Here is a 142,985-nt window from a genome sequence, read left to right on the forward strand (position 1 = left end):
TTGCTGCAAGGAAGGGTCTGGAATTGTTACCAATTTGGAGTGAAAATTTTGAGAAGGCACATAAATTGAGCTGTCAAGATATAACAGGTGAAAATATGGAAGAATGGTGCCATTAGTCTCAAAAGGAGTCTGTTTTATCTTGTTCCAGTGACTTTTGCTTAGAAATGTGATCCTTTTTTAATTCTCACTCATTTGTGCAATTAAACTGCTAATTTCATCTTCATTGTGATCATCTGTGGGTTTCAGGATATATTTAAAACAAAACACAAAGCAGATAAAATTATGAAGATAGAAAATGTATGGAAAGTATGTGGCTTCCATAGGAATTTGAAATGTACTTGTCATGGCCCTTAATCACTCATTACCTTTTAGTAATGCAGTGTGGGAGATGATTCCTTAGTGCAGTATTTATGGCTAGGAGAGAAATCAGAAGATAATGTAAGCAGGTTTTTTGCAACTGGTCCAGTATGGTTGGGATCAGTAACTAGCTTCTAAACTTGATTTAGACAAGCATAACTGATGAAATTTTCAGAACTGGTAAAATGCTAGAGTTGTGATATTGTTATAATATGTTGTGTCTTTTTGTTGAACGTATTTTAATTTTGGATCCAAGTTTTGTTGTTGAGCCATTAGATATTTGATTTTCTCTGTAAACCGCTTTGTGAACTTTTTGTTGAAAAGCGGTATATAAATACTGTTGTTGTTGTGTTTTATTGTTCTTAATTGTCTTATTTTTATACATATCTATATATTTTATGTTTTTAATATGATTTTATTTGTGAGCTGCCTTGAGTACCCTTTGCTGGTATAGAAAGGCAGGAAATTCTGTAAATAAATAATATGCTGCACAATTCTTCTTATGCTTATGTCTGCTGCCAACCAAGCATGCTTAGGATTGCAGTTTTAAGTTGAAATCCTGTATACACTTACCTTAGAGTAAGGGTAAAACTTATTCTCAGTTAGTATGCATAGAATTGCCCTTCACTGTTTTATGCCATGTTTATTAAGAGGGTTGAACTAGATTGGTGTTTTCAAACTCATGTTACACAGTGGGCTGAACAGCATCCATGGTGCAGGCTGAGGGCTGGAAGTGATGTCATTAAGCAGGAAATGACATCATTAAGCAGGTGATGACAAGAAATAAGCACTCTTTTCTCACTTAGGAACTCATTAGCTGCAAATGGCAAAAGAGAAAATATGCAGATCTTGATCATATTTTCAGGATCTAGGAGAGCCCAGTTATCATGAGGCACCCTTTTAGCAGCACCACTTCTGCCAAGACATCACTTTGCAGCTCAGCAGCTGAGAAATGCTCTGCAAAGGAATGCCTCAGCGGAAGCAGCACTGCTGAAAGGGCAGCTTGCATGATAACTGGGCTCTGCCAATACATCCACACCTCTGTTTCTCACCCCTCTTGATTTACGTCTTCCCCCATACCATTCCTTGCCCTCTGACACCTCCTTTCATGTCTCCCTGTCAGCGCCTTGGCAGAAGCACTGCTGAAAGGGTGGTGCTGGAAGAGCCCAATTATTATATGGAGTGGATAAAGAGCTTCCACAGGCTGCATCTGGCCTGCAGGCCTTATATTTGACACCTGTGACCTAAAAGATTTTCAAGTCCCTTTCATCTCTCTAGTGTTCTGTGACTGACCGGGGCAATACTCAAATATAAGCTTGGGAGGAATATTGCAAAATGCTTAAAACTGTATTTTTAATTTATTAAGAAACTGGTAGAGTTTGAGGAATGGGGTATACTTCTGATAATTGAACCTGGGCACTTGCAAATTGCTGAAGAACTGCAGTGGGCCATATGTGACCCTCTTGTGTGACTTTTTCAGGTGATCCATTGGCTTGCTTCCAAAGGCAAGCCCTCTAGGATGCACTTCAAATGAATGGGTAGGTTTTAATACAAGTGGATGGATTGGCTAAGAGACAATTCATCTTCCATTAGCTAGATATATGAATAGAGTGCTGAGTGGAAGGCTTATGTGGCCCACAGCCGCCTCAAAAGTGCTTGCACTTTTTTTCTTTTAACTTGGGCTGAGAGGTGACAGGTTGAGCAGCTTGATTTAATTCTGCTTGTGTTTCTCTCTTCTCTTGATCTAGCACTCAAGAGTTTATAGGGGAACTTGTGGCTTTGTAGCCATAAACATCATGCTGTGTGGTCCAGCCACCAGAGGGGGATGTTACATGTGCTATGTAAGCATGTTATGGTGTTGAAGATTGGTTTACTAGTTTCAGTGTGTCTGACTCATCTACCTCTTGTTACTGATAAATGAGACAAAACCATAGGGCAGAAAAGTATGCCTTTTCTGTCACTTGTAATTAAGGTGAATGAGGAGCATGAGTGGTACACTTCGCCAGTTTTTACTGACAAATAAAAGGGGGAATATGAGATTAGTAAGACCTTATTGATTTCCTTTTTTCAAATAAGTACGTATATTGTGTCTGCTCTGAGAATCTTTTTCTGCACTTATTATAAAAGATGTGGATGTGCGTGTAAGTAACACCAGGGTGGGGTGTATGGTGGGGAGTACGTCGGGGTTGTAACATGTCAAAGAATGTTCATGTTGGGGAAAATCTTGCCTTGCAAACCTCCTAGCAGGATATGCCTGAGAGAAAACCTGTGCTTTTACAGTCATGATGAGAAAGGGTGGTAAGTGCATATAAAGAGAGAAGATTTGAGAAAATGAAGCATTGTGAGCAGGGCATCTCATGCAATCAGATGCTGAAATATACCAAACAGCATGATTTACTTAGAAACAAGTCCCATTGATTTTCAGGTGAGCATGTGTAGTAAGGTAGCTTAACATTTAGGCAAACTTGGCAAAACTTTTTAGGAGTAGGGGACTGCCAAGAGGAATCACTCTTTATCTCTGCTAATTCTACTGAAAGTGCAATGTTGGTGTTTTCAGCTGCAGTGCTTCTCGCAGAGCAGCTGGTATGACATGACTACTTTTGATCAGCTGGAACTGGCTTGTCTCTGATCAATCAGCAAGAACAATGGTAGTGTCTTTCTGCTTCCCTTTGTCTTGTCATCATCCATGCTTAAGCATTTAGGAAAGCTCTGAATATATAGAAATGAATATCCATACATACATCTGTTGAAGTATTTAATTCCTGCAGGTTCTGTAAGAGCCAGTTTATCATAGTGCAGCATTGTTGTTTCTGTGAGCTCTGTTGTTCTATTACGCAAAGCCTTTCCATAGGCTTTGGTAAGTCCTTCTCATTGTTGGGGGCGGGGGGAGCAAAATACATAGACAACAATGATGACTTTAACTGGCCCTTGTCAAAAGTTAGCTTGGAATGTAGTGTGTATCTCTTGCACTCCTTTTGGGTCAGTGGCTGAAAATCTCCTGTTCAGTCTGATTATGGAGAACATGTGGGGGCAGATGAGAAAGCATCTTTCTTGGTTTTGGATTGTGGAAAAATACAGGTGAGACTTTTGTATTCACTAATTTGACTTACCACTGATACCAAGGTCCACCTTTAAATGCCTTATAACAAAGGGAAAAAGTATCAAAATCAATTTTCCTACCTTTGTGCTATTAAATAATTATAATTTCATTCCATTAGATTCCTTCCAGTAGATAGAGTGAATAATCTACTGACTAAATGTGGTGTAGTGTCTATACCAATGCGTTCTGGGTTGACAACAGAGGAGCAAGGAACCTGGAAGTGGGACTTTCAGCTATTTTTCCACTGTTTTGGTATCCACTGACTTTTTTTTAATCCACTGGGAGTTCTGGAATGGAATCCCCATTGGATAATGAGGCATGACCTGTTGCTGTGAACTGGGAATAAAATAACTCTGTCATAAGATCTCCTTCCTTAGATTTTGTGGTAGGATAGATGTAGTTCAGGTGTCGGTTACTGAAGTTGATAGTTGATTTCTTTGCCTTGTTTTAGGTACAGGACCCAATTTTAAGGACTGTAAAGGTCCTTTTGGTTGCTGCAACTCCCACTGTTGCACAGCAAACGTTTTGAGTTGCATTGTCAGAGCAAGTAATGAAAACGTTCAGATAAGTTCTAAAACTGGAGGTATAGTATAGATAAGGCTGCAGCTAGCCCAAGAGGGTTAGGCTTCTTAGTGGCCTAGTTGCAAGCCTCCATAACTATGCAACTCCTACTATCATAAGAACATAAGAACAGCCCCACTGGATCAGGCCATACGCCCATCTAGTCCAGCTTCCTGCACCTCACAGCGTCCCACCAAATGCCCCAGAGAGCACACCTGATAACAAGAGACCTGCATCCTGGTGCCCTCCCTTGCATTGGCATTCTGACATAACCCATTTCTAAAATCGGGAGGTTGCACATACACATCATGGCTTGTAACCCATAATGGATTTTTCCTCCAGAAACTTGTCCAATCCCCTTTTAAAGGCATCCAGGCCAGATACTGTCACCAAATCCTGCGGCAAGGAGTTCCACAGACTGACCACACGCTGAGTAAAGAAATATTATCTTTTGTCTGTCCTAACACGCCCAACACTCAATTTTGGTGGATGTCCCCTGGTTCTGGTGTTATGTGAAAGTGTAAAGAGCATCTCTCTATCCACTTTATCCTTCCCCTGCATAATTTTGTATGTCTCAATCATGTCCCCCCTCAGGCGTCTCTTTTCTAGGCTGAAGAGGCCCAAATGCCGTAGCCTTTCCTTGTAAGGAAGGTGCTCCAGCCCAGTAATCATCTTAGTCGCTCTCTTTTGCACCTTTTCCATTTCCACTATGTTCTTTTTGAGATGTGATGACCAGAACTGGACACAATACTCCAGGTGTGGCCTTACCATCGATTTGTACAACAGCATTATAATGTTAGCTGTTTTGTTCACAATACCTTTCCTAATGATCCCAAGCATAGAATTGGCCTTCTTCACTGCTGCCGCACATTGGGTCGACACTTTCATCGACCTGTCCACTACCACCCCAAGATCTCTCTCCTGATCTGTCACAGACAGCTCAGAACCCATCAGCCTATATGTGAAGTTTTGATTTTTTGCCCCAATTTGCATGACTTTACACTTACTCATGTAAGTAACTCGTGTAACAGAGTTGTATACCTAAGCTAATCACAAGGTGTTCTAATTTACAGTAATTCTGGACTCTAAACATTTATGAAAACAGACTAATGACTACAGACTCTTAGAGCAAGATATGTACCTGGAGTAATGTGCCTTGAAGGGTAAATTCCATCATTGGTGTGCAGTGTTTGACTGGGATGCATCATGATCCATTCTACAACATATGCGGATTTCTCTTGTAGTAGATACCTTGCTGTATCATACTGTGCAATTTATGTGTTTCTAATGTGACTTTGCGAAACCATTTGGTTGATACTTTTAAAATGAGGCTCTTGAGGTCTTAGGAAGTAAGCAGCTCAGCATAGAGGTAAGACACACCCCAAATGTGTCCAGGAGGTCCTCTGAGGCCCTCCAGCAACAGGCTGAAATCTGCGGATGCTGAGCCCATGGATAAGGAGTGCCTACTGTACTGATACAGCAAGCCTTAGTATAAAGCTAGGTGAATAAGTTCATAACAATCTTCTCTAGAGAATATAGGTGGCATTCCTTGGTAGTGTCTTGTAATCTTGACTATGAAGATGTAATCTGTAAATTTCTACATATTACTAAAATGTGCAAACTTGTACTCACAGTTTAATAAAAGTTCCTGATGTAATTGGGAACTGAATCTGAAAATACATGCAACAGTATGCTGGAAGCTTAGCTGGGTGTTCAGAACATCTTCATATGGTGAAATTTGAAGTTGTCTAAATCTTGTTCAGAAACTCTCGCTAGGAATATATAATGAGCTGAGGAGATGTAACCGAGTTACATATTAAGAGCAATTGTTCACAACTTCCAGTTTGGCTTACTAGCTAGACATTGATCTGTCATCAGTATCCCCCCTATGCACTTCAAACATATATGTACAACCTGCCCCCCCAACATATACCCAACAGGCACATTCCAGAGCTCATAGTTGTGAAATCCACTCTAATCAAAATGCACTGTTATATTGCATTTTTCAAACAGACAGCAATTCTGAATGAAGGCTATATTGACTCGGGCTTTACTTAGGTTATAAGCATACCATTTTTTTTTTTACTACTGACATGTGGTTTCATGGGTCTTTTCCTTTCTGATTTTTAAGACTATTTCCCCCTGGAAAAAATATTTATAATCTTTATTAAAATCTCAAATATTGTATAACCTTTACTTTTTTGCTTATTTTAATTCTGTGTCCAAGAAATATTGTTACAAAAGTAAAGAATGACAGACAAGTTTAAGTCATAGGTTCTCTCATAGGCAGCTATAGACTGTCAGAAGCTGGTTTTCCAAGTTAGAAGGCTGAAACTTTGCTGTATATGGCTTGAGAAAAAGCAGTATTCTGACCTTTATTTTTTTATTTAGAATTCATGATAAACAAAACAGAGGTGTGGGTCCTTCATTTGAAAATTTTTGCAGATCAGAAAGGGATGACTTGTTTGGGGTTTTGGTTTACTTCAGTGTTTCTCAAACTGGCTCCTGGGCGGCTCTACTCCCAGGTAAGTCAGGGGAACACTGTCAATTATGCTTTCTAAAGACTCATTCTGAGCTAGAAATTGAAAGAAGCAATCAGTCCTACCCTACACAATTGTGTGCATTTCTTTATAATCTGCAAATGAAGGATCCATCCTCTGCTGTATTTGCATGTACCCTCCTACCTCTGGTTAGCTGAGATATTTGGTTTTCCTTGGCCCAAATGCTCCTGCAGAGTGACTTGGCCAACTTTCTTTTGTATTTTTAGCTTTTGTGCTGAAGACCCAAACATCTGGGGAACTTTAAAGCATGCTTGTTGAGCCTTATTATCAGCTCATTGACTATGCCATTCCTTTTAGTTGCCAGAGAGAGGTAAAGGCAGAAAGATGCTTTGATATGGCAAATGCTTTTGTGGAATCCTGGTTAAGTATGAGAACTTGCATAAAATATGGAAGCTTTTGCTATTTTTGCAGTTTCTGGTATTAGCCCTGGTTGTGGCATTTGGGGGACTGTCAATTAATGGAAGATCAGTGTACTAACATTTTGCAAATATTGACAAATGTAATTGCAAATCATGACAAATGTCAAAGTGTGCAAAGTCTGATTTGCATATTCCAGGCTGTCCAATGAGTGCGATAACTCTGGAGGCAACATTTCAGTTGGCAAGCATTTTCTAGCTGTTCCCTTACATTTAAACCATCTAAGTACAGTCATCCCTGACAATATAGGAAAGGTTTTTACTAGAAGTCACTACTGTAGTCCAGGGGCTTCCAAACCAAAGGCCGGATACGGCATTACATTCTGTGCCACAGCCACTGTTCTTCACGCCCAATTGTCTCGCAGCCTTGCTCTGGGCAGCTGCTGCCCCCAGGAAATCAGGGTGCAGAGGCATTTGAGGCAACAGGCATCGGAAGTGGCTGCCCAGTATGAGGCTGTGATACAACTGGGCTTAAAGAAAGGTGGCTGTAGCGTGGAGCAGAAAGCGCTGTGCCCAGATGGCTTTTTCATAATGCAGCAGGCCACAGTTTGGAGGCCGCTGCTATAGTTGGTCAGTATTGGCCTGTTTCATTTGAGGAGCATTCCTTAACGTTGTATTTACCCTCTGCAGAGGAGTCTCATGTCCTAAACTGCCTTTTGTTCTTAGGGAAGTGTTTCCAGGTGGCTCAGAATGTGACAAGTCCCATGCTATCAGATTAACTCTTGCCTAGTATTCAATACACTCCAGATATTTGACAAATAAAAAGGGCACAGAGTAGTGAGGAAATGAGAGTACTGGTTCAGAAGTATCTGCTAGGAAACTGTGCCTTCAGAAAAATGTTTCCACAACCTCCAAATGTTCTGATGCCCTGAAATCCAATTTCAGAGAGGCAATGTTTTGACAGCCCTGTATGTGCAGTTGGCAGAAGATGAAACTAAGTATGTTCCAGTATCCCGGTTACATAATAAGGAAATAGATACAATAACCTATCAAATTGGTATCGTGGGAAGATGTACAATGATGAGATGAGCTTGAATGAAGGTTGTTCAAATTTAGTGGCTTAAGAATCCTAAAGTAGCAAAGTTGTTGATTGTGTAACTTGGTGTCATTCTTAGCACAGGCTGATCCTACCTTGAGTACTGCAGTAGTTCTGTGGAACTCAGGATCATGGAGTCTGCTTGCCATAAAATGTGGTCAGCTGTTAGCAACTGAAGACTTGCACCTGTGCTATCTGACAGCCAGTGTCAGTTTTTTTGCTTGCACATTCATCTTTGCCAGGAACTGTAATTGTCTGTAGGCTCCATACTGTATATGAGCCCAACCCTATCCAACTTTCCAGCACTGAGGCAGCTGTGCCAACAGGGCACATGCTGCATCCTGTGGTAGAAGGGCAGTAACAAAGGCCTCCTCAAGGTAAGGGAATGCTTGTTCCCTTATGTTGGGGTTGCATTGGTGCCAGAAAGTTGGATAGGATTGGGCCCTGCCCTCACCTGCCCAATGGTGAGGATAGGATATTACCTTCACCATAATATATGTAATTAAGATGGTGATGTTCATCTCTCTAATCCTGAGCTATTGTGACAGGTGACTGCCTTCTGCAGTGTTTTTGCCATGTTGGGCAGGTTGACCCACAGTAGCTGCATGTTTGGACCATTTCTCAAGGGGAAAATAGTGTGTGGTGGTGACAGTTATTGTTGAAGATTGGATATACCAATGTACAACGAGGTTTTATGGATTTTTGTTGGTTTGTTTTCTTTGTATTGACATGTACAGTCAATTACCCAACTTGGTTAGGATAATATCTGGCAGATTGTATGTCTGCCACTAGAAGAAAAGGGTAACTAGCTAGATCAGAGGCATGGAGAGTAAAGGAGTTGCTGAGGAAGCAGAGTGCTTTCAAGGACTCTTCCATCTGCCCTATCTGTGCTCGCCTCCCTGTCTTACACAGTCATTACTTTCTGCTTTTCTGGCTGGTTGCATTTATTCTAGCACGCTCATTAGAAAATATTTTAAGCTTTTGTGCTGAACCCACTAGAGATTTGCCTCCTGAGATGGCAAAAAATTCACCTGATCTAATGAAGCCTCACCTGCACAACATTTAACTCTTTGTATATCTTCATGGAGAGAGAGAGAGTGCCAGTTCCTGTTAGTGACAGAAACTGAATCACTTCAGTTCGTGTGAGCTAGAGAATCTGACAACTTGTGTGGTGTCTCTCCTTTCTAAGCAGCCAGTTTCCTCAGTTTTCACCTGCAAGTCTCAGAAGGTCACTCTCCTGCTTCTGCCATATAGCGCATTGTCTGCTTTGACCTGGATTAGTTCACTTGATGTGCAGAACTGAGCAGAGTTGAGTGTCCTAATTCTACACCTTCCTTGCATTTTGCTTTTCAGGAATTACTTTTCTGGCTGTAGTTCTGGTTAGTAGTACAGATGATGATTGGGAACTTCCGACTCCCTGTTAAATCAGGGCTGAAAAGATCCTTAGTGACGAATCACTTGGCTGTCCTGAAATATGCTACAGCAGTGTTCTTCAGCTTTGGGGTTGGGACCCCAATAGCGTTGCAAAGCCTCAGTTGTGGGGTTGCGGCAACTTACAGGAATAAAGAAGGTTGAAGACTACAGGACTAGAGCACCACCAGCTGGGGAGGCATCTGGTGTTACCCCTTTAGGTGCCAGGAGATTGTGTCCCAGTTCTGCTCAGGATCTTAGTAACTGTGCTGAAATTGCTTTCACTGGTACCAGGCTTCATGGTGACTTTTTATGCGCTCTCTAATTAGAATGTTTGGTTACAGTGAACAATGTTGGGAGGCCATAGCAGGGTGGGAAGTGGGTGGCAACAGGGGCAGGGAGTGAGAAGATAGGGTCCTGGGGCTGAGATTGACAGTGGGGTCCCCAGTCTCATGCTGTATTTATTGGGGTCATGGCACAAAAAACATTGAAGACCACTTCACTATAGTATTAGTATTTAGAAATGTGAAGTATTTTCCATTCCTGTGAACAGTCTTACTAGATCAGTCACTGGTGCATCTAATTCAGTAAATGGTATCTTGCAACAACTGGCTGCTGTTGGATAGTGATTGCATCCTTGTTTGATGATTGGAACTGAGGTTTGGATACTGCGGAACTTCTTGCAAGTTTGAAATTCAGATAAGCCAAGGGAACCCTCTTAGCATCTTTAGATAAGAATTCATAATGCTTCAGTTCAATATGGTGCATCTGTACTGATAACCCACAGTCTGTCCATTCTGAATGCTGAAATGTTTGGGGAGCATGAGGCTTCCTGTGTATAACTGCACTGGCTACTAGCGCAGATGCATCTGGAAGTCTGTTTCTTTAAGAGCTCTGTCTAAACCTGGCACGGCGCCCAGCTGTTTCTTCCCTTCTGACTTCAAGAGTGTTCCGTTGTGGCTTTTCCTGAAACAGTACTGCAAGCTATCCTACCACTGTGCTCGCTTTCCTTGTCCAGAAGTTCAGGCTTGTCCTGCAGACCACAGCAAAGTGTCTTTTCTCTCAGCAGTCCTCCTCTTTCCCTCCAAGCAGTGCCAGCTTGGGATTCAGAAGCAATGTTGGAAGAACTGGTGTTTCAGCCTGAGCTTGGACCTGCGTTGAAAGGGTAGAGAGAAGATCTGTCATCTGGTATTGGGAATATGGATATGGAACCCAGCAGTTCTCAAAATATATGGGAAAATGACACCGATTTCAGCTTTCAGTTTTGGACCCAGCTTTTTCTGTGGGTGCATTTGTTTGGCCGCTTGGTCAGTTATCTCATCCGCACCTTTGGGAGGCTAAAACAATAACTCTTTCCTGTCCTTTATCTGAAGATCAAACACAGTATAACCACCAACTCCTGCCCTGTACCTACATCTTTTGGGCAAACAGTTATCTAAGGAAGAAAGAGGTGCCTTGTACTTTCCTTCCCCTCCCCTTTTGCCATTCTTCTGCATAATGGATGGCTTCTTATCCGAAGACTGAGGAGGCGAAGTATGACTTCAGAAGTTGGAGAGCGGTTTCTCACCTCAAAGTCGTTGGTACTCGTTGAACTGCATAGCAGTGCACAAGTCTTTTAACTTCATTTACTGATGTGAGCTTTTTGGGTCTGCCTAGAAAGAGATTCCACAGGTGGTGGTTATGGTGGCTGATATTCTATATGTGTGTACTTGTGCTGCATGAGGTTGCATATGAAAAAGATTTCTATCTCTAGCTCATAGAGCACTTGAACACCTATTTTGCCCTTGTAAATGGCATCAGATAGGGTGCAGTCCACAACACCAGCAGTTTTCAATGGAATGCTCTCTTTTTATCAAGCTGTCCAAGCAGCTCCTTTTTTCTGATCAAAGGCTGCTACTTCTTGAAGAATCATCCTGTTCTGGAAAACAGGGGAGCTTCAAGAGTGCCTTATTTGCCCTGTCTTTGGCCCTGGGGGTGAAAAACAGTCAGTGACTCTTTAAGCTATTTTAAGTTCCATTGCATGGCCCTTGCTCCTGTTAATCTGGCAAGCCTCTCTCTCTCTTTCTCTCTCTCTCTCTCTCTCTCAATTAATCAAATCTGCCTGTTGTTCACCCTTCAACCAGCTGTATAAGTGACCAGGCTCCCTGTGTTTGTGTCTGAACAGAGAGCGAGAATATGAAAGGAACTATCTTGAAGCCTTCCTGGACATAGTGGGGGGTTGGGAAGTCCTGGTATGTGCATGGATTGCTGCCCTGGAGAGCTGCATGCCAGCTGCTGAACTGACATGACTGCTGTGGTCCAGGGAGGTGGGTTTCATGGAAATTCTCTCCCTGTTAGAAGTCGAGAGCAACCGGCTCAAGCCAAATGCCTGTCTCAATCAGCTGGAGGGGAATGTAAAGGGCTCTGCTGAGACTGGGACTGTGTCTGCTCTCCAGTTGCTGTCTTTTCTCTTCCTGTTACGGGACAGGAAAATGGTGGACCTGCCTCTACCTGCTGGCAGAGAGCAATGACTGAAGAGAATACTTTCCTAGAATCTGATCAAGCTGCCTGATTGCTGCAAGAGCAGCGCTGGGACAGTAGAAATAATTGGTGACAACTTAAAGGAAACATGAACCATGGAGCTGAGGTGAACAGCCAAAACTCGAGCAAGAACAAAGGGTACAAGATGTCGGCACTACAGAAACTGGAGAGCCTGGCAGGACGAATCTTCTACTGGGGGCAGCGAAGTGATGCAGGGACACCAGACTGCGGGGAGGCAGCTTCTGATTCAGAGACCACTGCTGCCTGGAATGAGCAGAGTGAGTGGACAAGCGAGCAGGACTTCCAGGGTGTTTTTTTCCACTCTTCTGTTAGTGAAAAGTGTTGTGCATCTTCCTGTGCTTGTGGGGTTCCCTGTGGTTCTGCTCCCCAAGTGAACCTGTCAAGAGATGATGCTTCCATTCTGTCCCTAGTGGTGCATGCCTGTATTTGTGATTAAGAGTGGTGAACTTCCAGTGAGGCCCATGAATGAGGATCATGGTCTTGTTTTTAAAGCATCAAGAGCTGCCCTAGTGGTTTCTTGGGGGATGGAGGGGCAGGAAACAAGCATTTTGATTAATAACTAAGACTGCAGTTCTGCCAGCCATTTTGGATCCTTGGGTTGTGGCTGCCCACCACCCAATTCCCAGTGTTAACCTGCCTAGTTTTGAAGTGCACTTCAGTGACACTGCTGCCTCTTGGCTTGGGGAGTACATTTAGGCCTTAGATTGGAAAGAACAGCTTCCCCCATTAGTTTGCCCACTGAACTAACACTCCTTTGCTGCTAACCATTGGTTGATTAAGACCTGAATACTACTGCGTCACCCTTACAAGAGTTCACTTTAAGCGTCTATTGCGTAGAGGACAAAAATGAGGCACTGATAGACAGTTGTTTGGAATGGAAAAGGAGGCGGGCCCAAATTACTCAGTACTCTGGAGATGCGTGCAGTGGTCGTCCAACAGCCATTTTAGAACTGGTAATGCTACTTTGAGTGGGAGAAGTTGAGAGCAGAGAAGGGATGGGGGGCACTTTTCCACCCACCATTCTGCCTTCCTAGTTTCTCTTTTGTTGGGTTCCATACAAACATGTTTGCAACCTTGCAGAAAGGCAGCTCTGGTGGGGCAGATTTGAAGCAGGGAAACAGCAGGTGGCAAAAAGGGCTAAATGCTTCCTTCTTCTTTGTATCTCTTCTTTCAATTGCCCCCACATGTAAAATGAATTATTTTAAAAATGATTGTTGTGGATGGCTGTGTATGAGTGAGAGAAACATGATACCATATAAATAGCAGAAACCTAGGTTTTGATTTTAGAATAGTCAGTATAAATGTTCATACTCTCTTCCCCCTTTTGGGGGCATACTTGAATTTTCCAGTAATTGATAGCAACCATTAAGAATCAAGTTGTTTGTTTCAAATCTCTGTTCTCATTTTGACCACCTTTCTCTTGGCCTCTCCTCATCTGCTCCATAGTCGCTTTGTCCTGTTGCCGTTAAAGTGCCTGATCAGTCTTTCTGACTTTGAAGATTTTAGTTCTAGCCTGGCAGAGTACAAATCAGAGGCACTGACTGGTAATCGTTAATTTTTTGCTTTTCTGCCACCACCGACCAAATCTTTGGCTTTGATTCTTGTCTTTTGGGGTAATCCTATGCCTGATTACTCAGAATTAAGTCCCTCTGTGTTCAGTGTTGCTTACACCCAGATAGGTGAACACAGAATTGTGCTATTTGGTGCGAAGCCATATTCTATTTCTATGGTTGACTGTATTGTGGATTCCTGGAGTGGACTACCTAATGTGGATAGAAAGTAGGCCTTGGGCTATCTGGACTATACTGTACACTAAGGCAGGAGGGAGTGAATGCAGTCTCTTCTTGAATTTTCAAGTACATTTAAACAAAGCTGTCACAATAATGTTTTGGCACAACCACATGGTCTAAAATAGAAGCTTGTAGAAGAGCTGATACCAGATTCTTCTCTAGCCCCTTTAATCCTTTGGCATTGGCACCTCAGTCCTACATCTGAGTCTGTTGCACATAAAGGAAAGTGTGCAAAGCCAGTAAAAGTGCTGTGGAAAGAGTCTGATCTGGGAACTAGGAGTAACATCTCTTGAATTTTCTTCACCGTTCCAGTCAGTATGTCTGAGTATTATACTAAGGAGGTGGCTTCTATTTCTGTTCAAATCAGTTTTTATAGACATGTTCTTGTTTATAAAAATTGTGTTCCACTTTCAGTAGACATGTTGTGAGGGCAGTGTTAAAAAGGAAATTTAAATCGGTAATTGAAACAAAAAGAAATAAAACAGCAAGGGCAGATGAAAATATAACAGCATCAAGAAAAGGACAAAAATAACATAGGCAGAATTTTAAAAAGACCCATGTAATCCCTGGCTCAGAATTGATATCCGAGTAGGCACCAGGCAAGCCTCCCTGAGGAGAGCAGGCCATCGTTGAGCTGCTGTCAAGAAAACCCTCAATGGTTATTCTCTACCTAACTTCAGAAAGGGCACCTGGAGAAGGGCTTCTGATGAAGACCTGTCTGCACAGCAAGATAGATGTGAGAAAATACAGTTTTTTGGATACCGAGGTTCCAAAACATCTTTATAAAAGGGTGATGCTTCTTTATAGAATTGATGTTGAGATTATTATTAGAGGGTAGCTTAGTGCAGAGAATAGGTCGCCATTTAGATTCCTCCATAGGTTCATTAGCAGTGTGATTAGATGTTCTTGGATCTTCCAATTCACTGTACTCAACTTCTCATGTCTGTTTAAACTCTCATGAAGAGAGCTTGCTAATCCGAGTGGGGATGGGTGATGGTAAGCACTATGGGAATTGAAATTGAGATTTCATGCAAGAGGCTGCCTTGCTTCTCCCCCAGAACCCTTTACTGAATTTGCTTGCATATTTTGCCTTAGCCAAATTCAGGATTCAGTCTTTCATTAAAGTTATATTGATTTGGCAGCCCTAAGGGGCATAAGCAACAATAAGCAAGAATACCGCTTGTTGGTACCCACCCATTGGAAAACAAAGACTGGCATGTATGCATCTGTCGTGGAGTTTGAGACCGTAAGCAGCTGCTCCCTTAGTGTCGAGCTGGCCCAGGAAGTTCATCTAAACAAGACTTGACTTGGAGTTATTGGCACTCGTGGTCCAAACATAACTGACTGTCTACTGCTGATCATTCCTGCAAGTTAGTATTAGCAGTGCCAATTGCTTCTCCAGATCTCTTAAATCCCACCAAAGCTGTCCCCTGGTCAGAACATACAGAACAGATGCCAGAGAGTCATGATGGCTGTGGGACTTGACTGCTAATCTTGGATAAATGTGTAATCTCAATTACTGTGGATTTCTGGGTGAAGTTTTGAACACTTCCTTCAAATAAAGTCAGATTTGTAGTTAAAATATGAACAAGAATCATGTATAGCTAGGTAGTACTGTTTATGGGAACTTGCTTTTCAGTTTTCTGATCAGTCAGCACATTGAACAGTGTGAATTGAGTTAAAGTGAACCTGCACAATCTGTCATATTTTTCAATTCTTTATGTTTGGTACTACAGACTCGCAACTTAGATTAAGGATTCTGATTTCTCCCTCTGTGCCTCCGTGAATTCCAGGACCTCTTGTGGAAAGTCAACTCACTTCTATCCTTCGAAATCTTCTTGTATTTATTACAGTACATTAGTGATTTTGTGTGCTCTCGATTTTTGCATTCACTTGTACAATATTTCCAGTGCTCAACCAAAATAGAAACTTTCAAGAAATGAAGTGACCTGCAAAGTTGTTGACATCCATCAGTCTCGGAAGACTATGGTGTCACGCTCTGAATGGTGGTTCTGGAACAGAGTGTCCTCTCCAGTGCGCGAAGCCTGGGTAAAGTAGATGTGGAGGATAGGCTGTTTCCCATGCAGCAGATCCCCCCTCTCCATGTCGCTGAAATGGTCCAATGGGAAGGCAGAAGCCAATACGGTTGGTTCCAGCGGCGTCACAGGCCAGAACGTGACTGTGTTCAGCCATGAACTGCCTCAGGGACTCCGGCTCCAGATTTTGCCTCGAGGTTGACTCCTGAAGCCTTTTCCATAACTGGACGTAGCCACAAGGCAGTGGAGGTTTGGGATCAGAGTTTTCCTTCTCTCCAATGAGCTGCCTTCCCAGGCTAACGAGTCCCATCTACCCAGTGGCTGTTTAGTTGCCTCTTACGACAAGTACAGCCAAACTGAGGGCCTATTCTTATCCCCAGCCCCCAGGGGAACCCCCAATGTTGTAATTAAGGTTTTGTATTTCAAGAAGTAGTTTGAGAGATAGTAGCAGGTACCAGAAGTCTATGGAGCAAGAAGGTCATGGTGCTGAGATTCTCAGTTCCCCCCCCCCCCAAAAAAAAAAAAAAAATAGGGAAGCCATTTTTATTTTAGGGAATATAATTTTTAAAATTTTTATAATTTTAAAAATAGGGAAGTAATTTTTATTTCCACTCTGTTCTCCCCATCATATCATGCTATGTTCATAGCACTGGTTAGCATCTCTTGCTTCAGAGTTAGGCTGGCAAACCTACCTTTGCAGTAGCTGATGAGTAGGGACTAATTAATTGCCAGAAGAGGAGGGACTATTTGGTTCCCTGCTTGCTTACTAATTTTGATTCTTGACCTGAATCTGTTTCAGATTCCTATTGAGCCCAGCATAGTTAGGGACATGATTGTTAACTCTGTTCCCAGGGAAATTGATTAGGGTCACTGTGTCCTGAGCCTCAGGCAAAGCTACTTTGCCCTTCAGCTTCCATACCATTGCTGCTGCTGCACCAAGAGTTTAAAAACCAGGGTACAATTGCTGTATATGAGCTGGGCACTGATGATGAGAAAGATGGATCTCTTATGAAATATGATTGAATGGTATTGAAGCAACCTGAAAGACTTCAAGATTCAAGAGAGATGAGTGCTCAGCTTTTACTGTCTAGAACTTGTGTAAAGCCATTTTGACAGCTCCTGTGAATTTGTAATTGCTAGATAATTTTGGTTCCCAAGGCATTGATGGAATACAGAGCTGCTTAATTATCCTGCCTCTTCTGTCATTGGGGGTGGCCTACATAATCGTAAAAAACAAAAATGCAACCCTTCAAAAGCAGCAAATCTAACAAAGAAAACGGGGGGGGGGGGAGGGGGCTATGAGCCAGCATCATCTACCTTTCTTTTTCAGCCACTTGATGCCTATGTGAAAAGGTAGCCCTTGCATATTTTTGTAAAGATAAATACATGGCATTGTCAGGAAGTCTATATTTTGAGAGATATCATGGACAGGCCTTGGTCCTCTCAGTCACAGTTTTGATCTCTGGAGATGTTGGCCCTTGGAGCAAGATTCTTGCTTGACGAACGAAGATCTTAACAAAAATTCTGCTGCCTGTGGATTTAAGTACAAGATGTACTTCCGAGCTGTCTCTTGGATCACTGTGTGTTATGGAAATGCTCATAACCAACTAGTTCTTAACTGTCTGTGGTGCCAATTCTTGTGGGATAAAACCTGTCTTCGTGGGGTTCCTTATGATTCTCCAGTGAGTATCTGGCAATGTTTCACTTTGTGCAGAGCAATCCCTTTGAGCTCCCCCCACTAGCTGACTTGCCAGAGGCCACCCTTCTAGGGATGACTCTGACTCTGTATAGCAGGGGTCTCCAAAACCCGACCCAGGGGCCAGAAGTGGCCCGCAGCGAGCCTCTATCCGGCCCACGGCCAGCCCCTTGTCCCCTGAAAACCTCTGGCCCACTTGGCCAAATATGACTGGAACTATGCTCTGGTTGTGTCTGGAGGGTGTTCAAGGGTCAGAGAGGTTGAATGAATGATCCCATTCATTCATTTATTCACTCATCTAAGTTCCATCTCTAATTTATTATTATTATTATTATTATTATTATTATTATTATTATTATTATTATTATTATTATATTTAAATTTTTTTCCCGACCCTCAACAACATGCCAGATATTTGATGCAGCCCTCTGGCCAAAAAGTTTGGGGACCCCTGCTATATAGCATGTTCATAGGCAGGTAAAGTACGTCTCCAGTGTATGACTTCAAGATGTCTTTTCATACTGATTCTTTTGGTTTCTTCTCCTCTCTGTGTTTGCTACTCTTTCTTAGGGTGTGGAAATTGTTTGTGCCTCTTTAGTTCAGTTTGCACCCTCGTTTGGTTTTTGTTTGTAGGGATGATTTTCTTACTTTCGTCTTTCTGTGCCTACCTGTCTCACAGTGCTCGTCAGCATTTGGTAGATGTACAGAATCACATGCTGGGAGGGTTGTTTGCTACTCTGTTCAGTCTCCAAGCTCGTCTGAATCTTCTGTATTTATAGGAGTTTCTTGGGCTTTCCTATCAAACTTCTGTTCTGAATGTAGGGCATGATAATTGCTTCCTGATATAAAATTTCCAGCTACACTGAATGAATTTGCAGTAGTGCTTATCTTTGCAAATGTGTGTCTTTCTTTTCTTTTAATTTAGAATGTCTGTATTCTGCCTGTCCACAAATATAAGCCTCCAGGGCGGTTTACAGCAAAGTACATAAAAACAATCCATTACTAAAAATAAAGCAAGAACAGTTGCCAATAAGCATTCCGTCCTGCTTACTCCTTTATAAGAGCTATTGCAAAATGAAATGCCTCAAAACCTTGGCTGAATAAAACAGTTGTCAAATGGGGCCAAATGTTAGCAGTGTAAAGGCCTGATGAGTATGCGTTCCTGTGGATGATTCCAAAACTGTGGTGTTCCCATAGAATAGGTCTTGGCCCTGGTAGTTTCCAATTGCACTGGTGATACTCCGGGCGCCCAGAGCAGGACCTCAAAGGATCTCGACACACAGGCAGGTTCATATGGAAGCAAGTACTCCTTCAGACACCTACTCTGACCATTTAGGATTTCAGAGGCCAAAGTTAGCACTTTGAATTACACCTGGAAACTGGTAGCCAGTTGGTCTTTAAACACTAGCAGAATAGGATAGGCTTTGCAGGATGGTGTTAATAACTTAGGTGCCATGTTCTGAATCGGATAAGGTTTCTGAATGTGGTTTGGCAGCGTCATGTAGCTCATGAGTGTTTCGCCTACAATAAGCAATGGTAGAAGGAAATGTCTGGGACTGAATGTGTTTTTCAGCTAGCAGGAAGTGACATTGCTAGCTTGCCTCTAGCATGCTTCTATTTAGATTTATTAATATATGACAAAATGGTGCCTAGTTGTTAAAACTCAAATACATGGAGGCCGCCATGTTTGTATCAGTAGAACTCAAATGCGTGGAGGCCACCATGTTTAATAGCTTTGAGCTTGAAGAAAAGATTGCAAGTGTGGCAAGCATGCTAAAAGTTGAAAAACATATGCGACCAGAGCGTAATGGGAGATGATCTGCATTCATCTTTCCTGTACTACTAGTGCTGCTAGCTGAATAAACATGTGCAGCCTGGGATTCACCAACAGAGTTGTGGCATCCAGTCGGAACGGCTGCAAAGTTGCATCTGCAAAGCAAATTATGGATTTAAAAAATACATCACAGCAGGCCACTGAAGGTTCTGGAAAACCATTTTGGTGGAGAATAGCTCTGCTGGACAGCATTGTATGGACACAGTAGTGGCAGAAGTAATCTCTCTTGGCTGCCATCACTGCCACGGACAAGCTTAAATGCTAGAGTGTTTCAGCGCTGGAGTGGCCCAGCAGATTGCTATGCCTCCACATTGTACTGAGGGGGAAAAAAATCTATCAGTCATATAATGACAGGAGGGTTTTAGCTGGGGGCGGGGAAAGAAGTGCTGAATTATTTGCTTATCACTATTCACATTGCAAGTAATAGCCAGTGGTAGCTGCTTGTAATGCTTGCACAACCTGATGACACTGATCATGATATAAGTGGTTATCCTATGCAGGGGAAGAATGCATTTTCTAGGTGCAGAGGGTATTGCATCCAGTGGTGGTGATACACCGTATATAGGAACTCCAACAGAAGCGGTAACTCTCAAACTAAGGTATCTGAATTCAGTGTGTCAAATGGGTACCAACTTGTTGCGTTAAAAATCCTTGTCTGGAAAGGCCTGCGCACTTTCAAAAGAAGTTGGGTGCATATAGCAGATTGCGGTCAGTGCTGAAGTATTGGTTGTATACTGCTGTGTGGGTATCCACCCCTTCCCAAGCACAGAATGGGATTTGTGTACATAATGCTATCTAATGGTCATCCTGGAAGTGGGCCAAGGACAGACAACTGGAATACCAGGGTTTAATAGTGCCCTTGTCCTTACTAATAATGTGGCTGCTTAAGAGGTGTGGTGTGTTGTAGTTACTGAAAAGGTGAGAGATGAGACTGATATGAAGAGAATTAAATGTGGAACTAAGGAAGCAAACAGGGAAATCCTTTATAGTAATGTGGCAGTAGTTGCAATGAGTAGAGAAGCAAGACAGCAGGAGGTTCTGTAGCTAAAGGGATGTGGGGTAGTGAACATATTTCCCACCAGTGTTTGGAACAGGGTAAGAGAGAATTTGGAGAGGTCGCATGTCTGAATCTGGAATACAAAGCCCTGGAGAAACTGTTGGAGCTCATGTTTCTCTTTGGACCATTTCTCGAAAGTGCTGTGTCCACCTGAATATTAATGACACTTTTGGAAGACCACTGAGAATGAATTAAAGACTTTTTATAGGGTGGGTCCTCTTCCAAAATGAAAGCCTAGATAGCGCAGCACTGGCTGCTTTGACCATGGGCAGAAGTCTAAAACGGGGAGCAAGTGGCCATATAGAAGTTAGCCCGTTGTGTGTAAATCAACTTTATATTTTGGCAAGTAGTACTTCAAATGAGTCGTGATGAAGAACAGGAAGAACAAATGAGGATAGTTCAGGTGTATCTCCAAGAATTTGGAAAGAGCATGGGAAAGCTTGAGAGCTGTAAGGAAACTTAAAGGATCTGCTTGATGCTAACCCAGCATTGTGTGTGTATTGATGAAAATAGCCTGATGACCATAAAACATATACTGTTGGCTTCTGTGATATTCTCTGTGGCACTGGTGATGCATACAGAGCTTTCAGTGTTTTGCAAGTGCCATCTTTCAGAGAATTTGCTGACATAGAAAATGGCTAATGTGCACAGAAGTGGGTAACTTACTATTATTCCTACAGCAAAGGAGATGTGATGTTGCCTCTTGTTTCCTCCCTTACTCTCTACTTTCCTTTCCCAAACCATGCCTCCCTGGAAGGGAATGAGGCATATCTTGTTCACTGGTATGCCACTGTCCCAGCCATTTCCACTTCCAGTGGGTCAGACCTAGCTAAGCAGTCGCCATGGCAGTGGAGTACACCATGTACACTGTTTATGTAGGGAAGCTAGAAATGGTCACTGTGTGATGGATTCTCTTTCCTGATGCTGTAACATATAGTGTTGGCCATCATGTGAATTTTTTTAAACTAGTGTGGAGATAAAACGTACACCAACTACCACTAGGAATGGAGTTCACTAACAATAAGTTAATTGTTAGTTAACCCCAACTGTTAGTTAACAGTTAGTTAACCCCAACTGTTACCCTGCACATGCCTGATCTCGTCTGATCTCTGAAGCTAAGCAGGGTCAGGCATGGTTAGTACTTGGATGGGAGATCGCCTGGGAATACCGGGTGCTGTAGGCTTATACCATAGTCTTTCGAGACTGAAGATTGCCAACCAACAACAAGTTGTTACAAGTAGAAGGATAATGGCTCTTTCTACATCCAGAATCTGTTGCGAGGAATTTAACTTTTTTTAACAGAAGCATTTACCACCACATTTTTGTATATGATAATATGCAAACTGACCCACCAATCTACATTTATGTGGAAGAACAGAATGAAAACTTGCTATGTTGATTCTGAAGAAGTGATGCAACACAAATGCAACCATTGGTGTGTGGGTACTGGAGACCACCATTTAGGAGGCGGAAGTGAATAAAATATTAATAGTAGACATGTAAAAGCGCTAACATCCTTTAAAATGGGATACATAAACATGGCTCCTGCTTGTCTGGAGAAGCTTCTGCTTCAGAAAGCTGAAGAAACAATAATGCTATTCTTAGATTCATAGAATCTGGTGAATAGGAAGGAAATGTTGGAGACTCTGAAAACAGTTGGCCGTGTAAGAGAAAGTTAACTGTGAGCTGTTGAGTGATACTAAAATGGGAAGAGGAAGGGCAGCCGAACAGCCATGGATTTTAGCTTTTGGAACACTTCACAGTGCTAGAGAGATAAATGTTGTAGCTGGAAAAGTGTTGGAGAGGATCCACGATGGGGAAAAATGTCAGACTTTGACTACTTTCTCAAGGAGACCTATTTTAATGCCTACTGCCAGATAATTGTGCAAGCAAGGCCATCTTGCACTGTGTCTGAAAAATTCGCAACATCACAAAGCTGGCAGACCCCTAGAAAAAGGAAGTTCCGTAATTGAAAATTCAGCTGCTGGGAACACCTCAGTGCTGTGCTCCCACAATCCATTCTTGATGTGTAGAAAACATTATGTGGTGGAAAGTCTTCACTGACTATTGAGATTGTGAGACATATGCAAGGAGCTTGTGGGGCTCAAATAGTGGTCATCTTAAATAGGTAACACCTTAAATAGGTAACATCTTAAATAAGAGACCAGGGCTTGACCTTTGGAGGACTATTGTAATGGGCTCCTAGGATGGCCTGCTTCCATCAGGAGGTCTGCACTGCACCAGCTCAAGTCTTGAACTGTCTTGAGAGAGAAACCTTCCTTTTGTGCTGGTGCATATATCTTATGTGCTGATGTTGATACTGGAAAGCAGGAATGACATTTGCCATGTCTGAATCTGGAAGACAAAGTAGTGACCTTTGACTGGGCCAGTCAAAGTTCTGTAAGTAAACAAGCGGATGGTTAAAACGCTGTGGTGTGTCCCTCCTCCTACTCTCTGAGCCTGCTGACCTGCCCTCCTTCCATTTTGTCTGCATTTGGCTTGATTTCGGTTACTTGTTTGTACTGCTTCAGGCCATGCCATCCTCTCACATGCTTTCTGATACAAATGATGAATACTTTTCTATTGGAAACTGTTCTCTAAACCTTGTCCAGATTTGCCAGCTGATGCTCAAAAACAGATATTTAAAAACAATTCTCTTCAGCCATTCCTATTTGTGAGGCTTTGAAGAGATTGGACTGGTGCTAGAGCATCCTCTGATGGCAGGTTGTCTTCATTTGTACTACTGGGCTTAGCAGTCCTTCTGCTGAAGGTCTCCTGAGAAATGAATTCAGCTCTGAGTTGCGGGAGCCATGTAAAGCCTTGGCCAGCTTGTCATTTCATCACACAAGACTTGGGTCTCTCATTCCATTAGTCCTAGCTTAGTATAGACATCTCTGGTTTAGTGTTACAGCAAGTCTTCATTTAAAGTCATTTCATTATAAGTAGTCTTATTTTAAAGTTGTTATGGGGGGGAAAATTGATTCCCAGCCAGGACCACTGTCTGTGTGGAGTTTGCATGTTCTCCCCCCCCCCCCGTCTGTGTGGGTTTTCTCCAGCCCAGAAAGCTCACATTTATTTCAGTGTTTAATATTAGTAGTGTTTGGGGGGTCTCTTTAGAAGTTTGGTGATGTTTTTGTGACCAGAAATATGCTCTAGGAACGTAGCTCTTGTTTATGTATGTCAATTAGCCAACAGTATAAAACTGCTTTTGTTATAAGTCATTATGCTTATAAGTCATTATGCTTATAAGTTGCAGTTTCTTAGTAACAACCAGTATACTTACCAAGATGGGGTAGTTGGATGTGCTGGACAAGGGCTTGCTGAACGTGTGTGCCCATGTATATGTGTCAAAGGGTCCCCTTTTTTCACCTGTCTGCCACCGCGTGGGTCCTGATGTGGCCCAGCTTCTTCTGTTTGGGTAGCACCTGCTGAACTGTTCTTGGCCAAGCTGTGTTGCTGCACATGTTGCCGCCTCTAGTAAATTAGCAGTTCTCTCTGTCAGGTTTTGCCCATGGTGTATCTGTCATGGCTTGTGACCCTGCTGCCCGTTGCCTGCAGGAGGTGCACAGAAGCATATTTTCCCATCCTTTGGCATTTTAAAAAATTGGGACCTGATCTACCTTAAGTCTGTGTTGTTTGTGTACTGGAATAAGGCATGAGGAGCTTGTTGCTTGGCGAGCCCACGCATGACCTCTCTTTACTTTTGTTGGGAATGAGGTCTGTTGCTGCAGAAGGGGTCCAGAGCACAGTGGGAGAGCACTTGTTTGGCATCCAGAAAGCACCGGGCTCAGTCTCTGGGTACAGCTGCAAAAGACCCCTGCCTGAAACCTTGGAGAGCTGCTGCCAATTAAGCGTAGACAGCACTGAACCAGATGCGCTGTATAAGGCATATGCCTGTTTATATTTTTTCTGTACCTCCATCTTGTTTGTGCAGTTCAATGTCTTTTGCTCCATATATCAAAATAATGAAAAATGAACCACATAATTGAGGCCTACTTTTTCCCCTCTTTCCACTGGTGCTGAGAGACATCCAACAGAATGAAAATCATGAGCAGCCTTTACAGGCTCCTTACAGGTGACATGTTGCTTGGGGGGGGGGGTTTCTCTTTCAGCCCCACCATGTCCCTGGCCTTCCATTTTTTGGATACTGCCTTTCCTTCAGCAGCCTAGAAAAGAGACATTGGGAAGTCAGTGATACCAGTCGCCTTGCAGGGCCCTCTGTGTGGTGAGGAAATCCCTGCTTTGGGAGTTCTGTGAGACACCATCCTACCCCATTGGCATTCATGGAAGGCCAGGTCTTCAGTTAGTCAACTTGGAGTTGGTTTAATTGCACGGTGTTGTGTGTGCTGAATTGTTTTGACACTATCTCTCTTCTGGTGTATATACTGTTGTGCGCAAGCTGCTCTGTGCTTTTTCCCCTTGAATGTCAATGGGATGAGGTATAAAATCTCCTAAATAAAAATCAGTAATGCAGCCTGGGCTTGGTTTGAAGGAACAAGCTGGCAGGGAGGGGAGGAGGGTCTGCGAAAGCCTTTGTAATAGGCTGTGAATGAGCTGCTGTTGGTGACTGGCAGTATCTTTCTCTCCCCTCCCCCTCTTTGCATTGCCATCATGTGATCCCCTCCCCCAGGATGTTGGTGACGGGCGTTGTTTTGTAACCAGCCACCCCATTTACAGAACAGTTTCTGGACTTCAGGGCAGTGTAACTCTTGGGGGGGGGGGAAGGTTAGTGCAGCATCTGCAGCAGACCTTTTTACCACCTCTCTGGCTCAAGAGCACGTTGCCTTGGCCTAGCGCAACTCTCCTTCTACTTGGGATCCCAGGAAGGCAGTGGATGTTGGAACGTCAAGACAGAGTCTGCTGAGTCTAAGGGGCAGCTGGCATTGCCACAAGGGGCTTTGCAAGCACTATGGTGGATTGCTCCAGTTAGGTACAACTTGGTCTATACGGATGCAGTCGAGGAAAAGGGAGAGAAGGCGGAACAGGCGTGCCCTGGAGCTGCGTTCAGTCCTGTGCTGGCTGGGGACTCTGTTAGGCTTCCAGGAGAAGTTGAGCTCCAGGCCAGGGCCGTGTTTGCTTTTGCCACCTGGGGCAAAGTCCCCCATGAGCCGTTTGGCCAGCCCTCCCTCTCCACCTGTCATGACCTCTTAACTGAATGCTTGCAGCTACAAAAACAGCAGGGCCTCCAGATGGACCCCGGGATTGAGGGCCAAGGAATGGATGGTAAGGAAGCATGGAATCCCAGATGGGACAGGTGACTTCTTCTCTTCCCCCCCCCTTCTCTGATCTTAGGTCTCTTTCTTGCAAGGAATGTATGCTGGAAGGGCGAGGGAGGGCAGGGATGGATTAAGTGGTCTTGCCTCCAATGCAAAGTCTGTCACAGTGAGTCTGTTTCAGCAGACAATCTGGGACTGCACTCCTCACATGCAGCCCCTGCAGCAAACTGACTGTCATGTATATGAGACGACCATTTACATATTCAGTCATCGCTGCTGAATTATGTTTCTGCTAATTTTGACATTTATCCTTTTTTCCTCCCAGTCAAAGAACTTTGAATGCCAAACAAAAGGAAGCTAAGAGCAGCTGCTTTCTCCCCAGTTCTAACTTATATGCTGCTTGTATGTTTAGCAGCATGTGTAGTTCCTGGCTGTGGTCTCTTGCCACTGTTGTGATGCTAATTGCTCTCTAAACATTGGTGTGAAGGAAGAACCTGGCAGCTCATGCCAACCAACTCCTTCCAAACCCTTGCAAAAAATGAAATCCACAGGGATGTTGGTATCATAAGGGAGAGATTGAACTTTCAGTTGAGGGAAGCCTGAAAAGCTACATGACCACAAGCTTATATTTTGCCTGGCAAACCTTCTAAAGTTCATAGTGATAGCTCTCATCGTGTATTGAAAGTAAATGTCTACACTCTGTTAGTTGTGAAGAAAAATCTGAAATGTGCATGTAGACTCTATTAAACACCTAGAAAAGAACTGGGTGGGTTTTCTGTGGTGATGAAATGGTTTACATTATTTTTCTGGGAGTCTCCTAATGTGGGGTTGGTATTCTGACCACCGCAATCAACGTCCCCGAAATGTTTTGCAGGAAATCTGTTAATAATAATAATAATTTGCTTTACTTTAATCTACTTATTTATAATTATTTATTTTAATTTGCTTGATGATGTCATTTCTGGCCATAACATCACTTCTACTGGCTCCTGGACGGATTATCATTCTAAGAAATGGGTCCTGGTGCTAGAAGTTTGAGAACTGTGGCAATAAGATATTAGTAAGGTGATACCCTTGCTGGTGTGTGTGTGTGTGTGTGTGTGTGTGTGTGTGTGTGTGTGACACCATTAGTGACCAAAATAACTAAAATCACTGTTTGTAGGGATAATAACAGAAACTGGTGTTTAGATAATGGATTTTTTTTTTCATTTTTAGGAGAAGATTTGTGGACTTCTTTCATTTGCTTTAGAAGCTAAATCTTCGGATTGGTTTCTAGTCCTTTTGCTGGCTGGTTCTCTATGCCAGAGATGTTAGTGGCTTCTGTTAATGGTACCATTGTACAGTTGTCAGAAAAGGCAGGAAAATGCACTTGCAACGTCTGGGAGGAAAACGTGCTTTAGGCCAGGGATGTTTAAATGTCCCTCAGAGATTGAAACTAGTTAAGCTCCAAAGCTGTTCTTGCCCTCACGAGACTTGTTAACCAAGAAAATGAGGATGATTTTTTTGTTGTTTGTGAGGAGGGAGACAACAGGTTTCTGTGTTAGAGAATAATTTAGTTTAACTCTTCAGTTACTAACAGTAGAGGAGTAAAGTGATAAACTCTGATTTCAAATCCAGATTAATGCTGAATTGATCAAGATCCAGAGCCGTTCCACTGAATGCTGACATTGCTAGGATGGAGTTCAGTGACTTCCCAGAGCAGTTCTTCTGGGTGAAAGAACTGGGTGTTCTACCTGCCAAGTCACAAATGTAGATCGGTCTGTTGGCATGGTGCAGTGAGAAAGGATCCAGCTGTTTGTATATAGCAGCCAGTTAATGGAGGGTGGTGCTAAGGAAGATATTTGTCACTGTGTTCCATCCTGGATGTGCCAGGTGCAAAGGGCTTCTGTTCTGGATGAAAAGAAAGATGGAATGTGATGGAGAAAGTGACACCAAAAAAGATGGAGGTAACCCTTTAAGGCAGGTGGGGAGGGGATATGTCCTTGTATGTGATATTAGCAGTTGATTAGCTAGTTGTAGGTAGAGAAAATATCAAACTCCTGAAGGATGAATGGATTGAAGAGTTCGGTATATCAAATTCTGATTGAATAGTAAAACAATCAACAAAATACTAAAAATTGCCATCTAAAAAACATTACCATCTAAAAAAGAGGCAACAGATTAGTATAAATAATGTTCAATGTTTGGCCATGTTTCGGCTGTCTACTCAGGCCTATGAAAATAGGCGAGTCTTGAGTTCCTTCTGAAAATGTAAGAGTGAAGAGCATCACTGTGCTTCTTTTAGGAGCTTGTTTCAATGGCATATATCCTGGCTGTGGTGGTACACCTGCTTTGGTTGCTGGTATGTTTCTCGGCATGATTCAAGGTGATAGTTCCCACCTTTAAAGCCCTGAGTGGCTTGGGACCAGAGTATTTGAAGGGCCTCCTCCTCCCACATGGTTGGTTGGCAACCTTCAGTCTCGAGAGACTATGGTATAAGCCTACAGCACCCAGTATTCCCAGGCAGTCTCCCATCCAAGTGGCCTGTCTCTTGAGGGGAGCCCTTTTCTGTGTTCCACCACCAATAGAAAGGCATCTGGCAGCAACATGTGAAAGGGCTTTGTTGGTGGTGATGCCCAAGCTGTGGAACTGTCTCTTATAGGAGGTAGGATTACCACTTGTGCTTCTTCAACATCGATGCCAGCTGAAATTCTGTTTGTTTCCACTGGCCTCTTTTGCTGCTTAGTTTTATTTGCTGTACTATTTATTTATCTTGATGATTTATCCTGTTTGACTTTGTGATATAATAAGCTTCCTTGAGCACCTCCCTAATGGGAGTGGGAAGTGCAGGATATAGATTTTTAACACATTTAAATTTCAGCACTACTGCAGGAAAGGCCCAGCATCTTCCCTCTGCAGCTGCAACTCCCAGAGCAGCGGGAACTTTGAAGATCCCAGCAGGCAGCAGAGCAGTCTGTGTTATTTAGAATGACTAGTAACTGGGATTCTTCATATTTTCCTTCTAATAGAAAAATCTAGTTATTTGATTTTTTTTCTGTAAACCGCTTTGTGAACTTTTTGTTGAAAAGCAGTATATCAATACAGTTAATAATAATAATATCGAACACAGTTAATGTCCTTGAACCATCTGGATCTGTGTCTCCGAATGTTTTTGACTGTAACTCTAACTACAGATTTTCTCTTAGTATGGTGACCCACAAAGTTGGTACATGTTCTTAATAATAAAAATAATAGACCTTCCTGGGACCATCGGGAACATCCATGTCACCCTCATTTGGGTCATAACCCTCAGTTTGGGAACCACTGATCTAGACATTGTATATACTTGACAGAGGGTACCATCTGCCCTGGTGCACAGATGGTGCCCTGCCAGCAATTCTTTGACGCTCACATCTTCTGCTTTGCAACAAAATCCTTCTGCAAAGAACACTGTGACTTCTTAGTGCTTGTGCAATCTTGCTTTTACTTTCCCTTTTCCACCAAGTATTTTGTCAGAGAACTATGACCTTTTTTTAAGCGTCAGAGCAGTGGAAGTGCAAAAGAAAGGAAACTGAATCTGTTGCCTGTGCAGCAACGGAATCTGTAAAAGTGCGACATGTTCATCCATTGTTCCTCTGTGTTGGCCACGTTCATGAAAACTGCATGCAAATGATCTTGCCTCTGGCTTAATGGTGACCTTTCTGCTCATGCCATGTTTCTCGTGTGACCCATTTGGGCTGGAACAATTTCCCTTTTTGTACTATTGCTTTTGCTTTGTTAGACTAACAAAACTGTTGCTTTGTTAGTCTTGGAAGTGAAGAGAAAAAAAAGGCAAGGTGTATCTCATCAGAGTAGCTTCTGTGGAGTGAATAACGCTTGATGGGAGACTTCTCTAGGTCAGAAGGTTGCGTGGAGATCAATGTAGTAAGAGAGATTGCTTGCCTCATGCAATGGTCTGCATTGTGGGCTATCCATGTTTTGGATACTGTGGAAGAGATATCGTAGGCTTTGAAAGATTACTCTGACTGCATCTCTATTAGTCCTCTATCCTCCTGTGTTTATCTTGGCAGAGGTCAGTGTGTGAGACTCTTGTGCAATTGGACACGGTCGATTAGTTCCCTAAGCTGGATTCGCAGAATCTGACCAAACTGACATGAATAGAAAATGCCTTCATAGAGGTGTGTGTGTGTACATGTGGGGTTTTTTTAAGGAGCACTTTCAGCTCAAATGGTGTAATGGGGAACAATTTTGTGAAAAGAGATGCTTTTAACACCTGAGGCTTTGTCAAAATGGGACAAATTGCATGTTTCTGCTCTTTCCCTTGTTGCTTCTGCACAGCTAACAACTTAATAGTGTCAGTTGTACTCTTGTCTGCTTGTACTCTGGATACGGCAGTGGTTGAAAGTGCAGCAGATACTTGTTCCAGAAAAGGTGCAAGAGCCCTCTAGTGGTCAGATGAAGGATAGCTTTATGTGTCTTGCTAGTTTAAATAGAATTCTCTATTTAAATTCTCTATTTGAATTCTCTGTATAGAATTCTCTGTTTAAATAGAATTCTCTATTTAAACTCATCCATTCTCATACATTTAGGGCACAATCCTAACCTGGTCTATTCAGAAGTAAGTCCTATTTTGTTCAATGGGGCTTACTCTCATGAAAGTAAGGATTGCAGCCTTAATCTGTTTCTGCCCAACCCACAGGTGTACACATTTTATCCCTGTTGCATATATGCAACATTGGCCAGAAATGGTTTAAGAAATTTGGGAAGTTGAGTACCTTTCACATTACAAACAGAATGGAGCTAAGCCAAAATCAGATAGTAGTTCTGTATACTTTGGTGCACTTCCTGGTTATGCAGAAGTAACTTAAGTTACATGAAGGGAGATTCCAGTTGAATATCACAAGAAGCTTCTAAACGGCAACAGCAGTTCAGCAGTGCAGTTGCTGAGAGAAATAGTGTGTTTCTGCTTGCTGGAGATCTTCAAGCAGAGGCTTGACAATTGCCTTTTGGATATGCTCTAGGGAGGATTTTCTACTCCAAGCAGGGAGTTGGACCTCTAAGCCTTGATGAAGGCCCCTCCAAGTACATAAACTGTAAATTAAAAGATTTTAGGGGGGAAAAATTGTGAGAACCTTGCTAAGTGACCTGCAGGATCTATGAGGTGCTGACAGCAGCAGAGTCATACACTGTTGACCATATAAGAACAGCCCCACTGGATCAGGCCATAGGCCCATCTAGTCCAGCTTCCTGTATCTCACAGCGGCCCACCAAATGCCCCAGGGAGCACACCAGATAACAAGAGACCTCATCCTGGTGCCCTCCCCTGCATCTGGCATTCTGACATAACCCATTTCTAAAATCAGGAGGTTGCGCATACACATCATGGCTTGTACCCCGTAGTGGATTTTTCCTCCAGAAACTTGTCCAATCCCCTTTTAAAGGCGTCTAGGCTAGACGCCAGCACCACATCCTGTGGCAAGGAGTTCCACAGACCGACCACACGCTGAGTAAAGAAATATTTTCTTTTGTCTGTCCTAACCCGCCCAACACTCAATTTTAGTGGATGTCCCCTGGTTCTGGTATTATGTGAGAGTGTAAAGAGCATCTCCCTATCCACTCTGTCCATCCCCTGCATAATTTTGTATGTCTCAATCATGTCCCCCCTCAGGCGTCTCTTTTCTAGGCTGAAGAGGCCCAAACGCCGTAGCCTTTCCTCATAAGGAAGGTGCCCCAGCCCCGTAATCATCTTAGTCGCTCTCTTTTGCACCTTTTCCAATTCCACTATGTCTTTTTTGAGATGTGGTGACCAGAACTGGACACAATACTCCAGGTGTGGCCTTACCATAGATTTGTACAACGGCATTATAATACTAGCCGTTTTGTTCTCAATACCGTTCCTAATGATCCCAAGCATAGAATTGGCCTTCTTCACTGCCGCCGCACATTGGGTTGACACTTTCATCAACCTGTCCAACACCCCCCCAAGATCTCTCTCCTGATCTGTCACAGACAGCTCAGAACCCATCAGCCTATATCTAAAGTTTTGATTTTTTGCCCCAATGTGCATGACTTTACACTTACTGACATTGAAGCGCATCTGCCATTTTGCTGCCCATTCTGCCAGTCTGGAGAGATCCTTCTGGAGCTCCTCACAATCACTTCTGGTCTTCACCACTCGGAAAATATGTACTGAAAAGTGGAGGGGAGGAGCCAAAACTGGCCAACTGAAGCCCACTGGACTTGCAGTGTCCAGAGGGGCAGTTGGTCAATTGATCAGTGTCTGTCATGGAATAAACAAACCTCTCCTGGAAAAATTTCAGGAAGAGGAAAAGGGACCACTTTTCCCTTTCTCCCCTCCAGAACCTCCTCCCAGAAGCAATAATGCATTCAAGTTTGGGATTGCTAGCAAGACCCAAAGCTTGAACCAGAAGTGCCATGTAGCACAATGGAGGAAGGTCTCCAAAGGCATCCTTTCTTCTCCCCCTTCTTCAGAATCCCCAAGGCACCCAAGGTTCTGTGTTGGCTGGAGCTGGAGCCCTGAAAGGAGCACTCCAGCTGGAGGATGTGTGGCACCATTTTGCTGCTGGTCTCCTACTTGTAGCATTCTCATCTCTGATACTTGAACAGAGCTGTCGGTAACAGCACCCCCCCCCCCTTGCATTGCTTTATTGTCTTGCAGCTCTTTGTCATGCTAGAATGCAGATAATTGGTAAGATATTTTTTTTCAGGCAATATGTTTAAAATATACTGAACTACTTTTAGGTAATCAACTGCCACACGATCAGTAGTCTTCAGCCTCTTCAGATTGCGTCTGTCCTTTTAACCCCAGCCTCCAACATGGGGCTGCCTCTACATTTTTTACTACATATGACCTTCCTGTCTCTTACCCCCCCCCCCAGTTTACTTCTGCCTCTTTTGTTTTGCTTTCCTCTTCTTAAACATGCACAGAAGATACTGGCAGACCACCCTGTTTTAAGGCAGGGCCTGTCATTTCATAAGCCCCTCGCCAGTGCAACCCAAACCAAACAGTGAGAACCTGTTCTTTGTAGTGCCATCGTTGTCCGCAAAGCACAAAAATAGGTCCCTATACCAAGGTGCTTATAAACTAAAACTTGGCAGTGTGGAAGGGAAGGCAGGAAGTGGACAAGGTGAGAGCAGTACTTGTTCATAAATGTGAACAGGGTAGTCATCCATACTTGGGCTCTGCCAAGCTCCTGCTAAGCTAGACAAGACACAAAGTTTGGTTACATGTACTATACAGATGTTACAATTGATGCCTGGCATTTTCAAGACCACACTAAAAATGTATAGCAGAACAATCAAGTTAGACCCAGTTGTGAATTTAGAATAGCTTTAGCTATATCTTAAACAGCAGAAGTGAATCAGACCAGTGAGAGAGTAGAAGGTGGCAAGGAGCTAAAGTCTTGTCCTGTCCCATCCCTTGCTTTCTTGGGACTAGCAAAGAGATCTTAAAGAGTTGTGTCCAGCCCTCTTTGTCAGAGAGCACTTCAGAAGTGAGATCTGGATCTACTCAGAGGTCAAGGTGAGCTGCCCCAGCTTTCTCAGCCCAGGCTCTTTTTATGTGGCCACATAATGTGGTGTTTCCATTCAGTTGACAGTCGTGTGGTATTCTGGCCGCTTGTGGTAAAGGCGACTTGCCATGTTGAAAGTCAACAGAAAGTTAATGTGTGTTCCAGTACAAGAGGCAGAGGTTGCACACAATCCAAAGAACAGCGGGCAAAAGGCCCTTAAACAAAAGTCCACAAGATGGTGGAGTGTTGCTTAGGACTGTGGGAGGAAGATGCGGGAAGCACAGGTAACATGATGTGTAGTGTTGCTTTTTAAAATGAACACTTCTGTACTGGGCTTCTGCTGTGGAGGCTCTTTGTGGTTTCCAGAGTGCTTCTTTAAAACATACAATATATCAAAATATGAAAAAAATTCCAAACCAATGTGAGCCTGTCTTCACGTGCATTCTTCAGGCTGGATGGCGATTCAGAAGCACTGCAGAATATCTGATGAAATTCAGAGTCAGCAAATGCACAGCATTCCACATTAGGACCAAAAAAAATCCCTCCTAAACTTCGTACATACCCCGATGGGATCTAAATTAACTGTCAGTGTTGAGCATGAGAACTTGGGGTCCTGGTAGAAAGCACACTGGTGTTGGGTCTCTGTACTGCAGCTGTGGGAAAAGGCAAATCAGATACTGGAAATGACTATGAAAGGGGTAGAAAATGAAACTGCAAGTGTGCTATTTATCTCTGGTGTGCCCACATTTGAGTACCATTTGCAATTCTGGAGTCCTTATTTCAGAAAGGATATTGCTAAACCAGAGAGAGTACAGAAAAAGATGATGAAAATCCCCAGGTGGATGGCAGAACTTCCTTTGAAGAGAGGTGCATTTTAACTTTATTGATAATGTTGTAAATAGTGTGGAAACAGCCTCTTCCTTGCCCTCATTCTGTTATTTCTCTCTCTCAGAATGTTAGAACTTCGGCTCATTCAATAATTTGACAAGCAAGTAGGTTCAAGTGAAATAAAAGTATTTCATACAAAACATAATCCACTATGGCATCCATTTGCCACAAGAAGGTGGGCTGGCTACTGACACAGTATCTTAAAAATCGGGTAGATAACCCGCAACAGACAAAACAGACAAAACTCTTGGCCATTATGTGCTGAGGTACCACTGCTTACCACAGGCTGACAGATTTCCACTGGAAATGCCGGTGGACTTCCTTGCCCTGTTTGCAAGCTTTCCAGAAGTGTTTAGCTGGCTACTGTTGGTGGCAGAAAACTAGACTAGGATTGCAATCCTATACACACTTAACTGAGAATGTGGCCCTGTAGTTCTTTCCCCAGATGATTACTACTGTGTCATTGTTTGAGGTCCCAACTGGCCTATTGTTTACAGAATCGGATCACAGATCTATCTGCAGCCCAATCTTATGCATTTCTAGTCAGAAGTAAACCAATTTTGATGGGGCTTCTTAGTTATCACATTTATGTCCCATCTTCTTTTCAAGGAGCAGCATACATGGGGTTATTGCTATTTGTTTTTTCCCCAGCAACTCTGTGAACAGACTGAAAGTGACTTTTCCAAGGCCACCCATTGAGCTTTCATGGTCAATCATGGGTTTGAAGCTCACTGGTTCAGGTTCAACAGCCACATCAACTACACCATACTCATAATGTAGTCGACCCCGCTAATTGGGTAAGAGGCACTTTTTCAAGTGGGTGCTCCTTTTTTTTAGCAGGGGGAGAGTAACTGGCCCACCTCACCCCAGCACTGTCTGTTCTAGTGGCTGTCTGCTGGTTTTGCATCTTTTTAGATTGTGAGCCCTTTTGGGACAGGGAGCCATTTAGTTATTTGATTTTTCTCTGTAAACCGCTTTGTGAACTTTTAGTTGAAAAGCAGTATATAAATACTGTTAATAATAATAATTAATTAATTAATAATTAAAAGTTGGGAAAACGTGGTACCTGCAGTGCACAGCCTTGAGAGAAGGTGTGGGCATAGCAAGCGACTAATGCATGCTTATTGCACATCATATGGATTGTGCAGAAAGTCCTCTTGACGTTGCTGAGCAAGGCTCACCTTGTGGGAGATTACTTTTCATGTGGGCACAAGGAGTTAAGATTTCCCATGCAGTTGCATTGGCTAGCGCTGGCCAGGAACCAGGCCACAGAACCTATTCAGTTCCTGTAATGGTTTTGCCCACAAGTTCTCTTTGTAAGGATGATAATAATAATAATAATAATAATAATAATAAACTTTATTTATATCCCGCCCTTCTCCCTAAAGGGACCCAGGGCAGCTAACAACATGCAAAAAAAACAGATTTTAAAAAACATTAACACATAGCAGATAAAAACATTTAAAAACACATTAACAGGGGCCATAAGCACTTGTAAAAAGGCCTTCTCTGATGACCTGAGAGGGCGAGCCGGATTGTACGGGAGTAGGCGGTCTCTAAGATATCCTGTCCCAGAGCAGTATAGGGCTTTAAAGGTCAAAACCAGCACCTTGAATTGGGCCCGGAAACGAATGGGCAGCCAATGTAGCCCCCGGAGAAGCGGACTGACAGAGTCAAACCGCCTGGCTCCGGTGACCACACGGGCCGCTGCATTCTGTACTAATTGTAGTTTCCGAACCGTCTTCAGGGGCAGCCCCACATAGAGCACATTACAGTAATCTAACCTCGATGTCACCGTGGCATGGATCACCGTGGCCAGGTCTGCACGATCCAAGTACGGCCGCAGCTGTCGCACCAGCCGAAGCTGAGCGAAGGCCCCCCTAGCCACAGCCGCCACCTGGGAATCCAGGAGCAGCTGCGAGTCCAGGAGGACCCCCAAGCTGCAAACCTGCTCCTTCAGAGGGAGTGCAACCCCATTCAGAGCAAGCTGATAATCCAGCACCTGCATCGAGGATTTCTGAACCAGGAGAGCCTCTGTCTTATCCAGATTTAATTTCAGCTTGTTAGCCCCCATCCAGATCCTCACTGCTTCCAGACAGCGCTCCAGGCCCTCAACCGCCACCCTGGAGTCTGGAGGAAAGGAGAGATAGAGCTGGGTGTCATCAGCATATTGATGGCACCTCAGTCCAAACCCCCGGATGACCTCTCCCAGCGGTTTCATGTAGATATTAAATAGCATGGGGGACAGAATTGAACCCTGCAGCACCCCGCACCTCAAAGGCCAGGGTGTCGAACAGGCATCCCCCAGCACCACCATCTGGGACCGACCGTCCAAGTAGGAGCGGAACCACTGCAAAACAGTGCCTCCAACTCCCAACTCGGCCAATCGGCCCAGAAAGATACCATGGTCGATGGTATCGAAAGCCGCCGAGAGGTCCAGCAGGACCAACAGGGACGCACTCCCCCTGTCCAGTCCCCGGCATAGGTCATCCACCAAGGCGACCAAGGCAGTTTCCGTCCCAAAGCCCGACCTGAAACCAGATTGAAAAGGATCCAGATAATTGACATCCCCCTCCCTCTGATATTTTGTATATCATCTGTGGTATGTAAATATACCGAGTTTGTACACAGGGCTGTGTTTGAGTTTGGGGCTCCATAAGTTGGGAGCCTTTATTCTTCGATGGCACCACACATATTATGGAGCCAGACATGAGGGGTTCGGTTTGTGGAGCAAAGTGAGCTACCAGTCAGTCCCCAGACCTTTCTGTCTGTTCTCCAGACAGTTAGAAAGATCTGGGGACTGGAAGTTTATTTTACAGTGGTCTCCAGGAATACAGAATTTGGCTCAACCTGGCTTTTAGGCTTGAAGTCATGGTCCAGAGAGTGAGTGGCTAAAGAGCTCAGTTGTAGGCACTCGGGTGAGCTTCAGGAGTGGCTGGTCACCTTAGTGAAAGTTGGATCTGATCATTGCACGCCATCTGGCCTTAAGGCCTGTAATCATGCATCACTGTCCCCCTTGGCTTACATAAGAGATTAGCGCTCTGGAGATGGGGTGAAGGGAACTGTTACCATTTTGAGGGGGGCACATGGAGCCTTAGTATTGTGCCAAGGCAGTCTGGGGAATGAAAGAAGAGATGCCAATTTCCCCTTTTGTGCAGTGTTAGAAATTTCCAGGAGGACTGGGGGAGGAGGCTGGGCTGTATGGAGGAAGGTGGAAGCTGGTGGCTCTCTCTGTAAGTAATATGGATAAAGCAGGAGACAAAGAGAAAGTAGGTCAGACAGGCTGAGCTGCAGCACCGTGTCTGCTTGCTTGCTTGTGTGCGTGCGTGTGTGTGTGTGTCTTAGGAATATCCAGTAGCTCTGTGCTGCAGTGTGAAGGAATCCAGTGGGCGGGCTGCACTGGGAATAACATCCCCCAATCCTACCCAGCCATGATCCCTTTAGATGCAGGACACCTGTTCGGGGAGAAGAACGTGTGCCACTTAGTGCTGATTTCTGCACAATGGCTTATTTTAAGGGAGCCTCCATTTTCCTGCCTCTCATGCCAGCTACATGTGATTCAGTTATAGCTATTCCACTCTCATGCCAGGAGGAGCTGTGCAGCCTGCATGATCCAGGGAAGAACAAAAGGAGCCTTTTCTAGTCGCCACATAGGGCAACCCAAGCTCAAAATTCTCCTCTGCACTCAGCCAGCAAAGAAGTGAGTGGCTATGGGAGAAAAAAAGATGGGGCTGATTCCTGGAATCTACCTGAAGACTCCATTTTAAGGCCAACAGTGAGAGATCTAGTACTAGCTTGACCCAGGTGGCTTCTGGTTAAGTGTCTCTGTACTGAATTTCCCCCAGTGGATAAAGGATTAGTAGAGGCAGGACCAGCCCATCCATGAAGCCAGCTGCCTGGGGCAGCAAATTGAAGGGGAGGTGCCTGCCTTTGTCCACCCGCTCATCTTTACTACTGCTCCCCCTTCCCCGCCTGGGATTGGAAAAAGAAAGGAGGGACAGAACAGAAGGGGAAGTATGGGGGGGGTGCTCACCCACCGTCAGCTCTGTCCCCCTCTTCCTTTTCCAGTCCCAGGAAGTAGGAGGAGCAGAGGCGACCACATCACCAGGGAAAGGGGAGGAGCTTTTGGCACACTGCTTCAGGTGCCAGGAGGTTCAGATGTCCTAAGCATAAGGTCTCTGAAGACTTGTTTCTACGGCTTTTAGTTTAGGAAGTTGGACGGCACATTAGAAAGTGCATTGCTAGATAATGCTTGGAAGTCCTTGCATCCTGGCAAAGGGAACCAATTCAGAGATGTACAGATGGCCCTTCCTAGCAGACTGAGCAATGCTACCTAACTGTGCTTCAATGTTTGCCTTCTTTTGACTGGGAAAACATTTCAAACGCTCTAGCAGCAGCCTAAATCTGTACAGTTGGAAATGGAGGGAAGAGGAGCTTGCTGCCCGCTATCCATCCTGGATCCATAGAGCTGTTGAGTAAAACTTCCATGTCCCTGCCTTGGAGTATTTCCCAAAACTACCTTATGTTGCCAGAACCCCATAAACTGTGGTTTATTTCATGTTGTGACCAAGGATGCAGGGAGAACATTTGCATATGTGCACAATTAGCATAAGATGATTTGATCAATTATAATCAGACACATTTATCTTATTAACTGATTACGTTATGGACTCCAGAATCTGAACAAGTAGTGACAGCTTGGGTTACTCTTCCTTTGTTGCCCTGTTGTGCAACAGAAAAAGAATGGGACCCATGGGATACTGGTGGATACTGAGGAAGGATGGGGAGCTCTGTAGAAGGAAAACCTCTCTGGACATCCTCTCTAGCTCCAGAGCCTTTGTCATCTACTACATCCACCTTTCAAAGGCTTTTTTTCTCTGCGATCAAGATGACTTAGAACATTTTGGCCTAGAGTGGCCATGCTTTGTTGGCTGTGTTTATATATAGCTATTTTTTAATATGCAGACTTCCTCCAAAGATAGGCTTTCTATCCCGAAGTATGTTTGGGATGCTGAGTATTTAAACACTGAGATCCATTTTCCATTCTAGAATGTTTTTTGTAATAATGCTTGGTGCTTTTTTGTGGTTTTGAAAACCCTGTTATGCAACTTAGAGAGTCTCTGCAGGGGCTTTACTAGAGCCAGGCACTGATTCAGGGCCCACTTGAGCAGGCTGACTTGAACCCTCACTATGGATGGCATGTGTAGCACCCAAAATGCCATTGAGAGATGGCCATGGGGAGGCCCAATGTAGAACTGTGCCTCTGGGCATTCAGCAACATGGCACCAGCACTATGTGTGAGGGTGGGGGGGGGGAGAGCCCTGTATGCATTGAGCATGTTAGGGCACTAGAGTCGCTTTTGAATGTGCGCGTTGCAGGCTTCCAGGGTCTCCTTGTTTGAAGAGGCTTTACTCTGTGTTTTTCATAGTAGGCTGGATGACATATGCAGTGACCAGCCCAGTGGCCACTGTTGCGTTCGAGCAGGTTATCATCAGTGGTTTTGAATTCAGAGCAGTGAGGTGGAGGGGGAAAGGTTTAAATGTTGCCTTGGCCACATGAGAGCTGCCTTTTTGTGAGCAGCTCATGTGCAGTTAGGGGAACATTTAAAAACCTGAAACTGTCTTGATTCCAGTCTCCCTAGCACCTGGTGCCTAAAAGTTTCATGTAAGACCCAACAGGGAATGTGTGAACCCAGATTTTTTTTTTTTTTGAAGATGCCCTTTAACTCCCAGATTGCTCTTTGTTATGTTCCAAAATTTTTTTCAGGAATTTGGCATGAGAACCTTTTTAAAGTGGAATGCTTCCAGAGCATTCCTATCTTAAAAGCAATTGCACCAAATCCCTAAACCACTTTTGGAACAATGAGGAGCCACATCTCAGAAGGGAATTCAGCTGGCATGGGAGAAAGCATTTGTGTCTGCAGGTCAGTGGCTCATACACTTCCCTCTGGATCTTGACCTGTATGTGTGTGTGCCTCAAATCTGTGAGACTCTTCAAAAGCCCTGTGATAAGGCTTGGATTTGGGGAAGAATGAGCAGGGCCCCTGCCTCTCTCACCATAGGTTTAGTAACAGCCCACAATTGTGTAAATGAGTGAGTTTCCTATATTGACTGAAGATGTATGGTGGGCCGCTGTGAGATAAAGGAAGCTGGACTAGATGGGCCTACGGCCTGATCCAGTGGGGCTGTTCTTATGTGGTGGTGATTGGATGTAGCACATTGATTTTCCAAATACGCAGCATGGTGCAACAGGTTTAAAGTTGAGCTGGCCATAACCAAGAGCACGAATGGCCAGCTTTTTAAGACCCAGGGTGGGGGGAGGCACTCTGCCCTCCATACTTGACCTGGAGCTCATATCTAGTATGAGCTTCCAAAATTGGTATCTATATTGTACACAACCACCAGCCAGCAATTGGCCATTGCTGATCTTGTCTTATGGTTGAGCCTGTAGAAGCATTTGGAGTCTGCTTTCCAGGAAATGGTGACTATCTGAACATAAGAACAGCCCCACTGGATCAGGCCATAGGCCCATCCAGTCCAGCTTCCTGTATCTCACAGCGGCCCATCAAATGCCCCAGGGACCACACCAGATAACAAGAGACCTGCATCCTGGTGCCCTCCCTTGCATTGGTGTTCTGACATAGCCCATTTCTAAAGTCAGGAGGTTGCACATACACATCATGCCTTGTAACCTATAATGGATTTTTCCTCCAGAAACTTGTCTAATCCCCTTTTAAAGGCATCCAGGCCAGATGCTGTCACCACATCCTGTGGCAAGGAGTTCCACAGACCAACCACAAGCCACAATAAATATTTTCTTTTGTCTGTCCTAACCCTCCTATTTTAGTGGATGTCCCCTGGTTCTGGTGTTATATGAGAGTGTAAAGAGCATCTCTCTATCCACTTCTTGTTAAAAGCTGTTGGCTGCTCCTTCTGGACTCTCTGTTGGGGCTGAATCTTGCATTCCTGATGGCTCATCTTTCCTTTATTTATATGTGCCACTCAAAGAAATGAAAGTTGGCAAATTACAAGAGACTTTCTTCCTAGAGAAACCTAACAAATTGCAGCAGTCCAGGCCTTAACGTAATACTCTTATTCTTAATGCTGCCTCTCTCCTCTGTTTGCTTGCAGTGAAGGAGTTTCTAGCCAAAGCCAAAGAAGAGTTCCTCAAGAAATGGGAGAATCCGGCACAGGTATGGTATTCCAGTCTTTTGATATTTTGCCCTCCTCTCTTTATCTAGTTATGAGGCAACCTGGATCTTATGATAGCCTAGATTTAAAAGTGATGCTGGTGTCTTCTTTTTTTTCTAAGAAATAAAATAAAAAGGCCCCATGTGGCCAGTCTGTCATTTAAATTGGATCACCAGGCCATAATGGTATGAAGCAGCATTGCCACATAAGAAATCTGTGGCCCAAGTGCATACCATGTTAGTTTTGCATGCCTTGATTTGAGGATCTTTGGAAGTGGCACAGCTATATATGTTAATTTTTTTAATAAGGCTTGTGTTTTTAAATTTGGGCCTCAAACTCCCAACAGTTATTCTGGCATCCAGTTCATTCTAAAATAACCCCTTTTGAGGAATTGATTTAAGCTATCAAAAGGTTGCATAAGGTAGTGGCTGGTTTTGGTGTGATATGCTCCAGCACCTTCAGGGTTAACCTGGACCTTGTTGGAACTTTCCAACAAGGCAGTGGAGTGGAAGGGAGTGGAAGGCAGAAACCTTGGAACATCAGAGAAGCATTTTATGCAAATCACCCTGGACAGGGATATAATCTGGAAAGTTCCCATTAGTATTTGTTTTCATTTGTCTCCAACTCCAAGACTTGTTTTTGTCTAATTGTAAGTGCCTGTGTTTTGCCTGTCTGACTATTACCCATTTCCTCTTTTGGGTTATTAAACTCTTTCCCTTTTCGCAACCTGCTAGCCCGAGTCTTTCTGTCCTTTTCCACCCTGAGCCAAGTGCTTTTTTGCCTTGTCCTGATGGCTGCTTGGGGTTAGTGCTGTCCAGGGCAAGCATAAGTGCTACAGAGCTGGGGGTTAACCTGGTTAGTTTGCTTTCTGAGCTACTGCTGTAGTTGTCAGAGCCTGTGCTAGGCAAACCCTGGATCTTCCACAACAGAGGTGAGTCAAGGTACCCTAGTTTTACTCCAATTATGGAGCCAACTGTTTCAGGTGGCAGCAAAACTACCCAGTTTTGTTTAAAGGGGTCATAAGTGTGTGTAGAAAGTACATTCACACGTTCTTTGTGTCTTGGTACCTGCCACCTCTCCACCTGGTGAGCTGCAGCAGCCACACCAAATGACCACATGAGGTAATGACTAAAAACCCTTAGCTCACTACATGAATTCCTAGGTTTTAGCAGACTCTGTAGTACTGGTAGGGAACTGTACAGTATTCTCTTTCTTCTTCCCTGCAGCACCTGGGAAATGTCTGGCTGCTTCACTAACAGGCCTGATACTTTAACTTTTTGACAATTCCTCCTTCCCCACAAGGTGATAGCCAAAAGAATTACTCTGTGCTCCTAGAATGGCTGTGTAAATTGGCCTGAAATTAGGATGCTGTAGTTTGGTTTGTCCCATTTCTGTCCTTCACCTCCATATCTTGATATTGTGCTATTATATCTAGATGTACTTTGCAATAACTGTGAGTTGGGGAGGGAGTTATTACTGTTCTGTCAGTCCCTCAGGTTTGACCCATTGTTATTTGTTTCTCATTTATTACAGACAACATGGTAAGTGCTGGGGACTGTACCTAAAGACATTTTGTGCATGGAGTTTCTTTTGCTGACATACAGAGCAGAGCTGAGTCTGTCTCTGAAAGTCTTGTCTTTTGCACCCTCTGGTGGCAGTATCTTAACTTTGTTCCAAACCCCAAGATTGCTGCTTGGAATGGTTGCAAGTTTCAGAGAGAACAGTTAGCACTCCAGGGGAAGGGTTTGTCCTCCAACAGTTGGAGGGCAGGAGGTTTGGTCTAGAGGGTAGAGCCTCCATTAGTCCGAAGATAACATCAGAAGGCCGCCAGTTCGAGGACACCGGCAGCTCGCCTGAGAATGGCGAGACCTTGAAGCAGCTGACAAGCCGAGCTGAGTGATTCCACTTGCTCTTGGTGTGAGCAAGAAGCGTCTTGGCTGCCCTCCATGTGAGAGAACTGGAGGCCAGAAGTGAGACCAAACCAGGAAGATCCATTCTGAAATGTTGTTGGTTCTTGAAAGAGAGAATCTCTATGATTGTAAAAATCCCCTTGAGGGATTTAGAAATTCCTGTCCATGTAAACTGCCTTGAATAAAGTCAGAGGAGTAATCCGATGACAAGAAAAGTGGTATATAAATATTTTTTTTTAAAAAAAAACAACCATTGCTGCCTCAGTATGGGATGTGAGTTCGCAAAGTCACTTGGAAGGTTGTTCTTTGGGTGAAGCTAGTAAGGCAACATCATGAGTCCTCATGCCGTTTTATTTCAAACATTCTTAGGTTGCTTTCCATTTTAAAAAAAATTGATGTTGAAACAGTGACTGTCTGAAACTGTTGTTGCTCAAGTGCTGGGCTGGCTTCTTCCTCTGCTTCCTTTCTACTTCTGCAGAACACAGCTGGCCTGGAACAGTTCGAACGGCTCAAGACCCTCGGTACAGGCTCTTTTGGGCGGGTGATGCTCGTGAAGCACAAGGAGACCGGAAATTACTTTGCCATGAAGATTCTTGACAAGCAGAAAGTGAGTCTGAACGTGCCTGTGTGTGTGAGACCAGGGCTGAGGGGAAAGGTGCCTCTCACTCTGCCTGACTGTGTTTCTGTCTTGCAGGTTGTTAAGCTGAAGCAGATAGAGCACACCCTCAATGAAAAGCGCATCCTTCAGGCTGTGAACTTTCCATTCCTTGTCAGGCTAGAGTATTCTTTCAAGGTAAGGGTGTGCTTGTTTCTTCCACTGCCTCTGAACACCTGTTGCTGTGAAGTGCTCAAAAGTTTGACTCCAAGTATGCAAATGAGCACACAGCACAAGCTCTTGGGCACAGTGGAATTGAACGAAGTATGTACCTTCACATGCTGTTCTTAACCTGCCCTAAAAAAGGCTTCCATGCCACCCTGTCTCCAGGCTTGCCAGTTTGTATCAACCGCCACACATTCCCCTCCATAAACTATGACTTGGAAGGGAGATTCCATTACTTGGTGACAGAGTGTGGCAGAGACTTTGCTCTAAGAGTTGCCCTGCATCATGATCCTGGATCATCTCCTCAGGCTTGCATGGGCATCTCCACTCACCATCACAGGGTTCCTTAACTAATCCTTTTATCTCGATCAAGCCTTCTGGCTAGCTGAGCCCTCAATACTATAGCCATGTCCTGGGCAGCTGCTTCCTTGCTGGTGTGTCACACTTCTAGAAACAGCCTGAGTGGGTGGATAGCCTGTATACCTTGCTTTTCCTCAATGGCAGCCAGTACCAGAATGGTTGCACGTCACTACCCTGCGAAAGGTTCTCAAATCCCTGGTTTTGGCTTGCCTCTCCATGTGTGTGTGTATGCACTTATGCATAGAAATGGGTATAGCTATCCTTGTATGTGAGCGCACAACAACCCTCACACCAATCACAAAGGTAAACCCAAAGCCATGCCTGCTATTGATAACTTTGTCTCAAGCAAATAATGGCATGCATACAGTGTGCATTTTAAAAAGAGAGCGGTGTGGTGTAGTGGCTAATGTAGTGATCTAGGACTTAGGAAGTCCCACCTTCAAATCTCCACTCAGTCATGGAGCTCACTGGATGATCTTGTCTCATGCTCTCTGTCTATCCTGCCCCAAAGGGCTGTTGTGAGGATAAAATGTGTGACAATGTTGTACACTATCCTGAACACCTTGGAGGAAGGGTAGGATAAATAGCTTTTTAAAAGTGTGGATTTCTTTTTTGTGGGGAAAACTGTAGAGGACAAGAGGAGATTCATGGAATTTGGGGAGAGGTGGGCTGAAGCTAAGCAGTGATCATGGAAGAGATGCAAAATACTGAAATCCCAAATGTAATCCACTTGATGCCTAGGCACTGTATAAACGTTTGTAGGTTTTTCTTTGCAATTATAAAGCAAGCTGTTTCTTTTTCTGATATTGTCAGATGCAGGCCTTTCTCTCCCACCCCGGATAGCTTTCCCAGAGTGCACTTCTGGATATTATTATTAACAGTATTTATATACTGCTTCTCAACAAAATGTTCACAAGAGATTTACAAGCAGTTGTATGAATATGTGCAGCCTGTAGCTCTGCTGTAAGAGGGTATTAGAAGCACTATTAGATGAGCAAGACAGTGGTGGCCTGGACCCTGCAGGGATGGAGGTGAGGGCCACTTGCTATGGCTTCTAATACAGTTTCTTGCCTTTGATCATAGGATAACACGAATCTGTACATGGTGATGGAATACATTTCGGGTGGCGAGATGTTCTCCCATCTACGACGAATTGGCAGGTTCAGGTGAGTTTTTTCATTTGGTGTCAGGTTGGAATAATGCTCTTATTGTGGGAACAGAGGATTTTGGTTCTGGGCTTCCTTTGCTCTTTCCTCCTGTCCTGTCCTAGCTGAGAAGGGGCTAGGGAAAGTGGGATTTGTGATTTTGGTCCCTTGTATTGAAGGACTGGTGAAGGATGCTTTAACTTTTAAAGTGGAGGTTGGGGGAAATTGTGTTGATAGGATAGAAGCTGCATTTCTTTTACATTATCTTTTATGTTCCTATGTATGTAGGTGGTGACAGTTAGGATCACTTCCATAATGCAATGATGGTGGCATGAGCTCTTCAAGCGTCTCATTATTGCTAGTGGGGAGATGGCAAGACTTGACAGGCCCTTAGGAGCAGAGCACTTCTCATCAAAGGATTGTTGACTGAGACAGATGTCTTGGGTATCGGTGGAGTGTATTGGATAAGGACAGCGCTTCTGATTACATTTAGTCCAAAGTCCCCATGTGTAAGAAGTTTGATGGAGAATAAAGAGAACATAATATGACTGGGGCTGACTTTTAGTGGAAGACTCTGTTGAACTTGTGGAGAGGGGTATCTGGCCTGATGACACTGGATCAGGGGAGAACTGAGCCGTGCTTGAGGTGAAACCCAGCCTACCCTGGCTGAAGATGGCTGATAAGAGTGCTTTATTTTTCCTATTCTGCAGTGAACCTCATGCCCGGTTCTACGCTGCTCAGATAGTGTTGACTTTTGAGTACCTGCACTCGTTAGATCTTATCTATCGAGACTTGAAGCCCGAGAACCTCCTCATCGACCAGCAGGGCTACATTGAGGTAATGCTACTATTTATTCCATGGTATCCCTCTTTTTAACATTGTAGGGATGCCTGGCCTTGTTGTCAGTATGCCATGGCATCTAGTTTCCTTCTCCACACATCTGAAAGTGTAATCCTTAGAAATTACTGCATTTTGCCCAGCGTTAGTAGCATCTTATGAAAACAATTGAATTGCTCCAAAATGTGAAAGGACAAAGCTTTGTGGGCCTTTTGTTTAATTAAACACAAAACACATCACTCCAAAAAAGGAAAAAAAGAATCTGGTGCTTGCTTAATCTAGTGTGCTCCAAACCACCAAGGATGTTGCACTTTTCCTATCCCTGGATAATCTATAAGAATATTGCAGCTAGTGGCGTTTTTCCTTGAAAAGAGACATTTCTCTTTGAAAGACTATACGGGGGGGGGAGGCCCTTAACCACAAATTCATTTATCCATGGATCGGGTCTGTGCTCCCCCCTCATGTGCGTCCCCTCTGGAGAGTCCTCTGAGGATCCTCTGAGCCCAGCAGAGGGCTCCGGGTCCCAGGCCTCTGCTGGGCTGAGACCTAGAAGTGAGAAAACATCACTTCTGGGTTTTTTCCAGTGACATTTTTTCACCTCTAAGGCTCAGAGGACCCTCCAGAGGCTTCCCTCACTCCCTGAGGGGGGAGTAGGCATCCCCTTGTATCTGCGGACTCCGGTATCCATGGGGTTCTGGAATGAAGCCCCTGCAGATATAAGGGCATGCCTGTACTGTTTTACCCCTAACATTTCCACCCCAAGTATCACCTCTGTCCATGCTAGGTTTGTGGTCACTGTGTATCTTCAGCCCTGCTTTGGTCATGCTGGCACTATTAATTGGGAGGATTCAACCTGGTTGTTTTTCTCTTTATCTCCAGGTGACAGATTTTGGCTTTGCCAAACGAGTGAAAGGTCGAACATGGACCCTTTGTGGAACTCCAGAATATCTGGCTCCTGAAATCATTCTAAGCAAGGTGAGGAGGTCTAAGACCTCTTCACCAAGGGGCGATATTTTTGCCTTAACCAGCCATGGAAAAGGACTCTTCCAATCTCAGCAGCTGGCAGAACTCTCCATTATTTCTTATATACTGCAATTTAAATGCCATTCATTCTTTATGTGTGTGATCCATGCCTAATTTCTGTTGCAGGGTTATAACAAAGCTGTGGACTGGTGGGCCCTGGGTGTCCTTATCTACGAGATGGCAGCAGGCTACCCCCCATTCTTTGCAGACCAGCCCATTCAGATCTATGAGAAGATTGTCTCTGGGAAGGTAATCTTTCAGAGGTGGAACTTGTACCCCAAATCTAGGATTATTACAGTGATATATTAGAAGGTGTTGGCCATCTTTTGTGAAATAAAAATCACAGTCCTTGCCTGAAACCATTTTAGAAGCTACCAATATATTTTACTTACAAACTTATATCTCACTTTATCTCCCAAGTGTGCATTCAAAGAAGCTTGCAAAAGTCAATACAAACATAAAATACAGTATAAAAAATAGAAATATTAACCATCCCTAAAAAAATATACAATTTAAAAACCTCATTAAAACCCAGAAGCAAAGATCAAGAAACCAGCAAACACTAAAAAGAACACAAGCCCATAAAATTAATGCATAAAAGCCTTAAACATCCATATTAAAATGCCCAAACCTCAGAAGGCAAGAGTATAACAAATATATTTCTTCAAGTTTTGCTGTAAGGACATAGCTCTTCAGCTAGGACCAGCCTTTACCTGCCAGATGATTGCTGGAGTAGGTGCCACCTGGTAGACCGTGAAAACAAACTCCCCAAGTGTTCTCTTGGTAAATTTTCCAGTTAGCTGTGAGTAGCACCAAAAGGCATTGCCATAGAAACAAATGGTCTGGAAATCTGCATGGCTGTGACCCCAGCAAAAGTGCCAGATCAAACTCCTTTTCGGGGAAGAGGAAAAACATGAACCATTCAAATATTGAGTCCCAAGTTTTGTACAATTTAAGGCTGCATTTGTCTTTGTGGAGAATGAATTCTTTGAGAGCGAATCTACAGGCTGAGTGAAATGTATGCAAAACAAACTGCATGCAAAATGCCAGAAAGGTAGTATGGCATACTCCGCCAAGGTCTGTAATACTCTTTGCTGAAGAGGTTGTGTCTGTTCCTTGAGTAATGGCATAATGTTGGGTCAAACAGCACATTTGGGTCTTCAAATCATTAGAGAAATGCAGAGTGGAGATGGTCCACTGTAAGTTAATTAGAGTAAAACCCCCAAAAGCGATGAGCCTGCAATTCTGTTATTCCGTAACTGTGAAGCTAAGAATTAGCATTTATTTATAAGGTAGTCTAAATGGGGAGCAGGGAAGTATAAGGACTACCATTGGTAGTCATCCCCTATGCTTGCAGAAAAAATTCAGTCCAAAGAACATTTCTTCTGCTGCCCCCCCCCCCCAAAATAAACCCCACAAAACTGTCAGGGACCAAAGACTGCATAGGCAGTGCTGCCCTCATGCCTCCAGGAAATCTCTATGGCAGTAAAGAAAATTATGCAGTGGCTAGCCTTCTGCAGATTAGGGCTGGACTTTGGATGGCTGAGGGTGGACCACCAGAATCCTCAGATGATGCTGGCCCTCTGAACCCACTTTTCTCCCCCAATTATTTCCCTTGTGAATTATAGCAGGGCTTTGCTTGTAAACTTTGATTTCTCACATAATGGTATACCAGCCACTATTTGAGTCAGGAAATTAGGTCAAAACAAGCACTGCTCCATTCTTTCTTTTTACAGCTCTTAAACGCTTTACTTTGGGTCCTTTCTTGAGAAATAAATGTATGTTGTGGATAATCTTCTGTAAAGTTAAGAGCAGACCGCTGTGTGACAACTGCTGTTTGTTTTGATTCCAGTCAGTGCAGGTGTGTTATGGGTATCTGAAATGTCCTTTAGCAAAAAGCTTGTCCTCACTTGTTACAATAGTTTTTACAATTTTTTTCCCTTTGTGATGCTAGTTATTGCCCTTAACTAGCTGTGTTAACGTAAACCTGCTAGAGCCTTGTTTATGTTTGGCTGTGGTATCATAACCTCTCAAATTAATTGGCAAATAAAAATCATAGTGAGACCTTTTTGACTTCAATCAGTGCAGCTTCTTAGAGTAACTGACATATATATCTGTGAGAAGAGACTGTTTACTCCCTCAGTTTAGGAAAGCAAGCCAAGAAATAATGGCTGATGATTTAAAACTGGACAGTCAGATGGTGATACGGCACCAATCTCTAGCAGGTGGTTAGCCTTTGGGAGAGGTTGAATCTTTTTGTAAGTCAAGGTTACATGTTCTGTTTTAAAAGAGAAATGGGGTCTGGGGACAAGTCACTCTTGTTGCAGGATTAATTGGAGAGAATTCACTGGCTAGGCTCTGTGATGCTAGTGATCCTACTTGAGCCCAGTGGATTAATCTGGCTGTGTAAAATTCCTGATTTAACTTAAACTGATACATTTAGCATTCCTAAATCCAGGCCATATGTATACTAGGAATCTAACAGCCCAATACCAGCCTGCCTGCTCCAGGGAAGGGCTGGCTGTGACGCAGCTTGGAGCAAGGGGAATTAATTCCCATTACCCCAAGTAACATGGCAGCAGGCCGAATGGAGCTATTTGGATCTGTTCCACCTAAAGTGGTGGCCATGCATTAGGCCAGGCCACCTGGGAGGGGAGTTAGGCCTAAGTACCAGATCCTGGAATCACCCCCCTCCCGGCCCACCTTCCCCAAACCCCCACTGCAGCAGCCTGACGCCAGTGCAAACGTATCCATCCACATTGGCACGGAGGCTGGATCTGCTGTGCGCTGCCCCACTTGTCCCTGAAGGAGGCGCAAACGTATCTTACGGCACATTTGCAACACTCCTGGGCCAGTGTAAGGGACTTGTGCTAGCCTGGTGTAATCTTAAGATTGTGCTTTAAGCCACTTCTAAAATTGGTTTGCCATGGTTTCTGCACCCCACCCCAGAAAATCTGAGGATTCTCTCTGGGAATCCCCAACACCTCACTGAACAATATCTTCCAGTGCTCCTTGGGTGAGAGCCAGTAGTTAAGCCTCTGAAACTGTGGAGCAAGCATGCCTCCAACCTTATTCGCAGTTCATCTTTCCCTGTTAAATAGGGTCTTCCTTCCATGGGAATCTACAGTGTTGCATTTCCAGCTCTTGCATGAAAATCCATAAGTCTGTGCTCAGAAAAAAATGTATTCGGTACATACAGCTAGAAACTTTCCCAGAGATCCTTAGAAAAGGAACTCTGAGGGCCAGACTACATGTTGCCTTCGAAACCTGTCTTTAACAGGTGAGCTTAGAGCAAGAAGTGGGCCAGAAGTCATTTTCTTAAAATTCTGAACAGCTGTTTGGGGGGGGGAAGGGGGAAGATTAACAAATTTCCCTCTGCTGTTCTTACACAAAAAATGACCCCATCTGACTATTTGTGGAAAATCGCCACTTAAGGGAGTGAATTTCAATATGACAATGGCGGAACTATGAAACCCTAACCAATTTTTTTTTCCGATGAACACGCTGCTCTTGTCCCAAATATTCTTTCTCCCCCAGCCCCTTGTGACAGGGCAGTTTGGAGGCTTTTAAGAACCACTTCAAGGCTTAAGTTTGTGTATTAATGGTCAGTTTAAGGTAATGTGTAGTTTTGCTCTGAGTTCACTATAGATAAGAAATAACATCCAGAGACAAGGGCATGGATCACCAGTGCTAACATTTTAAGTATCTATGTACTGCCATTATTTTTGCCAGGCTGCTCTTTAAATTATCCTGATTTTGGATTGGGAAGAAACTGCATGTGTGTGATTTTTTAATGTTAATTTTCTTTTCAGCAGCTTCAGTACTTTTTTTAAAAACCACTTTAAAATCTTTAAAAATGGTCATTTAAAAAAATCAATTTGAAGAAATGAGTTGCTTTCTTAAAAGAAATTAACAGCCCAGTGCTATGCTGTGGTGCCTTTTGTATCACTGGAAGGCAAAACCTAAAACTCATGGAACAGAGAAGCCAATTCCCATAAGTTCACTAGGTGCAAAATAAACCATGCCAGTCACACACTATGCAAATATTTTTAATTATTTGATCTGATAAATTGCTTAATTTGACTTGAGACAGCTCATGTTCATTATTATTATTATTATTATTATTATTATTATTATTATTATTATTATTATTATTATTATTATTATTATTAACAGTATTTATATACTGCTTTACAACTAAAAGTTCACAAAGTGGTTTACAGAGAAAAATCAAATATCTAATGGCTCCCTGTCCCAAAAGGACTCACAATCTAAAAAGATGCAACACCAGCAGACAGCCACTAGAAAAGACACTGCTGGGGTGAGGTGGGCCAGTTACTCTCCCCCTGCTAAAAAGAGAAGCACCCACTTGAAAAAGTGCCTCTTACCCAATTAGCAGGGGTAAATAATAGAACAGCTATAAGCTTGCTGCCACTTGTTGAGAGCCCACCATGCTGTATTGAATACATTGTCTTCATGACAAGTTGAGCAAGGTGGTTAATGGTGAGTGTGGAAGGAACTTGTACTCTACTTGGGTGGGTTGTAAATTGAAACCTTGGAGAAGCCGAGAGCTTTGAAAAAGAGAGAGCTGTGCCATCACTGGGTCACTAAAAGCCATTTTTGGTCCTCTCTTCTGTCAAGCTTCGGTGAACTGCCCTTCTATCTCTCTTTCTCAGAATCCATAAGAGTTAGAAGCTCTTGTAAGAATAAAATGTGGGATTTTCAGGAATGTCAAATGTACCTTTACAAAAAGAGCCTGGAATCTCAGTCTTGTGGTAAATGTTGCAACTGTAGATATTCAGTGAATTGTGTGTGAGTTTCTTGTTCATGTTGGTCTTCTTCCAAAACTCTCAGGGAGGCTTATAGCATTTCTTCTCACCCCTGAATTAATGTTGGGTTACAAAACAAAGGGACCTTAACTTCCTGCTATCCTCCTGTGGTTGTCTGACTCCTGCCAGCAGGTGGAAGGATTGACCTGTTTTGGACCTCTGCTTCTTCCCACCCAGGTTCGCTTCCCTTCTCACTTCAGCTCAGACCTGAAGGACCTGTTACGTAACTTGCTCCAGGTAGACCTCACCAAACGCTTTGGCAACCTTAAAAATGGAGTCAGTGACATCAAGAACCATAAGTGGTTTGCTACCACCGACTGGATTGCCATTTACCAACGGAAGGTAAGAGGCAGGCAGAGGATAGTGGGTAGCTTTCTTCCAAAGCAAAGATTTAGACTTGAAAGATTACATGAGCCAAAGAAGTATGATGAACTATGCCTGTTGGGCTTAACACTGCTACACATACATACCCAAGCATCAACTTCTTGAACTGTGTACTTGCAGGTTCTTGTACATGCTTGCATTGCACATTGGGATATATTAATGATGTGTGATTTTGGGGGGAAAAAGTTATGGTGCTCAGTTGTTGTCAGAAGATTAGGATCCAGTTAAATCTACTGCTATGCTGTGTCTGTGCTGGTAACTCCCTGTTGAGATAATAGGAAGCTGCTTTATAATGAACCAGACCATTGTTCCATCATGCAGCACAATCCTATCTTCGGCTGGAACAGGCAGGCCAGGAGGCTTGTGATGTATCTAGCAAAGGATTGGGGCCCAAAGTTGCTCAGCTGGAGGCAAGGGGAAACTCTTCCCCTTACCCCCAGGTAAACCACAACAGCCCAATGGGTGTTGCCCTTGGGTGTTGCCCTCGGGAGGTGGCATAAGTCCGAGGAGAGCGGAATAACTTGCAGCCGCTCTGCACTGCTTGGGAATGGGGTTGGGATCCAGCATAACTGCCAGGTCCTAGGACCGCTGTCTACCCCCTTCCCCCCCATCCTGGAATGCTTCCTCCCCGGCCTCCCCATACCCTTGTGTCTGCCAAGCTCCCCCAGTGGATAAAGGATTAGTAGAGGCATCCAGGAGGCCAACTGTGGTGTTGCCCAGGGCACCAAATTGAAGGGGAGGTGCCTGCCTTTGTCCACCCTCTCATCTCCACTACTGCTCCCCCCCCCCACTGCCTAGGATTGGAAAAAGAAGGGAGGAGCAGAAGGGGGAAGTATGGGGGATGCTTGCCCACCATTCGCTCTATTCCCTTCTTCCTTTCCAGCCCCAGGCAATAGAAGTAGCAGAGGCAACCACATCACCAGGGAAAGGGGAGGAGCTTTTGGCACACTGCTTCAGGTGCCAGGAGGTTCAAAGGCCCTAAACAGAAGGTCTCTGAAGACTTGTTTCTAAGGCTTTTGGGTTAGGAAGTTAGACAACAGGTTAGAAAGTGCATTGCTAGATAATGCTTGGAGGTCCTTGCATCCTGGCAAAGGAAACCAATGTTCCCTGGCAAAGGGACTGCATTCTTGGCCAGCGCAACCCTTCCTGCCTGAGTCGGCGCGGAGGCCGGATTCATCTTCTGCAAGCCAACGCGTCCCTGTGCCGGCCCAGCCAACTCTCGAGGAGAATTGGCCCTGCTGGGCCAGCGCAAGGAACTTGAGCCGGCCCAAGGTATGCACTCAGGATTGCACCCTAAGCCAGTATTGTCAACACAAACTAGCAGTCATTCTCTAGGGCAGTGATTTTCAATCTTTTTCATCTCATGGCACACTGACAAGGCACTAAAATTGTCAAGGTACACCATCGGTTTTTTGACAACTGACAAGGCACACTGCATTGACAGCAGGGGCTCACACCTCCCAGTGGCCCTACTAACAATTGACCCTCTTCCAAGCTCTTGTGGCGCACCTGCAGACCATCTGTGGCACACCAGTGTGCCACAGCACAGTGGTTGAAAATGGCTGCTCCGGGGTTTCTCTGCTCTACCTGGAGATGCCAGGGATTAATCCTGTTAACTTCATCATGCAAAGCAGGTGTTCTACTGCTGAGCCACAGCTCCTCCTCTCTTCTTTGAAGAATCTTAAGGTTCTGCTGCTTGCCTCCCAGTTGTTTCAGTTGGGGGGACCCCTGTCTCCCTCTGTTCCCAGCCCAGAGGGACTGAAGGTGCATCTTGCCCTGAGGTGGGGAAGGCAGAGAACCTGATTTGAAAGTGCAGTATAACAACAGCTGGCTCTTTATAACCATTACTGTTTCTCTTACATGATACGTTGTGTAATATTTTGTTTATGGTTGCTTAATTCTTTAATGCAAACTGCTTTGTGAGCTATGCCCAAAAATCAGTATACAAATGCCATGAAGAAAGGAAAAACTGCCAGTGGCCCTTGTAGTCCTGTATTCCATTTCTAATAGCGTAAATTCAGAAACAAGGTATGAAGGCAACAGCTCTCCCCTGTTGATCCCTTTGGCAATGTGTTCAGAGGTATGCTGCCTCTGAACCTGGAGACTGCATTTAGCTTTCATGGCTAATGGCTGTTGTGAACTTTCTGGTTGAAAAGTGGTATACAAATACTAATAAGGCTTCTCTTCCATAAATTTGACTTTAGTCATGCTTCTGCATTAATAGCATTAGGTGGTTACAGCCTCCTTAGGCAGGTCCTGCTTAGTGATCCTTGTGAATGCCATTGCAAGTGGAACAGGACTAAAGGACAGTGACCAGGAACCCCTTAACATGGCAGTTCCCAAACTAACAGCTGCTGTAATGCCTTTGGAACCCAGAAGTGAGTGATGATGTTATGAAACATGTCATGTGGGGAGATCACCACCATTCACTTCCAGAGGGTTCATGCGAGCCTCCAAACAGTGGTAAGAGGATCAAGGCCATCTGGAGAGCTTTTTGCAGTTGCAGCTCTATCATGCTGCCGCTGTCTGGAGGCTTGTACCGTGGTCTTATTGCTGGGCAGTGGATGGTTCATGATGCCCCAGCAAGTGCCTCATGATTCCCTAAGACTTTGTGACACACAGATGTGAGAACCACTGCCTTAGTGAAATAAGATGGGCTGAAGGAGCACAGGGTAGGATTCCTCATTTGAGTTCTTCCCCCAGCCTGGTATGACCGATTTGCTAATGTTCTGGGGGTGAAGTAGATTGAGTTCTGGCCTCTTCCTAAGCTGGAGGAAGCAGATAACAGACCACAGTGGATAGTTCTCTGTCCTAGGAAGAGGTAGGTGGCTGGGCTTTGGGTGGGAATTGCTGCTGCTGCTGTGGAGAGGGCCCAATTCAGTGAGCTCACATTGAGGGTGTGAGTTATCAAGGAGCAGGTATTTCATCCATTGCTGCTGAGATAGATTGAGCTGTATTCTTTACAGGCTTGCTGCTGTGTTTATTATTCTCGTGGTATCAATCTACATAGTGATACAAGAATTTTATAAAGAACCAAAAGACTGGTCTTTACCCCAAGGGCTTACAGTCTAGATAGGAACACAAAGGAGACAAAAGAAAGGTGGGAAAAGGAAGGAGCCAGGTGTGAACAGAGGAGTACATGATTGTGTAACAAACTTATTTCCGATAGTTATGGTAGGGAATGGGGACTAAGGTGTGGTGCCAAGTCTTCACGGAAATGGTGGATTTTGAAGAAGTGAGGAAGCACAGGCAGCTCTAAGCATATGGGACAGCAAGGGAGAAAAGACAGGAGTTGTTTGAAGGACCAGGAGACCTTTGGACAGTTGAGGATGGTGTGAGCTGGCATGACAGAGACAGAGGTGTTCTAAATAGATCTGCTATCTGGATTGGTGCAGACCTGTCAGCGCATGTGTAACTCCCTCCCTAGTAATTATTACTTCCTTCCTTTTTGCTGCTGCTGCTGCGTCTCCATGTTCTTGCCTGCCTGTTTAGGTAGGCAAGGTGAGGGCAATGCAGTGAAGCAATCAGAAGCCGCCCTCCTCCTGCCACTTCCATCTCTTGCTTGCACCTGTCCAGTCATGGTGGGGAATAAACAGGATGAACAGAGCCTGCTGGGAGAAGAAGAGGACTCTGTCCTCGGCGTGCTCCACCCACCCTGTTTGACTATGACCAGACAGGAGCAAGTGGGAGGTGGTGGGGAATAGACTTAAAGGAGGGGGGGGGAGTGCCTCTTTCTTGCCCACTTGGCTGCCTTGATGGGTGGAAAAGGAGAATAAGGCAGAGCAATTCTGTTTGACCATTCCTGGAAGTGAGCAATTAGAATAGGACTGCCCTGCTGCTTTTTCCTGTAGCACCACCGCCTTGATTGTTCATGGCAGCAGCACTGGAGAAAGAGGTGGGTTGCCTGTGTTCCAATCCCCCTTGTGCTCAGTGAGTGAGAAGAAGATTGCAGTCCTAATTGAAGCGACTGGGTGGGTAGTGGGCCAGAGGGAGCCGAGGACAAGTGCAGGCTGCAGGACATCCCTTGTCAGTTGGCTGCCACTGTGCAGTCCACTTCTTGAAGAGGCTGCTTCAGTCAGCCTCATTGCTGAGTCAGTCCTGACTGGGTGTGTAGCAAGCGCTCAAGATTTGTATCCTGCCCACCTACTTGAACATGACCATGAGAATCTGCATTTTACTGAGTCAGACTATTAGTCCATCTTCATCAGCAGTGGTTTTCCAGAGTTTCAGGTAGTGGTATTTTCCCAGCCCTACCGAGAGATGCTTGCCAGGGATTGAACCTGGAATCTTCTGCATGCAAAGTTGGTACTCGTTTCACTGTTTCATGACTCAATCCCCTTATTCCTGTTAAGCTGGGAAGAGGTGGTGACAATGCTGGGAGCCCACATTCACAGTTAAAAGTATAACTGATCTTCTCTCAAACTCATGGAGACTTGATTTGTAATGATCCCTTCCTCTGTCCCGTTCCCATCTACAGGTGGAAGCTCCCTTTATACCAAAGTGCAAAGGCCCTGGCGATACAAGTAACTTTGATGACTATGAAGAAGAGGAGATCCGGGTGTCCATCACTGAGAAGTGTGCCAAGGAATTTGCAGAGTTTTAGGGCCAGCCTCCCCACCCCCTTGCTTTGTGTGCCCAGGAAAACAAAGGGCTGGATTTGATCAGCCCTAAGGGCCCAAGTTGCTTGCCCGTATGTTAATTTTGGGAGGTGGGAGAGTGTTGGGGTTCACCTGGATCTGTTTGGGCAGAAGAGAGAAAAGGGGAGTTCATTTTGAAGCTGTGGAAAAGGCAGTAGTCTTAGTGCCATCCATCCATCCACCTCCCGCTACAAGGTGGCTCTCTCAGGCAGGTTTTAAACAAAATTCCCTTCCTCCTCACATTGACTCCAACCCATACACGAACCCTAGTCGGACAGTCCCTGATATATTGGTGGCTTTTTTCTTTTTTTTTGGAAGGGGATATTTTGCCATTCATCACCACCTATAAAGGTTTGGTTTATGGGGCATTGCAAGACTTCTGGAAGGGGGCAGGGGGAGGGCAGGAAGTAAACACATCCACGCAGCACTTTGGTGTTCAGACCAGCACTGAATGGGTTAACAGCCCAACCTTCTCACCTCCCCCTATGGGATAACCCTGTCTTTTTTTATCAGTATATTTTTCCCAGGCTCCTTTTATTAACTTTCAAGAAAAAGTTTAAAGAAATAGTTGACTGGCTTAAATAAAATAAAAAATAAAAAAGGTTTTAACAGTCTAGGCAGGGGCAGTGCTACTGTGCTCTGTTCTCAGCACAGTTAAATGAATTTCAGCAGAAATTTTAACTCTGTAAACAGCTGGGTTTTAGCATAGAGAATTTCTTATTTTGGATAGACACACTTATGTCCAGTCTTTATCCCCTTTTTGGGGAAGGGAAGCATAATCACATCTGCACAAGGGGGGGGGGCAGTGACTGGTTGCTGGCTGGAGCAGGAGTATTAAAGTTGGAACCTTTGTCTGAACTTGAACTTCTAGATGTGCACCCCCAGCCTCCAAAATAACTCTAAGAGCAGCCACTTTTTCAAGCAACTTACAACCTTTGCCTGAATGGAGGAGAAATGAGCACCCTATTGATATCTGATAGAATGAAACTATTTACTGCTGTTAGTCTTCAATGCAAGGGGGGGGGTCCCTCTTGATAGCAAATCAGAATGGGGCAAAGTACTTGAAGAGTTTGAGGGTTGCAGGTGAGAGGTGTACTGATTGCATATGAACCTATCCTTCCCAGTCCAGAAATCAACCTCTGTTCCTGTATTACAAGAATTTCCTGGTCTATTGGTAGAAACTCTGTTTCTCCAGTTCTTGGGCTCTCCATCCACCAGCTGTGCTTTTGTGCAAAGATGACAAGGGGTGGGTGAAAATTTTAGCCCTGGTGTGAATAAGGTTTAGGAACAGTGTTGGAAAGAGCAAACTACTTTGGGCAAGCTCAGTGCCATGCTGACAAGGAAGATGTCCCATTCTGACCTGCAATACTGACTGGGAACCAGCAGGATCATTTGTTTAGAGTCTTCCCTCAAGACACATGGATGTGCAAGGAGCTGTGACTCACAGTCTGGTGGGGGAGGGCAGCTCATTTCCCCCATGAATCTGTTCTGACTTCTTTGAGCCCCCCCTTCCAATGCAATGCCCCTTTGTGTTCTGTCTTCACCTACCCCATCCCAAATACACAGTCTTTCTATACTCGTCAGTTTAGTTTCTTCTGTTCTCTTCCCATGGCTGGGGAGCAGAGCAGGCTTCTTTAGATTGGTAGATGACATATAACACATACAGAAGCGCTGTCAGGAGCAGACAACCTTTGCTTGTCTCTCCTACTCCTCCTTGGCCTCTTCCCACCAAGAAGCTCATCAGCCCCCTCTGTGTTGGGTTGGGGAGAAGGGGAGTTAAATACCCACCCACTCCCTGCCCTGGGGGGAGGGGGGAACACTTCTATGTAATCCAACAAAATTTGTTTCACTGAGAAAAAACAAACCCTACTTCCTCTTTAACAGTGTGCTTTGTTGTAAACATATTTGAAACTATTACCAATAAAGTTTTGTTTAAAAAAATATGTTCCCTCCCTGAAATGTGCATTCAGATCATTAGGGCTGGGGGGGGATGGGCTGCAGTGATATGATTGACCAGAAGTTTGAACAATGATATGGGAGACAGTACTCGGGCTTTCAAAGACATTTTCATAATGCAGAAACATTACACAGGTTTTCCAGGAAGATCTATTGCACTTGCAGGTCATTGGCATGACCTGCTAGGGTGGGATTCTTCATTGAAAATGGACATGCCTTAAAAGTGTGTGGATTGGGATGTCTGTTTGGATCAATTTGAGTCATGTTAGCCAATGGAGCCTGTAAATATTTTTGAAACTAAACTATTCAATATTATACCACCAAAATCAGTACTATTTGAGGCTCTTTCATATTTTGCCTGTGTAGGAAATAAATGCCTTACCCATTTGTCTTGTTCTAGAATACTGTACAAAGGTGGTGTGCAAAATCTAATGCAGAATACATTGTGCTGGACAGACAAGATAGAAATCGCTTTAAGGACAAAAAGATTTTCAGGATACTAAGGACACAACCATTGCAACACAGACTGTATGTGATAGGACTCCTAATAAGTAGAGGTGTTTGGAAATGGTGGTGTTTTACTCAGAAGTAAACCCATTGTGTTCAGTAAGATTTAGGCTGTAATAACACCTCTACTAATAATCTCAGAGTATCTGAACATCTGCACTTAGGTTTAGGTGTCTTCCTTTTCTATCAGAACTGAAGAATCCTGGTTTCCTGCAATGTGTATGGCGATTATAGCTGGCTAAGATTTCACTTTATTTCTTTATGGTTTAAATTTGCTGTTTCTGGGCCCATCTCCAAGTTTGGCTTGAACAAGTTTATTCTTAAGACAACAAAGAATATGGCACATGGAAGACTAACTGGTTTATGTAACCCTAGCTTGCTAGGATGCCAGAGTACCTTGTCTGACTGCTATACAGACTTTTCTTACAACACACACTTCAGTGTTACTGTAATGGGCTTTTGTGATGTGCATGTTCATTTGAAGTGGTAGAATAAGGGACACCAGAAAGTTGGGATGAACTGTCTCAGTGAGTAGGAATTCTGAAAGTATCTAGCTTCAGGGAACAGCTAAATAATTCAACTCAAAAGATTCTGAAACAGACCGGCTGCCTATCCAGTTCATTTGAAGATGCAGTTTCTCTGAGAGAAGTGCTTCTAGAGGATCCTTCATCTCCATGGTTCCAGTTTTTAAGCTAGTATTAGTATTGGCAACCTTCAGTCTCGAAAGACTATGGTATCGCGCTCTGAAAGGTGGTTCTGGCACAGCGTCTAGTGTGGCTGAAAAGGCCAATCCGGGAGTGACAATCCCTTCCACACCGGGAGCAAGTGCAGTCTGTCCCTGGTCTGTCTCCCTGGCTATGGGCCTTCCTTCTTTGCCTCTTTGCCTCAGACTGTTGGCCAAGTGTCTCTTCAAACTGGGAAAGGCCATGCTGCACAGCCTGCCTCCAAGCGGGCTGCTCAGAGGCCAGGGTTTCCCACTTGTTGAGGTCCATCCCTAAGGCCTTCAGATCCCTCTTGCAGATGTCCTTGTATCGCAGCTGTGGTCTACCTGTAGACCTTGCATGAGTTCACCATAGAGGAGATCCTTTGGGATCCAGCCATCATCCATTCTCACGACATGATCGAGCCAACGCAGGTGTCTCTGTTTCAGCAGTGCATACATGCTAGGGATTCCAGCACGTTCCAGGACTGTAAGGCTAGAGGCAAATGATAGTAGTTCTTTTCCTCCCCTCTCCCACCCCCCAAAGAGTTGATGGTGATTTAACTGTGAATAGTTATAGCAAGCTTTTATATTCTTTCAACAATCCATAAAACGTTTTTGACCAGAGGTAGCAATGAGACAAAAGGTAGGGATGGGTCCGTGCGAGAGACTATAACCATGAGAAGCAAAACCTCATGCCACTTTTAAACTCTTGAAATCCTCTTAAATATTGCTCTCATTCTATCTAGTCCTCGTTTGTAAAATATTTCACAGTTTTGCAAGTTCAGTTTTCTGAGCAAACATCGAAGATGGCTGCCATACACAGAAGTTGCCACACACAGTTTTCTCAGCAGCAAGAAAGAGGCATTTCTAGTTGCTGTATTTTCCTGATCTTTGCTCTGCACCCTTGCTTGATTGGCTCCTCTTTGGCGGGCCAGGTCCCTGCGCAGCCACAACTTGCTACCAGTGCCCTGCCTCCTGATTTCAACAGGTTCTGTCTAGGCTGTGGTTCTCATGACAGTGGGGGCCAAGTGCCACTTGTCATACCGTGAAGTACCACATGTGTACTTCTGGTTGAGAAGCACTGGTTTAGGTATTACTACCAGTTATCTAACGGCAGAAACTACAAATCAAAGTAAGTATATAGCCATAGCCCAAAGAGCCTGCCCATAGTTCCTCCAGCTTTTCATAGCTATGACAGCACACTATCCCTCCTAGGCCCAAATACTAACTACTTGGCTATTATATAAGTAAGTTGTACACAACCATGAGAGTATAATCTCCTGAGCTAAGCACAGACTTGAATCTTGTTTCCATTAACACTTGCTTTTCTGCATCTCATCCCTTTTCCTTTTTGTCAAGATAAGGAAATAGACCCAAACTTCAGGAGAATAGATTAGCTATCCCTTTTTCCCCCGTTTAGATACTTTAAAAATTTTAAAGTTGGATCTGTAACTTGTGACAGATTCTTGGAAGATATGCAGACAGAATGGTTGGTCCAAGATTGGTTTTTTTAAAAAATGAATATATAAAGTTTATGCTGATGTACATATGGGTTTGACATTTGTGCATAGGAAGAAAAAAGGCACACTTGGATCATCTTTCCCAGTATGTGCTTTGTTGAGACTGAACTTTAAATGAGAAATTGACATGTCAAAAAATGATACTGTAGTCTTTCGGTGCAGTAATACTTAATCTCTCTGGAGCACAAGTGCTTTGTCTTGGAAGAGTCCATTGGTTTGACACAGAGTAAGTCTTTACAGTAAAATTAATACATGTGGACATTTGGTCTCTAGAAAAAACAAAGCTAGAGCTCTCTATCTGTGAAAGGTGGAAGGTTCAAAAAGGGATGGCTGGAAGGGAGTTTTGCTCTGTCCTGACCACTTCCTGCACAAACTCAGCTTGTGAATATGGACATTGCTTCCCTTTCCTGTAGCTCTGTTTCCCATCAGTAATGGGGGTGGTAAAGGTAGGAGATGGTGTTGTCCACAGCACTACACCTAAACAATCGTATACTTATGCCACAACTGGAAACTTTATCAAGCAGCCTTAAAATTCCATGATAGAATTATGTGGTATATATGAAAGTATTCTGAGTTAGAGGAACTTAATGTAAGCAGAGACAAAATCCTGCCATCTTTCTCAGCTGATATGTGGTATCGCCTTGAGAGAATATAGTTCATGATCTCTGGACTGTTTCATTACTAACCATCTTCAACTCACACTTTTGTAAATGCAGTAGTAGCTTGCAAAATTATCACTGAGCAACAGGCAGTTATCACCACATGCACAATTATATTTATAATTAAAATAGTCAAACACCATACAAAAAAGTATATAATACTGTAAAAAGAGAGGTGATACAGTAGTTACCTATTGAGGACAAAATTTGCCAATTTTCTCCGCCTTCTAAACAAAATAGACTGAGGGGGAATTGTGTGAGGTTTCACATACTGTCACTGAGCTCTATACCCTTTCCCTCATGGAGTCTTTGTTGCCCTAGCACAAACCAAGATTATTGTGTACTAGCAAAATGCCGGTTCTTGTGACAGGCTGGTGGATTGCAAGGATCTTTGCTGTACAGTAGTTTAGTTGGTTTCCTCTGCATCCCTCAATGGGAATCAAGTGAACTTCTACTGGCACAGTCCTACCCCTTCTGCACAGCCCAATTTTGAGATGGTATGCTGCACTACAGAGCAAGGAAGTGCTGTAAGATACACCTACCCTGTAGGTAGTAGGATCAGTTAACACTAGTTAAACATCCAACAACCAGGTAAATAAGATGAACAAGAGTTACAGCTAGCATCAAATAAGACATGGCTTCACAATATAATCTTTTGGATTCTATAGTGTGTTCTCTAGGGCTAAGGTTCAAGGCTGCCAACAGTAAAATGTCTCTTAAGTTTAAAAGGTGAAACAGAAGTCGAGCAGCAGAGCCACTGTAACAACACACATACACACCCCTTTACTGTTGGTTGGTTCATGAATGACAGGTGACACACAGTATTTGCTAAGAGTATGGCTCTGGATCCCACTCCTGGAAAAGAATCGTGTTAATCTGCTAGGCTTTGTCATCTTGTGAAAAGTTCCATATCCCCTGAGGACTTCATATAAAATGTAAACAAGGCCCCAAACCAGTGGCATAGCTAAGGGGGGTAGGAGATAGCAATTGCACCTGGCAACAACATTTTGAGCTCGGCACCAGGCTACACAATCGTTAGCTATGCTACTGCCCTAAACACACCCACCTAGAAGTTTGTTTTTGTCTCATCTCTACCAAGGATGCAGCCTTCAAGGATGGTTACTAAGGATGAGGTTATAGAGCGGCTATAGAGCACCTGCTTTGTGTGCAGAAAGTCCCAGGATCAATCTCTGGCATTTGCAAGGCCTCAGTAGGAAAGACTTGAACCCCAATAACCATTTCCAGTCACTGTGGACAATACCAAGCTAGATGGTCTGACCCAGTTAATCTCTCAGAATTAACTCTCAGATTAGCTAGATGGTCTGACCCAGCAAGTCTCAGAATTGCTTAGATTTTGACTGGTCAGGCACTGCTATTAACCCAGTATCTGCAGGCTCTTTGCAGGTTGGATTATGATGGCTGCAGGAATAGCCTCATGATTCATGGGAGGAGGAATGAGGAATAGTAATAATTATGACAAGTGGGTATGCTATCAATCACAAACCTATGCATGTTTACTCAGAAGTAAGTACCACTGTGTTCAGTGGAGCTGATTCCAGAGTGTGTACACACAGGCCTGAAGCCTTGGACAGAGTATTCTCATACTAAAAGGCCTGGCAGAACAAAAAGGTGTTTCTAAAAGGCCTAGCCTTCTCTAAAGCTTGAAGGCTAACAAGGTAGAAACTAGGTGAGCCTCTCTGAGAAGATAATTCTACAAGTGGGATGCCTTATCGCCAGTCACCATCTGTCTCACCTTTGAAAGCAGCAGGACCAAAATGATTACTGGACTGGGGCACCGCCCTTTTGAGGAAAGGCTACAGCGTTTGGGGCTCTTCAGTCTAGAAAACTGGCACCTGAGGGGGGGGCACATGATCCAGACATACAAAATTATGCAGGGGCTGGATAGAGTGGACAGAAAGAGATGCTCTTTTCCCTCTCTCATAACACCAGAACCAGGGGACATCCACTAAAATTGAGTGTTGGGAGAGTGAGGACAGACAAAAGAAGATATTTCTTTACCCAGCACATAATTAGTCTGTGGAACTCCTTGCCACAGGAAGTGGTGATGAGATAGCATCTTGCCTAGATGCCTTTAAGAGGGAATTGGACAAATTGCTGGAGGAAAAGTCCATCACAGGTTACAAGTCATGATAGGTAGGTGCAACCTCCTGATTTTAGAAGTGAGTTACCTCAGAAGGCCGGATGCAGAGGAGGGGACCAGGATGCAGGTTGTGTCTGTTGTCTTGTATACCTCCTGAAGCACTTGGTGAGATACAGGAAGAAACAGGAGATACTTGGTGAGATACAAGCACTGTGAGATACAGGAAGCTGGACTAGATGGGTCTTTGGTCTGATCCAATGGGGCTCTTCTTATAACCTCTGAAGAGAACCACAGTGCACTGAAGGAGCATGTGGGGGTAGGCATCCCTTGAGGTCAACCAGATCCCAAAGCTGTTCTAAAGTGAGCAGCCATGTCTGATTTGTTGTGTCATCATATCCTGCATCCAGGCCGTGGCCTAAAAGAGTAGCTGGAATGCAACATACTCAGCAAACGAAGGGCCTCCTTTCTTACATTTCTAAGAAACGAAAGCCAGTGTTACAGAAAGACACATCGGCCATTGTGGGTTTACTGGAATCTTCCTTATACTGTCCTGTGGGCAAAGAAATGAGAGGATTATGCCAGCTAAAAAAAGTCACACAGCCTGCTCCTGTGTATGTTTACTTGGAAGTAAGTCTTGGGAGTTCAGTGATGCTTCCTTCTAGCTACCAGAGTGAGGGCCCAATCCTATTCAATTTTCCAGGGCCAGTGCAGCAGTGCCTATGGGGTGTGCGCTGCATCCTGTGGTGGGGTGGCAGTCACAGAGGTCTCCTCCAGGCTGCATGACAGCTGCACCGGTACTAGAAAGTTGGATAGGAGTGGGCCCTAAGAGTGCAGCCTTCACGATGCAGCCTAGGGCTGCCCTATGAAGTGAAGGAGGTGGGGAACAGGCATGGTGATGCCCTTTCCCTAGAGGCTGTGGCCCCTTTTCATATTTCAGTGTCCAGCCTCCAAGGGCAGCCAGAGAGTCAGCAGAGGAGGAGGCTTGGACAAGGCACTGTGGTGGTTTCAGGGGAAGGAGGTGGCTGAATGGGCTGGTGTGGGGGCGAGGGGGGGTTAAGAAGGGGGCGGGCAAGCAAACTTCCACTCCGCTCCCCGGTGCCGCTATCAGTGGAGCAGACTGGCGTCCTCGCCCGTTGGTGCCGCGCCGGCCAGAGCGCGCTCTTTCTTGCTCGCAGGCGCGGCCACTGAGGGGACGGAGCGAATTCTCCTGCTCCACCTTAAGCCGCCTAGTGTAGGGAGGCTACGGGAGGCAACAGCGCCTCCTTAAGCGGCTGCGGGTCCCGCTCGGGCGGTGGTGGAGGCGGCGGCGCGTGCGGCTGGGGGAAGGGGAGGGAGGGAGGAGCTCGCGCTGCCCGGACCAGCCCGCGCGCCACCGCTTCCAGCAGCAGCAGCGCCTGCCGGGCGGAGGGTCCAGTTCGCGCCGTGCGGCGAGGGCTGAGGCCAAGGCGGAGCGGCGCAGGGGGCAGAGGAGCCCCGGGGGAGGCGGCAGCACCATGGCCGGGCCCCCGCCGCCGCCCCCGGGCCAGGAGGCGCCGCGGTACCAAGAGTGGATCCTGGACACCATCGACTCGCTGCGCTCGCGCAAGGCGCGCCCGGACCTGGAGCGCATCTGCCGCATGGTGCGCCGGCGGCACGGCCCGGAACCCGAGCGCACCCGCGCCGAGCTGGAGAAGCTCATCCAGCAGCGCGCCGTGCTCCGCGTCAGCTACAAGGGGAGCATCTCGTACCGCAACGCCGCGCGGGTCCAGCCGCCCCGGCGAGGCGGAGCGCCCGCCGCCAGTCCGGCGGCTCCGCAGCGGCCGGCCCGCACTTCCCCGCCCAGCGCTCCCGCTGCCGCCACCGCGACGCCCCGGTCCTCCCAGCGTGCAGCGCCTCGCGCAGAGCCAGCCGCGCCGCCGCCGCTGCCGCCTCCGCCTCGTCGGACCGGACGGGAGCGCCCGCCGCCGCCGCCGCCTCCCCCACCCCAGGAGGAGCCCTCCCCCGTCAGCCTGCGAGAGATCGAGCGCTACTTGGGCGGCGACGGCGCCGCGCCGGGGGGCGGCCGGGTGACTCGGGGCCGAGCACAGGGGCTGCTCCAGGAGGAGAGGCTGGAGAGGACCCGCTTGGGCGGCGGCGGCGGCGGCAGCAGCAACAACGTCGCCGTGCCCAGGGCGGAGAGAGGCGCGCAGGCCCGGGCCCCCGGCGCCAGGGCGCACAGGAACAAGGTGAGGGGCCGCCGGCCGGGCGCGCTCCGGGAGCGGGCGGGCGGGCGGGTCTGGCGGGGGGCGAACAGGTGAGGCTCCCGGGCAGGACGGAAGCGGGCGGGCGGGCTGGCTGGCTGGCCGGCCGGAGTGCGCGCGCAGGGGGTGCCCGGGGACTTGGGGGAGGGGCGGGCAGCCAGCCAGCGAGGAGCGGCTTTTGGGCAGGGTGGGCAGCGCCCAGCCCCGAAATGTTGTCAGCGGGCGCTCGTGCAGGTGTGCGTGTGTCGGGGAGGAAGAGTCGCGGGCGGCACCCAATCACGTCGCGCTGGCACCGGAGGGGGCGCTAGGATTGGTGCCTGCCTCTCAGCGGGGCAGTATTTTCCCGTGCAGTTCTGAAGTGTGCTGGAAGGCGCTGCTGAGTGGCAGACTCGCCCACCTCAGGCCCTCGCGTAGGGGCGGCGGGCGCAGCCCTTCGACGCGCAAGCAGCCTCTGCACCGCCGCGCATACCTGCGAGCTGCCCTCGAGTTGCACGCTGGGGGTGCACGTGTTGGGCCCAGGGCTGGCGCGCCCCCGCCGTGCCAGGCTCCATATAAAGCAGAACAAAGACAGAGTTTGTCCCTGCTGGGAAGGGTTCTGTAACCTCCAGTAAGGTCAAGAGGTGGGGAGCAGGCAAGTGTGCTGCTCTGGAGGATCTCCCAAGGCGCAGTCCTGTGCACCTCTACTTGGAAGGAAGTCCCAGTGGGGCTTACTCCCAGGAAAGTGTGCATCGGATCGCAGCCCTTGCCACACTGACCTGGACACTTACACTTACCTAACCACACTGACCTAGAAGCAAGCCCCATGGACTGTAATGGGACTTATTTCTGAGTAGACATGCATAGAATTGGGCTCCCAGGCTGCAGTCCTATCCACACTTACCTGAAAGTAAACCCCATTGACTACAGTGGGACTTATTTCTGAGTAGACATGTATAGAATTGGGCTGTAAGGCTGAAATCCTATCCACACTTTCCTGGAAGTAAGCCCCATTGACTATAATGGGACTTACATTCTGATATGCATAGAATAGGGTTCTCAATCCAGTGTGTTACCCAGTCTTGATCTGGGGCAGAATTCAGGTACAGGCCAGTAAAATAAAAATATAAAAAAAGAACCACCCCTTTTTGGTCTGCACTTCTTTGGGTAAGCTTTTCATGACAAGGAAAGTAATGCTGAGATTTCAATAAATCTAGACAGATTTGCTTGAAAAATCCAGGTGGGGTAGAAAGTACAGATGATTTTTAATTGCTCTCAATTTATTCTAAGAAATTTTTCCCTAGATTTTGGAAGTTCTTGCTTCTTTCAGAGAGTTGTTGAACATATAGTAGCATATAGTTGTTGAACATATAGTAGCTAACTGGTTAAGAGGCACTTTTTCAAGTGGGTGCTCCTCTTTTATTTAGCAGGAGAGAGTAACTGGCCCACCTCACCCCAGCACTGTCTGTTCTAGTGGCTGTCTGCTGGTGTTGCATCTTTTTAGATTGTGAGCCCTTTGGGGACAGGGCGCCATTAGATATTTGATTTTCTCTGTAAACCGCTTTGTGAACTTTTTGTTGAAAAGCGGTATATAAATACTGTTGTTGTTGTTGTTTAGCACTCAGAAGTCTGTGACTCCAGAGCCATTTAGGCTCCCTGCATCACTTACCCCAAATGCTCTGTTGCTCTGGAACAGATAAGGGAGACTGGGAGCCCAGTCCTATACAATTTTCCAGCACCAGTGCAGCCAGACCAAGAGGGGGTGTGCTACATCCTGTGGTGGTGGGTCCATCATCGAGGCCTTCTCAAGGTAAAGGAACATTTGTTCCCACCTCAGGGCTGCATTGCAGCTGCATCAGCACAGGAAAGTTGGGTAGGATTGGACCCTGAGGCATGGTTACAGGAAGGGGCTATGCCTAGAATTGTATTATTTGGAAGCTGATCAGGTGAGGAAAGTGAGATTTGTCATCAAAGGTGACTTATGACAACAAAAATGAAAGAGTAACTTTAGGGCATCCACATCAGAGACAGTAGAGGAACCTAAGGTTGGAAAAGTGGGAGTAGTGAATTTGGGGTGCTGTGGAAGCAGGGCCTGGATTTTTCTCAGGTTAATCTATTTTGGTGTTTGTAGAAGGCAGGTGAGGAGGTCAAAGGTGAAGAGGAGGAGGAGGAAGAAGAGGACGAAGATGAAGTCTCCACCATGTCTGAAGGTTCAGAAGTGGCACCAGATTATGAGGCCAGCAGCAACTACAGCAGACCTGGGATAGGTCAGGTGAATGGGGACTGTAAGGACAGCAAGCATGGTGGGAAAGGGATTCCACCCAGCAGTGCCCTCACCAGAGACCTTGAGGAGCAATCCTTGAACAAAGGATCTGATCATCCCCACCATGAGAGAAATGAGCGATGTCACACAAAGGCCTCATGGCCTGGAGAAAGTGCCTGTCAACATCTGGGGGGCAGCAAGAAAGATGGGAGCACCTATCAGCAACCAGACAGAGCAGGTATGCGTTGGGCATGAAAGAATGGTAGAGAACTGGGAAGATAGTTCATCAGTCTTGACTGTCCTCAAGGTTCTAGGATCTGTTGTCTGATTTCCCTGATGGTGATAAAGTAAGACTTATTGAATACTAAGTCAGGGCTTTTCATTTTTTTAAAAATTATTTTTGCAAGGTTCCACTTTTCTAGGTACCACTTTTGGGAGTGCCATCAGAGACAGCAGCTGTGCACAAGAGTGGCAGCTCCCCACCCCCCTCTTTGCTTTGCACCTTCCTTCCCCAAGCCATGCCTCTCCTGAAGAACCAGACAGAGCTGCACAGCCATATCTTGCCCGCTCATGTACCTCTGCCCCAGCTATTCCCATTTCAGGTGGGACCAAGCCAGGCAGGGCAGTACCATGGCATCTTGGCAGCAGGTGGTAGCATGGCCACCAATATATGATGTCCTGCTGGGTTCAACAATACTGGTTTTACTGTGGGGTCATCATGCAACCCTGGAACTACATTTGTGACTCCTACAGTAGTGTTGAAGGACTGTAAGTAGGTGCATTGGCAGATCTGGGCTCCAAGGGTATGGGGGTTGAGAATAGAAACTGACTGCTGTTGTTCTTTCCTGTCTCAAAAAAAGTCCCAGCAGCCCCATTCCTGTGCTTCACCCACTGTCATTTCATCCATGAACTGGTTAAAGCTCCATTACACTGAGTCAGAACAAGACCCATTTCTGTTTTTCTCTCCCAGTGTCACCAGCTGTTGCAGGTACTGAGCCCTCTGTGCCCTCATCTCCTGGGAGACCTGGCATCCAGGCAGATGGGAGAATGTTCAGCTGCGCGTAAGTTTTAAACTGACATCAAGGATCTTTCTGTAGTGAATACTAAGTTGTTGTTGTTGTTGTTGTTGTTATTAAACAACAGTATTTATATACCGCTTTTCAATGGAAAGTTCACAAAGCGGTTTACAGAGAAAATCCTTTCAAAAGGCGAGTGTAATTATTTTCAGCCCTTCCCTACCTGTTTTTGGAAACTAGAAAAGGACCAAACTTCCTTCCTTCAGCAGTAGATTTAGGCAACAGCATCTAGAATGGCTTCTAGAATGAGCTCATCTTAACTTTGTTCTGTGTTTTTGGAACAGAGGGAAGAACTGTTGCTTCCACTGTACACTGAGGGGTTTTTAGTCTCAAGGCAGCAATACCTTGCTTGCTCTGGCAGCAGCTTCTATTTCTTGCTGTGTGCTCAGAGAAAGCAAACTGCTATCAGAGTGAGCAAGGGCCTGCCACCTAAGAGATGTTCTTGTGTAATGGTAGCAATGTGGGGGATGGGGGGAATTTCCTATAAGCATTTTCATCTGCCTGCACCTTTGCTGCCTGTTGGAGGAAGTGAGCCTGTTTCTTTGTTCAGCTTTCAAAATATGTAGAGGGGGCGGAAATACAGGCAGGCCTCCATATCCACAGATCTGATGTCCGCGAATTCACTTATCAGCATACCAGCCTTACCAGCTTCAGTTATCAAGAACCAGCTTGCACGCTGCAGAGTGAATAACAGGTAGCAGGAGTTCCTCTAGGCTCTCTGTAGCATGCAGGCTGGTTGCCAGCACGTTCGGTTCTTCAGTTCAGCAAGAATGTTTATGCAAGAAACATGCTGCAAGTGCTACTAAGGAAATAGAAAGGTATCTTAATGGGTGCGGGGGCCACTATCTATATAACATTGCCCTGTAAACGCGGTTTCTATATCTTTGGGGTTTGGTGGGGCTGGAATGGAACCCCCCACGGATATGACTGCCTGTACTTGCACTTCCCCATTAAGAGGCATGGGGAATGAAGTGTGTGAATCAGCTTTAATATGATGCCATTTTGATGCTGGCCACTGGGTGGCATTCCCTTCTCACTGTTGGACTAGATTTTCTGGGCGGGGGAGGGGCATGGCCTTATACAGAAAATCTACCTGACACTTTCCCCCCATCCTTCACCTCCACCTAATCAAGATCTCTGGTTTCAATCTAGTTTTTGGTGAGAAGAGAACTCCTCATGAAGTCACAGGCAGTGAGGTGTCTGTGGTCTGAATTCTCTCTCCTCTTTCTCTTAGCTCAGTGAAGGAGAAACCTTCTGACCCAGTGGAATGGACTGTGAGCGATGTTGTGGATTATTTCACAGAAGCTGGGTTTGCTGAGCAAGCAACTGCCTTTCAAGAACAGGTGAGAAACTGTGGTTATTGGGAGGAAAACTCAGCACTTAAGGTTAAGCTGCACCCAAAATACTGCTCCAGATGGATTCAACTCTGTATCACAGAACAGAGATTGGAAGTGTGTGCACTTGAGTACAGTATCCTATTGCTGGGGTCCACCTATTGGTTTATGAAAATGTACATTAAAACAGTAGTTGCCACAGGCTTTTCGTGCATGGGTTGAACCCAACTTCCTCCTACTTTCACATTGTAAAATACAGGAAGTGCTCACCAGTGACTCCAGTTCAGTGACTAGTCTTGCCCCACCATGCCCAGAGCACAAGGGGATGTTGTCCATTTAAAAAAAAACACACACACACACACACACAGAGAGAGAGAGAGAGAGAGAGAGAGAGAGAGAGAGTGTATCACATGTACCTTCATTCTGTGTAGCATTCTCTCCATGATTAAAAAATTTTTAAAGAAACATCCATTTTTAAAACTTATAAAATTGCTTCATGGATGGAGCTGGGGAGATGTTTGATTGGATGGTGGCTTAGGATGTTGCAGTCAATACTGCACATTTGGCTTAGGTTGTAACCTCGAAGAGCTGGTTTTCTCTAAGATTAGCCCTGGAAAGGTATATGTAGAACAGGGTTCTCAACATTTGTCCCCCATGTACCACTTTGCATGGTCCACCTATTGGAAGTACTCCTGGAAGAAACTGGCAATGATCTCATCACGAGTTACTTCCAGATTGAGAGGTGTGACATAACGCAGCAAACACTGGTAAGAGGCTCCGGCTGGACAAGAAGGCTTTTTTGAGCGTGTAAAAAGCGCATGCTGGAGCTCTACCTACTAATCTGAATCTCCTGCTGATTGTCATATTGCATTGCTGGTCCTGCTGCCAGGTGGCAAGGGTCTTTGGTCCCTTGAGTACCACCTCAAGTACCACTTGTGGTACAAACACCATTGGTTGAAAACACTGAGAATGTGGTGAGTGCACTTCTAAAACATGGTTGTTATGTTTTTAATGTACACTTGTACACACTGTCTACAGTTTGCTATTTCATTTTGTTCTTTCAAAAAAGGGGGCTAATTGATCTTCCAACTGTTTGGACTTTGGTTTTTCCAGCCCTCCCTCTCCAACCAAATTCTATGCTTGGTGCACTTGCATCAGCTGATCCCAGGAAATCCGTTGAAGATGCCATCCGTTGGGTTTCATGTCTACTCTTCTGGGACCTGCACCTATGTATAAATCTTACGGTCTTAGATGCTATCTGTGGTCATCAGTTGGCCATTCTTGCTTTAGAACCTTTCATGTATCCTGTTGTTGTTGTTATTATAACAGTATTTATATACCACTTTTCAACAAAAAGACGTTTGGGCCTCTTCAGCCTAGAAAAGAGACGCCTGAGGGGGGACATGATTGAGACATACAAAATTATGCAGGGGATGGACAGAGTGGATAGGGAGATGCTCTTTACACTCTCATATAACACCAGAACCAGGGGACATCCACTAAAATTGTGTGTTGGGAGAGTTAGAACAGACAAGAAAAAATATTTCTTTACTCAGCGTGTGGTTGGTCTGTGGAACTCCTTGCCACAGGATGTGGTGACGGCATCTGGCCTAGACGCCTTTAAAAGGGGATTGGACAAGTTTCTGGAGGAAAAATCCATTACAGGATACAAGCCATGATGTGTATGCGCAACCTCCTGATTTTAGAAATGGGCTATGTCAGAATGCCAATGCAAGGGAGGGCACCAGAATGAGGTCTCTTGTTACCTGGTGTGCTCCCTGGGGCATTTGGTGGGCCGCTGTGAGATACAGGAAACTGGACTAGATGGGCCTATGGCCTGATCCAGTGGGGCTGTTCTTATGTTCTTAAAAAGTTCACAAAGTGGTTTTAACCTCAACAAAGTGCTCTGTCTTAGTCCAAATACTTTTTGGTGTGCTGTGCTCTGACATAAAAGACATGAAAGTTTTTTGGTTGCTACTACACATACATGGAACTCCCTCTGCCTCAAGGTTTGCAGAGGTCAGAGCACTTAGAGGCCTTGTTTTGATTTAACATTTGGTTGTTGGGCATTAAGCAAAGGAAGAGTTCTGATTCTTCTAAAATGTTACTTTTGTCTATAGATATTTGAGCTTTTAAACTTGGCTATAAATGTGCCTAGGTTCAAGAAGAGTTCCAGCCATATAGATTTCTATGCTACCTCCTCCTGCTCTCAGAAAAAGGAAGCTTTTTCTTAGTGCTTCTCAAGCCAACCAGTCCCAAATCTCAGTTGCTTTCTCCTAGAAAGGGAAACCTTGTGTCTTGCACCTCATGGAGAATTCTAGTACCTTAATGTTTTCTGCCTGTGTCACTTCCCCCCCCCCCCACAGGAGATCGATGGGAAATCTCTGCTGCTGATGCAACGCACCGATGTGTTGACAGGCCTGTCGATCCGCCTGGGACCTGCCCTCAAGATCTATGAGTATCACATCAAGGTGCTGCAGCAGTGCCACTTCGAGGAGGATGAGGGAGATTCCTTCATGGGCTGAGGAGCAACAGGCGTGGCTTCTGAAGGGGGGAGGGACAGGGACTCTGCCAACCACTGTTGTCTCAGCCATTTCAGCCTTCCTCTGCTGCCATGAAAATAAGACCACAGCAATGTGGGGGTGGCAAGGGCTTTGACCAGATTTTTTGAGGAGGAGGAGGGCAGAAATGATGACCCCAGCTTTGTGGCTTCTCTGCACTTGTTGCCCAGAGATAGAAAAGACCAGGGTGGGAGGGTTGCAAAATCCCTTCCTTCTCCCATCCTGTGAGTGTGTGTTACCTGCCCCAGCTTTTCACTCGCCATAGTGCATTGTCTGTTTCGGGAAAGGGTAGAAAGAAGGGGTTTTGCTCTTCTTCTCTGCCACAATTTAACTGAGATAATTTTGTGCTTCAGCACCTCCCTTGCCCCCTACAGTAGCACTTGATGGCCCAACTGCTCCCTCCCTTGTTGCTGTGAGTGGCGAGACAGAGAGAACCTGCTGGAGGTGGTGGGAGGTTTTAATCAAATATCTTTTTATTCTCTTTTCTGTTGGGTAGGCTTTTCTTCCAATTTTCATGGTCGTTGCCCAGAGTCACCTGCTTTTTATTATTTTTTTCTCCCCATTTTTAAGAAATATAAATATTTAAACTGAAAAACAGAAACCCATTTGGTTTAGTATTCCCAGAACTGTTAGCCCTCTGGAAGGGGTAATGGAACAGCTGAAATGAATGTGTGTCTTAGGGGATGATTGTGTGTCTTGAGAGGTGGAAGTCCAAGTTCAGCTCTGGGGGATGGGGGAGTGTCATCTGATGGTGTTGGTAATCCATGGAAAAGCAAGATCCAGGAAAATAAGAATTCAAATCATTCTGACCAGCCTAGCATTTGGGAGTAAAACTGAAGAACTCTTGACTTTCAGCACTGTAATCAACTGGCGTTAAGTGTGCAACCCTTGAAAAATCACCCAAAAGTCTAAAATAAAACATTTAGGATTTAGAGAAGGGGCTGATTATGTTAGCACAGGGAATTGTACCTGTTGGTCTAGATTAGAAAGTACCAGTGGCTCAGCTTGTATTCTGATACGGGAGCTATAGAGCATCATATTAGCGATGGCCATGCTTTGGGAACTGAGAAAGCAGGGAACTGGTCAGGATCTCTGTTTATTAGGTGGTGGGTTTTGCTCTTTAGGGGTGGGTCTCCTCATTTTCAAGCATGCCCAATGAGTTCCAGTGGGTGGACTGCAACAGCAGGATAAGGCAGTACAATGCCCTTTGTAAAATTAGCTCCTTGTACACTGCAGGATCTGATGGGGTGGGAGGACTAGCTCGGGCACACTGCACAAAATCTGAGCATTCTTGATTGTTTTCAAGGCACACTATACTGAAAATGAGTATCCTGAGCAGGTTAGGAAGCATCTGTTCCTGAAAATTAGCTTGCACCTGATTTAATTGGCATGGTTTCCCTTAAAGAACTGTCAAACTCCCTGCTGGTGGGATACTGGGGTCCTCACAGAACCGGAGTTCCCAGGGTTGTTTTTTTTGAGAGCCATGACAGAATAGGTCTGAATCTGGCTTAATATTCAAGTGTAGAATGCCTTTAGTGTTGGGGTCAGTGGGGTGCTGCTGCCCTGTTCACCTGTTCTCTAGAAATAGAATTGTATGTAGGTAAAAAGGCATATCTATATGCATGCCTAGAGGAATACACAGCTAGACAGGAGCACACTACATTTATGTTCTCAAAATTTTTTTTGAAACCATGAGGGCTAGAAACATTGTTTGAACTTGAAAGCAGCGGTTCTTAATGTTGTAGCACAAAAGTGCCTCAGGGGCTTACATACCGCCTGCATGTTGCCCCCTATTGCACTAGACCTACTATTTTGTCCAGAGCTGGGAATAAAAAACAAGATTCTTGGGTTCTAATATGTCTTACCCATGTATTCTCTTCATCAGCAGCCAGCTGCCCAAGAGCGGTTGGTGGCATGCTGTAGGAACCAAAGTGGGTGACTCAGTGTTGGGCATTGCTCTATTGGTTCAGTATCATTGACTCCAGACAGAATGGAAGGAGGGGAAATTCATTTGGAAAGGGTATAGAGTATAATGGAGAAAACTGAACAAGGCTGTTCATTGCAGTATTTTGAAAATGTATTTCTGAGGGCTGGATAACCACATGCCATGTTGTATGTCTTAAACATTTCACAGTAGGAAGGTACTCCAGGCAAACCTTTAACACAAGACTGAAAGAGTTTGTTCTGGTTCTCTTGGGAAAAAGGTGATATGACTTCACAATCTTGCACTTTTTCCACATATACTGTAGTGTAGTCTAAGGGCTGATATACATTATCTCCTGTGTCTTGATGAAAGCACAAGTAGATTATTTTGGGCAGGTTGAACTAGTCTTATGACTTGGGCATATGATGAACTATGCACAATATCACATGTCCTAGAAAGCTGCCAAAGCACATGGGCATGACCCAAAGATGTGCTGGGTTATATGCGAGCGTGTGACAAAGCATTCATGACACTGATTCAATATGTGCTAAATCCACAGAAGAGGTCAACTTTTGGAGGTCACAACATACTAAATCATCTTGTGTCTTGATTGTGTATAACTTTGTTCGGTGAAGGCAGACTAAACCACAGTAAGCAGGAATTCATCTGGTCCATTCTGCTGAGACAGCAATATTTTAATACTATATCTGCTCCAAAGTTTGGTGCTCCATCAAGTTGGCTGGGCCTCTGTTCAATACAATTGCCAGACACTATTTGAAGCTGACTTTGGATGCTAGAGGTACAGTTTGCAGAGGAGTGGGCAACAGAATCATGTTCACCCACCCCCACCCTCTCATACATGAATAGACCCTGCTGCTACCCAAGTTAGGTGTGATGGCTGTTATCTCTGGATGAAATGAACTACACACACAGCCTTAGGCTCATTCTGGCAACCTGGTTTTCATCAGGAACATGGTGGGGATGGACTACTGTGTTATGTAGACGAGGTGCTGTAGAGGGGAGGCAATCCTAGGAGGAGGGAAACTGATTAATAATCATCTGAGTGTATGGGAAGATGACAGTCAAAAACCTATGGGATTTCATAAGCTTCTACATGGAAATAATGATGTGGTCCTAATGTACACTTTCACCTGTTAGAGAAGTGGATGGTGGGTATTGAGGACAGTGTCTGTGTGCAACTTTAATTTTTTCAGAGCACCCTCTGAATAAGATGGTTTGCTTTTTCCTGATGGCCAAAAGCAGGAGAGGGACCACCAAGGTTGTCAGACTTATTTTAAATGTGCTTATGTAGAAGTAGTTTCCGCTGAGTTCAGTGGGGTTTGCATAGGAGTGTAGTCTGTAAACGACTGCTCGCTCTCTCTTTTTAGTCTCTGGATAGCCTTTGTTATTTTAACCTGTAAGGCAGGTTAGGCTGATAGTCCATGGACAAGCACTGCAGCCTCCCTGCCTGTTTACACCCAAGGAAGCTGTCCTTACACCTGAAAAAGCAGGTGTAAGGAGAGCCTCCTCAAGTGTAAGCAGGCAGGGAGACTGCAGTACTTTTCCATGAACTACAGTGGGGCAGTTCTGCCTCACCTGCTGCCTCTGCACCACATGTCCCTGCTATATACCACTATGAGAGACCTATTTTTACCATTACTGGCCTTTTAAAATGAGAGCAGCAGCTAGGAAGCTGGAATTTAATGCTAGCTAGTGCTATAGAAGCAAGGAAATCCAGTCAACTGTTTATATATTACAGGCGTAAACACCACAACACTGGCTGTAGCCAGCTGTTGAGCTACAAACCACAGGATGATATTCTCATTTATTGGGAATACATAAGCAAATTGCTTGTTGTGGGACTGGTGTGTTATTCTGCTGAGTGATATGCCTTGTGTTGAAAATGACAACAAAACTGATTGTGGGTTAGAGTACATTCCCAATGAGAAAAAGATTGTTGGGAGCTTTTTTATTTAGAGCAAAAAAATTAAGAGTGGGGATTTCCTAAAAGTTTATTTATAATTAGGCACAGTGTGGAGCAAGTGGCTAGAGATTCTTCTCCCTCCTCCTAGAACTCAAGGTCACCTGTTGAGTGGCAGGAGAGTCAGGACAGACAAAATACTACTTCAAACAATGGAATTTACTGCCACAAGGTACAGGAATTACTGAATTAGACCCCAGTCCTGGCGGTACAAGTGTACTGCAAAAGAGCTGGCACAGACTTGAGAAGCCCCCATTGTGGGGCTTGGGGCTTTCCCCAGGGGACAAAAGTTCCCTTCCCCCAAGGAGACATCCAGTGGCCGCCACGAGACCACGGGATGCAGCAGTAGCTGCTTTGGCACCACTGCACCCAATTAGGTTGTTAGATAGCTGTAAGTCACTGTATCCTGCTTTGGGTTTGAGGAGCTCACAGCATCAGGTTCCTTAAGGGAATCACCATGTTAGCTAAATGGAACTTTCAGAAGCAAAAGCAGTATACCTCTGAGAGCTAAATGCATGGGATCAACTGCAAGGGAACACAATTCTTGAAAGTTCATGCAGGAAATAAAAGTATTCGGTTGGCTATTGTAAAGGGCCCTTGCTCTGACACAACACAACATTTAAGTTCCTTATCCTGAATCTCCATGTACCTTTGGGAGTGGACAATAATAAATTGATCCTGTGACAAGATGACTTACAATAAAAGAGCTACTTACAATAGCTTTTAAAAGTGTATTAGAGGGCCCATTCTGAGAAGGGCTTATGCTACTTCCTACCAAGGAATAGTAAATAAGTTAATTCTCAATTGTGCTGGTCCTTTTAAACTCTCCAGCTGTATAGCAACTGTGAAGTTCCAGAGGTGGCCAGCTGAAAGCAGTTGCAGTAGTGTTCTTTTCCATCTGAGAGTAGCTGCTTTCTGTCCTTGCATATTTGACATTGCAGTTATAAGCTGCTGTACTGACCAAAAAAAACGGGCTTTTGGCTATAAATTCATAAATTACAAGTTCCTACAAGGTAATTAATTTACTTGCTTAGATACAGCAGAACAGATGCTTGCTAGGGCCCAAGCTGAACATTGGGTTCTACAGGTAGCTCTAGCCTCATCCTTCTGCACAAAGCCTGTTTCTTAATAGCTGCTGCTATGTCTTCAGATAGAGCAAGGATGGAAAAACAAATCAAGCCAGTTTCTTTTCACAATCCTGTGGAAAGACAATTTCAGGAAAGAGAAACCTGTTCAAGGCAGGCAGTTTTTATAAACTGCATGCTATTTGTGCATTTGGAAACCCTTAGAATATTGGGAGAGCTGTTTTGCAGGGGAGAAGGTCTATATAGGAAATAAAGTGCAAAAAGGATAGAGGGGAGGCTGCCTCCTACAGCAAAGATGGCAATTTGCAGGTGCTGTCCAGAGTCTCAAGTCATGATCATGGTTGCTTGGCAGGATTTTGTCAGAACTAGTCATTATTCAAAGAATGGTTTAGTAATAACTACTCTTGCCCCTCTACCCAAGCATGGGATTTGCTACATAAGTCTTCTTTTAAAAAAACCAAAAGTTTAAATGGGAGCAGCCAAATGCCTTTTCCCAGTCCAGCGATGGAGGGCTATAGTCGCTGCTAAAGCTAGGCCCACATGCACTGAGTTTGTGTCTGTTCTCTCAGCTATCACTCTATGCACCTTTAGGACAGTTTAGCCCATCTTTAGAACATGGCAGAATGCCTGTGTGTCAAACAGGGCAGGGTATAAACATCCAACCTGCAACACACACATCTGCCTGACAGTATACTGTCCCACTGAAAAAAGCTGGAACTGCCAGATGCTCTTCTGCTCTGCATTTTAAAGGGTGCTTGAGTAGCAATAATAACCACCAATCATTGCATTTTCATGTGTTGTAAACAGTAAGCACAAACTGAACTGGGAGCCGGTAGGCCACACACAGAACACTAAACTGAACAAAGAGCAACAAGCTTACCATGCTCTATAACAATAGGCCATGAGTTACAGCTGAAAGCTTAGATTGATCAGACCTAGTCAATAGTTATGAACTTTCAACAACCCATCATTTTGTAATCCAACCATTCTTGACTGTGTTAAAGATAGTCTGCATTTTAAACATGGTGTGTCATGTAGAACCTGCAGCTGTGTTCTGTTACTCAGCTGTGGCAGGGTTTTGGTCCAACAACATTATGTCATAATGAAGCTACTAGAGAACAATTTCTGCCCTGCTTAGCTTTAGGCAAGATCAAGAGAGCTTAATCCATAACCGGAATGAAGCAGTATTAGAATTTGAGCCAGTTTTCTCAGCTTTCAGCTGGAACAGCAACAGATGCATTTCACCTGCCAAGCCTCTCTGTGCATCCCTCTTCCCATCTTTAAGCAGCAAAGACAACAGCAGAAACTCAAGTTCATCTTTATTTTAAAAAGCTAAGAAATTTTTACCATAATTAACAATTTGCTACATTACAAAATCAGTTGCACGCACACACACAGACTTCAGGAAGAAAGTTACCTAGATCAACACCTTAATACTCCGTTTCCAGAGATTTCTCATGGCAAAACTAGACACAGGGTGGAGGTGTGCATGTGTCTGTCCATGAGCTGTGCATGAAAGGCAGGTGTGGTGAAAGATCAGAATTACTAAGATTAAAGCTTTTTTCTTAATAAACCTACATTACAGAACAGTTTTGACATTCAGATCCTTCAGAAAAAGAACCATGGGCCTTCAAGGTTCAGTTACTTTTGCTTGGGGCAGTTGACCAAGTCCTAGCATCATCAGTTATAGAAGTCAGGTACAGTTAATATTAGCCACTTGCCTTGCCCATCTAGATGGTAAAGTTTCCATCTCATTAAGGTTTCCATGTCCATCAACAGATTCAGAAGGCAAGCCTGGTGATTGGATGCACATTTGTACTGGGTTTCTGGGAATCCCAAGCACTTTCTGCATGGCTGGTGCAACATCAGAAATGAATGATGGCAGTGTACCAACACTTAGTGTTCTATAGTTGAGCAGTTGCTGTGGCAAATGAGGGAGCCACATTGGCCAGGGTGATGAACACAGTGAGTCACAGCTGGCATAGGGGGATAAAGACTACAATAGTCTTGGCATTAGCAAGGCACAAGCCCTTTACCAGAACAAAGAGGTTGTGTTGCACCAGCATAGTGGTCAAGCACCTTGGTGCTGGGCAAAAGCAAGGAGGCCCCAATGAGAGATGGCTGTGCCAAGACATAAGGACAGATGTACAAGTACTGTGCAACTGCTGTGGCTAACCCAATGCAAGGGAGAACCAGTCTTCATGTACTCGGATAGTAATTTAGTCTCCTGTGAAACTGCACTCAAAGAGTTCTAGTGATTCTTGAGTAATCAGTTCTTGCCTATTCCCCCTTGATTTTGCAGAGTGCAGATTTTCACTTGCCTAGAAGTCAAGGTCATACTTCAGCAAAACAAAACCCACCAAAAAAGCCCAGGTTATATAACAGCAAACTCCTCCCAACCACAGCTCATGTATACTGTACATTCCAGCTGAACAAGGCAAACCAATCACCTCCTTCCTGGAAGTCGCAAGGAAGCACGGGAACCAGCTCTTGAACAAAGATACAAGATAATTCATTTCAAAACAGCATCAGTGTTGTATGTTATCAGGAACACCATTTCCTCACTTGAAGAAGTTCCATCCCTTCTGTGCTCTTCCTTCTCCCCACATGGGAGCTCAAATACGGGCCATGGCCCCCATCTTCCCGGAAAGAAAGTGCAATGCCCTCTCCAAGAGCAAGCAGTCTGCTTTAGAAAGCTTCCTTATAGCTATAGTCAAATGGAGAAAGGGAGGGGAGATATCTGAACCCCTGCCAAGAGGTTTGACAGCCTTCTGTAGCCAGGAATTGGCATTAAGTCCATGTGTACATTTCAGGGTTAGCAGTAGTGACAGCAGACTGGTTGCTCATCCCTGCCTCAGGATGCTTCCAGTAAGGGGGAGAAAGAGAAGACATTGCTGTCTTAATTAGCCAAAAGGATCTTTTGTTGGAACTTGCACCAGGCAATGGCATGCAAGACTGGCTCAAACAGTGTAAGGGCTGAAAGCTCAACTGAGCTGGGAGCAGCTCAAAGGTAGCTTGTATTTTCTTGCACGAGAAAGTTAGTCATTGCTCATGTGTTGAGAAGACCAATTGAGCCATCATCTCAGGTTTTGATTAGCTGCCCAGGAGGGGAGGAAATACAGTATCCTCAACCAACTCTTAACTCCAAGGCACCAACAAGAAGGGCTAGATGAAACCTAAGGGAAGAATGTGGAGGGAGACAAGCGAAAATGCCCACATTAACTTGAAGGAAAGTTCAGTGGAAGGTTTCAACCTCCACTACAGTCCAATCCCCATGGGGGGACGACATGTCCTCTGGGGAGAAGCTTGTCACAGAAGTAATGCTGGCCCTTGATTCATCCAGGGGGGAGATCAGCTCTGTCCATTTGCAAATTTCTGCTTCACTGTTCACTGCCCCCTTCCCACCGACAGCCCCAGAAGGCGCCTCTGCTGAGAAGAGCAGTGTCCGGCTGATCAGCTGCTGCACAACTGTGGCCTGGATGTTTCCTAGGTGAAGAGCCTGGTCTCGGGAGGCGGCACACAAGCAGCGGCTCCCATCCTCTTCATCAGGCCCAGGCGTCTCAGCACCACTTTCTACTTCATAGATAGTGGAGAGGATCTCTGATGGACATGGTCCCCAGGGGAAGGGCAAGCCAGCCCCATTGTCACCTACAAACAGGGCAAGGAGCTTGGGTTGGAAAGAGTGGCCCTGGGGGGGGGGATGTAACAAACAAGGAGAGAAAGTGACAGACAAGAACAAACAAGTGTGGGGAAGAGGCCAGGTTGGTTAGGATTCTGGGGTGTTCCTGAGCCTAGCAAGAATTCCATTCCCTATTTACAAAGTTTATTGCTCATCTACTCTGGGATGCCTGTGCCACTGGTGCCATGTCATTCTCACAACCCATTTTGAAGCAGGCTCAGGTTCACAGCTTGGCTTTGGGCCTACTTCATCTACCGTTGGCCAGAAATACATGAGAACAGCTGGACGTCTTTCTGCAAAGGATTGCACACTTCAGTACATGAAATACCTGCTTTAACTGTGGGACAGTGACTGCTTAGGAGCCCATTTCTGCCACTCTAATCTCTCAAAAGAAAGAGCAGGAGCTCTAAATGGGCAGTAATTTTACTTTAAGACAACTAGTAAGAGGACAAAATTCTCTCCAGCAGAGCAGCTGTCGTAAGTGATCATTTAAACATCCTGTCAATTCTACTGTTGTACTGACAAACTAGACAGAGGTTCTGTCAATTTAGGAACTTTCCCAGGGCTCAATAGAATGGAGAGGCTCAGGTGAAGCACTGTTACTAACAGACTCTTATGTTCACACAGTGGGAACACACTAACCCCAGTCACGTTTTACACCACCTACCATTAAAATATGTATATTTGCTCCCCACCCACCTACCTACCTACCTTCAAAACCTCTCAGATGTAAGGTGACTGCATTCCAAGCTTAAAACTTCCTTACAAGGCAGGCTAGTTCAGAGTAGTCCGTATAGTGCTGCCTACTGGTTACAAGTAGAGGCTGATCCATACTGGAATGAATCTCATGCTTGATAAGACCATGAGAGCCAGCTCAAGGGAGCAGCCTGGAAGGCCAGTTTGAACAGTTCCGTTGACTAACATTCTATAGCACTTAATTTTTCACTCTTCCCTCCACCCTGTACTTTTTGGTAAGGCGTGATATGAGAAAGGAAACAGCTTTCATGGCATTGAGGTTTTCTATCTGTTAGAAAACCTGGCAAAGGAACTAGGGTGGTGGAAGTCACCCTCAACATGGAGGCTCTAGAAGCAGACACTGTTAAGCTAATGGATAGTGAATAAGACCAGGAATACATACTCTGTCAATCATTAAAGTTCTGGACCAAGGCTGGAGCTCTGCTACCTCTATTCATTCTATGTCCCACCTTGATTCTCCAGTCTCATGGAATGGCATGGCTGCTATGCAAAACAGAAGCACCCCCACATGCTCAGAACCTACCACCTGAGCATTCAAAATAGTGTGAGCAGTCTCTGGTCAGAAGCTAGTGAATATAACTATGAGCAAGCACACTTTAGACCCCTCTTTCCAAGCCCAAAAAAGACAGGCAGGGACAGGTCTCCTGGAAGAACAAGACAGGCCAGGTCATCAGATAGACAAAGTGATGCTTTATTCAACATGTCAAAAGGCTAAGAAGTTTACCCTTCTCAGAAACACACTAAAATACACACACTTTCCCCTGAGGAAATCTGTAAGGGGGGGATCAAGGGAAAGATCTCAACACAAAGACAGAAGTACGCCTGCTTGGCTAGAGACACAGATGAACAAGTACACATGGAGGAAGGGGGCCATCTGCCTTCCCTACGGGGTACTATTGCACATTGAGATACCACAAGTTGGCACTGACACAGACAAGGCAGGTTCCTCTATACATTACCTGCAGCCAAGTTATGAATGGCAGTGAAAGGCTGGGAGGACTCTTCATCCTGCCCTCCAATCTTCTGGGAAGCTGGGCTGACTTGCAAAGGGTGCTCCCAGTCTATAGGGGTCTTGCTGTTCACCTCTTTGGGGAGCTGATCCTTCATGCCCTCAGTGGAATGCTCTTCACTCTCCAAGGAAGAGAGGCCAGGACTCTTGCCACAGCTGTCAGTAGAATGGAGGTGGAAGGCACCAAAGACATCGCAGGAAGCAGCTGAATTGGTTGACGCTGGCGTCTCTGTACCAGCGTCACCAGAGCCTGGCTCATCAGACTCCTCCACTGAATGGGGCAAGCAGGGCTTGCCAGGGGGAGAAGCAGATAAGCACACAGTCTCTGTGAAGCCTGGGTCCTTCAGAAGATCTGTGTCCAGCTCCACTTCCTCTTCAGAGGACACTGTGGGTTCTGTAGGTGGGTCTCCAAGGACTTCATCAGCTGGAAGGGTCTCTGCCTCATCATCTCCCTTCTCCATGTGGATGCCCAGATCTAACTCACCAGGAAGGTCTTCCAAGGGACTGAGAAGCTGGTGACAGGTTTGCTCCAATTTCTCATCAGATTTGGACTCTACTCCTGAGCTGCTGTCATAGTCCCGAAGCTCCTCAGGGGTGCTAGTCTCACTGCTGCTCTTACCAGCCAAATCAGGTCCACTCAGAGTGCTGGATTTGGAAGAGCCTCCTCTCTCAGGGGAGTAGCCCTTGAGCACCACGTTGCTTAGGGGCAACTCTGGCACTTCAGGAAGTTGAGCAGGAGGCTCCTGCAACAGTTCCAGGCTTTTGAGAGGAAGGGTCTGAGGTTTCGGCATCAACACCTGTGCACCACCATTTGGAGACATCTGGTCTGAAAGATAGAGCAGAGGAGTAGGAGCATCCTCTGGACTCAGATTGCCAGAACAGACTTCTTGGACTACTGCATCCTCCTCAAGACCTCCTATACTACCGGAAGAGTGAGATGAGTCATCACGGCCTGGAGAAGAGTCTCCAATCAACTCTGTATGGACTAGGGCTGCATCAGTCAGAGCAAGAGGAGTACGGTCTGGAATGTTACTGATCATGGGATGTTGTGCCACATCTAGCTCTTCCCTCAGTTCATCTTCAGCACTGACAGAGGCTCCATACAGCTTCTCCACCTGTGACAAAGTAGGAAACTCTTGCACATCTCCAGCTCCAAAGTCAACAGGACTCCTCCTCAAGACTTCATCCTCTACCTTCACAGGAAGAAGATCTTTCTGCTGCTCTTTTGGGCTCAGAGACAGGCTTAATAGTTCACTCTCCTCCTCAGCCCTATGCCCTCCATCATGCTCACCTGCCCAGAGCCCTTCCATAATTTTCATGGAAGGCTCTGTCTGTCTGACCAGTTGAGACTCTGCCAATTGAAGGACAGGTTCCTCCTGGATCTCTGCCATCAGTTCTGGGAGCTTCACATTTGGGGCCTCCTCAGACAACCCAGCCTCCGAAATCAAGGAGCCAGAAGAAAGCCCCTCTATACAGCTTGGTACAGAAGTCACTACCTCCACTGACACCTGAAAATCCTGAGTCAGAGGGAATGCTGAGAGGTGCTGCATTTCTTCACAAGGCTCCTCAGTTTCATGCAAGATGTGTGGCTGTTCAGACACTGGAATATCAAAGTCTGGAGGGGCTTGTTTTTCCAAGGACAGGAAGGCTGTGCCTTCTTCACCTGGCTGCAAAGTCTCCGAAGAAAGCACCACATGAATGGGAATTGATTGTTCACAAGGGAGACATGCAGCCTGCAAATTTAGCTTTTCACCAGGGAACTCTAGGACCTCCGGGGAAGTTAAGGGAGGCAGCTCATTGGGAGATAAGGCCTCCACATTTTGTGGTCTGGAAAGGACTGGAGGACCTTCAAGCACTGCTGAAGCCACTGTGCTGTGATGTCTCAGCTTCTCCTCTTCCTCCAGGTCTTTTTGCTCCATTAGCTCAGTCTCCACTGCTTCTAGCCTGCAAGCCTTAGACACGGCCTCTTCTGCCTCTGCATTTACCACAGGCTCTCTTTTTTCTAGAGGCCTTGTGCCCTCTACAGGAATGCTCTCTGCTTCAACTGCAGCTACTTCAGCACTTGCTTCCTTGGTGGTTGCCTTCTGAAGCTTCTTTTTTTGAGTAGGGACCTGCTCCTGGTTGGGAAGAGCACCTTTCTTTAGAAGCTTCTTGCCTGGGCTTCCCCCTACAGGTGGAACCTTGGCAGCAGAGGCCGATGCTCTTTGTGGCGGGGCTGGATGGACAGTCCCAGCAGCTGCCTTCACCAAAGTCCTTGACTTTGGGGTCTCAGGAATTTTCTTGGCACTTGCAAGCTTGGTATTTTTAGGTGCAGTCATAACTTTCTGTCCAAGACTTGAATCAGATTGCACTTTGGAGCGTGGTGGTTTGGAAGGCTTTGGGGCAGACTGTGGCTTCACAGCAGAGCTGGAGTCAGAAGGCTTGGCCTTGGGAACAGTGGCAGCTCTTGTAGCATCTGGAACAACAAACAACATCTTAAGCCTTTGCTGACTAGAGAAGCTCAACATCATGCAACATCTGGACAAAACGTACCAAAATGCTTAAGTTCAATTCCCTACTGCCACTGGGTTTCTGCTCCAATAAACCCTTGATGTTCTTGCCCCCTACTATTTCAACGAACTCTTCTACTTGTGTATTATGCCTGCTGGTTGGGATGGTATCAATCAACATAGGAGCCAAGAACAGTAGCAATTAATGCTTCTGTGCGTCATTTTATTCCTTCAATGAAGGTACCCATCATTAAGATCCTTCTCCTTTGACGTTACCACCTGGATAGTCCCAACCCTGCCTTTGGAAAAGATCTACAACAAACCAATATATGGCTCACCTCTAGAGTAGGAGACCAGCTGATGTAAGCATAGGACCAAACAATGACTCAAGAAGGTCCAAGAGGTCTCACCTCTACCATGAGGTCACTGGGTGGGCTTTGGCATTCTCAGCTTTAGCTCCTCTCCCCATAACTGCAATTCAAGGGTCTACTTACCTGCCTCACAAGGCTGGCCTAAGAATCACAGCAAGATAATGCTATGTGAAGTGTTTTGCTACACAAATGCCACGTATTTATTGAGTCATTTACCTACTGATAGATTGCCTGTATCTTAATTCCCAATTCTGTATAGCTGAACTTCCTTTTCACATTCTGCCAGGACAGGCTCAGATTTTTTATTCGCCACACGGGGTATATAGTGGTATACCTCTTTGTGCAGACACAGTATTTTTCTGGTGTTGCACTGAAGTAGCCTGACCAGCAGGTGGTGCTGTCGGTTTAGGTTTGCTCAGACCTTTGTCACTGGCTGGTGCTCTGTTTAGGGCTGATGAAGTGGTGGCATTCTTTGTCCCTGGCAACCAAGTCCTGAAAGAGAGCAAGGAATTATGCAAGAGATTCTGTCCAAGCCTTTAGAACACATAGGGCCCAAATCTATGCCAGTATTCTGGTGCTTTAACACAAATGCTTGTACTTAAAATCTTTGCCAATTAACTAGAATCAGAGTGCCAATGCGATCTGAACACAGCAGCACTTAGCATTTGCCAAGCTAAGAAAACTATAGCTAGAAAAGCCACACACATTTACATTGCACTTGAAATTCATCTCTTTCAACTGCTCTACCACTTATTGGGACCGAGTTGCTCCTATTGCTGAAAACAAGCAGGGAGAGGAGCAGCAGAAGTAAGCTGTGCTCTCTCCACCTGCTTGTTTTACAATCAAGTCTGTTCAAATTTTCCTGTCCAAATTGGCATGCCTTAAGACCCTGCCAGTCTGTCCCCATCCCTTCTCTCTCTCATCTACAAGATGAAGTCTGTTGGAAATATTCATTTCATGCCCAAACAAGATAAGCATAGATGTACCAGCAGCTTACATAATTCAGAACTGAATTTTTCTCCTATATCCCAAACATAGGCTGTATAATTCCATAGGCATTAAAGAGACAACATTGTATCTGTAGGTCTTTCTGGAAACAAGGCAGGGGTGCTCACATGAGGATACAACTGCCAAAAGTCAGATAGATTTTCCCCCACTTTTGCCTAGACTGACTTACTCAAAATCGAACATGGCAAGCTAGTAGAAGCCCAACATTCAATTTTGTTAAGGAATTGTCCCTGCTAGCCCAGCATTACGTGATCAAAAATACTATTTGAATGTGGAGAGGTTAGGAACTTGCTGCCGAAATTTGTTTGGGGGAATCTGTTGGCTCCCCAGGCCCACAACTCCATTTGCTTTTTATCAGCATGAATGCTACACATAGGGCCTACTCTTATCCAGCTTTTCGACACTGATGCAATCATGCCAACAAGGCACATGCTGCATCCTGCAGTGGATGAGGTCACTGAGGCCTACTCAAGGTTTGTTCTCTTACCTTGGGGCTGCATCACAGCTGCACTGGCACTAGAAAGTTGGGTAGGATTGGGCCCTTAATTCACTAGAAGGCTCAAGTACTGTATCATCAGGTTGAGAATGCAGAGACAGGACCCCTCACCATATATGTAGCAGGTGTAAATTTTGCTCCTACACAGAATGCTTAGCTTGTTGGGAGGAAAAATCTTTCGTGTGAGTGTTTCGCCAGAGTGTAATTGGTGTTAGCTGCAAAAAGTCATCAGAACACAGGACACAATTTATTCTTAGTACCTCTCACACACATCCTTCTAGAACAGGGCTCTCCAGACTCTGCCCTTGCTGATCCCTCCCCTGCGTGAATAGAGCTTACTGTTTCAGGGGGGAGGCTTCCATTATCAACACCAATCACTCCCCATGTTCACTTTGCCCCACCACTTCTGCATTCTGCTGCCCCAGCAGGCTCTGTTCCAATATTTCCTGGCAGACACAGCAGAGCAAACATGGGGGGGGGGGGAGAATCGGCAGCAACAACAGAATCCTCCCTGGTGGAACAATAAGCTCTGGTCGTGCCAGGGAAGCTGTTTGCAGCATGCAGCAGTCTCCAGTTTGGAGACCACTGCCCTAGAATATTGTGTGCCATATTCTGTCCTTTCCTCCTCCTGTAAATAGGATCTTATCCAATTACAGGGACAGAGCCAGTTTGGGGTAGACCACATACTTTGCATGCAGAAGGTTACAGGCCCAATCCCTGGCATCTCCAGGTAGGACTGGGAAAGACCCTTATTCTGAAATCCTGGAGAGCTGCTGCCAGTCAGGGAAGATGACACTGACCTAGATGGACCAATGATCTATATAAGACAGCTTCAAAGGATCAAGGACACCGCCTAACAGTGATGCTGCAAGAAGTCATTGCTTTGTACCTCAGATCCCTGGTAATTACTACAGGTCAGAATTTTTTCTTAGATAAAATCCAACCCCCAGGCTGAAAAATTTAAGAGCTGCATCAAAAAAGAGATACCTGGAAGGCTTCGTCTGTTCTGTTCTCTTGGGCTTTGTAACAGTTGACTTTGGTGCTAGGAAAGAACAAAGATACTCTGCTCAGACAGACTTAAGAAAACACTAAACTGCCAAAATACACTGGTTAAACAAGGCTAAGCACAACAACAGATGAGCCATCTAGTGACAGAGCAACAGGCAATACCTCTAGAATGCTGTTTCAGTATCTGGATTCAAGTGTAGTGTGGTTAAGAGGCAGGGTTGTGCGTATATATTTTCCCATGTCTACAACAGTGCCAGACAAGCACAGAATTTATCATCCTCTGTTTCTCATTCAAGAACTACGGGGTTTCTATCCTTACGGCTCTTCAACAAGTGAGGAAGCATCTAGTGAGTTCTAAAAGTCAAAAAAAGTGCCCATGATTAATGAATGGTTCAGGAAAAGGGCTCTTCAAGTTATCTGCATAGTTCAATGCCAATAGCTAGTAATTTGGTCCTCAGTGAAAAATCTGAAAGGTTTTTGGTCAATACACAGAACCCTATTGTGTGGTTAAGCTGCATGTCTGAAAGATTTGTGCCTTGATCACTGGCTTCCCTCAACCACAGCTACTAGGAACCAAGAGACAAGTCTCAAGGCAACCTACAGTGCCTTGAGGAGCATTAACCTGATGCTGAAGAGTTAGTTAGCAAGACCTACCAGTGGCTGTAGGTTGAGATGCCAACTTTGTGGTTTTCTGCTGCACCTCTTTGTCCAGGCCCATCTTCTCTGATGTCTTCAGCCCACTGGGTCCATCCATCAGCTTCTTCCCTGGTGCTCTAGATGTGTTGGCAGCACTACTGCTCTTGGACACTGGCTGTTTGGACTGTGCCACATTGGGCCTCTTTGAGGTTCCATTGTTGAGTGTTTTGAGAGCACTATAAGAAGCTGTAGGAGGGCGAGATGTGACAGCTGTTGCTTGCTTTTCCCCAGAAGGCTGGACCCCTGACTCAAGGTTCTTGCCAGAGTTTTGTTTCACTGCAGGCAGGCAATCAGCTGATGCTCTCTCAGAGATGTGGCATGTACCATTTGTCTGTGGAACAGCATCACCACTGGCAGCTGTTTTGTCATCCATCTTTGCACCCAGAGGTACAGGGCAGGCTGTCTATATTTCTTTGAACTGCTGGGCAAGTTCCACGTTTGTCCTGAAAGAAGAACACGGCCATGACACTACCAATAATTTGCATGGGATTCTTGCAAGACACTGTGGAGATCACCCACCCATTGTGTCGCAAAACTCAAGGGGACAGTGGTCTGTGAATTGCGTGTTTGGAATGGAAAACAAATGCAGGCCAGCCTTGACCCTACCATGGGGCTGGCTGTATACACTCATGGAAACATGCATAGATAGCCATTTAGGCACATGAAATCATCTTCAGCTTATCACCACTGGATTGTAGAGAGGTAGAGCTACATATTGTACAAGTCTATCAATACATAACAAAACTAGCAATGATACAAGCGTCCAAATTTATTATCTAGGGTGCCCAAGTACATAGCAAAGTTTATTTCAGTTGGAATCTTATCAGCCTTTTATTGCCAAGTCAACAACAAGGTAGTTCTCGGGGTCCACCTTTGCAAAGAGCCACTTCAGAGCCATTCATTAGAAGTGAGGCTGGCCTTGTTTCACTGCTCATTGTGCAGTCCCATTTACTGGGCTTCTACCAATATGCCTGGTGACTAGTCAAGAGTACTTACTGTACAGAGCAATAACCATGATTAGAGCTATTTTTAGCATACTATTTTGAATGCAACAAGGGGTGGAGGGCCAAGCCCCCACCCTAAGCAGCATACCAGCAAGACCAGCTGCTATTCTGCTCCCTGCTCCCCTTACAACCTAACAGGGATGAGGAAATAAAAAAACAAACAGCAGCAAAGGAGAGATTTCTTGCTTTGGTCTATTCCTACCTGGCTACTTAGGAAGAAAACCAGCATGCAGGGAGACTTCATGTTGACATAGGCCTGCAGGCTACCTTCCCTGCAGGCTACCATCTGCCAACCCCATTATGGAAAAACTAGGAGGTATTTAAAGACAACACTACAAAAGGTGATCACCATCAAGTAGGAAGTCAATACTGCATGGTCACTACTAAGCCTCCAACACTGGGGGCCACTTCTGCATTCTGTGCTGCCATGCCATTTGGTACTGAATACCAGATGTCCTGAGATCTTTCATCCAAGGCCCATTTGATTGACTGGAGGGGTGGAAGGTTTTTCATGATGAAGTTAAGATAGTTTTGGTTGGACTGAAAGTTGTTGAGCACCCAGATTAAAGTTTGATAAGCAGGAGATTTGTTTCAAAAGTGCATATGCATATGGAAGGCCCATGGTACAAGAGCAAAGTAGAATATGATCATTCAAAATGCCTCACTCCCAAACATATACATACAGTAAGTCTCCAACACTTGGCATTCCCGACTGTCCAGCATCATAAGAACCCTGCTGGATCATATCAAGGGCTCATAGTTCAGCTTCCTGTATTTCACAGAAGCCCACCAGATGCCTCTGGGAGCACACAGGAAACCTGTATCCTGTTGCCACTCCATTGGCTTACAGAAGCAGGTTACCACTAAATCCCAAGGTTGCATATAGTCATGACTTGTAAACTGTGATGGGCTTTTCTTCTACAGATCTCTTCAAACCCTTTACAGGCACCCAGGCCAGGTACCACGACAACATTCTGATGCAACAGATTCTGTTGTTCCACAGTTCCATAATTCTGAGTTCCACAGATTAGTGTGCTGGGTAAAGGAATATTTTCTTTTGTCTGCCATCAAAATAGTCCAGGAGTGAACTCCCAATCTTGCCAGCCCCTGTGCAAGCACAACCCAAGCAGTTTGACAGAAAAGTGCTATAGCAACAGGGAATCAGCAATAGCCAGATAGTCTGGCACTTCTGATAATCCAGCACCACCTAGGTCCCGGATTATCAGAATTCAACTGAACTTCAAATCCATTTAATGTAATCAAAAGGGTTTAATGTAATCAGAAGGAATTATAGCCAAACTATGCATTTCAGACTGACATACAGAGTTGGACACAAAAGCCTGAAGATCTTGGATAAAAGCCACATTAAATATGGAGCCAACTGAGCAGGGAGTTGCTGTTTTCCTTTATAGAATTGGGGGACCCAACGCAGTTTGTACAGCAGATCCCAGTGTTTTGTGAGCTCTATTTTAAACCTAAGTGGAAATGGGGCAATCCTTGATCTAGCCTCCACTATTCTAGTCATGCTCCTCTCCAGGGGACATGACTGAAGAGAGAAGAACTTGGCAAGACAACCAAGCCCACTTGCTCAGCAGTTACACAACATCCTTTATTCATTGGTTATTCCTGGATAGTGGCACACAAGAGAATTAATGACAAACAGGCCCCTGGAAGCCTCTGGGCTCTTTGCTCAAGCAAGGGTTTCCAAAATCTTTCCACCTTCCAAAATGGAAGCTGCCAGAGCTCAAATCAGACCTAGGAATCCTTTATCCTAGTCTCAGTCAATGGAGGGGGGGACGGACAACTGCAACCTGTCATTAACAATGGTTGGCAACCTTCAGTCTTTGGAAAGGCACTTTGTAAATGTTCAGACTTTCGGGATATGTAAGGCCTTGGCCCTATAACATGGACTCAAGTGTTCAGCCAAGGCCCTTTACTACTAAGAATATTTTCCAGACCAGGATTTTTGCCCCAAGGGAAGGTTCATGATCCTTGCAAACATATCACTCATTACAACAATTCTAGAAGGTCCATGACCTTCTGGCTCTCTTTTTAGGAAGGACTTCCCCACTCTAAGCTGACCAAGACCACACCACATTATGGCAGCTTACATACAGGGATTACACTGCTTATGCAGGTGGCCATTTATAAAGGCTTAACTAAGTTCTTCAGAAGCACCTCTATGGTCCATTTGGCCAGCTTCCTGCACTGGCAAGAACTGCTAACCTTTAACCCCATGTTTGATGCGGAAGTGGCAAGCACAGAAATAGACCTTGCATTTGCAAAAGAAAGAAAGGGACATTTGTTTAATGCAAATAGAAGATACTTGATAGAAACCAATCGCCTGCAGCAGCAGAATTCCCTAAACTGATACAGCACTTGACAGACACCATCAGTCTTCTTTTAAAGACCTCAGTGTAATATGTTCTATAATCCCTGTCAGTCTGGACCACTGCCAGACACCCTTTGGCATACATTCTTAACCTCCTCCCATCTTCTTTACAGCTCTCTTTGGGCACGGGATTTTTGCTGTCAAGTTTCATCTTTTTCCTCCCTAAACATGCCTCCAGTTCTTCATGCATTTCATAGTCTTCATTGCTTACTTCTGAATCCTCTTCAATACAAGTATACCCAAATTCTCTGGTGTTGCAAACAGATGCCATTTTACTTTGATTGTCTCAAGCAGCATCAAGTACTCTGTAGCAAACTTCTCATATATTTGTGATGGCACGAAGCATTTTCAATGTGGCAGCTAACTTTCCCAACAACCTCAGCACAACTTCCAATCTGCACTCTTCTTGCCCTACCCCAAGAGTTTGTCTTGGACAATTCATTGGGTTGCTTACAGCCCAGCAGTCCCTGTGGAACATTATAGCCTCTGACTTTCCAACCATTTGATTCCCCCACCTTATTAATGCTCTTTTCTCATACTTGATGATCTCGCATGGAACAGTGCTAAAGACATTTCCATTAATGCTTCCTTTCTCCATGGAGGTAGGCAGGCAATCAGCTCGGACTGGCAAAACAGGCCATTCCATTGTATTCACTAGGGCAGAGGTTCCCAAACTGTGAGCCATGGCTCCCTGGGGAACCATGGAAACCAGCCAGGGGAGGTGCAGAATTCTTTCAAAAAACCCACCATCCTATACAGTGTATCAATTGTAGCTCCCATGGGGAGCAGCAGCCAATGGCCCAGTAAGTCAAGGGAGCCACCAGTCAAAAAAGTTCAGAAACCACTGCACTAGAGTGCTCTCTCCCACCCCAACCTAATCTCTGCCAATAGATCTACAGATCATTGATATTATATTGAAGTCTTGTACTAGGCGCTCCTAGCAAAGCTTCATGTAGCTTTCAGAAGACCTAAAAATTATAGTGGTAGATCAATGTAGCCAGATCAGCCAACTGATTACCATGAACAAATCAATGCCTTAATCTTCCCCTCTCAACCCAACTACCTCCCATTAGTCCAAGTTGCTAAAGAAGCTTACAATTTAGTACTGTTTGTCCTCACTTAAAAAGCTCATCTTGGTTGATCAGTCCCTGTGCTCTTAAGTCTCATTTCAAAGTGACAGAAGAGAAAGACACTTGCTAGTTTGGACTCAATGATGCCTTTCTTCATGCTGTTTCTTCATATACTTTTCTGTATTTCACTTTTTATACTGCCCTTCCTCCTAGCAGCTCAGAGTGGTTTGCTTCCCTCCTTTTGTCCTCACAACACCCCTGTGAGGTCAGTTAGGCTGAGCAGTAGTGACCGGTCCAAGGTCACCCAGGAAGCTTCATGGCTGAGCAGGGTCTTGGCAGATGTTTTCATTACATCCCAAAGACATTTTCTTCATCTCTAAGAACAACTTTTCTGGAATAGCAGATAACTGGACCTCAGTTCTTTTAAAAGCAGCTGGCTTATCTAGTCCCCACCTCCAAATCTTCTTTTTAGGTAAAGTCATCTATGCAGAAGACATCTACAATTACCTCCATTGTTTGGGAACAGGCGTCAGAAGGAGGAACCCCAAGAACGAAATGTTCATACCCTTTTAAAAAACATGCTCAGGATCAAAATGGGATTGAATGCCTTTATATTGCACAGTGAAGAAGAGGGAAAGCAGGTCCTTTGTCTACTGGAGAGTGCAAGGGTGATCTCCCTCCCAACCCACCCTCGGAAGTGAGCAATACAGGGGCTGGCTATCTGGCCTTCAGTGACCCCCTATTTGTTCTTCAACAGCCGACAGCAAAGGTGAGTTTATCTTGCCAGTACACAGGCACCCTCAACACCACACAACAGCAGAGGGGGGAAAAAACTACACTACTGACAAAGCAAAACAGGGTGGGGCTGTGTGTTCCCAAGAGGTGCTTGTCCATCACCACCGCTGACACCTCCCCTCCCCTCACAAAGAAAGGGCCACAAGCCTGAGCTTCTGGGTTTGGTCCCTCCTGTCCTCACTGAAGATACTTTGGGGCGGGGGGGGGGATGGGGAGCTGCTCTATTGCCCAAGCATCGGGGAGACCATTTTTGGCCCACCACCTTTTTTGCTCGACACCAACCGACCCTCCAAAGCACTGGCAGGGCTTCGCCTGCCCCACAGCCCCCCTGGGAGTAAGCCCCACTGATTCTAATGGGACATACTTCTGAGTAGACATGCATAGGACTGGGCTCCAGCCAGCTCGCTGGGAGGCCCCTGAAACGCCCTTGCGTGCCTTTTGGGGGGCTCCTTACAGCCCACGCCTATGCATGGCTACTCAGAAGCAAGTCCCACTGACTTCAGTGGGGCTTACTCCCAGGAAAGGGCGCCTAGGTTTGCACTCTGAGATGACTCCAGGCAGCCGAAGCGCCCCCGGAGGAGCAGCCACCGACAGGCTCCGCCGCTACAAAGGCGCTCTGTGGAGCGAGGGGTGGGGCGACGGCAGATGCGACTCCGAAGGAGCCCAGGAGGAAGGCGGGGACCCCGCGCGGAGCCGGCTCTTCCCCGGGAGCGTCGGCACGAGCACCCACCCCGCCCTGCCCTGGGCAGTCCAGGGGCCGGGGCTGGGCGGGGAGCTGCTGCACCTGCCGCCGCGGAGCAGCGCGTCCCACCGCTGGCCCCGCAGAAGCACCGCGCCAGGCAGGCAGGCAGCGAGGGGGCCGCCGGGCTGCAGCTCCCCAGGCGCCCCCGCCAGAGCTCCTCCGGCGCCCGCTCCCAGCCATTACCTCGCTCGAGCGGCAGCTGCAGGCGACGCCGAGCTCAGCCGTTCCAGCCCCGCCGGCTCCAGCGGCCGAGCGAAACCGGCCCCTGCGGCTTTGTCTCTGCAGGAGAGCGGCCGCCGAGCGCCCCTCCGCCTCGCTGCTGCTGCGCTGGGCGTGTGCGGAGGCAGCGCCGCGCCACAGACACAAAGTAGGCATCGGGAGAGGAGGGGCGCGGAAGGGGGAAATGCCCCTCTCCATTACCTGGCTGGCCAATGGCGGCGCCGCTCGGGCTGTGGACGGGGTGATGTCACTCCCGCGGAGAGGAGGCTGGGCTTAGGCTGGGCTGATCGATTGTCTGGGGCTGCCGCGGCTGCTATTGTGCCCCCTGCCCCACCCCCAGCTAAAGTGGCAGCTGGTTAATGAATCGATGCAGCCCGGAGGGGAGGGCAGGGGGAAGGGGGGTTGTTAACCCCTCCCCTGCCGAAGTGTAAATGGCCAGCTTAGCATGCAGGACAGACGTGTGGGCTGGTGGTTCACACGTGCATGGGCATCACTTGGCCACTCAACGAGGTTGAACGTCTGAACAGGAAAGTACAGTACTGTGCTTGACAGGGGCGGCCCCAAGATCTCTCCTGATACCCAGTGCTGCCTGCCTGATCCAATGATGTGCCTGTCCCTGCTCCTCACACTCACCAGTGCTCTAGCTCAGCTGCTGAAAGTTGGGGGGGGGCGCGGGGGGGGGGGAAAGCAGGCTTGGCCAAAACACCCCTCCAAAGTCACGTGCCTGGTGGGATTTTACTTCATCTAGGGGCCCTTGCTGCTTTCAGGACAAACTGTGCAGGCCTGAGCCTCAAAACCAAGTGGCATCAGCTTCACTTCCACAGCCCACCTGAGGGCCAATCATAACCCATTTCTGAGTCCCAGCCCATCTACAGCAGATCTCTAAGATAGACAGTACTGACCTGGATGGACCAGTCTTCGGATTCATAGCAGCTTCATACAGTCAGTTTTCTTTACAGGTGTGCACCACCTAATACATTCTCCTATCCCCTTGTTATCCCCTTGATTAGGAGGTAGGTCATCAAGCAAACACTCAGCCCAATCTAGTGCCTTTGTTGTGTAAGCAGTCACTCCCTGACAGACACTACCTGGGTGCACAAGCTACTGGAAATAGATTGCCTCTTCTTTGCATTTAAGAGCCTTTTTTGTGTAAACAGACCACTGCTGCAGTTGATGGGAGAGCTGACTGACTCATTAAGAGCCTCTTTGTTTTACTTTGACCACCATCGTTAAATGGAAGGTTGTTCAGCATCACATGTCTGTATATGCAAATTGACTCTCTGTGAATACACTTATCCACAAGGGGCAGAATTGCCACCTACTTCTCAATATCTGCAGCTCTGTTCTTGTTATTCGCAAATAGTGTGCTGGTGCACTTGGGGCTGGGGATTCCCGTCAATTATACTCCTGATTTTTTAGAAAGTTATCTGGATTAGGTCAATTTTCCACATCAAATGAGCATTGGTATTGGCCCATGGAGAACTGTTGGACACATTTGTGTCCACTTCCAGACTTGCCCTACCGTACAATGTCCATGATGCTGCTGCTGCATTTTGCCATATGATTAAATAAAAATCGTGGACACCATCTCAGGGACTCTAGCTGAACCTTCACAACCCTGGCAATTAAGAGAGGCAGAAGATGAGAGGTATCTGGAAGGCTGCCTGAGGGCTGATCTGGGGCTGAGGCAAACCCAGGGAAGGAGCCAGAAGACAAGGGGAGGACAAAGATGGGTGAAGCAACCCCCTCCCCACTATTGAACTCTGAGGCCTTGTTGTTGGGCCAGCAACTTTCAACATGTCAAGGGATAGCCAGCATGGAGGAGGAAGCATCAGATGGAGATGTTGATGAGCACTTACTGTCACTCAGCCCCATAGACTTCAAGTTAAGATTCAGATTAATAACGTTCATAGTGTGTATCATGAAGAGTGGCCCCTGGACCATAACCCCATTTTCCTTATGATTCAGTAACTGCTAATTCACAGCCCAATCTTATGCATGTCTACTCAATAAGACTTACTCCCAGGAAAGTATGGCTAGCATTGCAGCCTCAGTATCCACTAGGTTTTCCAGGAGCAGATAATAAGAACTGACTGTATGTTCATATGTTACACATATTTGCATAACTGCAGCTCCCACCCAGAGCACATCACGCTGAGGCTAATCCCTGTAACTAATCCAGATGCAAATTTCGTCCCTGTGGCTACTCAGACATTATTATAGGCCTGAAGAACATCAACCAAGGACTAATTCATCCCCCAACATGCTATATCCTAGTAACTAACGGCAACAGTCCTCCTCTGTTGTCTAAGTGGGACAAACAAATCTTCACACAAAATAATAAATGAACACAAAGCTGACATCAAAAATGGTAACGTTCAGAAACCTGTGGGAGAAGTTTTCCGTCTCTGGGGATGCTTTGCTTTGGACCTCTGCTGCTGATTCATCAACAATTTTTGTTAAAATGAAGAACATTTCAAAGGAAAACTCCAGAATGAAACTGCTAAATTAGAATTTATCAGCAAGTTTGATATTCACTTAGGGCTTAAGACACCTCTTATTTCATGGCTTTTAGTTCCACTGTTTATAAATATTTCTTCATACACGTTTATGTGCATGTGCTGTACACATATGTACAGTATATATCTGCCAGCTGAGAATATACTTCATGCAGTAGCAAACCCCTTACCTCTATTGCACATTTTGAGACTCCCCTCAACCATCTCAGCCTCAAATTCCCTGCATAATATTTGCTCCACCACCACTATGAAGCCACAGATCCTGCAATTTTTCTTCCCATTCACCATGGCAACCACCAAAAAAGGACCAACTGAGATGCTGGATACAATACCTGACCTGGATCCATATTATATATGACATAGTTGTTTAATTTTATTTAAAAAACAAAACACATACAAAGTTTTCCATGGACATATAATGTATATCTCCAAAATACAAAACTACTAAACTTTCAATACATAGATCTTTTACAAATCAAGCCCACTAAAGTGTTGATGCACTGGGAGTAAGAACAAAGAAGGGAGGGGTATAAAGCACTTTGTACAATTCAAACTGCTGTAACATTATTCACAATAATAACTATGAATAAGAACTTGAGAGTTATTAGTCACAAAAGGGTATTGTGCCTGGTTTATGTGGAGGTCTCTCATCTTCTCGTGCTTAGCCAGGCACCAGGACTTGTAACACCAATGTCAGAGGGCCAAATTTACATGTGTACTGGTGTGTGCTAAAAGACATCAGATGTGGCACTGATTTGTTTGTGAGGAAAGATACCATTGGATTCAGTCTATATACCCCCTTGCCCCAATAGGGAATCTGTACAGCCAGAGCTTACCTTATATGTAGTGCAACAAGCCTCTGGGCGCTCAATTTGAATTATGTGTTAAGAGTCCTTCTCTCATATCAGACTACTTTCAGAAATCAAAGTACTATTTTCAGAATTTGGCATTGTTTGCAACTACCTCCCCCCAAAAAATATTTGCTTCATGTGTTTTCAGGTTGGAAAAAGACTGTAATATAGGGCAAGTCAGTGAAGCAAGCAGCTGTTACAGGCCTAAGCATGCTCACTTGTGTTTGCAGAATGGCATATTACAGAAAGGGTGGTAGGCTTGATCTTGAAGTCATGAGTGAAAGCCATTGGTGGAAACTAGAAAGGTGATTTACCCTTTGTGCATGTTTTAAGTGCATGGTTTCCAAAAGTGTTGTACAGAATTAGGCTCCAGTTGAAGTCTGGTTTTTGCCCTAGCCTATACTCCTTTTTAAAAAAATACTTCAGCCTTTCTACACAAGCCTGCCTCTAGATGGCAAAAGAGAAATGTTTAAAAATACAAAATTCATAACATAAAATTGTAATAGTTCTTAATTAATCTTGTGCAGAGAAAAAAGTCATGATCACAATTTCAGAAGACTAGGATTAGGTGGTTGTTGTAGAAAATATGTTTGTTGTTTGAGCCTCCACTTCACCCCCCACTCACCCCTCTGTAGGTGGAAGCAGGTATACAAGCACTGATCCCTATTCTAGAAAATGTGTTCCCTTGCTACAATGGGGTCAGGTAACCACCTCCAGCCTTTCCTCACAGGCCAGCCTCTAGATGGCAGTAAAGGTACATTCTCTTTTACTCACTTGACAGGTATTTTTGTATCAAAGAAAGTATTCAGTTTCCAGGTCTTCATTCAGTTACTCTTTCCAAATGAAACTGGATAGGAACTTAAACAGAACAAAATTAATGATTTCTTTTTTAAAAAAGTCATTCCTTCTGATTCTAACTGTGCTTGCATATCAAGCTTTTATGTACAGTTAATATTTCAGAAACTGTAAAGGGTAATCTTGTCCAACTTCTCTTCTTTAGACCTCTATCAGGAGTAAGAGTTGCTCATTTAACAAACTTTTCAAAATCTCTATAAACATTCTCATCTGAATGCTCTTCTGTTTGTTTGTATACGTCTCAAAACCAAGATGTAATGAGTGTAGAAAAATCGTCTTCTGTCTCTTGCCAGCTGTCTGTTAATACAATGCTTAATGGTTGGTGCTTTAGTAGTTGCATAATGCTAAAAGCCAATGGATGCCTATTCAGAAGTCACACTATAGTCAACAGGGCTTACTTCCAGGTAAGTATGCAGAGGATTGCAACATAACAGTTTAGGACAGGGGTGTCAAACATAAGGCACAGGGCCGGATGCGGCCCCCTAGAAGCTTTTTAGCTGGCCCTCAGGCTCTCAGCTGCTGAGGTGCTACTGCTGAAATGGCAGCCCACATGAAAATTGGACTTTCCCAAATCTTGAAATATGATCAAGATTTGCATATTTTCTCTTCTGTCATTTGCAGTTAATGAGTTTCTATATGAGAACAAGGTCCGATTTCTGGCCATTAGCTGCTTAATGATGTCACTTTCTCTTTAATGACATCACTTCCGGCCCTCAGCAGGAGCCCTGAATGTTAACTTCGGCCCTCTGTATAGAACCTTTAGATCATATTTTAATTGTTTTATTAGAATAGATAATATTTGGCATTTGTCTTTGGTGGCTTTTTAAAATTATTTTCAGATCAGTGCTCCTGTTTTATTGGCCATTTACTGTAATTGTGTTGAATAATCTTGATAGTCTACAGCAGTGGTTTCAATGTTTTTCACTTGCATACCCCTTAGCAGCCTATTTCCATAAATTGCATCCCTCATATTAGGAAGATGTCTGTAATTAATACAGTTGCTGTTACTTTAAATTTATATGTTTTCAACTACTGGTCCATTTCTGATAATACACAATTTGATGACCAAAAACTAACAGGTAGGGCAGGGCTTTCACAATCAGCTAGCTGCCTTTGTCCCTGCCTTGCCAGCCCACAAAGCATACAGAACTGCCTTTTTCTGCCATTATCCAATTCTTTTTTGAGTAGGCCTAAAGGTCCTGGCAAGTACCCCTGGGACACATACTCCAGGTCAGGAACCACTGCTCTGCAGGATTTGCAATCCCTTCCTCCCCCCCCCCCATCTAAACTTATTTGGTTCTGATGTGCATACTTGCTTCAAATCCTTGATGCATATGCTAAACAGCAGTGGGGCCAGGCAATCACTTATAGATCAGCATTTATGTTAACTCTTACTATTTGTCAAAGGTCCCCTAAGTACTACTACTTCTCAAAGCAGTTGAGCACCTGTGTCAGCACATCATGTTCTACTCCACTTATCAGAATACTGAAAGGACTGTAGATAGCAGCTTTAGCACAATAATAGAAAAATGTTTTGTGACTTAGCTTTCCAACTAGGGGTCAGGTCCTGCTGGTTTTGCAAAACCTATTCTCTCATAGATTTGAGGGAGCAGGTTAGAATTCCCTTCAATATAATGAAGAGAATAATGAACAGAAGCTACTCCTCTATTCCACATCTAAAATACTGTAAGTCAAACAGTAATGCTGTAGGCAGATTTAACAGCATTCCCATGATGATATGAGGTCAGTGGTGATCAATGATAATGCTATGTCCAAGTATAACTGTAGTCCATAAGTCTTTTGCTCAGCCCACCATCTATGTCCGACAACTCAGGGCTGTTAGTTTTCTATCAAGCACAGTCCTTTCAGAAAGTCAGCAGCTTGATTTTCCCCACACCAGAGCCTCCTGTCAAGCAGAAACAGACACCAACACAGAAGAAATGACAAACATTTCACTATTCACTCTAGCAACACAAACATCCTAGAGAGTGAGGGTAGAACTGGAGCTCCACTAACACAATACAAAGCAAGGAAGACTTCATTACGAAGCTAAATAGCCATCACTCCAAACTACTGTTGAAGCGTTCCTTTATGAAAAAGTACATAAAATAAAATCTCTTTGGTTGCAGCAAAGGCTACCTTACTGCAATCATAAATATAGGATTTTCCAATTGGACAAGAATGACTGACTGTCAGTCCTTTCCAACATCACACCCTGTTCTGATCACCCCTAGTGCTGTTCTCCAGGAACATATAGGGAACAGGATGAAATTAAAAGTGCTTTAATAACAGCAGGGAAGAGTGCTCTTTGGCTCAATTATGGTGAGACTGATTTTCTGGAGAGTAGGGTATAGATAGCCTTTTGCACATCTGTTGCAATCAACATGTGTTCTGTTAGAGCAGTGGCTCTCAAACTTTTCAATCTCTGGAGCCTATTACACTCCTAAAGTGAGACATGGGGAGCTGCTGAATGCTAGCACAAATAACGGCCACTTACTGTGTGCTCATGGAGCCCCTAAAGAGCTCTTGAGGCCTCCTAGGAGCGCACTGAGAAACGCTGGACTAGAGGCAGAAAGTAGTCTTCAAGAGGGTTGTTTAAAGCATCTTGAAAAAGTCATTGCTGTGCCTGGTGTACACATGCATTTCTTTACTCCAACACTACTAGGCAAACAGCTTCACAAGTTTTTAAAACTATATCAAAAAGAGGTTTGTTCTATAAACTGATTTATTCCAGATCTGTTTACCAGAGGCAAAGAGCAGATTGAAGGTACACACCATGAGCAGCAATACCTCTTTCAAACCTGGTTCACCCCTCCTGAAAGAAAATGCCACTGTCTCCAACTCACAAAAGGTAAATGTATTCTTAGTTTTCTTCCATTGTTCTCTTTCTCCTGCTATGTTTTAAACAAATGAGTTTGACAACTCTGAGCAAGGTAGGAAGTAGAACTGCTGCTGACACATGAACTGGAGAAAGCATGTGCAGGGACTGCTTCTCTTTAGGCATGTTTTTCTCAGCTGGATGATTGTACAAAATTCTGAAACATCACCACTAGGTGGTGCTGTAGGCAGCAGGAACAGGTGTGACAACCCTTTGGTTTAAAGGGGAGAGACTGGGAAGCAAAGCCTCTACGTGAGGAGATGGAAGCAATAGAGGCATAGATACAGGGTGACCAGATGTCATAACACAAAAGAGGACAAGGCACCCCACAATGTAGGACATCACATAATAAAAGCTAAAAACACAATGTACAAGTGATCACCTTTCTTTCACGTCTGCTGGAGAGAGGAGGATTGATGGATTGTCAGCACGCGCGCACGCTCTCTCCCTCCCTGCTATTGTTAAAGGACGGTTCAGTTTTTTAAACTGATTTTAAAGGGATGCATTTTTCCCCTTCTCCAGGGATCAACACATTCCTTCTCATTTGCAGTTGCCATTTGTGCTGAGTCAAATCCGTGTATAAAAAATCCATGTATAAATACTTATCAAATTTAAAACCATATAACATATGGTTTATTTATTACAAGACAGCCATGCGCTGCCTGCAGGGGCCTTCTCACAGAGAAAAGGAGGACAGTTGTTTTCCAGGACACAAGGCTAAAAAAAAAAGGACGTGTCCTGGAAGAGGATGCCTGGTCACCCTGCATAGATGCAAAGAAAAGGCATACTGGATCTCTTCTTAACTCTGTATTCACGGGGATGTTCTGAAGCTGGATTTCCAGATTCCTGTCTAGACAGAACTGCATTTCCCATTGAGACATTGTGGCAAACCAAATCTCATTGCCACTCAAATTTTGTGGTTTTTCTGCCTTGTGTTCTACCTGGCCCTTTTTGTTGGGCCCTGAAGAATGGCAGAGCTCTGTCAACGCTCTTGGGGTCTGGCAGCCCAATCCAGAAGTCCCGCAGCTCTCTGTAGTGCACAGGGCTATGCTTCCTGCTGCTTTCCAGCACAGTGACCAAGAGCATGGAATTTGAAACCTGAAAGAAAAAGCCAGGGCCGCTCAGGTAGCCTCTCCTACTTGTTGCCTTAGGCCCAGTTCCAGCCTGAGCCTGGGTGGGACAAATGGAGAAACTGAACCGAAGGACACAGGAAACATTCCCCAAATTATTGGTTAGACAAACTCCCAGTACAACACAATGCATTCCCCCAATACTGAGGAACTAGTGCACCTCCTAAATCCATGTTGCCTGAAGAATTTTAGTCCTATTTGCACTCATAGAAGCAAGGCAGGTATAGGGTATCCTGGCTCCATAAATCAAGCACAGGTACCACAAGCTCATACAGGTGATTGAAGTCCTTTCAGAGGCCAACGGAGATCACAAGACACCAGAAGAGGGGGCAGCAGGCTCCATCACTCCAGGAACTTGTGAATGTCACCATTCAGCTGGTACTGGGGGCCCATAAAAGCATCACCAAGAACCTGGCAATGAGCTGGGCCACACTGGCAGGTGTGAATCATCATGACGTTCTTGGAGAAGGTGCTTCCGTCGGGGCAATGGAAAGGTACATTCAGTGTGCGAGTGCGCAGAGGCACACAGCAGCGCCCATCCAAACAGGCCCCACAGAAACTTGGCTGGTAGCGACGTGGGCTCTTGCAGCCAGCATAGCTGAACCTCACCGGCTCCTGCACTTTGTGTGTCCTCAGGCACTTCTTGCCCTTCTAAAAAAATCAAAAAGCAAGAGCTGAAGGAAAAGTAATATTTAGCATGGCGCATTTTACCTTCTACCTCTAAGAAAACTTGGACCACAAAGGCTATGCATTTTAGGAATGCAACGTGAAGCTGAAAGGTACATTTCAGCATATTGATGGGCAACCTTTCCATCCCTTGCTCCCCCACAATAGACGCCATTTCTGCCCCAGGATTGGGGACAAGAACATTTCTTTTTTGCCTCTCCTGTTAAGTTGTCCAGTTCCTGACTGTAGAGACTCACATTTGTGGGTGTTTATGCCTGTCTGCATAGACCCTTTCCCAGAAGCCCAGCTGTAGTTGTGCCAACAGCGCCTTACCCCTCCCCACGCCACTCTGTTGCTGCCAGATTCCCATCTTTCTAACTCACCTTGAGCTTAGTAAAATCAGGTTGCCCACAAGGCCTTATCTGACACAGTCTTGTCTCTTTGACCAGTTTGCATCGGGGGTTGTTGCTGGTGACACGGGTGGAGATGCCAAAGCCACAGCTGGTAGAGCAGGGAGACCAGTCGGTGGTCTGAGCCAAGCACTTGTGTTGCTGCTTTGCCACAGGACTCTGGAAGAATGGCCTCCATGCTGGGAAAGAAGAAAAGCCCTGTGACTTCACAGCTATGCCAGTCCAAAAGAAAACATGGAGCACGTTTAGCTACTACCAGCATACTGTGCAAATTAAGCAACAAAATAAGGAAGACTGCAAAAAGAGATATTAGATACATTCATGGAAAAGAGCCATTTGATGGATCTGTTAGCCATGCTATCTAAACCAGAGCTCCATGTCCATAAGTAGCACAGCTCTAAGTACTAGGCGCCAAGGACAGAGAAGGGCAGTTGCCTTCATGCTCTACTTGTGATTTTCCCAAAGGCATCTAGGTGGCTATTGTCAGGAGGCTAAACCAGGCAGTTCTTTGGCCTGATCTAGCAGGGGTTTTCTTATACAAACTTTCCTTCCTTTCTTCCCAATGTGGTAATTGCAGGTAGAAGGGAAGGCAAATCCTTATACTCTGTACAAAACCAGAGCAATATGTTCTGATTAACTCCTGGCAACAGCAGGACATATGAGCTGCTGTTTCTGAACACTACTCAGACTGGCCTGTGTAGAGTATGTTGCAGTTGTCCAACCTGAATGCGACCAAAATACTTTTAAGCATATTCTGATAATAAGTCTTTAGGAAGGGCAGCAACTGGTACACCAGTCAAAGTACTCCTGGCCACAGATAAGGCCTGGGTATCTAGGGGGAAGCTGGATCCAGGAGGGATTTCAAACTGGAAACCGAGAAGGGATACCCATCCTGTGACTGGCTTTCCTACTGATCAACAACACCTCTGCCTTATCTGAGTTAAGCCTCAGATAGCTAAGCCCATATCCAGCAGATCCTCCAAACCCTAATGACCCAATCCTTTGGCTTGCACTGCTACAATTTGTTCTCCAGTAGAGCAAGGCCCTCTGTGGTGGTACAAAAGCTGGAACATTATTGTGTGCTTCCAGGCCACTGATGCAAATAGCCAGAAGGCCTACACAGAGATAAGTAAAAGAAGTGTTTTACTTTTCCTAATGTCCTTTCTTAGCAGTTTTACATAGATCTTAAACAGCATGGGGGACTGCTGTGGCCAAACAGTCAAGCAGTAGCTTCCCAGCACCACATTCAGAAACTTGCCCTCCAGGTAGGACAAACTTGGGGTGGGCAAACTTTCAACTTTAGGAATCTGGGACCTTTAACAATTGTGCAGGAGAAAATTTCAGCAGGTTTAGTTTGTCATCTGTGAGACAATGCCTTCCAGCCAGGTGGTCCAGAAGGATAGCAGGGCCAGTGACATCAAAAGGCATTGAGAAGTCCTGCAGAACCAATGCAGACACACTCCCCTGAAGCAGATTTTCACTAAGGTAACCAAGGCAGTTTCAGGTCCAAATTTGGGTCAGAAAGTACATAGATACAGATCTAGCTCATCCATATCATTCAAGATTGCTGGAATTGAGTCCCCGCCATTTGCTTGCCCCCAAAGGGTAGCCTAGAAACAGCCTGGAAGCCATCCAAGGTGGAGGAATCCAAGGAAAGCATCTTTAATAAAGGCCTCACTACTGCTTGTTCCAATTTAATTGGCATTTGTCATCCCACTGGGAAATATTGGCAGCTTCCTCCACTCGCTAGCCACACTCACACCCCACACCCAGTTGGCAACCTTAATTAACAAAGAAGGGCAAGGTTTGAGAGGGCAGGTGGTCAGCCTCAAATGCCTAAAAATTTTGATGCCTATTTCATCAGACTGAAGAAATGATGTCCATAATGGGACAAGAAGCCACTTAAGGCACTTTCATGGACTTGGCAATTAACTAGGAGCCCGAGTCCTAGTGGCTGCAAGTCATGTTACCCACAAAATGCTTTACAAAAGGTCCCAGTGGGGTTCCAAGTGTTTCTTCCCACGGTCACATTCCTGTGACCCAAATGCATTCAACCTCTCGTCGCCTGGAATAACTCTGCTGGTTGACACTGTGCAGATGCAATGTGGTGGAGATGTCCAATTTCTTCACCACTACCACTGTCATGGGATATGCCCTTACACAGGCTCTAGCTCATGTTTAGCCAAGATTAGCCCCACCTTTCTCTGGGGTCCTTATTATTTTCCCTCCCTTTTCATCACAGAAGTTCTGCAGAGAGCCACGGAGTTGAGTGGGCTCTGGAGAGGACATTTAGGAACAACTGCATCAACTGCTCAAGTAATTTCTTCTTCTCAGAGGTTGATCAAGGTTTCAACAGGATTACCAGTGACCAGCTCCCCCCCTCCCCCACTGACATCTGGCTCCCCAAATATTTCCAACTTTTCAGGAAGGAACTAACTCACAGCTGGATGGGGGAGAAGGGATATCTTCAACTCATCTTTGCCCTCAATCAGCCACAGTAGTAATAAGCCTTTGTGGAGCTTAGACGGCACAAAGACCTCGGGACCAAGTACTGTACTCCTGCTGCTGTGGCTGCTGTTCTGTTTCAGGGCCACAATAACCTCCCTTCCTGATCTCTAACCAGCAACAATCATGCTTAGCAGAAATAGCAATTGGGAACCAAAGCAAAAGCAAGGGGGGTATCCAATTTCTATGCCCCTCAGGAGCATCAGATTTAGATCCTGAAAGGGCAAAGGGCTACTCCCACTCTTACCCCTATTTTTGTTCACTGTCTCCATTCCAACTCAGTGCCAACTCTTAATTTCCTGCCCTCAGAATAAAGCCGCTTTTCAGCTCAGCTCATTTTAACTTATGTGCTTCTTTATATCAAGGAGCATGCTCTTCCAGAATGCCCTGTGCATGAGTTATATAAGTGTGGGTGGCAGAAAACAAGGTCATAGGGGGAAGGAAGATGGCAGGCAGGGAGAATTGCAGGATTCCAACTAAAACTGCAAACCACCTGGATGACAGGTCTGCTGCATCATGGTCAATGGAAAAAGGCAGCTTTTAGATCTACCCACTAAAGTCAGCTAGCTGGAAGACCAATTGCCTGGTGTTGGGAGGGCCTGGTTGCCAGTATTTGCCCTGACACCAACAGGGCATTCAAGGTAACTTTTTGACACTGCTGCTACTCCCGGCACTGCCACTGAAAGCCTCGCTTGCATGAGATACAGGCCCAGGAATTAATACTTTGACTAGATTTCATGGATGAGATGTCACAACGAAGCAATTTACGGAGCAGCGAGTCAACCAGCAGCAATGCCACACTGTAAACAGATGACCTGTATGCTTTGCAATGTGTCTGGCTAACTCAAAGTCCTTGACAGGCTCCGGTTCACTAATGTGCCTGGAAACTGCCACTGATTTGCTACTCCATTTTCTACACAGAATTCACTCCAGCACCACTCATTAAGTAACCTTTTGCTCCAATTGAATATAGATTCACATTAAGCAGAAAACCATCCCTAGAAGCTTACTGCATGTAAAGCAAATCATTGATTTCACAGATTGTGACACACGAGTACCAAATATGATATTGCTCCAGGTTTGCAAAGAATGTTTGCAAACATTCTTTTTTGCATTCTTTTTTGCTCCAGGTTTGCAAATCTCTCCAAGACCAAAGGATAAATTTCCCTGGGCAACATAATCAGCACCAGAGTAACTTCCTGGAAGAAAATTAAAAGCATCCAAAATCCTCGTTTATCTACCCAGTATGAATGCGTGGAGCTTGTGTAAGAAGCTGTCTATTTCCATTCCCCACAGCTGTGTAGCCCTCCTCCAGCCCACTCACCTGGTACGTTCTTCCAGTGTCCACCTTTGCCCACATGGATGAGTTCATTGTCAAGGTCCTCTCCATTCGGGTTGTACTCAAAAGTGATTGCTTTGTGTTTCTTGGGTCCTTTGCTGCACATAAACTTCTTACAACACTGACCAGGTACTTTAAGGAGTCGGGGACTGGGGCAGCCCAGTGAGGCCAGGGGAAGTTCTAGGGGACAGAGAGGCTGGCACCCCACAGCGCCATCAATGCAGGTGCACTGGTGTTTGCAGCTGGGCTGAAAATTCTCTCCATTCTGGTAGATACGGCCATTGTATTCACAGGTCCGACCTTCTTGCTTTGCTAAGAACAAGGAGGGGGAAAAAGCTATAGATTATTCTGTTTTACAAGTCAAACAAACAAGGTAATACCTAAACAGCTGGTCACTCAGTTACGTTCAAAAAGTGACCACAGACAAGACTAAGAGGACACAACTACAGGAATCTGGATATTTCCAAGCAAGATGCTTTGCATAAACTTCTTGTTGGCATCCTTCAGTCTCGGAAGACTATGGTGTCACGCTCTGAATGGTGGTTCTGGAACAGTGTCCTCTCCAGTGCGTGAAGCCTGGGTAAAGTAGGTATGGAGGATAGGCTGTTACCCATGCAGCAAATCCCCCCTCTCCACATCGCTGAAATGGTCCAATGGAAAGGCAGAGGCCAATAGGGTTGGTTCCAGCGGCATCGCAGGAATTGCCAGAACGTGACTGTGTTCAGCCATGAACTGCCTCAGGGACTCCGGCTCCAGATTTTGCCTCGAGGTTGACTCCTGAAGCCTTTTCCATAACTGGATGTAGCCACAAGGCAGTGGAGGTTTGGGATCAGAGTTTTCCTTCTCTTAGATGAGCTGCCTTCCCAGGCTGAGGAGTCCCATCTACCCGGTGGCTGTTTAGTTGCCTCTCACGACAAGTACAGCCAAACTGAGGGCCTATTCTTATCCCCAGCCCCCAGGGGAATTTGCATAATAGAATAACTAGAAAAGAAAGTTCTGACCTTCAACCCAGCAACACCACCTTGCCTGTGTCTATTTAGGGCCTGAACTTCATGGTTGTCAAGAAGCACCAATGGCAAAACATGCAGACAAGTGAGATGGGGGGGGGGCAGGATAACTTCCTGCTGTTCTCCAATATATAAGCAGTTAACCTGAGGGGAATGTATCTCAACAAAAATGAATCTGAAAACCTCTCCATTAGGTCTCATCAGGAGGAGGCCTTCAGAGAAAAGATACTTCTTGGGTTTTTAGGGGCCACATCAACTAGAGGAGACCGTTTTGAGCTTTAAATAGCTGTGTGAAAACAGGATGTGAAGAACTCACATGGACTGAGATCAGGTTGCAGCAGCCTGGGGTTAGAGCTGGGAAACTTCTACTAGATGTAGAGCCCAGTGGGAAGCATTCTGGTCTATCAGATTATGGCCTTCACTATCCTGTCCCTCTATGGTCCTGTTTCTGTTGCTCTCTCATTAGAACATGTGTTCCTGAGCCCACAGTCTTGCTTCTCACACATTCTAGCAGGAAAGATGAGTGCAGGGCTCACAGCTAAGGAAAGAAGTGATCCCAGAGACAGGGACCCTGGTGTGTGTATAGAACTGAGGTAAACACAGGATCTTATAGAACAATGTTGTCCCTGACTTTGCCTCATACATCAGATAGCACTCATTTTTATTAGGCAATGAAATCAGGCTTGATGGGTCAGCAGCTGCATCTCACTGAAGCCTACTTCAGAATACACAAGACCCTCAAGATTAATAGCAGAGATCTAACAGATGTCAGAGGCCTACACATGAGCTCTCCCCTTGGAGGTTTGGTATAAGCCACTCTCAGCTTGTATAGCCTGTGACCACCAAGGGGAATGGTGACCACCAGCTGTGTCGTGTGGACCACAGAGGACTTCTTCCTTGTGCAGACACAGGCAGGTGTAATGACAAGGAGTGGTTTTGGCCATTGGTAGGCTGCCATCTATGGCTATGATTCTTTGTCTAGTTCAGTGGGTCAGAAGTTGTGCAGGCCTGTCTTAGGTGCTTTGCAGGTAATTGTGCAATCTGTGTAGGCAATTAGCATATGCAGCACCATAGGAGGGAAGCTATTTCAGATACATGGGAATTACAAGTTTCAGAAGGAAGCATGTGAGTACCTTAGACATGAGAGTCGCATCTTCAAAGCAAGTTGTGGCAGAACTTATCTGCTCTGGACTACCTAGGACCTGGGAGTTTCACTTCTCCAGCTCTGCAACTTGGTACTCTACCCCATTGGGAAAGGAAAATTGGATTGTACTTAAAACATCTCACACATCCATGAGGGAAGATGAGGCAAGTCTCACCTACATTCGACTGGAGCCACAACTCAAAATCCTATAAGCAACCGTAATGGAATAACTCCTTAGTATATAGATAGAGGGACGTGATGATGGGCTCCACAACAGTCCCCACACCTGGAGGAGGTTGGAGAAGTCCTCTTTCATTAAATCTACAAGCTATCTACATCAACCTTCAGTTGTGGCTCCACCCATCTCCTCTGCATGCTGCAGTTTTTCTCCTCCTGAAAAATGCCACTGAGGTCAGGGAAACTGCTCATTTCCAGACTGATTATCAGTCTGCATCATGCATACAACAGGGAATCTTTTCTTTAGTCAAGTCACAACCCAGCAGGCGCATGCCCGGAGTGAGTGCTGCTGCCAACTCCTTCTACAGTTATTCACAAAATTAGGTTTAGTCTCAATACCCATTTAATAAATAACATACTGTCATTTACAGCAGGAATCATCCGAATAGCAATAGTGCCAGTACTGATACAGCACCTAGCACCTCCAGTGTGAAATATACATAAAATATAAATACGGCACTGCTTATTATGGCAATTGAGAATATTTGTACACAGCTTTTCAACAACCACCTTCACAAAGCTGTTTGCAGACTAAAACAGTGAGATGGATCCCCAACTCCAAAGGGCTCACAATCTTCAATAAAAAGACACAGAAGAAACACCAGAAAACAGCCACTGTCCCCATTTACCCTATATTGTGGTAAACTGAGACAGCTGTTCTCCTCCTTGCTAAGAGCCCCACTTTTAAAAGTTCCTCTTTGCCTGGTGAACAGGGAAAAGTCTAAGCATTTTCTCACACTGGACACAAATTAAAAAAATTTTTTATTAAACTTAATTTTAAAATGAAGTTATTTTTTTATTAAACGATTGATTTTTGTCCAGTTCTCTGGACAAAAAAAAAATAAGAATTTTTAAAAACCTACTACTATCATGGAATCACCATCATCACAGACAGGTGATGAAGCAGGGAAAGTTATTAATAGCACCATTCAGAGCACAAAAGTCTTTAGGGTTTGTATCAGGTAGGGTTGAACCCTGAAGTCGGTTGCCAAAGGGAGCCATGGTCCCTCCCAGGTCTGCCCAGGATATCGAGCCACAAGAGCGGTCTGTTTGCAAGAACACTGTAGGCAACCCACTACTATTCCACCCAGCGTTTCTGGAGAGGCACGTGGGGCCCAGGAGATGCGTCCCTCCCTCCGCACCTCTTACCCCAGCAGATGCCCCGGATGGCCGAAGGGTCCGCCCCAAAGTTGCACTCCAGGCCCTTGTGGGGGTCGCAGGGGGCGAGCAGGTCGCAGTCCTCGTGGAGTTGCCGGGCACAGACTTGGCAGCAGCCGCAGTCATCTAGGGCCAGGCTGACGCCGGGAGGGCACCGAGGCGGCCCGGGGGGGCAGCGGCACGTGGCAGGACACCGGCAAGCCACCTGGGATGGGAAGGGGAGAGAGGAGGAGGAGCTGGCTGGGGAAGCGGGCGTGCCAAGAGCCCTGCCGGTGCCCGCGGGCGCTTCCCACGCGTGGGGGGTCGGGGGCTCCCCGGGGATCGCGGGCGGGCGCTGCGCTGTCTGCCGGCGGTTGTTTTAAGAAGCGACACCGGCATAGTTTCCTAGAGGGCGCTGCGTGCCGCGGAGTCCCGGCATTCTCGCTCTCCCGCCCCATCCATCCCTCTAAATACATCCCAGCAATAGAATCTGTCCGCGATCAAAGAGCCCGCAGTCCCCGAGCCGGCGTGTTGACAGAGCTCCGGGCGTCTACGGGGACGGAAAATGAAGCCTCGCCTTACACTCGGCGGAGAGGATCTATTCCCGATCTCTCGCCTCCTACACCGCCCGATTTAGACGACCGTCTGGCGCGCCCGCTCGACGGAGCGCACTCAGGATGGCACTCCGGGAGCATCCAGGGCGGGCTAGAAGCAGCGGTGCCTGTTTGGGGGGGGGGGGGGGCCGCAGGCGCTTCAAAGAGACTCCTGCCGGTCATGTGCGGGGAGGGACGCGCCAGCGAGAGGCCAGGCTGGGATCAAACCACACACCACTTTCTGCAACCCGACGGCTGGTCAGTGCAGTGGCGTAGCTGGGTGGGGACAAAGCTCTAAGTTTTACAGGGAACCTCCTAGCAGCGTGCAAGGGGCCCTCCCTCTCCCCTTTGAGTCCAGGCGAGGGGGGGGGGAAAGCAAAATAGAATGGCTCCAAAGGGGAGAGGCCCCTTGCACGCTGCGGGGAGGCTCCCTGCAAAGTGCTTTGCCCCCCTCTAGCTACGCCACTGGGTCACTGCCTACTATTGCACTGCCCTTCTCACCAGCGGTGGCCCGGTTCACTCACCGAAGCAGCGGAAGAGAAACACTCACCAGAGAGAAGCACAGCAGCAGAGCCACGCTGGGCAGGGCGGCCACCCGCATTGCTACCCGCTGAGAAAAGAGGCGGAGACCCCAGCAGATCAAGAGGTGCCCATGGAACTGCCTCCCAGGAGAGTTGGGTGAGCCCGCCGCGCTGCTGCAGTGCCCTTCCCAGAGCTCAGCCAGTCACCCACACATCCCCTCCTAGACGCAACTATCAATGCCTATAACGCGGAGGTGCTGCTTCGGAGTGAGTATATATCTATTTCCGCGGGGCCCCTCCCACCTACCGGGCTGGGAGCCAATAGGAACCTCCTCGCCGGCCAATAGCAACGGTGGCGCACTTCCAAACATTCCAGGGGAGGGGCCTTGGAACGGTGGGAGGGGCCGAATGAATGGAGTCATTCATAAAATTAGCAGGCTGGTGCATTCCGAGGCGCTGCGCGCGTAGCCCCGCGCGGGTCCGGCTGTTCCGCTCAGCAGAGGGACGCTTTCATGGAGACTGCTGAATAAGGCTCCCGCTCCCGGGGGACGCATCAGGGCACAGGCGGCATTCCAGTGTGAGGAGCTGCCCAGGCCACAGTCATTCCTGACATGCACACAAACAAACGAGGGGAAGGGAAACAACCAGCAGTTCCCAAGCACCTCCCCGGACTCAGGTCGAGAATCTGTGCCAGCCCCTCCATCCCTCAACCGCAGAGGGGCAGTGTGGTGTAGTGGCTACTGCTCAAGGGAGAGAAGTGGGAGCTGTCACTCTTCTGCTCAGCCACACTCCCCTAAGCCTGACCTACCCCATGGAGTTGTATGAGAGGGGGGAGGAAAGGACCAAGGGCCTACAATGTTTGCATGGTGTGAGTCGCTTAGGGCCCAGCCCTACCCAACTTTCCAGCATCGATGCAATCTCAATGCAGCCCTTACAAACGTTCCCTTACCTTGAGGCCTCCGAGACTGTCCACCCCCTCCACAGCAGGATGCAGCCTACGTTCCACTGATGCAGCTACATCAGTGCTGGAAATTTGGATAGGATATGGCCCTTAGCCATTTATCTTATCTTGGGGTAATCAATGGAGCTATCCTTGAATTGTCAGCAAAAGCGGTTGCTAAGGATGCAATCCTTTGCATGTTTGCTCAGAAGAAAGCCCCCTGTGTGCTCAGTGTGGAGGTCACTCCCTGGTAAGGGGGTTTAGGATTGCTGCGTAAGTTTGCAATCCTGTGCACAGCCACCTGGAAGTGAACCCCATTGAGTTCAATATAACTTCTGAGTAGACAGGCATAGGACTATTTCCATAGCTGTGCACAGAGATACACACACTAAGGATGTAGCTTGAAATATTAGCATTCATCTGCTTCAATAGTTGGATCACCATGGGCTGGATCCTTCTTTCCAGGACACTGGGCATCCAGCCCAGCAGCTTCAGGCAGTGATTCCTTTGCTACAGTTGCTTCCTTCACTTGGACTGTTTGGTTCAAAGTCAATCTTTTTCCCAAGCACTGAGCTGAGAATGAGGAATCCTAGTCATTTCCCAGAAGGAAAGCAGGCAATTCATTAGGTTTATTGGTCATATGGAACAAAAAATCATATGATTTCTTATCATTTGATCACACTTTATGACTCAGAGCAGAATATGTGAATTGACTCTACTGGGAAGCATTACACTGTACTCTGAACTCTCTTGCAACAGAGGCTTGGTGCTCTAGATTGCTTCCTTGGTGCTCTAGATTGCTTCCTTCCCCACCTATGATATATATATATATATATATAGGCAACCTTCAGTCTCGAAAGACTATGGTATCACGCTCTGAAAGGTGGTTCTGGCACAGCGTCTAGTGTGGCTGAAAAGGCCAATCCGGGAGTGACAATCCCTTCCACACCGGGAGCAAGTGCAGTCTGTCCCTGGCCTGTCTCCCTGGCTATGGGCCTTCCTTCTTTGCCTCTTTGCCTCAGACTGTTGGCCAAGTGTCTCTTCAAACTGGGAAAGGCCATGCTGCACAGCCTGCCTCCAAGCAGGCCGCTCAAAGGCCAGGGTTTCCCACTTGTTGAGGTCCATTCCTAAGGCCTTCAGATCCCTCTTGCAGATGTCCTTGTATCGCAGCTGTGGTCTACCTGTAGGGTGCTTTCCTTGCACGAGTTCTCCATAGAGGAGATCCTTTGGGATCCGGCCATCATCCATTCTCACGACATGACCGAGCCAACACAGGCGTCTCTGTTTCAGCAGTGCATACATGCTAGGAATTCCAGCACGTTCCAGGACTGTGTTGTTAGGAACTTTGTCCTGCCAGGTGATGCCAAGAATGCGTTGGAGGCAGCGCATGTGGAAAGCGTTCAGTTTCCTCTCCTGTTGTGAGCGGAGAGTCCATGACTCGCTGCAGTACAGAAGTGTACTCAGGACGCAAGCTCTGTAGACCTGGATCTTGGTATGTTCCGTCAGCTTCTTGTTGGACCAGACTCTCTTTTTGAGTCTGGAAAATGTGGTAGCTGCTTTACCGACGCGTTTGTTTAGCTCGGTATCGAGAGAAAGAGTGTCGGAGATCATTGAGCCAAGGTACACAAAGTCATGGACAACCTCCAGTTCATGCGCAGAGATTGTAATGCTGGGAGGTGAGTCCACATCCTGAATCATGACCTGTGTTTTCTTTAAGCTGATCGTCAGTCCAAAATCTTGGCAGGCCTTGCTAAAACGATCCATGAGCTGCTGGAGATCTTTGGCAGAGTGGGCAGTGACAGCTGCATCGTCGGCAAAGAGGAAGTCAGGCAGACATTTCAGCTGGACTTTGGACTTTGCTCTCAGTCTGGAGAGGTTGAAGAGCTTTCAATCAGATCTGGTCCGGAGATAGATGCCTTCTGTTGCAGTTCCAAAGGCCTGCTTCAGCATGACAGCGAAGAAAATCCCAAACAAGGTTGGTGCAAGAACACAGCCCTGCTTCACGCCACTTCGGATGTCAAAGGAGTCTGATGTGGAGCCATCGAAGACAACAGTGCCCTTCATGTCCTTGTGGAAGAATCTGATGATGCTGAGGAGCCTGGGTGGACATCCGATCTTGGGGAGAATCTTGAAGAGGCCGTCCCTGCTGACCAGGTCGAAAGCCTTTGTGAGATCTATGAAGGCTATAAAGAGTGGCTGTCGTTGTTCCCTGCATTTCTCCTGCAGTTGTCTAAGGGAGAATACCATATCAGTGGTGGGCCTGTTGGCTCGGAATCCGCACTGCGATTCTGGATAGATGCTCTCTGCAAGTACCTGGAGCCTCTTTAGTGCAACTCGGGCAAACAACTTTCCTACAACGCTAAGGAGAGAGATGCCACGGTAGTTGTTGCAGTCACCCCTGTCACCTTTGTTCTTGTACAGCGTGATGATGTTTGCATCCCTCATGTCTTGAGGTACTCCACCTTCTCTCCAGCAGAGACAGAGGATTTCATGCAGCTCAGTGACGATGATCTCTTTGCAGCACTTTAGGACTTCAGCAGGGATGCTGTCTTTTCCAGGTGCCTTGCCAAAGGCAAGGGAGTCCAGGGCCACGTGAAGTTCTTCTAGGGTTGGTTCACTGTCAAGCTCCTCCAGCACAGGCAGGCACTCAATGTTGTTCAGCGCTTCTTCGGTGACTACATTTTCTTTGGAATATAGCTCAGAGTAGTGCTGCACCCAGTGTTCCATCTGCTGGTTCCGATCCTGGATGACCTCGCCTGTTGCAGACTTCAGAGGGGCAATTTTCTTCTGTGTTGGACCTAGGGCCTGCTTGATACCATCATACATCCCCTTGATGTTGCCCGTGTCAGCTGCTATCTGTATCTCAGAACAGAGCTGGAGCCAGTAGTTGTTAGCACATCTCCTGGCAGCCTGCTGGACTTTGCTGCGAGCAGCTCAGAGGACCTGCAGGTTGCGCTCACTGGGACAGGCCTTGTATGCTGCTTGAGCTCTCCTCTTTTCCTCAATGACTGGTGTCAACTCCTCAGAGTGGGCTTCAAACCAGTCTGCCATCTTGTTGGTCCTCTTGCCAAATATGGACAAGGCAGTGTTGTAAACGGTATTCTTGAAATGTTCCCATCTGTTGGATGCGTTTGCATCGGCCGGGCCTGGAAGAGATTCCTCAAGTGCTTGTGCAAATTCCTCCACTTTTCTCTGATCCCTGATCTTGCTGGTATCAATGCGAGATCTTCCTTCCTTTTTTGTGTGATACAGTCGCTTTGCTTGCAGTTTCACTCTGCTGCACACCAGGGAGTGGTCAGTGTCGCAGGCAGCACTGTGATAACTGCGTGTGATCTTGATGCTGGGAAGGCTGGAGCGTCTGGAGAGAATCAGGTCGAGCTGGTGCCAGTGCTTTGATCTTGGGTGTCTCCAAGAGTCTCCAAGAGACTCTATGTTGGGGCTTTGTGTTGAAGAATATGTTGCTGACACCTATGATAATTTTGGAGGAACCCTGTAACACTTAGATTCCTCGCAGTAGCCGGCAGATTCTCTTCTGGGATAGGCCAAGCTACTTTTCAGACCTCTCACCAGTGGCGTCACTAGGGTTCATGTCACCCAGTGCGGGATGCCAGCACGTCACCCACCCATGCAGTGGGCGGGGCAACACCCCAGGTGGTGGGTGTGGTGATGAACCATCACTCTGCCCCCACTGGCTTTTTGGCTGTACCTTTTGATAGACAAAGATATAACACATTCTGTATGAAATTACGCATTGATTGATATATAACATACTGGTATTATTCTTACAAATTAAGATTTTAGTGATTTTGGTCACTAGTGGTGTCACACACACACCCCCTGGGTGTCATAAGAACATAAGAACAGCCCCACTGGATCAGGCCATAGGTCCATCTAGTCCAGCTTCCTGTATCTCACAGCGGCCCACCAAATGCCCCAGGGAGCACACCAGATAACAAGAGACCTCATCCTGGTGCCCTCCCTTGCATCTGGCATTCTGACACAACCCATTTCTAAAATCAGGAGGTTGCGCATACACATCATGGCTTGTACCCCATAATGGATTTTTCCTCCAGAAACTTGTCCAATCCCCTTTTAAAGGCATATAGGCTAGACGCCAGCACCACATCCTGTGGCAAGGAGTTCCACAGACTGACCACATGCTGAGTAAAGAAATATTTTCTTTTGTCTGTCCTAACCCTCCCAACACTCAATTTTAGTGGATGTCCCCTGGTTCTGGTATTATGTGAGAGTGTAAAGAGCATCTCCCTATCCACTCTGTCCATCCCCTGCATAATTTTGTATGTCTCAATCATGTCCCCCCTGAGGCGCCTCTTTTCTAGGCTGAAGAGGCCCAAACGCCGTAGCCTTTCCTCATAAAGAAGGTGCCCCATCCCCGTAATCATCTTAGTCGCTCTCTTTTGCACCTTTTCCATTTCCACTATGTCTTTTTTGAGATGCGGCGACCAGAACTGGACACAATACTCCAGGTGTGGCCTTACCATAGATTTGTACAATGGCATTATCATACTAGCCGTTTTGTTCTCAATACCCTTCCTAATGATCCCAAGCATAGAATTGGCCTTCTTCACTGCCACCGCACATTGGGTCAACACTTTCATCGACCTGTCCACCACCACCCCAAGATCTCTCTCCTGATCTGTCACACACAGCTCAGAACCCATCAGCCTATATCTAAAGTTTTGATTTTTTGCCCCAATGTGCATGACTTTAGGAAGTGTCAACTTACTAACACCTTATTGCAGCAGTTCTCAAACTTTTAGCACTGGGACCCACTTATTAGAATGACAATCTGTCCAAGACCCACCAGAAGTGATGTCATGGTGGAAGTGACATCATCAGGCAAATTAAAATAAATCAGTATAAATAATTAAAGTAAAACAAATAATTAAATAAGGGGGAGCCAGCCCTGTTCCACCAAGTGAATTTCCTCTGCAGCCTGCCTGCAATAACACCCCCCCTCCAAAACCAGTAAGGTTTTCAGCTCTACCCAGTACCCAGTTCAATTTAAGAACTTCTGTTTAAACCAGATCACTGTCAGGATCCACCTGGCTTTGCAAGTCTCAAAAAGGTTCACTTTATCCACCTGAGTCCCTTTGGGGAGAAAGGCAGGGTAAAAATAAAGTTGTTGTTGTTGTTGTTGTTGTTGTTGTTGTTGTTGTTGTTGTTATCCACTGAAGCCTCTGTTTTGATCCTTTTTAGTGGGGGAGGGAAAGGGAGGCTGCCTTCTGGAGTATTTGTTGAGCTCCATTTCCAACAGATCAGGACCATTCTGGTAGCCTTGCACTCTCGTTCACCTGATCTTCCATGCCATTTACTTACTTGTGAGTAAACACGGCCATGAGGCTTAGTTTCGCTTTCCATAGAATTCAATACATTCATCTGCTTGGAGGGAGGGACTTCCTTCTCAGGTGTTTTTGGGGGCTGCATTCATTGGATCAGGACCATTCTGATGTTGTTGGATTCCTCTCAGCCTGCCCTTTCCGATGGACTAAGGCACGTTTGCCTACTCACTTATCGAGTAATTGCACGATACGGCTCACTTTCACTTTCCATAGGGATCCATGCATTTTTTGTTCTCCAGTTTTTTGGCCATAACTTGATAGAAAGGAGATATTTCACTCTGGGTTTTTGCATTGCATTCTGCTCAAAATTCCGCATCCAACGGTATATAATACAATGGGCTTACTCCTAACCACCACAATTTTAGCGCGTCACCCTCCCCAGTGCGCGTCACCCCCCAGTGCGTGTCACCCGGTCCTGCCCACACACCCCGCACCCCCCTAGTGATGCCACTGCCTCTCACAGACTTAAGGCATGTGACATGGTGTCAGGGTCTAAAGATTGGTTTCCACAAGTCACACATTGATCACATCTTTAAAAGAAACTCTCCAAACTATGGTAAGTGGGCATAAACCTGAGAAGGAAAGAATCAAAGATCCAGCACTGCCTGCCTTGGAGAGCTCCCCCACCCCCCCAGCTGCCATGTCTAATTCTTGGGACAACTTGAGTTGTCTTGGGAAAGTACAACTTGAGTACCAAATGGAGGTTTAATGGAACGGCTCTCATCACAGCCTGTAATGGGCTTGATTTCTAAGGTCTGGGCAGCTTCTATCTGTAAAATGCCCAAACCTCTGTTCTGGAGTCAGCAACGTAGAAAAACCACTTCCAGCCAGTATACTTGTTTCATTCCTTTGTCTAAAATTCTGCTTTCACACCTTCTTCCTGAGCATGTTTTCTAAGGAAATGTGAATTCTGCCTGTATGATATCCAATCGGGAACAGGATTCTAGCCTCAGGAGATTTATAGCACAATTCCAAGCATGTCTACTCAGAAGTCCAGTGGGGCTTACTTCCAGGAAAGTGAGAATAGGCTTGCAGCCTTACAGCCCAATCCTATCCAAGCACCACTCCCTGCCCATGTGTGGACCTCCCTGGACCCAGAGTAGCAATGTGTGGACCTCCCTGTAGCATGTGTGGACCTCCGTGGACCCAGGTAAGGCAATGATGGGGGCAGGAATGGGGTGGGGAGGGGGGCAGGGAGGGGAAGGAATGGGTGTTGGGGAGGCTGCAGGAGGAGGTGGATCCAGCAGCAATGGCACCAGATCCTATTTCCTCTTTTTCTAGCCTCCCCACTCCTTTCTCTCCTTTCTCTCCTCAGACCTGGCACAGGTCCAAAAAGAGCCACTGCAGAGCAGGAGGTTTAGAGAAGGATAAGGGAATTAAAATCTCCTTTCCCTCCAAAGTCCCCCAATCCTCCCTCTCTGCTGTATACAATACACGCCCCTGACACACCTGAACCATCAGGGGAAGGAGGATTGGGCTCTTGCAGATCTGGTTTACAGTTAGAACTTTCTGTTGTGGGGCATCTTCTTATTCTTGCTGCTTTGTTCTGAACATTATCATCATCACTGTTGTCCTACGGAGTGCCATCCATGCTCCACTCAAGAATTCTAGTTCGTCTCCCAGATGGTAGTCCACTTCATGGGAAGGCCAGCCCTGCTGCTGTTCATGTTCTACACTTCTGGAAAACAAGCAACATGAGCACTTTGAGGAATGACATTTACCATCCTTAAAATAATGCACCAAATGGCATGGACGATGAAGGGGTGGAAGGGGGAGTGTGTCATCCCATCATGTATTACCAGATTCCCTTGACACTTGTGCGCAGAACACTCCATACAGCACTCTTGAGAGCAGCCCTAGTAGGGGAGGTTGCAGGGACCACATTTTCATAGTTACAAAGTGTTGTGAATTGAGTCTTGGGAAAACACATGAAAAAAGAAGTGATCTTGAGGAAAGATGCCTCTGGATCCCTGTAACAAATAGTTAACAACTGCATATTTACTATGAGGGGAAAATGTTGTCTACTAGTTTTTCAGGTAGCCATGGTTATCTCAATGAATAGGAAGAAATTTTGAAATGATAATTCTGGGTGCACTAAGAGTTGCACAGTATCTGTCACAGATAAGATGAATGATTGTGATTGCATGAACCTACTGATGTTCATGTTGTTGTTACAATTCCTGTCATGAGCAAGGAAGCAGGAACATCTTAATGTCTTCAGGGAGAGGCTTCTGACAAAGACTACATACGGAATCCATTCACCTATCCAAGAAACAGAGGCTGGCACATCACCAGCCAAGAGGGGCAGCATTTGGCCACCAGCCTGGAGCTCTTGGAGCTCTTGAGCTGGCCCTGAATCCACCCCTAAGAGCCCCTGGATATACTCAAATTGTTATGGTATAAATTAAATCTGTGCCTTAGTGATGGGCTGTTCTTTTTACGTCAGTAAAATCTGACTCTCCCCTCAACCATCCCACTGTTTAACAAATGTTCTTGCTCACTTTATTCCTTTTCAAATGGTACCTTGGTTGTGGTGGTGGATTGTTGAAACAAGGAGAACAAGAAAATGCTGGGTGCCCTGACAATGCAGAGTAAGTGTGTCCCAAACTATTTCTGGGAGAGTCTGGGAAGCTGAAGAGATTGATGCATGACTCCAAGAACAGGCCACTGAGAGCAGATAAGGTCAAAGTTCTGATACCAAAACATGTGTTCAGGCGGGGTCCCCCAGAGATCTGCACCAAGCAACTGTTTACAGTCCTCTGAAAAAGGGTGCCACAGATGGTGACTGTTCCAACTGAATGCTTGGAATCTGGAGAGAATTAAGCTTCACTGAGTGCATTCCTGCACTTGAATGCAAATTTTCACATTGAGAGGGGAAATGGCCTGATCCTGCTGCTAAAAAATATAAAATAAAATAAACAAGTATCCCAAAAGGAGTCAACCTAATACTCTCTCTCTCTCTCTCTCTCTCTCTCTCTCTCTCTCTCTCACACACACACACACACACACACACACACACACACACCCCTACCTAGCATCCTTCAGCCTGTGTGTGCTGTGGGATTCCTGGGATGCTTGCAGAACCCTCAGGCAGCTTCCTCTGTGGCAAAAGCCCCTGCTGGACAAAGGAACCTGTGTGCAAGCAACTCCCTTTCCACCACCCCTGCTGGTCACTGGCACCTCCTCCATGGAGTGCCTGCAAAACAACATCAGCATTATGGGGCTGGCCAGGGCAGAGCAGAAATAGCAGAATGTTTGGAGTCAAGGCTAAGGGGCATTTGCAAAGATAGGAAGGTATCCTTGGCACTGACACCAGGGAGAAAGCTTTGCTGTGGACTGAGGTAGAGCTGGGCAAGCAGGAGGCTGTCGCAGGATGGAACTCTATAAGCAGAGGTTGAGCCCAGGCATGTGAAGCAGGTGCCAGCAGGTTTCAGAAGGGTGCATTTTCTTTCCTCCATCCTGTCATCTCTGTACTTGACAAGTGTGTGTAAGAATCTGTTGATTCATTTTTAAGCATACAAATACCAATCCTGAGGTGAAAGTAGAGCGATGAGGAGTTAATAAGAAGCAGCTCTACAGAATGAGCCACATGACTAGAGGTGTTTGGAAATGGTGCTATTTACCTTGCTCACTCTGTTCAAGAAGACGTAGACTGTAATCCTATCCTACCAGAAACAAACACCTCTACAAATCACTGTCCAAATCACTGTCCACTGCTACAAATCACAAATCATGATGTAGGGGACCCCCCCACAAATGCAGAGTGGATAAGGAGGACCGTTCCTTGCCCCCATCTAATGTCTTAATTGAGGCTCCAGTTCCATCATCCATTAAAAACAAAATGTTTATACACAATGTTTGTGTTGTGGGGTCTACTATGAACAGGATAAATGGGGCATGTTGGGAGCTTGGCCCAAGGATCTAGTTACCGGCTCCTTGGCATCAGACAGCAAGTCAGCATAGCCTTGTCACCTGATCTCTACCTGCAAAAGCAACCCTGATAAAGACACTGCCTATTAATAACAGTATGTCACCAAGGACAACACTACTAACACATACTAAATGTGGCCCCCTTCAGAGAAACCCTATAGCCCAGCTAATTGGAGAGTTGAATGCTAGTTTTTGCGCTTTCTCTCCAAACTTTGTGGATCTGGTTCTTAGGGTGCAGTCCTATAAACACTTACCTGGGCATAAGGCTGATTGAACTGCATGAAACTTACTTCCAAGTGGACATGCATAGGATTGTGCTGTTCATCCTGTGACATCACCCAAAGCTGACGGCTGAAGTCATGTATCTTGATTACAGAAGCTCTTTGCTCTAATCACCTTCCTTTGGGGGGGGGGGGAGGAACCTTAAACAGATGGTCCATTTTATATAATACTGTAGGTGGGGATCAATATGGAGCAAGGTCTGTGTGGGGGCGCAGTCTGCTTCTTGTGCATGCATACAACTCCACTTGATCATGTCCTATGGACCCCATCTTGTGGCTGCTCATATTTAGCAATCCGTATGCAGCTGACGGAGTAACAGAAACCCAATAGTTAGAAGGTTGGAAGTACTTGATGGTGACATGGAAAGATTTCTGTAAAGAGAAGACACTTTGAAGGGCCTTCAGAGGGATCTGGAACATTACACAGCTCAGAGGCGTAGGCTTTGTTACTGTTGGAACCGTTTGGGTGCAGACTTTCAATGAAATGTGTCTGCCCCACCCTTGTACCTAACTTCCTGTGAGCGCAAGCTGCAGTTTCTCTTGCAAGACAGAAGCAAAAGGAAAAATCTACTGCAGGTTGTAGGGTAGCAGGAGGAGACAAGATGATGCAGTAGAGTGACTGAGTATGCTGGATACAGTGGGCCTGGAATGATAGAGTGTTCTCTGATTAGAGCAGTTTATCTTAAATGGCTTTTAACATGCATTCGCTAAGTCCTTCTGAGCCATTTGAAGCATTTTTTTCCCCCTGCCTAGACACAAGGTGGATAAAGAGAACAATTTTACTACAGGGTCTGCCAGAATGTGTCTGCTCTTGATGCCTGGTAACATTCTTCTTATAACATTCTTATAACATTCTTCTTATTCTTCCAGAAGAAGATGAAATGTGACCACTCTGGAAGTGTGGTGGAAACAACACTCTGACCACTCCTCAATCAATGGATGCCTCAGGGAGGGTATTTAAAAACTCTCCTCCCTGTGGAAACTCCACATGATGAGCTACTTAGTGTGGGCTTGGACACATGTATCAGTTTACCATATGTAGATGTTACCAGCATGCAGAGGTGTTTTCACACAGTCTCCACTAGGGGGCAATATCACAAGAAGCTACCTAAAGTATTTTCATTTATGTATAAAGGTCAAACTATGTTGCAGACTGAGAAGTCTGAGTCTGGAACTCCCTAGTTCCTCCTCCCCCTCAAAGCAGACAGGGTAAGTTGGACAGATCAGCTGTGGAAAAGGAAAGGGTCAACCTTTGCCATCATGCCATTGCCCTGATCCAACTCCCCCTTCCAAAGCTGTTATTAGCTGCAAATGGGAAAACTTATGGGCACAAAAATTGTGTCCCTATGTTTTTCCCCCTGTGGTCAATACAGCTTCAGGTATGTATGTGTGCTTTTCTGTTGTGGAATCAATGCAAGGCAAAGGGTGAAACCCACTCCCACAATGGAGTGTACAACTGGGTGTCCTGGATTGCATCACAGTCCCAATCCACATCTCCACCAGTTGCTTTTTTAAACCATAAGTCCCCATGGGGCAGATCTGAGTTTTAAGAGTACTTTCAAAGAAAGGGCCTCTCTCTTGCATTCTTGAGAAAATATATGGCATATATGACTGCATATTTGAATTGGCTCTTGGAACTGGCTCTCAGTTAATTTTAGGTAATCAACACAACAGCTTTTCTGCCATGTGGCTCTTTTTAAATGCTCAGTTTCAGTGCAGTACTAGAAAGAGGAAAGTTCTAATTTGCACTCATTCAAATGAACTGACATGTGCAATAGAATTCATTACTGGGTTTGTCCTGGAACACATTTTTTACTCCGGAACACAATAAACGAGTGCCTTTGAGTGGAAACAGAGAGTCTTTCATAACTAAACATACACAATCAGTGTTAATCTGAGTCAGAGGTTATGACTTCCAGGTAGGCCTGAACCAGACACCTTTTATTACTTGAGAACCTTGAATGGCTTCTGCCCAACATCACATTTCCACCAGCAGGGGGAGCAGGTATCTCAATGTGCTGCTGACAGCTGAGTGCCTCAGACTTCTGAGGGGCAGCTGTTTTAAGCCTGTTGCAGCAGAAGCGACAAAGAATCCAGTAGCACCTTAAAGATCAATCAATTTGTTGAAGCCTAAGTTTTCAAGGGCTATAACCCACTGCAACAGAGGCTGATCAAGTGGATTGTAGCCCACCAAATTGATGTGCCTTTCAAGTCATCACAATATTCTTCATTGTCTTGCCAGATCCCAACCCCATTCCCCAAGCAGTGCAGAGTGGCTCAAAGCCGCTCCTTTCTCCTCGGACTTGCACCACCTCCTGAGGTGGTGCAAGTCTGAGGAGACCCACTGGGGCTGTGGTGGCTTACCTAGGGGTAAGGGGAAGAGTTTCCCCTTGCCTCTGGCTGAGCCACTTATGGGCCCAGTCTTGCGCTGGATACAGCACAGGCCTTCTGACCTGCCTGTTCCAGCACAAGATAGATTTGTGCTGCACACCAGGTAACAATTTGACAGTGCTACAAAATGGCACAACACACACATGATATCACAGTGGTGATAACAGGAGGTTTCACACAACCTCCTGGTTGGATGAAGATTACAGTTATTTTGTGCTTGGTATTCCTGAGGCAGAGAAAAATACAGGAAGCGTTGGGATGACAGGTTTTCATTGGAGAACAGCAGCTGTCCTCCTGAGCAACACTGTTGCCAGCCAGTTTCAGGCCTCAGCTTTCTGGTGTTTGGTTGTTTCTGCCAGTAACTTTGAACAATGCTATCAACATTTTCATCAAGACTGAAGTTTTGCACTCAGTGTTTTCATGCCGCTATCAGAGCTTGAGCTCATGGCAAGCAACCAGGTACTGTAATTGTACTTGGTGTGGAGGGACAGACCTGGATGGCAGTTGGCAAATGGACAGAAATTAAAGGTCCAGATGACCTGTGAAATTCTGGGCCTCCAGTGTAGAAAACTGCAGCACATCACAGTCAGAAAGAGCATTCAGAGTTACCACAAATGCGCATTTGAAATCCAAAAACAGGCTCTTCTGACTCTCAGGCTTCCCTTCCACAGACAATGTTATCAATGACTGACTGATTCAATCAATTTCTACCCTCTCACATGCTTTAGAAAGCTTGGCTGTGGCTAACAACAATTAAAAACAACAATATAAACTCTTATCAGTGAAATAAAATTAGTTAAAAATAAACAGCATAAATAAGAAAAGCTATCAGATTCATAAAGCAATTAAGTCTGGGATGATACTCACACCTCCCCAAGTGCCTGCTGGAACAATATGGCCTTATGTGACCTCTGAAACCAAAGCCACATGAGTTTGCTCTAGGGAGGGGAATCCCAAAATGAGCATACTAGCATGAAACATGCTCTACTGCTTGTGCCAGCCGGCAGCCACATGAGACAATCTGGTTCCTGCCACTTGAATCAGGACCAGTCTAATAGCCTAAGCACATGGAGGAGTTCATTCAGGATTCCAGAACCCACAGGCTTTAAAAAATCAAACTGTGCAAGTTGAGTTGTGGCTGGAAATTAATTGGAACCAGATCAAACAGTCCTTTCAGCACAGATGTCATATGTTCCCTCTACTTGACTTCCACTGAGAGATGGACTATCGTGTTGTGAATCAACTGAGGCTTCCAAATTGTCTTCCAAGTCAGGCTCACACACAGTGGGCACTACAGTTGTCTGATCAAAGGCATGTTTACTAGTGGCCATACTAAGCCTAGTGTCCCAGACTCCCAGAATAAGCCCAGCACAAAAATATTTCTCAGAAAAAAAATAATAAAAATCCTTTTTTGAATGAAAAACTGAAAAAAGATCCCACCCATCTCCTTGTTAACTTTCCCTGTCCAGTACCAATTCAGTCATGTCCTTCCTGCCTTTCTGTTTGAACTTGCATAGGGCATACCCTTCTTTAGAGAAGTGTGGGCAGCATCTTACAAAAAAGGGCACACAATTAGATGGGAGTCCTTATGGCTCCAATTATTTTTGAGACAATGAATCTCAAGTTAGGGAGGAGAGTGGAAATTTGGACCAATAAGAAACCTGACAATAGCCCAGCTATGCATTTCAGCCTAATCAACTGCCATTGCTTAGACTAGGTTTCCTGGATGGGCTGAGAGGTTGACACACTTTGTGTTGACCTTGAAGTCCTCAGGCCTTGGTGGGTTTGGCCACTGCAAAATTTGTTAGCTGTATTCTACCTAGGATGGGGACATAGGGGCATGTTCTCTGGTCACAACCTGGAAAGAGATTTAGGGTGCAATCCTAATCCCTTATGTCAGTGCTTTCCAGCACATATGGGACATGTGCTGCTTCCTGCAGTTGGGCGTCACTCACGGAGGCCTCCTCAAAGTAAGAGAATGTTTGTTCCCTTACCTCAGAGCTGCATTGCCCTTATGTCAGTGTTGGAAAGCACTGACATAAGGGGTTAGGATTGCGCCCTTAAAAGAGAAAAAGATCAGGAGACATGGGGACAATTATTAAAATGCAGTTAAATGGCATACACTTTCAAGAAGATTGACTGGATTTGAGCTTTATCAAATGCTTAATATGGACAGCAGGTCAGGCAGTGTGGCACTGGTGCAGCTCATGTTAGTTGCACCTACAACCTTACACGGTAAAGCTGCAGTCCTAGGCACACTTACTTAGGAGTAAATCCCATTTAACTCAATGGGACTTACCTCTGAGTAGATACATAGAACTGTGCTGTACAGCACTCTCAGTATCCAGTACTGAAGACTGCTGGTGGGGGAAGTAGACAGTAGTAGTAGGTGATTGGGGGAAGTAGTAGGTGATTGGGGGATAGCCCTGGTGCCAGTGCTTCCCCCCTTTCAACGATCTGACCCTTTATCTAGGGCCCAAAACAGTAGATTTTACTGCTACCACAAGAACAAAGCCAGGCAGAGAGAGAAAAACCTTGAAAAACCTCTCCCCCAGTAGGAAATTCTTGAAAAGCCTATGTTGTAGCATGACGCGAAGCGTTTAGGAGAACTGCTAGCTGAGTGCAACCAACAAGATGCAAGTGACAAGTTAAAATGTAAAAAGGAGTTTAGTAAAACACCTAAGTGGGGGAGGGATGCTGGATAATATAAAGAGGAAAGAATAGAACATGCAAACTTGGAAAAGGGCTTGGGGCTGTGGAAGTGCCCAGATGCAGACCTTAGCAAAAATACAAGCGAGTGATTACAGGGAAACTGTAAAGCAAAATAAAATCTCTAATGCAACTTACCCCACTGATTCCTAACTTACTTACACACACAAGCCCCTAGGTTTCTAGATGCCATTATATTTCTCCGATCCCTAGTAAGTCAGATAGAAATGGTCATGCACAGAGTACATGCACAGAGCACCAGAATGCAAGGATCACATAGAAGCATCACATCCTTGGGCTTGACTGTACAAAACAGACTTAGGAACGTCACCATGGGTCTGTCTGACTTGATGTTTTATGACTATCCGGCATCCCTAACTGTCTTCTAACCTGGTCAGTTGGACCCTAGATGCTCAATTGGCTGCCACATGCCAAACCCAACAGGTGAAATGGGTAGGAGTTATTGTTCTTAACTGATCCAGATGATGATGTTCCTCAAACAATCTGCCTACTTGACCATGCGGCTCTTCTGCGATGGCACTGGTTTCACAGTTGCCATCGTGAGACAGATGTGGAAGAAGAGGGCGCAAGGGGAGCTCAATCATTACATGTGACAACTGAGAACCTGCAGATTTTATGGTCAACAGCTTCTGAGTAGAATCAATCTATTAAAGCACTTGGAACTTGACTTTTCAATTAAGGTATTCTTGAAGGTTCAAAACAATTCTTAACTTGCCCTTGTGCCAGTTTCTGGTGTGCAAAACAGGGAGCCTACCCCAGGCACAGAAATTACCACTTACAGCTGCACTCTACGAGCTTAAACAGAGGCAGACCATACTTAGGCAAGATGGAATGATTGCACTTGGCAGGATCTGTCTGTTAGGTAACCACAGCCAAGAGGAGAAGGTGGATTCACAAGAGAAGCTAAAGGTAAAACTAATCCATGTTGATGTGGGGGGAATCCAGGATCAAATCCCCAAACTTCTTCAGTTTTATCTAACAGCAGGCACATAGGGCTTCAAGTTAAATTGGAGGATCAAGACTGGAGAGAGTTAGAGCTTCCCTGCTTGTGCCATTTCCCTGATCTAAGGGCCAAACACTTTGTTGCATTGATTAAATGGTAGTTTTGTTTTCAAGTAAACAGCAACCACAGAAGAAGGGAAAGGGTGTGATCAGGATGGACTATGTTATATAAGGAAGAGGTATTTAATCCTTTCCCCTTATGCTGTAGTTCCAACAAAACTCACACTTCTTAGCCCTGAAAGGGAAGCTTCTATTGCTACCAATGGAAGCTTGGGGGGGGGGGGTTAAGAAAAAGGATCTTTATTGGTCAGGACTGCAGTGCAAGATTAAATACTCCCTCTCTGCATGCCACAGACCTCATATTAATCTTATGCACATACCCCAAGGCTGCTGCTTGACTTGCAGCAAACTAACTCATGGGGGGGGGGGGCAAGAGCCCAACTTTCCAGGGCCAATGCAGCCCTGGAGTAAGGGAAAAAACATTTCCTTACCTTAAGGAGGTCTCCCTGACTATCCCCCCACCACAAGATGCAGCATGCAGCCTGTTTGCATGGCTGCAACAGCTCTGGAAAGCTGGTTAGGATTGGGCCCCAAGTATCTAATGCAGGGGTGGCCAAACTTGCTTAACGTAAGAGCCACATATGATAAACTCCAGGTGTTTGAGAGCACAATATTTAAGAAACATATATGTTCTTAAAAACATTTACTTGCCACAAACATGAAACTTACATTTTAATTCATCAGACTCTCAGTTTATATCCGGTCAATAATTATCAAGCTTAATAATTTATTTACCTTTTATATTAACTGTGATGCAAAAAGGAGTTCGGCCAACATATTTTTGCGGGCCACAAATTATATGTCAAAGAGCCATATGTGTCTCACAAGTCACATTTTGGCCATCCCTGGTCTAATGTAACATGCCATTTGCCCATTCCTTGCCCTCAATCCACCATTAATCTGGCAGCTGGAAACAAAACAAAGCACAAAACAACATAAGCAGGATACAGGTTCTGTGTGTTCCATTGTGGGGCTGATAGCAGCCTGGGTGGCAATTTAGATTAAGAAAACAACACAGGCAAAAAGGTTAAATCTTGTCTCCATAACCAGGACTGTGCTGCGACTGCTTTCACATACAAATGAAAATGTTAGGAAATCCACAGCAGGGCTGAGGAAAGGGGGGTAAAGGGCGTAAAATTTTTTTAGCCGGGGCCAGAGTCAGAAAGGGAGCCCAGGAGCCAAAAGAGGGGACCCAGAAGTTTCCTGGGATCTTCCATTTTCAAATCTCACCCAGACTCACTGTCCACGTGGGATGCTGGGGGTATTACTGTGGGCACATGGCAGCAACTACTGCCACACGCCAGGCCCAGGAATGCATAAATTCCTTAACAGTGTCACATCTGGGAGGAAACTGACCTGCTACAGTTGCTCTTTGGCTTGGGGATCTGCTTACCATGAAGGAGTGTAGAGGAGCTCAGTGTCACAGCTGCTGCAGAAGTCGGTTTTGGTGTACACAGGATACTTTCCATTCTAGTGTGAGCCTAAATACAATGATACTAATCTCCTGCAATGATTTTCTACATTTGAAAGATTTTAGAGAGACTGAGGAGTGTGTTTGGTTTTCCGTATTTAGCTGCCAACACTGGGCAGGCAGGTAGACCTGAGCTCTGCACTGGGAAGACAGGTAGATCTGGGCTCCAAAGGCTATTCCAACTGTTATCACTTCCCCCCTGTCATTGTCTCCCCGATCTGCCCACCTTCATTGCCACCCACCACTCTGTTTCACCCCTTCCCACTTTGTACCAGAAGAAACTTTGTACCCCTTGATAAAATTCCTCTTAGAGGCCCTGATCCACGGTACAATCCTATGCATGCCTACTCAGATGTAAGTCTCTTTGTATTCAATGGGGTTTTCTCCCAGGAGTGTGTGTAGTAGCCCCAGTCACACATGTAGTCCTCAACAACACCTGTTTGTATTAAAAGGCAAGATGGAACAGCCATAGTTTCTCCTTCTGGCCACCAGCCACAGGGATGCAAAGTAATACCTCAGCTTGAAGGAGTCAAGTAAGATATCAATGGTATCTGACACTTTGCCCCCTTAACCAGTAAGAACTAGTGACCTACAAATCACAACTTCTCTAATTTGGATCTTGTCTCTGATGTGACACAAGCTCTTTAGAGGGCCTTAGGCAAGCTATTCTCTGAGCCCAGCTCCCTGGTGGCAATCTGGGGATCATATTGATATTACAGCACTTACCTTTTGGGTTGTTGTAAGAATTGGATAATGGTTATTTAATTTAGGACGCAATCCTAACCAACTTTCCAGCACTGACATAGCCACAATGCAGACCCAAGGTAAAGTAACAAACACACCCTTACCTTGAGGAGGCCTCCTTGACTGCTTCCCCACTGCAGAATGCAGTGCACACTACATTGGCACAGCAATGTCAGTGCTGGAAAGTTGGTTAGGATTGCTCCCTTATTTACTTATACATACATATGTACATACATACCCCACCTTTTCTCTGGCAAGGAATAAAGAGCAAGAGTTGGAGCACAAACAGAGCCATGAACTCTGGTTATAAAGTAAGTAGGTGCTTAGGAAGTTACCATTTTCAGATACTTCTGCTAACTGAGTAAGAGGCACTTTTTCAAGTGGGTGCTCCTCTTTTTTTAGCAGGGGGAGAGAAACTGGCCCTCCTCACCCCAGCAGTGTCTTTTCTAGTGACTGTCTGCTGGTGTTCTTTTGCATCTTTTTAGACTGTGAGCCCTATTGGGACAGGGAGTCATTAGTTACTTGATTTTTCTCTGTAAACCGCTTTGTGAACTTTTTGTTGAAAAGCGGTATATAAATACTGTTAATAATAATTAATAATACTTCCTGGTGTATTTGGCATGGAATGTCAGATTGTGCATCTGGCACAGAATAACCAAATAGGATGATTGTGGTTTACTTCTTTTATTTCTTTATTTATTGTTTTTTGTTTGTTCTGTGCTACTTCCTGCTGTCTAATTTCCAGAGGCATCACTAGGGTTTACATCACTCAGGCAAGAGCCCATTGCATCACCTCATGATGGACCTTCTCCCATACCAGACCATACAGATTAAACTGCAATATCATACACACAGCCTAAATGCAGTGACATCACTAGGGTTGGTGTAAACTCCATGAACTTTATTTTTTGTACATGTCACCCAACAAATCAGTAACTAACAAAAAGCCAGTAGACAACTCAATGACACTCACACAATTGAAAAAGAGTTCTAGTATTAGCTCTGAAACATGGAAATGAGAGCTGACTCATACTAACATCTGATCAGTTCCCTGCTGTGTCATAACACCTCATTGGCTCTTAGAGCAATCAGGGCGCAATCCTAATCCCTTTTTTAAGTCATTGCTTTCCTGCACTGGCATAGAAGTGCCAATGGGACATGTGCTGCATCCTGCAGTTGGGTGTCACTCACAGAGGCCTCCTCAAAGTAAGGGAATATTTGTTCCCCTAACTCAGAGCTGCATTGCCCTTATGTCAGTGCTGGAAAGCACCGACATAAGAGGTTAGGATTGCACTTTCAGTCTCATAGGTCAATTTTGAGTTTAAAAAATCCACTTTTTGTGACACAAGGCAGTTGTGTTTTCCTTTTCTGGTTATTTGGCCATAATGTTTGATATACAGTGTAAGACAGATAATTCTGCATGGTTTGATTCATTACATTCTACATGAAATCACCTTTTCAATGATATATATAACATGATAGTATTATTCATACATACAAATTTTCCAAAAGGTTTCCAAAATTTTGGCCACTAGTGGTGTCACCCCCCCCCAGGGTGTCACCTGGTATGGTCTACACCCCTACTACTCATTTCTTTTATTTCTCTCTGGGTCGAGTTTTCTCTTAGCACCTTGTTATTCACAGAAAGGTGCATCATTAATAATATGATCAGTAGTTAAAACATGCCCATGTCCTAAAGTCACCCATCCCAGTAGATTACTTTCCATTTCCATGGTGGGGTGGGGGTATTGGCACTTGCTTGTTACTCCTGTTAGAAAGTACTGTACATCCAGAAATGTACATATGGCAAGGTCTTAATATTGAATTATTTTGTGCCTGCCTCATATGATCCATCCATCTTCATCAGCACTGTTCTTGGCACCAGGACATCTTATTTGATTGACAGCAACTATCACTAATTATGTTTGTGGTGATGCTTGTAAGCTCCAGTCATGTAGTACAAAGAAATCCTTGTTGCTCACATCTGTAACATACTCAGACTTCACTCTGTAGCAAGTGGACAAGGGCTGGCTCAATTTGTTTTGGTAGACTCTTCTATAATAAAAAGAAAGAAAAAAAGTATAACCCACACTGAAATACAGCTAAGGCTCCAATCCTATACTCACACTTGAGAACAAGTCTTATAGTATTTAGGGCACAATCCTAACCAGGTCTACTCAGAAGTAAGTCCTATTTTGTTCAATGAGGCTTACTCTCAGGAAAGTGTGGTTAGGATTGCAGCCTTAGTTGAACTTCCCTCTGAATAAAGGTGCACAGGGCAGGCTGCACATCTTAAATCCAAGGTGGTAGTTTAAGGTAGGGCTACAGGAATTGTAAGGACATCTTTCTTGGGGAAATCATTGACAAAAAACAAAGGTGATGCCAAAATCAGATCAAGGGAGCAAAGAAAATGAGGTGGTAATATACCACCAAGTTTCTACAGCTCCCATACCAGAAGGGTGGTTTTCTTTCATTCAACAGTTACTGCTAGAGGCTAAGATCCAGGCTTACCTACAGCTTCACTGTTTAGACTCTTGTGTGGGGAAAACTGGCAATCTCACCTTGCCCAGTTCTCCTCAGCCTGCACATATAGTGCTCTCAAGAGAAATGCTGCTCCCGTAGGAAGAGACCAACACACAGACAACCTGAGTGTGTCTGTTTAGAGGCAGGTCAGGGTTGGTCGAATTTCCTTCAGACAATGAAAGGCTTTGAGCCCATTCATAGTGCTAATGATCAGCTTTCTTGAGCATAATAAGTGCCTTTTATAAGTTGCTTTCCTCCAGTCACCAAGCACAGAATTTAGAACAGGGATTATCTACAAATTTGCCACAAATATTTTACGTAATGGCTGGAGATGGGATTATTTTTCATCTGCTTTGGCCGGGTAATTGGAAATCAACTGTAGCAGAGCCCAACCCCAGAGGCAGCTGCATTTCAGCACTGAGTGTTCTTTGGGTAGCCCTTGCCACGAACTGTGACCCATCTATGGCTACGTCTGATGGTTGGTGCCAGTGCACACCAGAGCAAAGAGACTCCACCCCACTCCAGAGGTGGAATGTTACTGGCAATGAATGAAAAGACTTTTGTGTTTGCACAAAAAACCAATACAGATATGAGTTTGAGATCCATAAAATCACCACTACAAAAAAAATTTTCATTCTAATGATAAGAGCTATTACCGACAGATTTCAAAGGGTTGGTTTTAAACTCTGATAGTCTTGACAAGCCTTGAAATAAGGTAGCAAATATAACTGGAGCTTTTGGTATGCTTCTGTAATGTACCAAGAGCCTTAAACCAGGGAGACCTCTAGCAGCTAAGCACAGGTGCCTTACTCCCTATGCCACTGATGCAATGCCCAGGTAGAGGGGGTTGTCAGCCCAAGAACTGCTGAGCTACAGTAGCACCAATATAATGCTGTATTGCAGCTCTTCAGGCTAAGTGACCTTGAGCCACCAAACAGGGAGTTTGGCTTGCTCCCTTTAAACTCCCCTATATAACTGTTGCACCAGCCTTGGTTCTTCAGTCTGGGCAACCATGGGGCAAACTGGTCACAAGGGGTTGGCAACTCAAGGGGGAGGGAAACACAATTGATTGCTGGAATATGCATTGAACCAATCAGGCAAGACGTTCTCTAGCAGTATTCCTCAAAGTGGACTCCCAGGAGCCTTGCCACAAACCAAGACCCCTTCAAGGGCTCCACGAGTACACAACATATGGCGGCCATCCACTTGGTGCTACACTGCTCCACGCATATGCCAGTGCACTGGGGCTCCCTGAGACTTCGTTCATGTGCCAGCAAGGTTTCCCAAGACTCCTACATTTAAGAGTGTAAAGGGCTCCAGAGACTGAAAAGTTTGAGAACCACTGGTATATACAGTACTAACTTCCTTGGAGAACAACAAAGGAGTGACTCAGAGGCCTCCCTGCCACCCTAACCAACTCATTTAGCATTATTCCTTTAAGTTCACCTGAAGTCCTGGGTTTTATAGGACTTGCCCTCTGAACTTGTTTTCATTGCAGGGGGTTGGACTTCTTTGTTGTTATTTTATCTGAAGTAACAACAAAGTGACGATCTCTGAGGATGTAGGAAATGCAGTTTCATCACCTCTGAGTCATTCCACTCATCCATTCCTGGGCCTAGTTGGCAGAGCTTTCAGGCCTCTGGGCATCATCAGGCTTGTACCTCAATCCCTCTCAGGCATGGCTGATCCATGAGGTCAACTAAAGCAGTTGCCTCAGACAGCACATGGTGAGGGACACCCATCTCTGTCCAACTTCTTGCCTCCACTGTTCCTCCTTCTCTTTCCACTCCCTGGATTGGAAAAGAGAGGGCAGAGAGGAAGAAGACATGTGGGAGGAAATTGCCCAGCTAAGATAATTGTAGGGTGGAAGGAGTAGAGGCAGGCATGTCATCAGGTAAGGGGGGCAGCATTTGGCATGCCTTCTCACATGTCAGAATGTCTGCGGCCAGCCCTGCTCCCAGTTTAGAAATCAATCACTAAATAGTGAACCTGAGTTATAAGAAGGATCCAGTATGATAGCAGCCAAGCTATCACAATTCTGCAAACTTGATCAGAATAACAAAGTAACAGCTGTAGCTGGAGAACCTCTGGAGAAGCCAATTTGGGCATTCACATGATCCCATTCCATGTTGAGCACCACAGCCTGGCTGAAAAACCTCAGCCAGTCGGCCTGAAACTGATTTAATCCCTCGGTGCCTGCATTATCACCTGTGAATGAGTCATCACACAGTAACAAGGCTGAAAATCTATGCCCTCTTTCTGAGAGTAAGTCCCACTGAAGACAATAGGACTTGCTTCTAAGTCAAACACAGGCTTGTGCCCCAAATGTCGCAAAAAGCTGTCATATAATCTGATTTCATTTCGGAAGCAACATTCTCTTCCTTGGAAGTTGTTCACAGGCTTGACATTCACAATCCCACATTAAAATCAAGTCCAGGGCAATGAAACCACTAGGCATTTGCGGTTGTACGAGTCATAAGGCAATTTCAGATGAACTGCTGGGGGAGAGAGGAAAAGCCACAACAACCATCAGCACAAGTAGTGAGCATTTGCACAAATGCACTCACAAGTCAAGATCAGGTGCTGAGATCCCAGAATCCCACCTCCTGAGATTCCTCTAAATTGCAGACTCACAGCCCAAACCCATGCATGTCCACTCAGAAGTAAGTCCCATGGTGTTCAATGAGGCTTACTCTCTGGAAAGTATGGATAGGATTGCAGTCTGAGAGTCCAATCCTAGAACATAAGAACATAAGAACAGCCCCACTGGATCAGGCCAACTTTCCAGCACTGGTGCAGCTACAAGGCAGCCCTGAGGCAAGGTAACAAATGCTCCCTTACCTTGTGGAGGCCTCCATAACTATCCTCCCACCACAGGGTGCAGCGCACACCCCATTGGCATGATTACAGCAGGGCTGGAAAATTGGATAGGATTAGGCCCTGAGGCTGCAATCCTACGCATACTTACCTGGGAGTAAGCCCCATTGACTATAACGGGACTTACTTCTGAGTAGACATGCCTAGGCTTGGGCTCTGAGCGAATGCAGCATTGAGTGAGCTGCCCCTTTTCTCACCCCCTGGTTGTGCGTCCCAACGCATTCACACGAATGATCCCCACGTGGACGCTTCACCCGACTCCCCCCAGCACGCCTCCCGCCCCCCTTTAGGGATTTGCTTCAGACGTGCCCCCCATGGGTGGCGAGGAAGCCCGCAGCCCAAGGCTCCGGTGGGTGGTTCCCTGCCTGGGCCCGTCCCGAACTGATCCTCTTTGCGTGGGCCGTCGGGGCGGGTCCCTCTGGGCCTCTGCTTGCTCGGCGGCAGCGTCCTGCGTTGGGTTCCCTCCCTCCCCGAAGGCAGCTCAGGGCAATGGGGAGGAAGGCGGGAGCGCCGGCCGCCTGGGGGGTGAGCAGCTCCACTGGAGGCGGGCGCGGCGGCGGCTCGCACAGGAGGACACACCGTCGCTGCCTCAGTAGCCAGCGAGGGCGGCCGCCCTGCGCAGGTGACCGAAGGAGGAGAGCCGTCCCGGGCGTCTCAGTCAGGCCAGCGCCGGCGGCAAGAGCCTCGCAACTCCAGGCAAGTGGCTGGGGACGGGCGGACCAGACGGGACGGGACGGGACAGGACCGGCCGCGGGGGGGAGTGATGAAGCCTCCGAAGTTGGACACCGAGGGGCGGCTGGGCGGCAGAGCCGGACGCATGGCAGTGGCGTATCTGGGGTGGGGGGCGAAGCACTAAGTTTTGCAGAGAGTCTCCCCGCAGAGCCCTCCCCTTGGAGCCATTCTAGGCGAGGGGGAGTAAAATGGAGTATGGCTGGAGAGTCTCCAAAGGGGAGGGGCCCCTTGCACGCTGCGGGGAGGCTCCCCGCAAAACTTAGTGCTTTGCCCCCCCTCTAGCTACGCCACTGAAATCACGGCCTGCCCCAGCAGCAGGTTGGCTGGGAAGGGAGCCCCGCAGCGTGCGCCCCGGAGCCTCCTGGCGAGCGCAAACGGCCGCCAGTGGGTCTGCGTGGGGTAGAGGGAGGACGAGGGCGTCTCGCCTCTCCCCGCCGGCCAAGTTTCAGGGGCGAAAGGGGGTCCTAAACGCCGGTGTCTCTACCTGGCCCCTCGGGGTAGGGAAGGGAGGGGCCCCTTGCCCGAGGGGAACGGGAAGGGGCACGCCTGGGAAAAGCCCTCCCTCCCGGCCACTTGCCCAGGGCTTGTTCCTGGAAGTCTTGCCTGGGGCGGGCTCTTGGGACTGTCGGCTTGCGGCTGTTCCCAGGTGCGGACTGGTACTCTGCGCATGCTCCAGGGGGCCCTCCTTTCATACTGTTTCACGTGTCCCAGAGATGCTACCTGGCCCCGCAAACCGGCTTGGCGAGCCCGGGCAAATGACGGCACCGCACCGATCCACGCACCACCCAGGGCGGGGGAGGCTTTCGAGACAGCCCCCTTCGGGACGTGCCCTGCTGGCGCTCGGCGAGGCGTTGCGGCTCCAGGGGACTTGCAGCCCAATCCTATCCACACTTTCCTGCGAGTAAGCCCCATTGACTTTAATGGGACTTACTTCTGAGTAGACATGCATAGGATTGGGCTGTAATGCTGCGATCCTATGCACACTTATTTGGAAGGAAGCCCCACTGAACATAATGGGACTTACTACTGAGTAGACATGCATAGCATTGGGCTCAATGGTTGCAACTTACCCAGCAGTAAGCCCCATTGACTATAATGGGACTGACTTCTGATTAGACATGCATAGGATGGGGCTCTATGGTTGCAATCCTATGCACCCTTACCCAGGGGTAAACGCCACTGAACATAATGGACTGACTTCTGAGTAGACATGGATAGGATTGGGTTCGAAAGCCGAAGCTAATCCGTCGGAAGGAATTGCAGGCTGAGCAGCTGCCGTTCTGAGCTGCCTCCAGAGTCTGGAAGTCTTGCGCGGATCCATCCCGAAGTGACTTTCTCTGCCCTTTCGGGGACGGGGCCACCTCGGTCCAAAGGGAGGCGCCGAGAGGAAGTGTCGGGACTGGCAGGTTGGGGAACGCCCTGCAAAAGCCCTCGGTCTGTTGTTTTTAATTAGGAATTGCGAAACGGAGCAGAGTGATGACCTCATAAATAACCACGTCGTCGCTGCCGCCGCCGCCGCCGCCCCCAAAGCGCTTCCTAGGAAGCTCCATTAGCTGAGGAGCTTTCATTCGAGTCAAGACGCTTTCAGTGGCGTAGCTAGAGGGGGCACCAGGCTCTAAGCTTTGTAGGGAGGCTCCCCCGCAGCGTGCAAGGGACCCCGCCTCCCCTTTGGAGCCATTCCAGGAGGGGGGGGACAAAAGGGAGGCCTACGCCTGGAATGGCTCTGAAGGGGAGGGCCCCTGCAAAACTTCGTGCTTGGCACCCCCTCTACTGGGGGGCTGGAAAGCCACTGGATGCTTTTGATCGCGCTGCGAGTGGGACGAAACATGACACTCTCCTCCTGAGAAGTAGAGGAGTTCTGGCTGGGGAGAGCTTAAAAAACTCTGGCAGATTGGAAGCGGGAGTTGCCACCGCCCTGTTTTCCTCAGTTTAGCAGCTAATCTCCTGTTAAAAGTCAAGGCAGGAAGGAGCAGGAGAAATTAGAGCCTAATTCATTAATTTTAATTGATGGAACTTTCTCCCAGGTAAGTGTGCCTAGGATTGCAGCCTTAGTCCCCAAGCCGAATGAAAGGCAGCTGGCACCTCCTGCTTCCCTGTGTGCCATGGTCAGTGGTGGGATTCAAATAAATTAACAACAGGTTCTATGTCCTAATGAGCAATGAGCAACTCAGCTTCAATTGTTTGCTGCAAAGGAAGTTGAAAGCCTATGGCTGCACTCCTATACTGTACAGTACACACTTTCCTGGGAGTAAGTCCCATTGAACATAATGGGACTTACTTCTGAGTAGACAGTTATAGGATTGCACTGTAACCCAATGTCTAAATCCAAATTGCAAGGCTGCAATTCTGTCCTCTATAGTCATACTTACAGGCCTCTGGCCACTAGTTTCCAAGGAGGATAAACATGCGGCTGACACGCACACTTCAAATTGACATTTTTTCTTGAATTCTCAAGGCAGTTATATAATGAAATCAGGAAGGCACCAAGAAGAGGAGGTGGGAACTGCCAGGGCTCCAGGTTACCAACCTCTGGAGACACCACAGCAGCATAGCACCTTCACATCTGCACAAACCAACTTGCTGCACTGGGCTTTGAGCTGGGCCGCCTTCCTTCTCAGTGGGAACTTGGTGATTTTTACCAGAGCAGTCAATCCTCTCAAGAATCTGGTTCACTTTTAGTGGTGAACATCTGGTCAGCAAAAGTGCACTGAGCACATAGTCTGACACCTCATCATCAACCAAAAGCAACAACAGCATAGTAACATCTTTATATCTCCCCTTCTTTTTTGTTCTATTACAGCATTCCTCAGCATCTGCCTCTTGCCCACTGTACCATTTTGCATGGCCCACCTCTGGGAAGTACAACTGGAAGTAACTGGAATGACTATCACCAGTTATTTCCATACTAAGAGGCCAGACATGATGCAACAAACCACGGTAAGAGAGAGGCTCAGGCTACAATCCTATCCACTTTTTCCTGGTAGTAAGTCCCATTGACTATAATGGAACTTACTTCTGAGTAGACATGCATAGGATTGGGCTCCCAGGGTAGATGGGAAGGCTTTTTTGAGTGCAAGAAAAGCAGAACTGAGCCTCCTACCACTGTTTGTTGCATCATATTGCTGGTCTCACTGCCAGGCAGTGGAGGTCTGGGGGGGGGGTCCTGCCATGAGTACCACTGGGCACCACCTCAAGTACCACTGGTGGTATGAGTACTACTGGTTGAGAAATGCTGCTCTATTGCTTTTACCACCCAGCCCCAAAAAGAATTCCAGTGAACTCTAAAGCTTCCCCCTCCAACTTCCAACTCTGCAATCCAATGCACGTCTACTCAGAAGCCCAACAAGTTCATGGGGAGTTGTTGACTTCCAGGGTTTGAGAGAGAATGGCAGCCTTGAAGGACAG

At 45.9% G+C, this 142,985-nt stretch overlaps 4 protein-coding genes across 4 annotated transcripts; 2 read left to right on the top strand and 2 right to left on the bottom strand.

Annotated features, from left to right (window-relative positions):
* Positions 1-11,749: 11,749 nt before the first annotated feature.
* Positions 11,750-59,088, top strand: LOC136642225 (cAMP-dependent protein kinase catalytic subunit alpha-like). Its single transcript, XM_066618581.1, has 10 exons — positions 11,750-12,239; positions 41,141-41,202; positions 43,589-43,717; positions 43,805-43,903; positions 45,374-45,456; positions 46,146-46,272; positions 47,152-47,247; positions 47,422-47,544; positions 52,302-52,466; positions 56,986-59,088. Exons 1-10 carry the CDS (start codon positions 12,050-12,052, stop codon positions 57,109-57,111), a joined length of 1,200 nt encoding a protein of 399 aa, XP_066474678.1. The 5' UTR covers positions 11,750-12,049; the 3' UTR covers positions 57,112-59,088.
* A 6,871-nt stretch (positions 59,089-65,959) lies between these two features.
* On the top strand, positions 65,960-76,662 carry SAMD1 (sterile alpha motif domain containing 1). The gene is made up of 5 exons (XM_066616200.1): positions 65,960-66,795; positions 68,918-69,287; positions 70,020-70,110; positions 71,360-71,468; positions 73,826-76,662. The coding sequence occupies exons 1-5, from the start codon at positions 66,085-66,087 to the stop codon at positions 73,982-73,984; spliced, it is 1,440 nt and encodes a 479-aa protein (XP_066472297.1). The 5' UTR covers positions 65,960-66,084; the 3' UTR covers positions 73,985-76,662.
* Positions 76,663-80,970: 4,308 nt separating this feature from the next.
* PRR36 (proline rich 36) lies at positions 80,971-96,844 on the bottom strand. Its single transcript, XM_066618273.1, has 6 exons — positions 96,709-96,844; positions 90,481-90,965; positions 89,806-89,860; positions 87,649-87,806; positions 84,405-86,909; positions 80,971-82,658 (listed from the first exon to the last, which is right to left on the bottom strand). Exons 2-6 carry the CDS (start codon positions 90,893-90,895, stop codon positions 82,246-82,248), a joined length of 3,546 nt encoding a protein of 1,181 aa, XP_066474370.1. The 5' UTR covers positions 90,896-90,965; positions 96,709-96,844; the 3' UTR covers positions 80,971-82,245.
* Positions 96,845-105,319: 8,475 nt separating this feature from the next.
* LOC136640770 (CCN family member 1-like) lies at positions 105,320-114,616 on the bottom strand. Its single transcript, XM_066616084.1, has 5 exons — positions 114,566-114,616; positions 113,435-113,648; positions 109,883-110,209; positions 106,027-106,232; positions 105,320-105,628 (listed from the first exon to the last, which is right to left on the bottom strand). The coding sequence occupies exons 1-5, from the start codon at positions 114,614-114,616 to the stop codon at positions 105,320-105,322; spliced, it is 1,107 nt and encodes a 368-aa protein (XP_066472181.1).
* Between the last annotated feature and the right edge of the window lie 28,369 nt (positions 114,617-142,985).

Source organism: Tiliqua scincoides, chromosome 2 (genome assembly GCF_035046505.1).
Source record: "Tiliqua scincoides isolate rTilSci1 chromosome 2, rTilSci1.hap2, whole genome shotgun sequence".
Lineage (NCBI taxonomy): Eukaryota > Metazoa > Chordata > Lepidosauria > Squamata > Scincidae > Tiliqua > Tiliqua scincoides.

Excerpts from the sequence above, each read along its gene's own strand:
- LOC136642225 (XM_066618581.1), top strand. The coding sequence starts at position 12,050 with ATGAACCATGGAGCTGAGGTGAACAGCCAAAACTCGAGCAAGAACAAA. Across the intron at positions 45,457-46,145 it reads CGACGAATTGGCAGGTTCAG|TGAACCTCATGCCCGGTTCT; the intron begins GTGAGTTTTTTC and ends CCTATTCTGCAG. Across the intron at positions 52,467-56,985 it reads TTGCCATTTACCAACGGAAG|GTGGAAGCTCCCTTTATACC; the intron begins GTAAGAGGCAGG and ends TCCCATCTACAG.
- SAMD1 (XM_066616200.1), top strand. The coding sequence starts at position 66,085 with ATGGCCGGGCCCCCGCCGCCGCCCCCGGGCCAGGAGGCGCCGCGGTAC. Across the intron at positions 69,288-70,019 it reads TCAGCAACCAGACAGAGCAG|TGTCACCAGCTGTTGCAGGT; the intron begins GTATGCGTTGGG and ends TTTCTCTCCCAG. Across the intron at positions 70,111-71,359 it reads GGGAGAATGTTCAGCTGCGC|CTCAGTGAAGGAGAAACCTT; the intron begins GTAAGTTTTAAA and ends TCTTTCTCTTAG.
- PRR36 (XM_066618273.1), bottom strand. The coding sequence starts at position 90,895 with ATGGATGACAAAACAGCTGCCAGTGGTGATGCTGTTCCACAGACAAAT. Across the intron at positions 89,861-90,480 it reads ATCTCAACCTACAGCCACTG|CACCAAAGTCAACTGTTACA; the intron begins GTAGGTCTTGCT and ends GTTCTTTCCTAG. Across the intron at positions 82,659-84,404 it reads CATTCATAACTTGGCTGCAG|GTGACAATGGGGCTGGCTTG; the intron begins GTAATGTATAGA and ends CCCTGTTTGTAG.
- LOC136640770 (XM_066616084.1), bottom strand. The coding sequence starts at position 114,616 with ATGCGGGTGGCCGCCCTGCCCAGCGTGGCTCTGCTGCTGTGCTTCTCT. Across the intron at positions 106,233-109,882 it reads ACACTGGAAGAACGTACCAG|CATGGAGGCCATTCTTCCAG; the intron begins GTGAGTGGGCTG and ends CTTCTTTCCCAG. Across the intron at positions 105,629-106,026 it reads CTGATTTTACTAAGCTCAAG|AAGGGCAAGAAGTGCCTGAG; the intron begins GTGAGTTAGAAA and ends TGATTTTTTTAG.